Here is a 144,179-nt window from a genome sequence, read left to right as displayed (position 1 = left end):
TCTGTCAAGGTTTCCCAATTTTTGCCCTTGTTGCCGGGGGACTGCTGGAGCGTTCATTGTCGCTTTGCATCAATGTCTACGATGCTATGCGTTGTCAGTCACTTGGCGGAGCCCAACTTTGAGCTTCACAAGTTGGGCTGCACTGCTGCACTAAAGTGCAGCATTGCGGCCTTCAGCTCGGGCCACTCAAAACTGGTAAAAAATGGGATTTCTCAGGCCACCATTAGAGCGGCTCTGTTCAAAACCTGCGAAAATGAAAGACAGCCTGGATGCGCAGATTTCACGCCTTATGTCCGCTGGCTACCCTCAACATGTGATCTCCCGGTCGTGCGAAATGATGGCCATTCACGTAAAAATCTCCACCGGCCAAGCTAAGAACAGGCAGCGAAAGAAGTTGGCCGTTCTACCGTATGTTCATCGCACTGCTCATGGTCTAAAAAAGGTTGCTGCTCGTTACGGTGTCGATGTTGTTTTTTCAGCACCAAATAAGCTGAGCAGGATTTGTCGTGCGGTAGAAGAGAAGGCCTCAAAGCAAAATGCTGGCCCGCGTAAAAAATGTGCAATCAGGCACAAAATCCCTATGTCACATGCAAAAGGAACGTTGTGTACATGATTCCCGTGTCATGTGGGGCTGTGTATATCGGCCAAACTGGTCGATGCATTAACACGCGCCTCGCGAAACATCGCCGGGCTTTAGCAAGTGGCACAGGTACGCACCTGGCAAGTCATGTGCGTAAACACGGGGTACAAGATAAGTCCTGCAAATCCCAATTGGACGAAAAGAAAAAACGAAAAGCAAATGAAACAAAACCAAGACTGCGTGTGCACGCAAGACGATCAGATATCACGATCGACAAGCCATCCACATGCCAGTGAGGCTGCGGCAGGGCCACGGTCCACCAATATTGGCCATATGGTGCCCCCGACCACATGAGACATGCGGAGGCGGAGAAATGGCAGGGAGGTCTACGAGCCATCCGGGCGGGAATAAAAACGAGAGACAGGTGAAAGCAAGTAGGAAACGCGAACAGCAACGCGAATAAGCAAAGCACGAGACCGAGGGAAACCTAACAAAGAGGGGAAGTCATGAGGGGAAAGAAAGCGCGGATAGCCGGGAAGCCGTGCTGCTATGTCCGCGGTCAGAGGGCATGCACGCAGGTAATGAATAACATCCCCCACAGCTGCCCCGCATGGACAGGAAGGCGAAGGAAGGAGGGCAAAACGATGGAAGTACGAGGGAAAACGACCGTGGCCAGTTAGGAGAGGGACAAGAGATCGGGGTGGAGGGAAAGAGAGCGGGAGACAAGTTAATAGAGGGGACAAAAACAGCCAGGAGGGTGTCAGAATGTTCCGCGTTCCAGGTGTCTGACCAAAGCCTGAATACGGTGGTACGCATGCCGGTGCGCACTGACAAGGGCGACAGCCACGACGGCCGCAGGAGGCCGCACGCCGACGCCAGTGAGGTGGCCCAGTCAGCGAACTCTTTGCCCCAGACACCACAATTGGCGAGGGCATGATAGAGGAAGACAGGACGCTGAAGAGAACTGGCGGCAAGGGTGCGCTTGATGTCTCGGACGCGTAATTCGTTCGTGAAAAGAGAGTGAAGAGCCTGAAGGAGAGAAAGGCAATCAGAGCAGACATGGAAGGGTAAAGGAGAGGGGGCGCACTGGGCATAACAACAAGCCTCGTGAAATGCAACAACCTCTGCGCAGAAACCACTAGAAGCTGTCTCGAGACGAAACCGGCCCACGTACCGCAGCGCACCAGAAGAGGGAAATGCGACGTAAGTAGCACCAGCAGAGAGGGACGTATAAGAACCGTCCGTGAATATATGAAGGCCGGAAGGGAGGACTGAGAGGGAAGGAGAGAAGGGAGAAGACTGGTGAAGGAGAATGAGGAAGCCAGAGAGAGATGGCCGCACCAGGGATCAAAGCGGGGCAAGATATCAGACGGTAGATAAGTGTGACCTGCAAAGGTAACGGGATCTACACCGTTAAAAGGTTGTATTCCGCACAGAGACGATCCCATTCTAAGGGAAGAAGGGGTACCCGGAGGAGTACCTGAAGCGCAGCCGTGCGCGTTGTGTGGAAAGCCCTTCTGATAGCGAGAAGAGGGACCCGCTGCACAGAAACAACCTTCTCCCGAAGGCGGGAATTGGCGCTGCGAGACCACCAAGCGGGCGCGGCGAAAGTAAGAGCGGGTTGTATTACTTGGAAATAAAGCCTACGAAGAGAACAGGGAGGGAGGGAACGGTGGAACGATAGAAATGAGAGAAGACGCGAAGTGAGGATCTCTGTCTTGTCGTGGAGGAAGTGAGCATCAGGTAGAAAAGTGAAAGTGGTGGTCGAAGACAACACCTAAAATTTTCAGTTCCTCTTTGAAACTTAAGGGGCGGCCCGAAAAACGCACGGTGGGATTTCACCTTTCCATTCCGCCCACGCCATGGGAAAACAGCATACAAAATGTTTTTGTCCACGAGATCGTCACCCGCTAATGAGAGGCCCAACCGGCTATTCTGTCAAGGACGTCGACACACAACGGCTCCAGCTCGTGGCGCGTGCGGGCCGGAACCAGCACAATGGTATCATCGGCATACGCCTGTATTGTTACGCCAGGAGGCATTGGACACTCGAGAAGGTCTGCAGTTAAATTAATGGCTGATTCGCAAAAGGCTGCTAGGAAAGAGCAGCTTGTGTCGCATAAGACCCACCGCTGGCATTGCAGGGCAGTGGACCGTTCCTTAAGCGCCGCACCATTGCGCTAAGATCGGTACAGGGACTCCCATGGAAGTAAGAATGTAGTGTTGAGAATGACCCGTTCCGCATACATGGAAATTTCACTCATTAAAGCTATCGCGTTATATTTTTAAGGCGGAGCTTATGTGTACCCTCCAAATTTTAGATGTTCCTCAAGCGGTGTAATGAAAAAATGAAACCATTTATCAATAAAACTCCTTATTTAAACCCCTTATCATTTTAAAAACATTTCTTTCGCGGGAGACTGCAACTTGATTTCTAAATATAAAGCTACACAACATATTTCCCCAGCCGATATATGTTCCTATTATTAACTCTTCGGGTATACCAAAATTTTCATGGATGTAGGCACCAGATTGTTACGAAGAAAGCTGTCCCAATAGGTTACGAAGAGATAAAATAGATTTTGACAAGATAATAATCTCATGGCCGCTTCACTTCCTCCTGTAGCTAGACGAAAATAGGCTTCTCACTTAGGGTTGTAGACAAACTATTGAGCAGATGAAATTTTTCTCAGCTAACAACTGATTTAAAAAACATATACTCCGCGTTACCTCAGTGGCACACGAGGTAGGCAGTTGAAGACGAGTCTATGCGCTCAATCCGGTGTGCAGCAGGCGCATTTCGACGGCTACGGAATGCTAGAAATTTCTTGCACTGTGATGGGAGTCAAATGCGAAAATTCAGTGTCCCACGCGGCCATTAATTTCCGCTCCACAGTGGATCAAAAATATCACAGCTGAATTGGTTCGTAACATTTAAATAAATGCATTTTTCACCGCTTTTGTATTAACATAAAAATAACGGAAAACTGTTTGGTTTGGCTTAACGTTTTTACGGTGTTTAAGTTCCCTTAGTGACTCGGGGTATAAGGGACACCGTATTGGGGGGCTCCGGACAATTTAGACCCCCTGGGGTTCTTTAACGTGCACTGACACCGCATTGCACGGGGACCAAAAATTGATCAGCCTAGTGAGTAGCCCTCAATAATTGACATGCTCAGGAAAAACAAGTTTGCCCCGCAAAAGTTCTCTTACAATTTTGCCGTGTGCAATAAAGCATATTGTTTCGACTCGCAAGCAGCGACCGGGCTCAAGTACAGAGGGCAAAACGCTTGTCTAGAAGACGTTCTGGCCATGTTTCAGGCTGAACGCACGATATGCAGCGATAACATTTGACTAAAATTTGTCTGAACCTAAGCATGTGCCGTTAAACTCATAGAATTGCGCCGTCATTTTTTGCTTGCCTGGTTGCAGCGGCTTTAGGAGCAGTGGAACACACAGGTTAGGTCGGTTGTTTTACACATGTGTTTTGCCCTCTTTACATTCTATTACAGCTATTAGTGTAAGGTCCAGATGAAGACCGCGAACCGCGTGAGCACCTTCTTTGCTCCTGAAGATGAACAGCCACCGTCGAAATCGATTTTCCCGCCCGTAACTGATCAAGCTACGCAGTGGGGTGCCCACAATGGCACTGACCGTCCCAGCAGCAGCCTCGTCAGCTGAACGTGATAAGCGAGAGCGCGTGCGCCGACTAGGATTCACCCTCACGCGTCGCACATCTCCTGTTCCGGCAATCTTTTGCGCTCGCTCAACGGCTACCGTTTTGGCTAAATCCGAACGCAAGAGGCGAAACATACCTAGTCACTAGCCATCCCTAGTTGCCAATTTTGCACTTAAGGCTAAGAATAAATGTTTCATGTCTTTCTGTTCCCTAATCGTCTATTTTTGATGAATGTCAAGCGTGGTGACCTGCAAATGCAAAAAAAAAAAATGGAAGACGCTTAAGCTTCGCCCTAAGGAGTGGAACGCGACAGCATGTTCCAGAGCTGCCAGGGTGTGAGAGAGAGAGAGAGAAACAACTTTATTGCCATAGATTGGCGGGATTTAGGGCAGGTGGGCTTGGTGTGGCCCCCAGGTGGGGGCGACTTCCTGGGCCCACGAAATGAGTGCCAGTTGGATGCTCTTGTCTGGCCTTCTGAGGAGTTGGTTCCATCCGTCTTCGGAGGGAGCTGGCAGTAAGGTTCGAGGGGGCGGATTTCCCGCGCAACCCCAGAGGATGTGAGCCTGGGTGGCGATTTCTCCCTGGTAACAATTTTGGCAGACGGGGTCGTATTCCCCGTCTGTGATGAGTGAAAGTCTAGAATGGCTAAGGATGGAGTGTGTCTGCAACCTGCGGAGCAAGGTGGCTTGCGCTCGATTCAAGTCGGGGTGTGGAGGCGGAAACTGGCGTCTCATCTCTCTGTAGAGGTTGGTAATTTCGGCAAAGGTCTGGGGAGCCTCGGCAAGAGCGTCTGGGTCCGTGGGGCCGGCCGCCCGGTTGGTTAGTCCTCGGGCTAGTCGGTCGACCCCTTCGTTTCCAGAGTTTCCCGCGTGGGCGGGTACCCAGACCAGGTTGATCTTATGGTCGGGAGTGCAGCCGCGAAGGATGCGTGCAGCGGGGTGGCAGATAAAACCTGCCGAGTAATTTTGTATTGCTCTTTTGGAGTCGCTGAGGACTGTGCGCGTACGTGGGTCAGCGATGGCCAGCGCGATGGCGGTTTCTTCTGCCGCTGTCGGAGAGTCAGCTACTACTGTGGCGGCGGTGACGAGAGTAGACTGTGGCGTAGTTGCACAAGCCACGTATGTGTTTGCACTTTGCAGTGCAGCATCTACGTATATTGCGTGTTCGTCGGCAATGTATGTGGCATCTAGTGCTTGGGCTTTCAGCTGACGGCGCGTATCATGGCGGCCAGGTAGCATGTTTTTGGGGATTGGTTTTATAACTAGGCGGCTATAGACCCCTATCGGAATGGGCGTCGTGGGGTGGACGTCGCCTATGGGGTTGATGTTGAGACGGTCAAGTATGAGCCGCCCGTGTTTAGTGCGAGAGAGGCGGTGGATTTGGGCTGTCTTGTGTGCCTCTATGAGTTCTGTGAGCGTGTTGTAGATGCTGAGTTGGAGGAGGTGCTGTGTGCTGGCGTACTGAGGTAGCCCCAGTGCCGCTTTGTACGCTGAACGTATAATGCTGTTCACAGCTTCCTCGTCCTTCCGGCGGAGGTGATAGTAGGGGTAGGAGTAGACTATCCTGCTAATGAGGAAAGCTTGCGTGAGCCGACAGAGGTCATCCTCCTTCATACCTCTGCGGCGGGTGCTGATGCGGCGGATAAGGCCGTTGATCTGACTGGCTGTGGTGCGGAGGCGCTGAATGGCCTCTGAGTTTTGCGTGTTGTTCTGTATTAACATACCCAGAACGCGGATGGTGCGGACCGGCGGTATGGGATGTGTGTCGACTTCAAGCACAATAGGTTCTTGCGGGTCGGGGACTGGCAAGCGAACTCGTCTGTCCCTGATGACTAGTAATTCTGACTTCGTGGAGGAGCATGTGAGCCCGTTCTCCTGTACAAAGGAGTGTACTTCATCGATTGCTGTTTGGAGGGAGTTTTGGATTTCCCCGTCAGAGCCAGAGTTGGTCCACAGGGTAATGTCGTCGGCATATATTGAGTGTTTAATGTGAGGTATCTCTTCCAGGAGCGGAGGGAGGCCTCTCATTGTAGTGTTGAAAAGGAACGGAGATAGGACTGCTCCTTGTGGTGTTCCTCGGGTGTCTAGAGTGACCTTCTCGCTGTGGAGGTCTGCAATGTGAAGTTCTGATGTACGGTTATGAAGAAAGTCGGCGATGTAGTTGTAAGTGCGAGTGCCTACATTCATTTGTGAGAGGTTTGCCAGAATGGAAGCATGTGACACGTTGTCGAAAGCCTTGCTGACATCTAGGCTTAGGATGGTTCGTGTAGCTCGGATGGGTCTCGGATCGAGGATGTCGTGTTGGATTTGCCACATAATGTCTTGAGTGGAGAGGCCGGTTCTGAAGCCGATCATAGTGGGGGGGAAAAGGTCCTCTTCGTCTACGTGAGTGTGGAGTCTGTTGAGTATGACGTGTTCCATGACCTTTTCCAGGCAGGACGTGAGCGAGATGGGCCGAAGGTTGCCCAGCTCGAGTCGTTTGCCTGGCTTAGGTATCAAAATCACTTTGGCATGCTTCCAAGTGTCTGGAAGGCGACCCTCATGCCAGTGTTGGTTGAAGAGGTCCGTGAGTGCCTCGACGGACTGATCTTCGAGGTTACGGAGCATCTTGTTGGTTATGTGGTCGTCGCCAGCGGCCGCGGTGGTTTTAATCTGGTTGAGGGCGGCGCGGACTTCTCCTGCCGTGATGTCGGCGTCCATGTTGGTGTTCTGAGCACCCGTGTATCCTGAAGGGATGGGAATTTCAGTGGAAGTATTGATGTATTTGTCTTTCAGGGTAGCGAGGAGTTCCTCATTTGTTCCCTGAAAAGCGTGTATGACACGGGTGAGGTTCTTGTGAGATGTGGATTTGGTGTGAGTTGGGTCCAGTAGATGTCTGAGCAAGAACCACGAGTTTTTGCATCCTAACTGGCCGTTAAGACAGTCGCAGATTTGGTGCCATTGCTCCTGACTCAGTTTGACGGAGTAAGCTTCGATCTCTCGCTCAAGGCGAACGAGACGGAGCTTGAGGGGTCGATTGTGTTTTTGGCGGAGCCAGCGAGCCCTAAGACTGCGCTGAGCCTCCCACATGTGTATGAGTTTGGCGTCGGGAGAGGGGCCATCCTCGTTCTGGGTAGTCGTGGAGGTGGCATTTGCGGTGTCTTCGAGAAGCGCGTTTGTCCATGTGTCCAGGTCGTCTATGGGGGCCGAAGTGCGTTTGGCGCGCACGTATCGGAAGGCGTCCCAGTTAGTGTGCCTGATTGTTCGTTTGGGGGCTTTGCTGTGTGTAGCCGTGAAAGGTTGTGCTGAGAACATAGTGGTCGCTACCTATGTTCATGCCGAGGTTTTCCCAGCCTGCGTCTGGGATGTTGCGGGCGAAAGAGATCGGGGCAGCTGTCCTGTGTGACACTGTTTCCAATGCGAGTAGGCCTGTCGGGGTCTAGGAGTAGTGTCAGGCCCAGTGTTTGGGCTGTCTCCCACAATTTAGCTCCCTTACGACCGCATGCTTTGCGGGGGTACCCCCACTCGGTATGCGGCGCGTTGAAGTCACCTAAGATGAGTAGCATCCCTGCTTGTGCAGTCGCGCAGGCCTTACGAACGAGGGTTGTCACTCGTGTGCTTTTGTCGCTAGGGGGCTGTAGACGTTGAGGATGTGGAGCGGGGCTTGTGAGCGACTGTTCGGTAGGACTTGTACGAAAGTTTGCGGAACCTTGGGGTTATTAAGGTCTATATGATTAGCTGCTAAATTTCGGTGGACCAGGATGGCGGTGTTGGGCCGGTGGCCTGGTGTCGTTTGTTGGTTATATGCGGCGTAGCTGGTAAGTTTCGTGTCCATGTATGTTTCCTGAAGTGCGATGATGTGGGGGGTGTGCGGCTGGGCCTGCAGGGTGTGCTCCAAGGCTCGCCGCTTCGCCTTGAAGCCCCTGCAGTTCCATTGCCAAACTGTGAAAGGGGAGCTAGCCATCGCGTTTCCCGTAGGGTTCGGGGCGCTGTGATAACGCGACGGGTGATTTAAGAATGCCGCCTGAACGTGAGCGTGCGGTTGCACTCTCCGATGTGGCGACAATAATGGGTGCTGGGTAGTTAGGAGAGGTTGTCGACTTCAAGGGGGTTGCTGATGTTGGGGGACTCGTGAGGGTATCGAGCCTGGAATGAAGGGTTTGGATGTTGGCTGCTATTGTGGCGCAGCTTTCTACTAGACGGTCAATGGTGGAGGCGAGTCGAAAGAGGGCGCCCTCGAATTGGGCCATTCGCGCATCAGCTGCCTCGAATTTGGCATCTATGTCTGCTTGTGAGGAAGGGGGAAGTGCTTTACGCTTCGTGCGCTTAGGCTGCTCAGTGTCCATGCGTCGATCACCTACAGGGTCGGATGTGGGAGCGTGAGCCACCTGCTGCGGTTGCAATTTGGGGTTTGCCTGTGCTGATTCTAGGCTATGAATTTTAGCGTTTGCTTTGGCCAGTTGTAGCTGTAGTTCCTTGACCATATCTGCCAGCTCCCTTACCTGTGAATCTGGAGGAGAAGCGGTGACTTGTGCATGAGTCTTCCATCCAACTTGTTTGGCTGCTTTGGTCACCGGCCGGGCTTGAGAGCTGGCCCGAGAGCTGGGTGAGGCGGATGTGGAACGGCTGCGAGTGCGGCTGGAAGGGCTGTCGCTGCCGTCGCTGCCAAGCGGGGGGAAGGAGCCGTCCCGCAGTAGGTTGTGGTCGCCGCGTTTGCGGTCTCGGGACAGGGACTGGTGTCCGGGGTTTGCCGAGTTGGAGCCGGTATCGGTGTCAGTAACCGACGGGGAAGACTTGGGCCGAGTGGAGGACGTGAACCGGTATTTGCGGCTTCTGCTGCCTGTAGGGTGGGCACCTTTGCAGACGATGCATGAGGCTTGGCACGTGGGCGGTTGGCCAGCTGGAGGAGGGTCATGGGCTGCGCCACAGCGTCGGCAGGTTGGTTGTCGCGGGTGGGGGGCACACATCCGCCCTGTGGCCTAGCTTCCGGCAGTTGAAGCATGCCTCCGGACGGCTTTTGTAGGGGAACACCTCAAAAGTGAAGCCGAGATACCTCACGTAGCGGGGTAGCTGGGCATTGGCGATAGTCACCACGAAATGTCGTGTGCGGCCCATGCGGCGTGCGGCGACTACGGGGAGCTTGGAGCTCAGCGAGGATCTCAGCGTCGGTCTCGTGACTGTAGGCTCTGTATATGATTCCTCGAACGGAGTCATCGGGGGCTGGGGCGTACGTGGCTACCCGGATGGCATTAGAGTCAATGGTTAAAGTTTGTAGTTTAGCATACAGGAACGCCCGTTCTTTTTCCGGTGTGCTGATGGTGACGGTGTTGTTTGTGGGGTGGATGCGGACTTGGTCGGCGGTGATTGCAAGGCGGCCGTCGATCTTGGCGACGTTGTAGATGGCCATCGCCAATTTGGCCGGGCCGACTGCGTTGAGGTCGACGGTACCTTGCGGTCGGAAGACGATTTTGTAGTCCTCTGTAGGCAGGCGAGGAAGTGGTCGTCTTTTAGTCGGCGGTGGTGGACGGCCGCGGGGTCGTTGGTCTGACAGGACAGTGGTGGCTGCAGGCGGTTGGGTGTTGGCCGGCGGCGTTGCCGGTGGTGGCGGGCGTCTGTAGCGGCGTTGCATTTTGAGCGCCGTCCAAGTGCCATCGGCCAGCTCCGCGGCGGTCACATCCGTGCCGGTGACTGTGTACTGGGAAGCGCCGTCGAGGCGAAGCGGGCGTCGCCGCCGCAGGTGGGAGCGAGCACGCACTAGGCGTGCTGAGCCGTTAGGCCTAGCTCCCGCGGTCGGGCGTGGCCGCAAATCGGCCGTAAAGTTGAAGACACTCGCCTGAAAGTAGTTAAAAGTCCCACAGGTGACGCCGGATGGGTGGCGGGCCGTCCTGTGAAAAATTGGTGGCTGTAAATAGCCGGAAACTGGTGAAATTGCCGGAAAATCGCAGACCGCATATAAGATGCGTCCGCTCGCTCCGAACGCAGTCGGCGTTCCTCGGTCGACTTCAGGAATCGAACCCCGGTCTCCGGAGTGCGAGACGAGCACGCAACCATTCCGCCATGCCAGCTCGATGCCTGCCAGGGTGTCACCGGAAAGCCATCGTCCGTTCAGAGCGACGCCTTGCCCGTTGGAGACAGCTTTGAACGCGAAACATTTTTGAGGAGATGAAATTCAGTAATTGTCTCACTTCTCGGTGGACGCCCGCATCCCGCCGTAAGGAAGGAAGGGAAAACTTTATTTACACTAATGGTTTTTCCTGCGGTTTGGGGGCATCTTCAGAGACGTCTTGGTTCTACCCCCCGGAGCCTTCTCTGTCGAAGTCGTCCGCCTCTAATCAGTGGTTGGTTGCCCTCAGTCCAGGGCTCCGCTGGCCACTGCCGCCCGTTGAGCTCGCTGCACCAGACCTTGTTGGTCTTCACAGCGGTCGCTGGACAGCAGAGTCTCCCACTGCTCCGCACTCGGGTTTTGTATTTTGGGGAATACGTGTATGTTTTGGCAGACCCATATGATGTGGTATAGAGTAGGTTTTTCGTCGCACCAGGGACATTTGTCCGTGTATATCGTAGGGTGCATTTTGTTTAGTATATGTAGGTTTGGGAAAGAGCCTGTTTGCAATTGTCTCCAATTGACAGCTTCCTCTCTGCTGAGAGATTTGTGCGGTGGGGGATATCGCATTCTTCTGCCTCTATAGTTTTGTAGTATGGCCGAATATTCCCTGGGTGCTGGCGCGAGTTCGGCGGTCTCGTCGGATGCTCGGAAAGTAATGTATCCTCGAGCTATCCTGTCGGCCTCTTCGTTCCCTGCCACCCCCGTGTGCCCCGGTACCCACACAATTTTGTGTGGGATCTTGTCGTTTTGTTCTTCCTGATTTTTAATTCTGTCGCTCGCTGCGAGGAGTATACGGAGCGCGTGACGACCTATCCTGCCATTCATGTAATTTCGGCAGGCTGTTTGAGAGTCCGTGAGTATTGTTAGTGACCGCCCGGTTCTATAGCCCTCCGCCACCGCTAGAGCAACGGCTACTTCCTCGGAAAAAGAGGTAGGTGGGAGTGAAAGATGACAGAGAGAAAGAGGTGCCGTAGAGAAGAAAAACGAAAATTGCTTTTAAGGAAAGGAAGTTGCAGTGACTGTCCGGACACCCGCAGCCCCGATTACACGTCGCCTCCTTCGATTCCTGTCCCAAGCACTCTAACTTAACTATTACGATCATGTTGCTCGAAACGCTGAATGGTATTACACCATCATGAACATTCTGCGGCGAATGATTGGCATGATAGAGTTTTTTCCGACGCGCGGTACCGACAACTACAACAATGACTCCGACGGCTTTTCAACCGAACCAGCAGTTTACGCTGGTGCGTAAACGACTATATGTGAAAGAGCGCCATATAACTACACAGGTAAGGGGTCGCGCTCATATTCTAAGCCACAACGTATCGCATTAACAGCTGTCGCTGAATAGCGCGTTAACACGTGGTGACCGTCATGTCATTTGTTGTTTTTTTTTAAACATTAATCCCTTAGTAAAAGATGTGCGGGTCGTAAGGCATCACACGGAAGCGTAAGTGCTAGCGTTCTGTCGGAAGGATGCAGATGAGAAGCGGAAGTAGGAACTAAGACAAGGCCGAGGCACTCACGCGTGCTTTACATCATGGCGCAGCGGCGCGAGTGTGTAAAGCAGCTGGATGAAACAACAGCAGTGTGTCAAGTTGGAACGGCTGTGTGCTTGCATCGCTCCTCCCCCCCCCCCCCTCCTCCACCCCCCACACACACGCACACAAGTGCTTAGAAACTTCCAGAGGCACCTGGCGAACGCTGTAGCCGAGACGCATTTCCGTACCGACGAAAGCCTGCACGAAAGGTTTTGTGTACGACAGGAAGTCCTGGTATTCAGTGTACTAGCTCAGTTGTTAAAATCTTGTAGACGAATTCAATCTACAACCCGAAAGACTTTTATTCATTAATGCTTCTGTGATTTTCCGCTCACGGCCAACGCCGCCGACGACGACACCGGCTTTTCTGCGACACGGGGCCCCTAACGCTATCGCGTTAAAATGCAGCGTCACTCGTTCTTGCGCTTTCATGAGACGAATGAATCAATGAATGAATGAAGATCTTTATTGTACAAGGTTGTAAGGGTTCTTTCTCGCAGCGTAGGTGGAGCCCTCAGTCCAGGGCCCCAGCGGCCTTTGCAGTCTTGCGAGCCCTGTCTATCAGCTTGAGCTGCTCTTCAGGCTCCGAGCTGGACAGCGCAGCCTCCCACTGCTCCGGTGTTGGTGTGTTGTTTATCGGCGCTGCCTGCATTTTCTGACAGGCCCATGTAACGTGGTAAAGCGTTGGGTGTTCACCGCATAGCGGGCATTTGTTGTCATATGTGGAAGCATAGATTTTGCTGAGTAAACTTAGATTGGGGTATGTATTAGTCTGCAGTTGTCTCCAGGCAACCGACTGCTCTCTACTAAAGTCTTTGTGGGGAGGAGGGTAGGTCCTCCGTATAGGCCTCGTTGGTGTTCTAAGATGGTTCCATACCGTCTAGTGACTGCGTCCAGTTCCCCTTTGGTGCGCGCCACCCGGTTCGCGTATGCTCGGGCGTTGGCGTCCGCACATTGGTTCCCTTTGACAGCCTCATGGCTTGGTGTCCACGTGATCAAGCATCTCGTAAAGGTGGTTGTCCTCGCCTTGAGTATGTGAATGGCTGTAGTGGATATGCGTCCACTGCTGTATCTTCTGCACGCCTCTTGCGAGTCTGTAATGATGTGTGCATGAGGCTCGTAACTCTGGTGGGTGATGGCGAGTGCAACTCCTGCTTCCTCAGCCTCGAAGATGTTGTTGGTTTTTATCGAAGCGCAGTTGATTTCCCTGAGCTGGTGATCCACCACGCTCGCTACGCAGCCGTATCGGTGTCTGTATGTGGTTACGTAAACGTATAATACGTCTTTTGCCCCGGAGAAGCTTCTTTCGTGGAATTCCGATCTTGCCGACACCTAAACTTGCGCTTAACCTGCCATGAAGCTCTGGCTGCCATGTTGCCCATTCGCGCGGCCCCACCGACTGCTTTCCTTTTTTTTAATACCTACAGAAACCTGCACAGGTAGCGAAGGCCTGTGTGCTTACTCAATTATGTGCCTCAGCTGTTGTCTTCATCATTTGTTCCTGTTTTCTGAGCCACTGCTTTGCTCATTTCTGCTGTACTTCAAGATGTTACCAGTAAAAATTTAAGCAGCTTGTACAAAGGGCTTTTCGCAGAATGGCGATTTCTGGCAATGGCAGCGAAATGCGAAGAAAGGAAAGAAATAGCGGAAAACAGCACTCATGACCACGCGGAACAGAGATTACGCGCTGATTCGGGCGGAAACTGAATTCGCTCGTATCGATTTTCTATTAGGCGAGCCAGCCTTGGGAGAGCCACACAAGCGGGGGAAAACGGGGATACTAGCCGAGAAATACGCCCTCGACGCGTCCTTGATGAGACGATCCGTTCTTGTTCATGAACCATCACACGAACATCTCCTCAGGTCGTTGCTGCCCACGTAAGTAGGGCGGATGGACGCGCCGCACTCTCAGTGCCTCTTACGGAGGAGCATCATGATCTGTCTCCTTTAGACTTGTTCTTGCGTTCAGACAGAAAGACGATAACCATTTACGTCGCACACAAAATCAATGAAAATCTGTTGCCCTTAACAATAGGTGAACACTACCGTAGACATCTGTTCATATTTTCTCGATGGTAGGTCAGTTTTTTCTGACTCCTATTTTATCTATAACACAAAGAAAAATTACTTAAGCCGCGCCTTTAAAATGAAGTTGGGGTCAATTTTGCAGTGCTGAAACCTTTGCGTTGTCAGCACCCGTTCGCTACTTTGTCTGTGTGCTCAAGGAAACAAGGATGTGCATATACTTCCCTTTTTATGCTCAAGCCGTAATATCTTTTGCTATGTTTTATATGACCTACAGCTATTATTTGATTTATCAGTTTTTCGTATGATAATTTATCGAAGCGAAGCAACCAAAACCTTATTGGAAGGCTGGGGCAAACTGTTCATATATTTCCCCATTTTCGTTTAAGGATCGCTTCTCGGGCATTTCACCCAGGTTAAACCGAACACCACACCAGACGAAAGCTTGTGGTGTTTGGATTACCGGGGTGCGCACGGTGATTTGATGCAAACCGCAGATTTACGCGTGCAGGAACGCAACGCTGTGGCATTGCTTCAACTAAATTTTTCTTTCATTCCAACTTTGTAAAAAAAGAAGTGTAATGATGTTTTAAATAGAGATACTTTTTGCTATATCTGTAAAAAACAGTTTGATATGAAGTACGAAACCAGACACGTCCAGGCGACAAATGAGTTGAGCAATGAACTTTAGGAAGGTACATCTTACCGTTTTTAATATTGTTTATTAAGGTACCTAACTAGGAAAGACGCATCGTGGATATGCAGACCGAAAGGGATGGAGAACGATGCGCCTTGATAGTTTATAGGGACTATTTTTAAAGATCTGAAACGAAAGGCAGAATACTGTTCTTGAGATTAAAGTATCCACTGATGCAGCGAGAATTGCTGCTAATATATTGGTTTTACCCCTTCTCAAAAATATTAAGGGCTCATTTCGTTTGGGACTTCAAGTGCGTAATACCCAGTGCCGGCAAATGTCGAGGGGCCACGCCTTGCCCCACCACCTGTTTCCGTCTCCCAACCATACGCGTTCCTCCCCACTCCTTTGCCGCAACTACGTCAACAACTTGGAAATCTCGGAGAACAGGCCATTACAGTGGATACGACCTAGTACTTAGCTGAAGAAAACAGCACGTGGCTACGGCATTTCATTACTATTTACTGTCTCACAAAAAACAACGAACAAAAGTTAAGGTAACTTCTATAGCATCGGAGTTATCAGCGATTAAACATAATGCTGTTCATCTTCCCCCTAAACTCAAGCACACCGACGCGCCAGGAAAATGATAAACAAAACAGGCCGGCTCTGCAGCCCACGGCTCCTATCCAGCCCACGTTCTTTGGGCACGCCGAAAGAGTAAGCATGCCCAAATTACACGTTGAGGTCATCGATACAGGAGCAGCTGGAACACGCGGCAAGGCGCCACCATAATGAGTTCCGAGCCCTAAATATAGAGCCCACGCAGAGCTTCTAAATTTGACTCTAATACTCAAACTGACGACCTGTACGGATTTGTTGGATTAGAATATGAAGACAAAAATCATTTCAGAGTCCTATTAAGCTCTTCCACTCTAAAACTTCCCCACCGCAGGGCATTGCGCACCTTTCTCATAAGCTGCCAGACCACACACTAACGGGTTTCGCGAGCGGGACATAACTAGAACTGCCTCATTCCACGCATCACGGTTCTCGCCGCTCCATCTTACGTCATGAAGGTGTCTTTGTCCTCCCCCGCTTCCACTCATTCCGGCCGGATAAGAAATCACCTGGAAAAAATTTGATATTTATATTAGGATACAGTGAAGGGCCCTTTACAGGGGTTTCTTTTCTGCAGTTTTCAAGCGGAAGCCTCTCAACTGGTGGCCATAAGTTAGCTTTCGTAGGGATTGATTTGCACCTAGGGCCTCTTAATTGGTATCTGCGAAATCAAAGTTCTATTTCACTCCTTTTTAAAGATTTATTTTTCAAACAGTGTAATAAGTAGAAGTGTGTGATCAAAATCTTTAAACAGAGAATCGAACGTCCTCCTCTTCATTCATTGAACGCATACATGCTGAAAATTATTCGAAACAAATCGAATTTAAATGACATATTTCCAATTAAATTAAATTAAATGACAATATTTCCAGCCTAACCCTTGTCAAGTCTGGCGTCCCTCAAGGCTCAGTAATAAGACCGCTTTTATTTTTAATATATATTAATGATATAGCACTAAATATCAATTCCACAGTTCGCCTTTTTGCCGATGACTGTGTAATTTACAGAGACATATCTAGTCCTAACGGCGTCATAGCTTTGCAATCTGACCTGGACAAGATAAGAGAGTGGTGCGGCAAATGGCAGATGCAAATAAATAGAGAAAAGACTAAACATTTGAAATTCTCTTCTGTTTCAAAATCGCAACTAAACACTTACCTAATAAATGACAGCTTAGTAGACTCGGTTTCATTGGTTAAATGCCTCGGCATTCTGCTAAATTCTACCTTAACATGGACAGACCACATAGAAATTATTACATCTAAAGCACAAAGAAAACTTGGCTTTCTGCAGTGGCAGCTATATCTAGCCGACAGGGAAACCAAGCTTCAAGCATTCAGTTCTCTTGTTCGCCCTTCACTGGGATATGCGTCAATCATTTGGCATCCCAACCAAACCACCCTCACCAATATACTTGAAGCCGTCCAGAATAAAGCAGCGCGATTCATCTTATCATCGTACTCGAGATTTCGAAGCGTTTCATCTTTGAAGCAAGTGCTCAACATGCCGCCCCTCTCAATGCGCAGAAAACTTGCCAGATTATCTTTTTTCCACACTCTCTTTCACAGCAGTATTTATTTATTTATTTATTTAGAACATACTGCAGGCCTACAGTAGGCCCAAGCAGGAGGGGCGAATACATAATATATGAAAAAAAAGAACAGGTTTAGCAAAATTGAAAAATGTTAAATACAAGTTGTAACACAAAATACAGCAATAAACACAAGGCTCAGATGCAAAATACAAAAAGTAAACGTAGAAATAAATGGCTCTCAAATTAAATGCAGTGAAGTACATCATTTGCCCGGTCGCGCCTCTTACAGCAAACCTGATACTTCACGCCGCACCGATCATATCTGCAAAGTTAACCCCATCTTCGCTCGTACGGAAAAGTACAAGAATTCGGCTTTAACCTTGTCAATAAAAGAATGGAATGAGTTGCCTGCAGTATCGCTACCATAACCCAGTTTTCCTTATTTCAGTCGGAACTGCTAACATATCTGGAATCCCAGCGCGTTCAGTAACCAGATTTGCTTTTATATCACTTACTTGCAAACTAGCACGTTCTCTTCCTTTGTTTTTTGTGCATTCTTTTGTAACAGTTTTTACATTATGTTCTTTCTCAACATGACGTATTAACCACCTAAAGTGCTTTTTTGCCTTTTAAAATTGTGCTCTGATTTGTCCCCCCCTATAACCTGTGGGGACGCCTTCGTCCCCTGCGTTCACTTTCCCGCATTGCACCCCACTGTTGTCAGCTGCCCCCGAAAAGCACTCCTCCCGGTTCGGTTACTTTTAACTAACAGGGGAGGGCGCTCGCGTCGCAGCGACACCAGCGCCACGGATGGCGTTTTGCTGCGCGCGCGCGAGGGATAGCGGGCTCTCTTCTCCCTCGGCACAGGGAAGCGAACGGACGTTTCGCTCGCAGCTTCGCTCTTCGCCGCGGGCGCCTCTTGGTCGGAACTTGCTCCCGCCGAGCCCGTCCCGTCGGGCCTCGGAGTTTATCCCTTTGCCCTACCGTGGGCGAACGTTCGCTCGTAACCGTGCTGGTGAGTCGGACTTCCTCGATTCCTCAGTGTATTTTGTTGCTAGCTGGCGTTATTGTTGCTATAGCAATAAATGCCTTGTTTGTGTCAGCCAGTGTGTCGTTTCTTTGTTCCCGCACAGCAAGGCCCGCCGTGGTCGGCGTGCGCTCAGTAGCGTACGCGACCACGGGGTGGGGTCCGCGCGGTTTTGAACTATGTCAGCCGCGGTTAAGCGGGGAATACGTATTTATCTCCCCAGTTTCAAGACCACATCTGGCAGCCCAACGTGGGGCCTGCTCTTGGAACATTGGACGACTGTCAGTTCGGTTCGAGGAACGCTCTTTGTCCGGACTTGACAAGTGGTAGGCCTAGTGTGAATTTTGATCGCTAGGACCTGCGGCATGCTTTCTTGAGTGCGAGGTGTATTGCGCTGCAGCATGTTTGAACTTTTCGACATGCTCAGCATGTTTTTTTGTGAAGTTTTCTTCCTGGAGTTTCTTCAAGAACCACTTGGTTCGCATCGAGGGAGCGCGAGGCCTAGCGCCCGCGGAGTTACCGAGCCCGAAGCGAGTGAGTACGGAAGCGGCGTGGGTGGTCCTAGCTTTCTGTATATATTTTCTCGCTGTCTCTTTTTCGACTCTGGGAGTCGCGGCTCCGGGAGCCGGGTGGCCTAAACCACGGGTGCCGTAAAGAGCTCGCTGGTATTGCAGCTCGGCACCGGGCGTTCCGACACCGTCCGATACGGTGGGTGCCGATCGCTCAGAAGCTGCTTTGTGCAGTGAGCGGGGAGGACCACCCCACAAAGCTCATGTCTCCTCGCGGCTGCGCGCACGAAACCCGTTTCGGGTCTTTCTTTTGTTGGGGTCGTCGACCGTCACTATGGTAGTGAGGCCTAAGGCTATTCATAGCTGCCTGCACCTTGTCAAAAGTGACACGACCACCGGACCGTGGTGTTGAGAGGGGGCGCACTTTGCTGGCCGCCCGTTTTTTTTTAACCTCGCATGAACCGAGCATTCGCGTTCAACTCAAGAAAGGGCTTTGTTCGCTCGAACTTTGCGTTGCACAGCCGCCCGACACGTTTTGCTAGCGAGTTCAGCATTGAGCCACGAGGCTCTTGTGTACGCCGTTTCCCCTCCCGTGACCTACGTTAAAGGCATGCGGAGTGTGTTTTGGCAATTTTGCAGATCCAGTGGAGCCACTCCGGCTTGCTGTCGTGTGCACATCGTCTCGCTGCCGCCTGCTGCGACGGAGCGGCTTGTATCCTGTTCGCCGCATCCATCCGGGGCAGCCGTGGCGAGACCAGACAGCAGCCACGTCCGGCTGCTGTTGCCCTGGCGACTACTGCGGAATCTTGGCCTGCAGTGGTCAACCGGCCCTCCTCTTCGCGGGCCTGCGGGCACATAGTCCGCGGGCCATGCGAGTCGTCCCAGCGGAGACCTTCACGCCGCCTTCGGAATACCGCGGACGACTGCGTGCATGCTGTCGGCGTGACCTCCGCTGCACGACCTGCCTCAAGCGCATGAAGACCGGGAGACTCCTCCATAGCATGTAACTTGCAGGCGCGTGGGTCTATTTAAGGTTGGGGGGATGTGGGGACGCCTTCGTCCCCTGCGTTCACTTTCCCTCATTGCACCCCACTGTTGTCAGCTGCCCCCGAAAAGCACTCCTCCCGGTTCGGTTACTTTTAACTAACAGGGGAGGGCGCTCGCGTCGCAGCGACACCAGCGCCACGGATGGCGTTTTGCTGCGCGCGCGCGAGGGATAGCGGGCTCTCTTCTCCCTCGGCACCGGGAAGCGAACGGACGTTTCGCTCGCAGCTTCGCTCTTCGCAGCGGGCGCCTCTTGGTCGGAACTTGCTCCCGCCGAGCCCTTCCCGTCGGGCCTCGGAGTTTATCCTTTTGCCCTACCGTGGGCGAACGTTCGCTCGTAACCGTGCTGGTGAGTCGGACTTCCTCGATTCCTCAGTGTATTTTGTTGCTAGCTGGCGTTATTGTTGCTATAGCAATAAATGCCTTGTTTGTGTCAGCCAGTGTGTCTTTCCTTTGTTCCCGCAGAGCAAGGCCCGCCGTGGTCGGCGTGCGCTCAGTAGCGTACGCGACCACGGGGTGGGGTCCGCGCGGTTTTGAACTATGTCAGCCGCGGTTAAGCGGGGAATACGTATTTATCTCCCCAGTTTCAAGACCACAAACCTAAGGGCCCCCAGTGGGCCCTTAGGTTATTTGAATAAATAAATAAATATGTTTCCACGTTTTCAAATACTTTTCGAATAATTGGTACGAATATCGTGGAAAGTACGCCTTTGCTATTTCAACAACTATTCCAAAAACGGAACCGACTTCGCCACCACACGGCATGATGATGCAATCGGTCGGCCCTGGATGGAGCGTTCAGCGCCGGGATGCAGTTGATTTGAGACGCAGTTTCCATAATGCCCATGAATGACATCAAAGATACGGCAGAACCTAGGCAATTTGAGGGCAAATAAGATACTGAAGAATCAGGGGCCCTCACTGCGATTGATGCGGAGGGCAACCTTCTATCGCGAGGCTCCAATTTCTCGAACGCATTAACTCGTGAGGGGCTCTTTTTGCTGTTTCGCAACCTAGCACGTTCGCTAGCGATTTCTGGCCCCCTCTCTGCGCAGCTTCGCCGAAAAGTTCCACATAGCGAGAGACTGGCAGTTTAACTTGTTGAGAATGGAGGCTGCTTCTCATGATTTCCAATTTTGAGGTATCTGTTGGGATATTGATTATTTTTTTTTAAATAGATATCAAGTTGTAGCAAGCGTTCATCAAGTGCCATTTAGCGTATGCTTCATTCGCGAGCGTGCACATAGCGGTAGCCTACTTTTGTGTTTGGACTTTATTGCGCACTCATGGAAGATCATGAACGCGAAAATTTCCAAAGATTAGCGCAAGTGGCTGGCAGATTAACACTAGAGAAGACTGGCTGCGGCGGCGTATCAACGGAAGGTATTTGTAGCGTCTTCTTTTCGTGATTATACTGTAGTCTTTAATGTGTCCTGGCAGGCAATGAAGAAAGAAACACACACGCCGATGTTCAATTTGTCTAAAACAAACTGATTTGCTCGCGTCGCAGCGTGCTCGAACCCTGCTCGAGGGCATAAGTATGCTTAGTTTTTTCCTGCTCAACACTCTGTTGCACAGACATCAGATTCCGGCCTTTCGTTTACATAGTTGTTCTAATGTTGACGCATTAAAACGAACGACGTTTGATCTCTGATCTCGGAAGTCATGGCACATACGTTTTCACTATTACAATCTACTTAAATGCTGCCCCATTCTCTGTCATCAGGAGCACAAGGACATTTTACTATTCACAATTCCATGAAAGTTTACGCGTCTAAGACCTCTGCACAGCAGACAAAGATGACAGCCCTATTCAAGTTCACGCCGGCTGTATCGCTTCGTGTTTGTTTTGCGAATTAGTGTTTGTGGTGTGGAATCGGACTGCAGTCGAAGGAGGCTCGATTATAGCGGCCAATGACCTCTTCCTAACTGGAGCGCAAAGCTGCCTTGGGGGCCCCGGAGATATCATTTCCCTGTGCCTAGAGAGATTCGGATTGCAGCGTGAGCCGCGGTAGATCTATCTAAAGATAAAGTGCATATTCAGAGAGCCCGAAGTGTTGCGGGGCCTGTGCGCACTCGCTATCAGCCTATCTGAAAAGTGCAAAGAGCTTTGTTAAGCTGTTATTCACTGCTACAGCCGAATTTCACGAACTGATACACACATATAAACGTTCTTTTGACTGAAAACTGCAGTTCCGCAAACGGCGCACTGACACCGAGAGCCTGAAAGCCTGGTTTCAGATTTCATGAACTCAGAAACTAGACGCCATGACACCATGCTTTCTAAGACTATGCTTTCAGGCTCTCGATGAGCGCCGTACCGCGCCGTCATGAAACCATACGGTATTCCGTAGAGGAAGCGGTCTCACTATACTTTTTAGAAACGTTGCTGCTGAGCACAATATAGCGACATAAGGTAACCAGATGTTTAGCTGTAGGAACAAGTCGTTTCACGCTCCAATAATTTGCTGAGACCAGTATGCATGCGCACACAGGTCAGCCTCTTTGCCCGATGACCGGCAGTTGCGTCATGTATGCGTATGAACCCGGTGAGCTGAAGAGGGGCGGGGAGAAAGTCATGCGTGTTGGTTGCAGCGTTCTAGTGCAGGTGCCATACAATAGCTGTTTTAAAGAAAGAAAGGACGTGGGGTTTGGGAATGGGATGGGAATGTTATAACGGATTGTAAAAACAAGGCAAAGATTGAGACTAGATATACACCCAGAACGCTAACATTATCTTATTCAAAAATTACATAAGTTCAGCATAAGGTTCGTTGTCTACAAGGTATTTATTAATGTAATCCCTAATAGACATAAGGCAACTTTAGACTTATGTTAACCAAATGATCAAGCAAGCTTTCGTTAAGAATACTCGACAACAGACCATATTCGCGCTATCAATCGTTTGATAGAAAAATGCGCAGAATATAGCCAACCCGTATATACAGCTTTATTTATTACAAGAAAGGGTGTAACTCAGTGGAAACCTCAACACTCATGCAGACACTGAGGAATCAGGATCTGTAAATTATGATGTGAAAATACTGGAAGATATCAATAGCGAATAGACAGCCACTATGGCCCCGTATAAAGACCTTAAAAAAATTCTAATAAGGAAGCCTTTCAGAGAGGGAGACGTGCTCTCGACCGTGCTATTCGTCGCTTGTTTACAGGATGCTTTCCGAGGACTGGATTGGGAGCAGGTTTGGAATAAGAGCTAATGGAGAATACGTAAGCAATCTGTTAATCGCTGATGGCATTGCCTTGGTAGGTCACTCTGGACAAGAACTGTAAAGCATGATGAATGAGTTAAACAGGCACAGCTGAAGTGTGTGTGTAAAAATTAACATGCACAAGGCCAAATTTACGTTCCACAGTCTCGCAAGGGAGCAGCAGTTAACAATTGGTAGCGAAGTGCTAGAAGTGGCAAGCGAATACGTTTGTTTGGGGAGGTAGTGACCGCTAATCCGGATCATCGCAGCGAAATAACTAGAAGATTAAAAATGGGATAGAGCGCATATGGCAGGTAAACTCCGATCATGAATAGCAGTTTACCAATATGCCACAAGAAAGTGTACAGAGGAAAGTATACAGCTGCATCCTATCGGTATTCACCTATGGGGCAGAAGCGTGGCGGCTAAAGAAAAGGGTTCATCTTAAGGACAACGCAGAAAGCTATGGAAAAAAATGTGATAGGTATAACATTAAGAAACCGAAAGCGGGTTTAGTGGGTGAGGAAACTAACGCGAGTTAATGATATTATAGTTAAAATCAAGAGAAACAGATCAACTTGGGCAGCGTATGTAACGCGAAGCCAAGATAACCGCTGGTCCTTGGGTCCATGGGCGGCTGAGATCAAGAAGTTCGCTGGGGTACGGACGCCGCAGCTGGCCAAAAGGACAGGGTTAATTGGAAATACATGGGAGAGGCATTTTCCCTGCAGTGGGCGCAGTCATGCTGTTGATGATGATGTCTCCAAGTAATGCAGTATTTACCACTGCATCTGTTATGCTCCCATCACCTACTTATTCTAAATTATTTAGGCCAAGATCGTCTGCTGTCTCTTTCGCGGCCTCCTATGCTGACCCAGGCTCTGTCAGCTGCTCTAGCGCACCGTCAGATGCGCACCCCGAGACATAGCTGTCGAGGACAAGCACGAATAGAAGCAACTTAAGAACAGCTTAAGATAATACTGAAAATTCCAGATCCACTTCTTTTACGAACAACGACGTACATACGAAAAGAAAGCATATTTGCAGCGTGATCACGCGACATTGCACAAGGGAAGCAGGCGAAAGTCGGAGCCACCGCTTAGGCGAACCGTGGGGTGGGGTGGACAAGCCGGCGGTGTCCCTCCTATCTGTATGGCGTTCTCTCAACGGGGCGTCAAAGCCACCTCCAGAGCGCAGGCTCGAGCGCCGCCTTTCAGGTGCCGTTGGAAGTAAGGGCACTTACCCCGCTTCAACCCTCCAACCCCCCCCCCCGCCCCCCCCCCCCCCCCCCCCTTTGAACACATCAGTCGTTCTTTTCCTTTACCAAGGAACAAATGGCTCACTGCACAACTTCAGAATCGGCCAATAGTCGGCAAGCATAGCTGCGTGAACTCTACTGTCGGGGCCAAAACTATCCAGGACGCAGAAAAACCAATCTTGGTCTAGAGCTCTTACGCCTTTCAACGAGCATCTGCTTTCATGGCGCCACATTGGAGCTCGTGACTCCGACTGTCACTTCCTCAAGTTTGGCTAGTATCAACTGGCTAATAATCGAGCTGTCGGCTTTTGTTCAGGGTAAGCGCCCTGGAGCGCTTTGTCCCCAATAGCAAATTTACTTGGCTTGGCAAAAGAAAAAACAGTCAGATGACAACGCACCCGGGAGAGCAGGGTGCATACCAATTCAAGTAGGCAATGAACTGAAAAGAAAAAATATTAATAAGAAATCATCTGTATAACGACATAAGAAGTCAGAGTTCTCATCTCCGACGTTGCCACTTGCTTTTTTTACAAAACATGATGGCTGTGTCCTCTACACAGATGTCCCCATAACCCCTACAAGGGATCAACTGCTTTTATAAGCCCAACACACCCTCACCTCTACGGCCACTAAACCTACTGTACGGCCACTTCATCTCCTCTTGCCTTCGAACTGCAAGCAATGTTATATGCCATGAAAGCTTTACCTGCCAACCCGTCTTATAACCAGGTGCACTTATTTGCTCATTCACAAGAAGCTCTGAAGAATCTAAACAGAGTGCGTGGTGGCCTTCAGGTTGCCCCTTCCATACTTGCTGCTTGTCAATCCTACCCGGTGCCTGTACTGCTCCACTGGGCTGAAGCTCGCACAGGTGTCCATAACATCGCAGCTCTCATGCTATCTCGTTTAGCAGACGTCCCAAAAACTCCCCCTGCCTTTTTGCCACCAGATCCACTTCTGACACATTTAACATCTTCAGCCTCCCCCAGGGAGCGTATATGTGCTCTTATTCCCCCGTGTACCTACTTCCTTACCCCCAGCCTATTACTGGTGGAGGAGGTCTTTTTGAGGCTGCCGCGGGTCGGGGTGGCCCTTACGCCTGCAGTTCCTGCGCCGGAAAAATACCCTCACTGCGAAGCAACCGCTTCCGCCTCCGCTGTTCACCACCAACTGTGGACATGCCCAGGAACTTCACTTGTGCGCTGGTGTGTTCTTCAAAAGGCAGGCAGGCCTGTCTTCAAATACTGACTCGAATTCACACTGTGGTTGGCGAAAAACATTTACACCTGAAGTTTATGTTTCTTTTTGTACATAACCGGACTTCATGCTTTTTCTAACGTTTCATAACGTTCGTTCTGACATCTCGTTTTATGGCGTGTGGCACCTTTGTCGTCACAAATAATAATAAATAAATAATAACTTTAACCACTTCAATAAACCAGTACCGGGGCTTGTAAAAGTTAGATCTAACAATTATCGAGTATGCGGGTGGACGAAAGCCACCGATCCCTCAATTATGAACACAAGGTTGTTTTATGTAACCCATTTCCGCAAGTGCCTGGCGCATTGTTCTGTAATAAAGCCCACGAGGCAAAATGGGAGTTAAAATCACCAGCCACAAGAACTGACTTTTTATTTATAATGACAAAGATATCCAGAGGTCTTCTATCATGTACGCCATTCGAAAAAAAAACATTCACTTCAGCAGAAGCGTAGCTGCAGTGAAACGTACAGCAACTTTGTACAGTCGTACGTTGACCACATAACGTTCAGTGATTCCTGTGGCTTTGTATGCAACCGTTACCAGGTCTAAATGCAATATGAAATGTATTCGAAGAAATTGAGCGGCGTAGTGTTTGTCGCTTTGTGATGAGTATACAAAAGGAATGAAATAAGGAAATATGGAAGAGAAAGTGACACCTAGCAAGAGAAAGAAGCACCTTCCCGAATGGTGTTTGATGAACGTTTGGACACATTGGGTTCTTAAAGACACCTGAACATCACAAAGCAATCGAGCCTTTTTGCATTTCAGTTAAATAAAATTATGGCAGCAGGGCGAGTTTAAAAGAAAGCGAAATGCCCTCCCACCATCTCCGGTCCCATGGCGTCGCTAAAAATAATCATCCAACAGACGTTCTTTCTTTGTACCGTGCAGCGGAATCTAGCGCCTACATCGGGAGGCCTTCTTCGTGCTGTCGTCAGGTTGCGCTGTTCCGTTTGCATATGTAGGGATATCTGTAGGACATAATTCGCTTTAAACGGCTGCGTAGTATTTACATCTCCGAACCAAAACCACTTCTGCGCACTTGAAGTGGAAGGAGAGTAATTCCCTAGGCAGCTCCTCAGCGAAATCTCGATAACGATATTGATAGACGTACTCAACCAGACAAAAAAACACCTGAGCTAAACCCCTGCTAATCCTGTCGTATTCCAATGCCAATGCTAGGGAACGTGGCTTGAGGACGAGGGCATAGTACCTCTGTGTGAGCACAGTTTAAGAGGAGGAAGTCGCCAATGGGAGAAGGCGAGCATAAAAGCGCCCAAGATGGATGTCGGTTAGAATCCTTAATGTCTCTCAGGAAGGAGAAGAGCTTATCTTTGGAGACTGAAACAGCGAGCCCCTTGCTGGCCTCCAGCTACAGGCGGGCCGTCAAATAGATTACCCCTACGTAGCTGAAGCTGCCGTACTTGATTGTCTTTCGATGAGATCTATACTTTGCACATACTCTTGAAACGTGCAGCACCCCAGAGGTACGCTTGGTAGTGTTGAAAACGTGCAGGCACAATCCGTACATCATACACGTATCAAAATATGCCACCATACTATGATGAAGTTCGTACATACTTCGTCTGACAAGCGTGAAATTTCTTAATATCATGACTCTTTCTTTTTTCTTGTGCTCTTCGCATCCGTTACGAAGTTGTGAGTACGTTACGAAGTTGTGAAGCTGTGAGTTGTGAGAATATAACGAAAAGGCTTGCAATTAAATTAAACGGTAAATGGCAGCTGAAAGCTTGACTGACAGGACACGAAGAGTGTCGATTACAGATCAATGTCTTGTTTTATACGGCCAATGGAAATAGAAAAAAAAAGTTGAGTCGGACTTAGATCCAGTCAGTAGAGGAGACAACCGAGCGTTAAGGAGGACTAAAAAATTCGATTCCGAGGTAAAAAACACATCACTGGTGCGAGCCACCGCGATGGCGAAGTTGTTATGATGCTTGGCTGCTGACCCGAAAGGCGGGGGTTGGATCCCGGCCGCGGCTGTCGCATTTTGAGAGAGGCGATTTGCTATAGGCCCGTGTGCTGTGCTATGTCAGTACATGGTGAAGACCCCCGGTGGTCGAAATTATCTTTAGCCCTCCACTATGGCGGCCCTCCTAGACTGATTTTCTTTGTGACGTTAAACCCCACCATCATAATCATCATCAGCCTGACACACCCACGCACAGCAGGACAAAGGCCTCTTCCTTACTTTTCAAATTAACCCTGTCCTCTGCATGCTGCAGCCATCCTATCCCCGCAAACTTCTTAATCTCATCCGCCCACCTATCTTTCTGCCACCCCCTACTACCCTTCTCGTCCCTTGGAATCTAGTCTGTAACCCTTAACAACCATCAGTTATATTGTCCTCGCATTACATGCGATGGCCAAGCCCATTTCTTCCTCTTTTTTTTACTTTATTGTCATACACACATGTTTGATATCTGACCCACTATGCCTTGTTCCTGTCTCTTAACGTTACACCTGTCATTTTACTTTTCATATCTCACTGCCTTGTCTAATTTGTGTTGACCTGTTTTCGTTCTCCTTCGCATTTCCGCACCAGTTGAACCCTTCACGTTATCCTCCGCCGCGCTTCTACCCCATAGTTGAGTACCGATAAGATACAGCTGTTGTATGCTTCGATCGTAAGGGATGTTGGTAAACTCTCATTCATGTTTCAAAAGAACTCGCCAAATGCGCTCCACTCCATTATTATTCCAGGTCATTCATTCTCGTAATTAGGATCGGCGGTCTCCACCTGCACTAGGTAGACGTATTCTCTCAGCACTTCCAATACCTCGCTACCAATTGTAAACTGCTGTTCTGTTCCGACACTGTTGAACATTACTTTGCTTTTTGCGTATTATTTTAGGCCCATTATACTGCTCCGTCTTTCGAACTCATTCATCATCTTTTTCAGTTCATCCGCTGAGTGACTTAGCAAGGCGACTTAATCAGCTAGTCTAATATTATTGAAGTATTCTCCAATTGTTCTTATACTCAACTATTCCATATCTAGGCCACAGTATACCTCTTGTGAACAGGCGGTGAATACCAATGGCGAGGTCATGACTCCTTGCCTGACATCCATATTGAAATGTTATTGCTGACTTTATGGAAAGGTATGGTAGCTAGCAGTCCACCCGCTATAGGTATCTTGCAGTGTTTTTACATAAACCTCTTCTACACCTTGATTCCGCCATGCCTGCTTACTGCTAGGGTTTTGACTGAGCCGATGGTTATATACAAGAATTGGTGCTATTCTGCGAGTTTCTCTGTCGCCTTATTTATATTGTAAATGTGTATTGTCGAGTTCCCTTTGCGGAATCCTTCGTAAATATTTGGTAGATTAATGTCAAGGTTGTCCTCACTAGTAGCGATTATCTTTGTAAATACCTTACATGCAATGCGGTCTGTAAATTTTCAAGTCCTTTACAACTAATTTCTTATCAATTAAGATGATGTTAGCATTCTTACAAGCTTCTAGTAGACTCCAGGTCACAAGGCATTCCATATAAATGGTGGCTAGTTTTCCTTGCAAACTTCCCCTCCATCCTTCAACAGATCACGGTTACCTGATCCTTACTACCGGCTTTCTCTCTTTTCATTGTTGGTAAAGCTTTCTTTACTTCCTTTTTTTGCTGGCGGGATGTTCGAATGCAGGGCGCTTGTGCCTCTGTCATTAGTTTCCTGATTACAGTGGCTACTGAATATATTTGCACAGAACTCTTCGCTTACTTTAACTAACTAATCCACATTGCTAAAGACATTCCCCACTTTGTCTTTTAACGAATACATATTGTTTTCGCCTATGGCTAGTGTCCTCTTGACCGCATTTAGGCTACCTTGCGTCCTTTAGGGCATGCTCGATTGTTTGCATATTACACTTATTTATGTTGGCTACCTTGGGCTTTTTGTTTATTTTAATAGCTGTGCCAGTTCCATTCTGTGCGTGGGATAACAGGCTTTCATGATCTGGCGTTACTTAATCAGATATGTCGCCTAATGAGATAGCTTGCCCGTATCCTGTCGAATCATCATACCGTCTACTTCGGCTGCGCATTTCTTAATGATGGCTGTGAGATTACTGTTCATTACTTAAACATTGATGTCTTCGTCCTCTGTTAAACCCGATTATATGTTCTGCAATGACATCTTGAGTTCGCCTACTTTCCCTCTAACCGGTAACGGATATATGAACTTCTGCTTCGCTAGTTTCTTCTCTTGCCTCTTCATGTCTCGGCTAACTCGAGACCTTACCAGCTTGTGGTCGCTACAACGCATCTTTCTGAGGACCTCCACATCCTGTACGATGCCAGGGCAAGCGCATAGTCTAATTCTAAATGATTTTTATTTTACCAGGAAGGCTCTTCACGTCGATATCCTGCTTTCTATTTTATGAATGAAGGTGTGCTCTGTAACTACCCCTCTGCTATTTCTGGAGCCTCATAAACCCCATAAACGAAACCACCTATCCCAGGTGGCGTTGTGCTAGATAGTCACATGTGAGAAATAAATGAGGAAAGTAATGGGTTGCGAGAGACCCGAGTAATCAGCGGTAAGCGGCAGTGGACATACTCATGACTACTGTGACGACGACGATAATGTCGCACGGACGCACGCACGCACGCACGCACGCACGCACGCACCCACACTGTGGGGACGCGCTTTACTCGTCCCCTGAGGTTCGCTTCCCCGCATTGCACCCTCAACTCATCCCCTGTGGTTCGTTTTCCCGCAGCGCACCCTTCTTAGCCGTATTAGTTACTTTATCTAACAAAGAGGGGCGCCGGCATCGCAGCGACACGAGCGCCACGGATAGTGTTTTTGCTGTGCTCGCACGTGCGGGAACGGCTCTCTTTGGCTTAGGACCCGGGAAGCGCGCTCACGTTCACGCGCGACGTTCCGCTCTTCGTCGGCGGTGCGAATGGCGAAGCCTCGTGAGGGGGGGGGGGGAGGGTAACGTTCTCCCACAGCTCGTGCCGTCCGGCCTCAGAGTTTCCCCCTGCCCTAGTGCAAGTGAACATTCGCTCGTAACCTTGCTGGCGAGTCGGTCGTCCCTAATTCCTTAGCGTTTTTTGTTGCTAGCTGGCGTTATTGTTGCTGTAGCAAAGAATGCCTTGTTTGTGTCAGCCAGAATGTCGTTCCTTTGTTCCCTAATAGCAAGGCCCGCCGTGGTTGGCGTACGCTCCGCAGTGTACGCGAGCAGTCTCGTTCAACTCAAGAAAGGGCTTTGTTCACTCGAACTTTGCGTTGCAGAGCCGACCGACACGTTTTGCTAGCAAGTTGAGCTTTGGGTCATGAGGCCCTTGCGGACGCCGTTTTCTCTCCAGCGATCTGCGTTACAGACATGCGGAGTGTTTCGAAAATCTTGCAGATCCAGTGGAGTGGAGACACCAAGTCTTGTTGTCCTGTGCACATCGTCTCGCTGCCGCCTGCTGCGACGGAACTGCCTGAATCCTGTTTGCGCATCCATCCGGGGCAGCCGTGGCGAGATCAGTAAGCAGTCACCTCCGGCTGCCGTTACCCTGGCGACTACTGCAGAATACTGGCCTGCAGTTGTGAACCGCCGTCCTCTTTGTGGGCCTGCGGACACGTAGTCCATGGGCCATGCGAGTCGTCCAAGTGGAGATCGTCACTCCGCCTTCAGAATACTGCGGAAGTCTGCGTGGACGTTGTCGGTGCGGCCTAGACTGCAAGACCTGCCTCAAGTGCCTGAAGACCAGGAGACTCCTCCATAACATGTACTTGCAGGCGCGTGGGTCTATTTAAGGTTGGGTAGATGTGGGGACGCGCTTTACTCGTCCCCTGTGGTTCGCTTCCCTGCAATGCGCCCTCACCTCATCCCCTGTGTTTCGCTTCACCGCAATAAACGCTCCTTAGGCAGTTTAGTTACTTTAACTAACACAGGAGGGCGCCGGCGTCGCAAAAGGACGAAGAGACGCCGGGATAATGAAACATAGGGCATTATGGGGGTACAACAAATATGAAGTACTAAGAGGTATTTGGAAAGGAATAATGGTGCCGGGACTTACTTTCGGCAATGCGGTTCTGTGCTTAAGGGCAGAAGTTCAGTCGAGATTAGACGTAAATCAGAGAGCTGTTGGAAGATTAGCACTAGGTGCCCACGGCAAAACCACAAACGAGGCAGTACAAGGGGATATGGGCTGGGCATCGTTCGAGGCACGGGAAGCTAAGAGTAAAATACTATATGAAGAACGCCTGAGGAAATTGGACGATAACAGATGGGCAGCTAAGGTATTTAAATATTTATACAGAAAGAACGTTGACTCACAGTGGCGGAAAAGAACTAGAAAACTAACCAGTAAGTATGCCGGTCATGAGGACGGAGAAAGAAAGAGCATTAAACGACAGGTTAAAAACGCGGAAGTTAAAAATTGGATGAATTCAATGGAAAAGAAACATAGTGTAGAACTATATCGATTCTGGAAAAGGCAGATCAGGAAAGAATTTTTCTATGATAACTCAAGAGGCAGTGCCCTACTTTTTGAAGCTAGATCAGGGTGTCTTAGAACGCGCAGCTACAAAAAGAAATTTAACGAAGAAGATGACACATGTGCAGTGTGTGGTAGATCTGTGGAAACAATTGAACACCTCATAATCAAATGTGATGGTATCCATCCGGATGTCGATGCAGGCACAGTCACTCTTTCTGAGGCCCTAGGGTTTAAAGATAACAATGGTCATGTAAATAAATCTGCAGTGGAAGTCAGCAAAAAGCGATTGGAGGATTGGTGGCTGAAAAGCAGAGATGTGGCATAAGGTTAGAATAGTAGGAAACCGTAGGCAAAGTTGATGGAGAATCTTAATGAGAATTGCCAACACAGTAAACAAAAAAAAATAATAAATAAAGAAAAGCTGAGCATGGTGGCAATTGCCACCACCCCGTTTCAAAGGGGGCGCTCCTATCCATCCATCCATCCATCCACAAGCGCCATGACCGGCGTGTTTGCGGAGCGCTCGGGAGACGCTCTTTTTGGCTCGGGAACGGGGAAGCGCGCTGACGTTCACGCGCGACGTTCCGCTCTTCGTCGGCGGTGCTAATGGCGAAGCCTCGTGGGGGCCGGTAGGTGGGGGGGGGGGGTTCCTACAGCTCGTGCCGTCCGGACTCGTAGTTTTCCCTTGCGCTAGCGTGGGCGAACGTTCGCTCGTAACCTTGCTAGTGGGTCGGACGTCCTCGATTCCTTAGCGTATTTTGTTGCTAGCTGGCCTAATTGTTGCTGTAGCAATAAATGCCTTGTTTGTGTCAGCCAGAGTGTCGTTCCTTTGTTGAATCAGAGCAACAGAGCAAGGCCCGCCGTGGTTTGCGTGCACACGCATGGAAGCACAGACGCGCGCGCGCCCGTCTGTGCGCGCACACACGCACACACACATGCACACGCACACACATACACGCACACACACTTGTATAGATGAGTCTACCGACTCATCTATACAACAAAACATCAAATCGTAACAAAACGTCAAATCGTAAAGGTGCTCTTTAGTAGCACCTTTACGATTATTTCCCACGCTGAGTACTTCCTGCTACGCCCAGCTGTCTTTCCGATGCCGGAAGCCTGAAACTGACTGTACTTCATTGGCAGAAAACCGTAAACTCCCGCACAGCCATAAGTTGGAACAACGTGTCATTTCACTCTGATAGTAAAGATAACGTCAATGTGATTGCGCTTCAGGTAAATCGGTTAGCTCGCTTCATTATACACTTTTCTTGGCGGACGGAGAGCTTGTTGAAACCTGTAGGCGTTCGTTGGACAGGTATTCGTTCTCGTCTTTCAAGCTATATGAAATGTCAGCAGTTAGTTTCTTGTGTTTCTTTTAATACTACTTGTAGCTTAAGTAAGCGCTCGTGGACGAAATGATAAGATGCTTTTATTGGTGACGTGCCTTATATGTTTTTGTAAGTGCTAGTTTTGCCGCCCACCACCCTCCTTACGCTTCCTACGGGTGGCCCTCCCACGGTGGCCTCATGAATGCTACGTAATCAGAATGAAACAGCTCTTGCTGTTGTTACCTGTCAAATAATTAGTTAGTTAGTTATATTGATTTTTATGGCGCAAAAGCAACTGAGGCTATGCTGCGCCAAACACAAGGTTAGAGTTTTTGTTAATGGTGAAGCTTTTTAAAAATACTTAGAGTTTGTTTAAAACGTTGGCTTCCTTGAGAAACCTAAAAATACATGAAATGTCAACCAGTGCTCGATCACCTAAGAGTAGCATGGGGTGTAATGGGATGCTTTCCCTGTAAAATGTTGTGAAATATTTCTTTCTTAGTTCTTCTAGTTTTATGCATGAAATTAAAATGTGGTTCACTGTGAGTTCAGCACCACACATTTCACAGAGAGGTTTGTTTTGTTTGGCTAGCAGAAAGTTGTGCGTGAGGTGGGTGTGTCCAATGCGGAGCCGACATAAAATAACTTCGGTAAAACGTTCTTGATGCCTACATGATTGCCATTCCCCTAAAATTGGTTTCACAGAATTTAATTTGTTGTTTACGTGATCTTGCCATGCGGCCTGCCATTTATTTCTGAGTTTACTGTTGATAAACTTTAAGCAATCCCTGTGCGGTATGCTCACTTGTTTTATTTGGCCATTCCGGGCTTGTGCAGCGCATACATCTGCTTTTTCATTACCTACGATTCCAACATGGCTAGGAACCCAGCAGAATTTAATGTTATGCTTTTGTTTTGTGATTTTAACAATGTTATGTATGATGTTACCTATTATGGGTTCAGCAGCATTTCTGCAGTGCAGTGCTTTGAGCATACTCAGGGAATCGGTGTAAATGATGCTATTTTTGATATTCTCTCTTACTACTTTTTCCACAGCTACAAAGATGGCATAACACTCAGCAGTAAAAACCGATGCGCATTCTGGTAGTCGCATTATCTGTTTGTTTTTTCCTTGGATTACTGCACTTCCAACGTGACTTTCTGTTTTTGAGCCATCGGTATAAAATTCAATGTAAGTGTCATACTTTTCTTGTAGTGCAAAGAATTCCTGTAATATGTACTCATTTGGCGTTTGCTTTTTATCTAAATGTGTCATTGTGAGGTCACATACTGAAGGCAGGCTGTACCATGGTGGTAAATATTCATTCCTTTGTGCAATATTCGGTAGGGCATCTAGTACTGTTAGCTCTTCACATTTATCTTCAAAGCGCAGCAGTAATGGTCTGATAGAATGTGGTTTGTTGATGAATAATCTTTTAGATGGGCACTTGGTGACGACTGGATGGCAGAGATGTTTCGGAAGAGAACGGATTTTTAAGACATATGAGCATGTAAGGGCGATTCTTCGATCCTCAAGAGCGGCTTCATTAGTTTCAACGTAAAGGCTAACTACTGGTGATGTTCTGTATGCTCCAGATGATAGGCGCAGACCAAGATTATGAATGGGGTCTAATCTTTTTAAGTAGGATGCTCTTGCCGAACCATATACTATGCACCCGTAGTCCAGCTTGGAGCGCACAAGAGAGCGATATATTTGTAAAAGGCTTGCTCTATCGGACCCTCACCGCTTCCGTGAGAGAACTTTTAAGATATTGAGGACTTGAGAAGCTTTCTTTTTAAGGTTGTTAATGTGTGGTAGAAATGTGAGTTTCTTGTCGAAAGTTAGGCCTAAAAATTTGTGTTCTTGTTTAATTGGTAGCGCAGTGTGATTCAGGTATAGACTGGGATCGACCTGTAGGCCTCGTCGCAATGAGAAAAGAACAGCTACTGTTTTTTGAGGAGAAAATTTAAATCCATTTCTGTCTGCCCAAGAACCTAGTTTATTTAGTGTGATTTGTATTTGTCTCTCACAGGTTGATATGCTGGAGGACGTGCATGCTATTTGTAGGTCATCTACATAGACTGAATACATTATGGACTTGGGTATTACTTTAGCTAAGTAATTCATTTTTACTATGAAGAGTGTCGTGCTTAGAATGCACCCCTGGGATACGCCGTTCTCTTGGGTGAAAGTCATGGAGAGAGTTGCTCCTAGGCGGACTCGGAATGTGCGGTTAGCCAGGAAGTCGTTCAAGCAGTTCAACATCCTGCCGCGGATACCTAGATCTGCTAGGTCACGGAGGATGCCGAACTTCCACGTAGTATCGTAGGCCTTCTCCAAGTCGAAGAAGACCCCAATACAGTGCTGCTTGTGGATGAACGCCTCCCGGATGGTGTTTTCTAGACGGACAAGGTGATCTGTGGTCGAGCATGCTTTTTTGAACCCACATTGGTGTGTATCTAATAGTTGCCGAGATTCAAGTATGAAAGTCAATCTAATGTTTATTACACTTTCGAAAGATTTAGCAATGCAGCTGGTGAGGGCTATTGGTCTGTAACTGCTAGGACTTGTTGGTGGTTTTCCGGGTTTGAGAAAAGGTATTATGACTGCTTTTTTCCACTCGTCAGGTATATTTCCAGTTATCCAGATTTTATTAAAGAATTTTAACAGTGCCTTTACAGCAGCCTCGGAGAGATGTGCAAGCATAGCGTAATGCACGTTGTCTGGTCCCGGTGCTGTCTTTTTGCCAGAAGATAGTACCTTATTTAATTCTTGTAGTGTGAGAGGCTGGTTATAATCCTCATGAACACCTGCTCCAGATGAAAATTTTTGTTTTTCAGCTATTGCTTTGTGTTTCTGAAATGTGTTTGTGTAGTTGGATGAGCTTGAGATCTCAGCAAAATACTCGCCCAGTATGTTGGCCTGTTCTTCTAAAGATGTTTGTGTCCCGGGTGCTGTCAAGAGAGGAAGTGTGAAAGGGGTATGGTCACCAGTAAATTTACGAACTTTTTCCCACATTTTCTTTGATGTTATTGAACTATTTATTGAGGAGACATATTTCTGCCAAGAGGTTTTCTCTGCATTTCTTCGCACATACCGCGCTCTGGCTTTTGCCTTCTTAAAGGTGAGTAGGTTCTCTGCAGTGGGATATCGACGCAGAGCGCTCCAGGCTTTCTTTTGTTGTTTTTTTGCTAATGTGCATTCTTTTGTCCACCACACTTTGTGTTTCTTTTGTGCAAGTCCTGTTGTTTGTGGTATAGCGAGTGTTGCGGCTGATATGATGCATTCAGTAAACTTATTATTAATTTCATCTGTGCTAAGGTCGTCACAAAATTCCTTTTCCAGAGTGGCACTTTTTGTAAAGAGTGACCAGTCGGCGAGCTGAATTTTCCAGCGCCGTGGCCTTGTGGGGATGATTGCAGTGGACGATGAGAGCCTGATGACGGTAGGTAAGTGATCGCTGCCCATGGGGTCATTTAAAACATCCCATTTAAAATCGTTAAAAAGTAATGGTGATGCGAAAGCTAAATCGAGAGAGCTCATTTTTGCTGTGCTTGGGCAGCAATATGTGGCTTTTCCCGTATTTAAAAGACAGACATTATTCGAAAGTATAAAATCTTCGATTGTTTGGCCTCTAGAGTCTCAGCGTTCGCTTCCCCAAAACGGAGAGTGAGCGTTAAAATCGCCAACTACCAGAAATGGCTCCGGCAGTTCATCGATCAGGCTTTCTAGATCTTGGCATGTTAATGTGATGTGTGGGGGAAGATATACAGAACATATTGTAATGGTTTTGTAGCTGATGACGCTAACCGCAACCACCTCAAGTTTTGTTTTCAGTTTGATTTCTTGAGCCGGGACGCCGCTTTGGATGATGATTGCGACGCCTCCCGACAGTCTATTTGCATGTTCGCGATCACGCCTAAAAGTTGTATAATGTTTTAAGATATTTGAATGTTGCGGACCAAGATTGGTCTCCTGGAGACATAGGGCTAGAGGCATCACTGACCCTAGAATATGAGTTATATCACTGTAGTTCCTCAACATTCCTCTACAGTTCCATTGTATTATGAAAGCCATCTTAGTTTTGTGTTTGTACTGATTGAAAAAACTAGATCAAGTTGTTTATGGCCCCGTGACTCGGGGCCTGTCTTTTTTTGACCGATCCAGGGAGCTCCGCCGACCATCCGACGTGGACGGTGAGGGGCTGCCCGGGGTCGTGTCCATCGCCTCTGCGGAGGCACTGGACGACCGTGCAGGAGGCACATTGATTTTCGAATTTGACCTCGACCTGTGGGAAGAGGTCTTTGGGCCCGCCGACCCGGGGGTCTGCGTCCCCTCCTTTGGGGTAGGCGGAGTAGCGTGAGCTACTCCACCAGACGGCGCGGATGGCCCCGCCACAGGCTCACTACGTGTGGCCTGGACAGGTGCCGAAGCCTGGTGTGGTGCGCCGCGCCCACGCACCTTATCGGCGAAGTTTGTTTTTGCAGTGAAGGTGAATTTGTTTGTTTGAGAGTATTGCCTTCTTGCTTCTTTGAAAGAAATGTTTTGCGTAGTCTTGAGAGTAATGATTTCTTTCTCTTTTTTCCAGGACGGACAAGCCCTGGAGTAGGCAGCATGGTCGCCATCACAGTTTGCACACCGTAGGTTAGCAACACATTCTTCGGATTGGTGGTCCTTCGAAGAGCATTTTGCGCAAGTTTTGCGGCCGCGACAACTCTGGGAGCCGTGGCCAAATCTCTGGCAGTTGAAACATCTGCGTGGGTTGGGAATATACGGTCTTACATTTATTTTCAGGTAGCCTACTTCAATGGATTCGGGTAATGTGCTCATGTTGAATGTCAAGATCAGGTGTTTGGTGTCCACTTCTTTGCCATCCTTCCGGATCTTGATCCGGTGGACATCTATAACTTCTTGGTCAGTAAGTCCTTCGAGCATTTCCTTTTCAGAAAGGTGGACAAAATCTATTTCAGAGATGACGCCTCGTACAGTATTCAGAGACCGATGTGGGGTCACAGAGACAGGGATGTCCCCAATGGATACAATTGTTGCAACTTTTGAGTGTTGTATGCTGTCGCGCAGTTCAAGAAGTAAGTCACCACTGGCCATTTTTGACACCTTGTAGCCAAGGCCTAAGGCATCCGTCAAGCGTTTTGAGACTTGGAATGGGGATATTATCCTTGCTTGTGTTTCTTCTGCTTTACTGTGAATGACATGAAATTTTGGAAAGGATACTTTTCTTTTCTGGAAAAAGTCATCTGCTTCGGTCCGCCCTCTCTTGAGAGAGCGATCAAGTTTTGAAAGGGGGGGAGCCATAAAAAAATGTAGTTTTTCGGTCATGGTGCCAGCCACCCACCATGGAGTCCAACAAGGGGACGCGACAGGAACTTGAAAGCAAGTCCTGCCCACGCCAGCTGTACACCTTAACTATAACCTAATATGACTCAACTCAGGGTAGTTGGTCACACACGGTTAACCCTCGCCGCCAGGAAAAAGGAAAAAACCAAGAAGGGAGGAGGATACAGGAAAGTTGTAAGAAAGGAGATAGGACAGTGAAAGATGGAGAGAAGAACAGGAAAAGGCGACTGCCGATTTCCCCCGGTCGGGTCAGGCCGGAGGTGCCGTCTACAGGAAGCTGGGGCCAAAGTGGTGTGTTGCCTCCGCCGAGGGGCCTTAAGGGTCCAAACGCTCGGCATCGGCTCAACCACCAGGATCCCCTTTTCCCCGGACACGGCGATGCCACGCACGGCTAAGCGCGGATGCTCGGGTCCGTGGTGATGCATTGTTCACCATCATCCCCCTGCGGGGATGTCCCTGCGGATGCTCGGGTTAACCCCGTGGTGTCGCCACTCACCAACGTCTGCATGCTGCAGACGCCTCCCTGCGGGGACCCTGTCAAATAAGGGCCCGCTTTGAGAATGAGGTCACATCCGGGTTTTTTAGTTTGTTCACGCAATGGTGGTATGTAATAGCCCCCTCCATGCCAACCAAATATGCCGTCCTCTTTCAAGCAACCAAAAAAAAGGGTTCCGAGCATATTGTCACGTTGTAGTGACTGCAGTCCAGTGGTCCGGAAGACACCAGCCAGTCTTGGAAACGAAGCTCTTTATTTGGGCTGACTTGCGCCCGCAAAAGAACTAAATCACTCGGCGGCGGCGTAAGCAACAAACATGCTCTTCGGTCGTCGAACTACGAAAATCCGCCGCTCGCGCCATCGCTCAATTTAAAGCCGGCAAGGAAACTTCCAGATAACAGGTCAAGATCATCTACGGTAATCTGGAAAAACCTAGATGCAGCCTTTCATGGCTGCGAACAATCGAGATTAGTCTGGTCGCTTCTCGCGCCACGAACAAAAGTGATAACGACCCTTTCCTGCTGCCTTGAGCGTGAACGAACACACACAGCAATGATACGTGGCATTACCCCCCCTTCCAAAGAAGCATCGTCTCGATGCTTTAAAATGAAATTAAACACGGAGAATGCTACTAGAGCTTAGAGTCCTTTAGCGTTCCTAATAAGGTGTAAGGGCAGCGGTAAAAGCTTCAAGTCTGGCCGTGTCGTCGTCGTCGTCGGTGTTGTCGTCGGTGCTGTCGTAGTTTTTGTCGTCGTAGTAGTCGTCGTCGACGTAGGGATCGTCGTCGTCGTAGGGATCGTCGTCGTCGTAGGGATCGTCGTCGTCGTAGGGATCGTCGTCGTCGTAGGGATCGTCGTCGTCGTAGGGATCGTCGTCGTCGTAGGGATCGTCGTCGTCGTAGGGATCGTCGTCTTCGTAGGGGTCGTCGTCTTCGTAGGGGTCGTCGTCTTCGTAGGGGTCGTCGTCTTCGTAGGGGTCGTCGTCTTCGTAGGGGTCGTCGTCTTCGTAGGGGTCGTCGTCTTCGTAGGGGTCGTCGTCTTCGTAGGGGTCGTCGTCTTCGTAGGGGTCGTCGTCTTCGTAGGGGTCGTCGTCTTCGTAGGGTTCGTCGTCGTCGTAGGGGGCATGGTCTTCTGTTTTCGTCGATGGAGGATCTTAGTTCTTGCGCTCAGAAGCAAACTCACCTCCAGAGGCTGCTTTATTCAGGATAATCTTCGGGGGCTGGAGAAGCGTCGACGCACTGCGTAGCCTCGGCTAGGAGATACATAGCGGGGATTCGATGGCGACGGAGAACGCGATAGGCGGCTCGGCGATGAGTATCCTTCCGGACGCAAAAAATCCTCGATTTCGCTGGTCGCTGGCAGGGTCGGGGTTGTGGGTCGTCGTAAGGGAACCCTCGGATGCCCATTCTCCTGTATGGGCAGTACCGGAAAATGTGACCGGCTTCTCCACAGTGGAAGCATAGTGGGCGGCGCTGGTCGGGTGCTCTCCACTCCTCGCATTTCCTTGGCCGTGTGCGACGCTCGTAGGACGGGCGAGTTGGGGCGAGAAGGCGGGGCTCCAGTGCAGCTGGCTAAGGGCGATAAGGGCTTGTGTCCCGTCGTCGAGGTACAGGACGGCGCACTGCTGCGGCGTAAGTCATGGCTGGAGGCTCGAGAGGCTGCGTGGTAGACTGGAGTCAGGTCTTCTGGTGAATAACTCAAAGGGCTGGCGTCACGACTTGCAGGAGTTGTCCGGTACCTGGAAGGCTACCCCGCACCTCCACCAGATGTCACGTTGTAGTGACTGCAGTCCAGTGGTCCGGAAGACACCAGCCAGTCTTGGAAACGAAGCTCTTTATTTGGGCTGACTTGCGCCCGCAAAAGAACTAAATCACTCGGCGGCGGCGTAAGCAACAAACATGCTCTTCGGTCGTCGAACTACGAAAATCCGCCGCTCGCGCCATCGCTCAATTTAAAGCCGGCAAGGAAACTTCCAGATAACAGGTCAAGATCATCTACGGTAATCTGGAAAAACCTAGATGCAGCCTTTCATGGCTGCGAACAATCGAGATTAGTCTGGTCGCTTCTCGCGCCACGAACAAAAGTGATAACGACCCTTTCCTGCTGCCTTGAGCGTGAACGAACACACACAGCAATGATACGTGGCAATATTTTTCATTGTGCAACGTGCTTTTCAGCAGCGCAACAGGAAAGCTGCGTTACGCACAGAGGAAATATCATTTTGAGTATCAGAAGAAAAAAGACGCAAACGCCACGATGGAATATAGATGTGCATTATAACGGCGCTGTCACAATTGTCATTTCTTTTATCCCGATGTCACTCAATGCTCAAAACTTCTTGCGGCTACGACAAAGCGGTGTTTCATTCATTTAACAAAGAAGGGTTCCTCCAAGGCGCGATCGCAGACGGTTATCTATTTATGAGGTAAACGAAGCTTAAAGGGACTCTGCGACGTAGATAAAGCATTAGGAATTTATTCTTTGTATGCAGAGTAATGGACATTCTTCCGTCTGAACAGCCAAAAAGACCGCCGAAATCGTAATATTTAATATTTCCATCTTCTCTAGAAATGCCCGTTTCGAGCCGATGGTGCCGTGGTGCAGCAGCCATTTTCGGCTGCGGAAACGAGGTGGCATCCAGACTGGATGCTTCCTTTCTGATTCGTTGGGCGTCTAGTTTGAATATTGTTCCTTTATACTCTTGAAATGGATCCAAAATATTTTGTCTTTGAGTACCGAAAGCTTTTCGCACGCCACAAAAGCTGGAAAGAGACAGCGAAAGCAAACAAAATATAACGAGAATTGCGCTAGGGCCGACACTTTCTATTCCGCTGCAAACCTTCGCGGTAGGCGAGCGCTGTTCAAGCCACACCAAGAAGGCAATGGAAAAAAAAAGCTAGTCGACACATCTTGCCCCCAAAAATGTTGCCCCCAAAAAGGGGCAACAGCTGAGAGTCTTCCATTCCCACCAACAAATAAACATAGGGGACCTTTCTTTGTTGTTAGTCAATTCTGCCTACTGTTCCTGTGTATGCTCCCTGCGGGACAGCGCCGGGCACACGGGGAAACGACGCCGTCAAAACGCGCGGCTGGTGGACTTCCACGACAAAGTAACTGTTGCATATAAGCTTCTGCTACGTATGTACAGGCGCGGATCTGATTGGTAGCGCGCAATCTCTGAACTGGGTGAGTGAAACGGATGAGTAAAACGCGTTTACGTCTTCCATTTTTATTTTGATTTTCAAAGCGGAATTACATGCCTGCTCAAAATTCAGTAATTCTTTTGGCACTGGCATCTAGAACGCATGATGAATCTATTTAATGATATTAATCGCTACTGAAGAAAGCATCGCGGTGCCCCTTTAAGCAACATCTCTTTTAAGTGCAGGTACCAAGCAATGTAGCAGACACTACAAGTCACAATGGCATAGATTTACTTTGTCTGCGGACAATCAAAAAAAGAAACTTGATAAAACGCTGAAAACCGACAAAAGGACGCACTGTGTTCTTTCTTCAGCCAGTGTTTCCAGTTATAATCTCCTAAAGGTACTTGGCTACCAAGAGTAGTCTTTTAACAGCTCCCAAATCAGTGACATTTGAAACGTGCTAAGAAAGGCTGTTACTTATGAAGGCTAGGCATATTAAGAGAATAATAACGCTCTCGGGAGCACAGCCCTCAACTTGTTACCGGCGCGCTGGGAGCAGACAAGAAACAAGACAGGTAGCAAATGGGCATGAAAGCGTGCGCGGAGACAAAGGAATCACATAAGACTAAAGTAGGCAGCCCCGTATTTGCAGCTCTACATTTCTCGGCTGCCACATTTATCTTAGTAAGAAAGCATTGGTGAGAGATCAAAGAAGAGCACTGGCAAAAATCAACGAGGTCAGAAGGAAAATAAGGAGGGAAGAAAAAAGGGGCACCCGCAATCTGCTTCCTTCCGGCATCTCACGGAAATAGGACTTCCGGAGGCAGTCAAACCGGACAAGAGGTGGATTACTGGGCCTTTGTGCACGCACCTGTGGGACAGAAAACAGACATAACGGGAAGGAAATACTCGGAAACTTATGGCAGCAATGTGAAACGAAAAAAAGCACTTGCGTAAGATTAGATCCTCGGTGCCCTCCAGGTATCTCGTCACGGAAAATATGGCACTAATTAACAAATGGAAATAACAATTTTGTGCGGAACGCCTCATAATGTTTTTTTTTAAACGTAATCTTTGCAAGCAGTAATTGTTCTTGTCCTATGGAATACCGCCATAGGTATGGTGGCAGCTGTAGTAAGGCGCTTTAACTAAACGCGCCATTTTCCAAGGCTAAAGATAGCTATTAAACTGACAACGTTTTTCTTTACATCCTGCAAATATTCCCAGTGCAATGTCTCAAAGCAATCTTTTTTAAGAGGTTGTGAAGAAAGGGTTTTCGAGAATGGCGACAAGGTGAATCCGAAATACCGAGCATTATAATACGCCGAAAGACGACTACACCGCTAGTCTTAAAAGTACCTTTTGCTGGGCTAGTTGGTGTAACATTTTGTTCAGGCAATAAAAAAACAGCGCTAAATTGTACACAAACCACACAGAAAGACGGACAGGACGGGCGCTGACTCCAACTAAGTTTATTGAAAGCCTCATGTAACATATATATAGCCCGAAGAAGCTGAACACATGCGCGTTTCCCACATGGCAAGCACACACACACACACACACACACACACACACACACACACACACACACACACACACACACACACACACACACACGCGCGCGCGCGCGCACGCACACGCACACGCCCACACACACACACAGACACACACACACACACACACACACACACACACACACACACACACACACGGACGATAACTTCTCATAATCGCGTATTTTTTAACAATCTGTGCTCACTTAACAGTAGGGAGATAGAAGTGGTGCTGACGCACATGCCACCCCTCTCTTTGATAAAAAAGGCTTCTACCAGTTCGCCAGCTAATCTATCCTTACTTCTGGTTAGAATTTTAATCTCATCAAGTCGTGGTGCACAGTGCTTTTTATTTTCATCAATACAAGAGCGGCAATGGGCGGGAAGATTTTCGAACGAATCTGATGCGTTCCCTAAAGACCTTCTATGTTCCCCGGCATGCTCGTTGACACAGCGTCCAGTCTGGCAGACGTACACCTTTCCACATGTAAGGAGGATCTCGTAGACCACTCCCGTGGCACACCTTAGGTAGGGCTTTGAGTGCTTCTTTCCACAGCCAGATATTGCTTTAGCACCGCTGCTAATCTTGGGGCACATCTTGGCCAATTTGCAGGGGGCGGAAAAGACCATGGGGACTCCGTATTTGTTGCCAACTCGTTTCAAATTGTGGGACACCTTGTGCATATACGGTATCACCACTGGTTTGGCTTCACCGTAAGGTTCTTTCCTCCGTTGCCCCTTTGGCTTGCCCTTAAGTTTCTGCAGCAATGCCTTGGTTACGGCAGCCAAGACGTGGTCACGGAACCCTGCTTTACGCAGTCTGTTCACCTCGCCCTGGAAGCTCTCCCGCATCATATGAGAGCACGACTTGATGAGTGCTGATTCCATAGAAATGGTGGCAATAGCCCCCTTAACAGTTTTGGATTGTGCCGAATCATACGGTAAAAAAACTTTCTTGGCCCTGGGCAGGTAGCGCCAGCAAACAGTTCCGTCCCCCAGCTTAATATTAACCCTTTCAGACGCTTTGTACACAATTGTGTAAGCTGCAGACTTAAAGCTTTTTCTGAGAAACTGGAGCACATAACAGTGATTTCATTATTTCAGTCAAATTGAGCACCCTTCTTGTTACAAATAAGTTGTTTTTTTGTACCACGTAGCGAATGCAGTAAATAATATTTCACATAACAGTGAGCTAGGTAGCACTTTGTGCGCCGTTATTGTGCAGACAGATTTTGCTGTGAGTGAAAACATCGATTCATAGTGCTCAATTTCGAGCGTACTGTGAATTTTCGAAACACAAAGCGATTCCACGATCCCTAAGCTGTTCAACTGACACACGAGAACATTTCGATGGTATTGTTTCTAACAAATCAGACACCTTGTACGGAATTCTCCACATCGTTGTAAAAACTTACCTGCTAGTCTTTCACGTTCGAAAACTAACAAATTCCCTTTCTTGAGGAATGAATATACGACTTAGGTGAAAAAATAATTGATTTCAGTCAAAAGAAAAAATGGCGCCTGAAAGGGTTAAGGTCCAAAAACTGGAGGCGGTCCTGTTCAGGAAGCTCAAATGTGAAAGTGAGCTCCTTCCCATGTTGTGCGAACATTTTCAAAATTTTCATGGCAGTCTCCTGATTGCGGCCTGTGTCATGTCGCTTTAAAATCACTAGAAAATCATCAACATATCTAAAAATCTTTAGGACAGTTCCGTCGTCAGTTAGTGATGCCAAAATGTTGTCAATGGATGCGAGAAAAATGTTACATAAAACTGGCGCGACACATGAACCGATGCAAAATGCCCTGGCGTTGTAGGAGCCGCCGGTTGTCAAACTGGATGAAGGTGGACTTAATATAAAACTCTAAAAGAGACATAAAGTTATCAACACTCACCCCTGCCTAATTTTGAAAAAGCAATAGTGCCGCTTGCTTCATTACATTGTCGAACAGCAATGAACAGGTCGCTATGGGGCACAGAGTAAAAAAGATCTACAACATCTATAGAGAAGGCGTAACCAACCTCCTTTTCCTTCTCCAACAAGCCCACTGCATCCAAACAATGTTTCGTCGAAAAAGGGTCAGAAACGTGCAAATCCCTCAGGTTCTTAAGAAAAAAGCGGCTGATATGTTGCTGCCAAGTACCTTTCTCACTAACTATGGCCCTAAACGGTGCATATGGTTATGGGTCTTAAGAGCAAAGAAGACTGACAAATTATTCACAGAAGAGTTCAAAACCCCTCTTGCCAGGCTCTGCAGCTCCATGGATTTGCACAGGTCAACAGGCTTGCCTTTGATCCTGGTTGCGGACGGCTTCATTTCCACAAAGTTCTTCGAAATTTCTTGACAGGCTTTCTTGTTGTAAAGGCCTGAAGGCATGAGAACAAGGTTTCCTTCTTTGTCCGCCTGCAGCAGGTACAGGCCGTTCTCCTTGCAATATGCGATCACCTTGTCTGTCATGGCTTTCCCTCTCGGAGCGCGTTTCTTCAGAAGTGTGGTTCTTGCCAAACTGTCAACACCGTCGAGAACGCACCTTTCTTCATTTTCTTTTTCTGCTTTCTTTGCGACGCGCCGATTGAAAGTCAACAGCTCGTGTGCCGGTATGGAAGGTTCAAAGCTGTATTCTGGTCCTTTTGCCAAGACGTCCGCGATGTCTTTCGGCACATTCACGTTGCCTAGAACCACAGCTCCGCTCTTGTTCGGTTCCTTCCTAGGATGCTTTACACCGGTGTGTAGGGTCTTATTCAACACGTACCTCCATAATGCCACCGTAGTCTGGGCCGCTTGTCTTCTTAGGGATTGCAGCTTCTTCTTAGCTAACCATTCCACGTCTTCACTTAAGCAAACCAAGTTTAACCGATCGTGCAACAATCGCACCTGCCTCCATATTTCCGCCCTTAAAACATTGCTCACTCGTCTTGCGTGTCCTAATGAAGGTTTAACAAATCCAAAAAGGGCACTCACTTCCGCTGGTACAAGTCCTTTCTTGAGACTAAATGCGATGAATCTTGCTCTGCAGGTGGAAAAGAAAGGCGATGGCACTCACGATCTTCAAAGGGTCGGACTTAACAGATGGTGCACAAAAGAAAGGGCCCACTGTAGAAGAAAGTTCGTTTCACAGTACATTTTGCTGGGCTAGTTGGTGTGACATTGTGTTCAGGAAATAAAAAAAACAGCGCTAAATTGTGCAAAAACCCCACAGAAAGACGGACAGGACGGGCGCTGACTCCAACTAAGTTTATTGAAAGCCACATGTAGCATATATATTGCCCGAAGAAGGTGAACGCATGCGCATTTCCCACATGGCAAAAACACACACACACATACGGACGATAACTTCTCATAATCGCATATTTTTTAACAATCTGTGCTCACTTAATCGTAGGGAGATAGAAGTGGTGCTGACGCACGTGCCACCCCTCTCTTTGATAAAAAAGGCTTCGGCCAGTTCGCGAGCTAATCTATCCTTACTTCATGTTAGAATTTTTTACTTCTGGTTAGAATTTTTTACAAGATTTTTTACCGTATGATCCGGCTCAATCCAAAACTGTTAAGAGGGCTATTGCCACCCTTTCTATGGAATCAGCACTCATCAAGTCGTGCTCTCACATGATGCGGGAGAGCTTCCAGGGCGAGGTGAACAGACTGCGTAAAGCAGGGTTCCCTGACCACGTCTTGGCTGCCGTAACCGAGGCATTGCTGCAGAAACTTAAGGGCAAGCCAAATTGGCAACGGCGGAAAGAACCTTTCTGTGAAGCCAAACCAGTGGTGGTACCGAATATTCACAAGGTGTCCCACAATTTGAAACAAGTTGGCAACAAATACGGAGTCCCCATGGTCTTCTCCGCCCCCTGCAAATTGGCCAAGATGTGCCCCAAGATTAGCAGCGGTGCTAAAACAACATCTGGCTGTGGGAAGAAGCACTGAAAGCCCTACCTAAGGTGTGCCACGGGAGTGGTCTACGAGATACCCCTCACATGTGGAAAGGTGTACGTCGGCCAGACTGGACGCTGTGTCAACGAGCGTGCCGGGGAACATAGAAGGTCTTTAAGGAACGCATCAGATTCGTTCGAAAACCTTCCCGCCCATTGCCGCTCTTGCATTGATGAAAATAAAAAGCACTGTGCACCACGACTTGAAGAGATTAAAATTGTAACCAGAAGTAAGGATAGATTAGCTCGCGAACTGGCAGAAGCCTTTTTTATCAAAGAGAGGGGTGGCATGTGTGTCAGCACCACTTCTATCTCCCTACGATTAAGTGAGCACAGATTGTTAAAAAATACGCGATTATGAGAAGTTATCGTCCGTGTGTGTGTGTGTTTTTGCCATGTGGGAATTGCGCATGCGTTCACCTTCTTCGGGTTATATATATGCTACATGTGGCTTTCAATAAACTTAGTTGTAGTCAGCGCCCGTCCTGTCCGTCTTTCTGTGTGGTTTGTGTACAATTTATCGCTTTTTTTATTTCCTGAACACCGCTAGTCTTATGTCCGCCCACCCTGCCTCGCTGACCACAGCTATAGCAACAAACAAACCGGCGCACGTCTACGGCCCATGAAGAAGTGAGCTATGAAGCTACATCAAATAAACCCCGAAACATCTAGTTAATCGCCCCGAATATTATAAATCTTCCTGAAGGACTGAATGAAGCCCGCACAGAGCGGAACCTGTTAAAACTGTGGCAGTTTTGAAAATATTTGGGAGCCTGAAGTTCACGCCGTGCTGCAGCTTTGACCTTGTTCAGTGCGGGGTGTGGTGGTGGTATTGTTCTTTGTGTACGGTTATATGCGGTATTCGGTTAAGTCTGCAGAGCCGCGCAGGCGCCCTCCATGTGTGCTGCCTCTTCCACTTCCGTTGACAGCGCCCGGAAAGTTGCTGCTCCAGCGAGCGCGTTCGCACTCTCGTTGCCGGGAAGGGAGGCATGACCAGGGTTCAATGCGATGCTCACGGTGGGGAATATATCAGGATTGATGGGTGAGAGTGTGCACGCCGCCTGCAAAGAGAAAATACTCCTCGCGAAGGCGCGGCACGCAGCCTGAGTATTTAAATATTTTCTATGTTGGACTGGCGTGGTGTTCATGAGTGGTCACGTGGTGTACAAAAGCGAGTGCTACCGCTATGGCGGCCTCCTCAGCCGTAGTGGTCAATTGCGTGCCCTGAACGGAGCCCGTAATGTTAATAGAACCAGTGCCGCTTGCAACTGCTAATCGCATAACGTATGTGCCCGACGAGTATATCGCTGCGTTGCCATACACGACGTTTTTATCATAGCCGGATTGCCGCGTAGTGTCTTGACTCAGGCTGTCTTACGGCCAGAGTGAAGATCGGGGTGCATGTTCCTTGGGGCTGGCTCTACTATCATCTTAGCTGTGACTTTGGGCGTGAGGGCGTGGTACCTCCGCTGCAACGGAGTGGTCGGTTCAGGGTAGACTAGTCGGCCCAGGACGGTGTATCCTATTGTCGTGTCTCAAAGACACGGGTGCAGGCCGGTCCTTTGGGTGTCCACCAGCTTTTCTGCCATGTTGTGTGAGCACAACTGGAGCACGCGCGGTGTCTACCTGCACAGTAGAAGTCTGAGATCTGTAGTGACCGCCGATCGCATTCAGCTTGCTTTGACTGAGTCGTTGATAAGGTGCGTGGAACTTCACACGGCTGATTAGCAACGCCTGCGCGATTCGCTTGGAATCACATTCCAGAGACCACCACGTCGGTTGGAGACGCGGCGGATCAAGTTTGCCACCTGCGCAAATTGCATCTAGAACAGAGTGCAGGTCACTCGGCGGTTAGATTTTGGTGCAGGCCCAGCACCCACAGTGTATCTACTCGAGGGATGGAGTGCCTTCGAGGTGCAGGTCGATATCGGGGTCGACTGCCTGAATCCCCGTGCGAGCACGGATAACGAGCAGCTCCGACTTCACAGTAGAAGACATAAGGCCGCTCTAAGGCAAGTAGTTTTGCATCACCTCTATAGCTTCTTGAAGGCTATCTTGGATATGGCCGTCAGAGGCTGTCTTCGTCCATATCGTGATGCCGTCGGCGTAGAAGGCATTACGCACATCAGGAATTCTAGAGAGCCGAGAGGGAGCGTCAGCCATCGCCATGTTGAACAAGGTAGGCAACAGCACAGAGCCCTGTGAGGTGCTCCGAGCTGTGAGACGAATCGGTTAACTGCGCACATCTCCTATGCCCAGCGTAGCGGTTGATCTAAGAGAAAGGCCCTTAAGTAGTCATAAGTGCGCTGGCCGCAGCGGGGCCTCACTAGACCCACCAAGATGGCGTCGTGTGACACGTTGTCGAAGGCCCCCTTCATGTCTAATGCCAGCACAGCGTGGGCCTGTGTCCTACCAGGATGATCCATCACTTCCTTTTTCAGCTGAAGGTGCATGTCGGCTCGACAGATGCTGCTGGAACCCGACCAGGGTGTCGGGGAGGTGATGTTAGTTTCTAAGTGAGTAGGGAGCCGGATGAGCACTATGTGTTCCATTAGTTTTTCAACTTACAACGTGAGGGATATGAGACGAATGTTCTGGAGGTCCAACGGCTTGCCTGGTTTAGGCATCAGGCTGATGTGACCTTGGCGTCATTCTTTCAGGAGTATGATGGTTCTCCATGCTTCATTTTAATAATCTGTATGGGTGGTTACTTACTAACCGTCAAGGTTCTGGAGCATCTCGTACGTAATGATATCTGCTCTTTGTCAGGTTCTGGAGCATCTCGTACGTAATGATATCTGCTCTTTGTCAGGTTCGTGAGCACTGCTCGTACCTCTGAAGCTCTGATGTCAGCGTCCAGGGGGATGTTATCCCTGTTATGAGGGTAGTCTAGATGCTGCGGTCTTAGACCCGCCAGTATGCAGCGCGACTGCAGGGTATTCAGAAGTGCGGTAATGTCTTTCCCTTCCTTATGTAGCAGCTTGGGAACAGCGTTGAGGTTCCCTGTCAGTTTTGGGTCGAGGAGGCCGCGGAGAAGCGACCACGTTTGGGTCATACCAAGTATTCCCTGCAGCCTGGTGCAGAGTCTATGGCAGCTGGAGCTCGTCAGCTCCTCCACGTAGCTCCCTGCCGAAATAGCGACGAGCGCATCGTGCGATTGTGACGTTGCTTCTGCCACCTTGGGAAAAGCCTGCGTCGAGCCTCCCACAGGTGTCGGAGGTGTGGGTCAATCTCAGGGGCTTTTATGCGGCCTGCACTGCAGAGGAGACCTTGTTTATGTCCGCCTGCAGCTGTCCGACTCATTCGGCCAGGAAGAGTCGTTCGCCTCGTCTCAAAGCTCATCTGTGTTGTTGGAAGCTGTCCGAGTCCGTAAGGCGCAGCTTATATGACCACACGCGCGGCCCACTCTCACCTGCATCGCCTTGTCAATGATGAAATGATCGCTTCCCAAATTCTCTTCCACGTTGGCCCACGTGCACGAGTGTTGCGTTCGAACTAGCGTCCGGTGCTAGCTGATATCCCGCTTGACGCTGTTGCCGAGACGTGTGCAATGGTTGGTTTCAGTCAGAAAAGTCAGTTGGGTGGGGGTGATGGCCAGGGCCAGCTAATGGCCCATAGGACTTTCGGTCATGTAGTCCCACGAAGGATAAAGCGCGTAGAGGTCACCCATAATTAGGAAACAGTTGTGACGTTGCTTGGAAAGCTTAAGGGCGGCATGGAAAAGCTCTCCAAACTCATACATTTTTCCCTTTTTAGGAGGGCTCTAGACGTTCAACACGAAAACGCTTTCGTGTCCTTGTAATCCGCGGCTCGAGCAAGACGTGCGAGATATGCGAGTGTTGTCTCATCGACTGGTCGATCGAAGACGTACCCGTGGCGAATAGTGTTTTGTAACCATCCGATGTTTGCTGGGCTAACGTTGAGTATCCCGTGAGCGTAGTTGTGCAGTTTGTTTCCTGGTGGGCGATCAAGTCACGCCACCGCCTGCGAGTGTCTAATAATTGCGGCAGGCCTCCCCTCTTCTGGCGGAAGCCTTTTCAATTCCACTGCCACGCACGCATAGTAGCCGTCGGTGCTAATTTGGAATGTCTTTTGTGGCTAAGATTGTTCGCCATAATTAGTTCCAGCTCAAACACGGGCTACTTTCTCCTTTAAAACATGGTATCTTAGAATAACGGAAAGTGGGACTAGTTGGATTGAACTACACGTCATAGCCCTAAACAAGGATGACAAGGGAGAAGGTGACAACAAAGGCGGTGTCTTGTCCTCCCCTCCCTTGTCTTTCATGTTTATAGCTATGATGTATGAAACAGGGCATGTTCCAGGGCTGGAAGGGTGATGTCCCAAGTGACTATGCGCAATTAGTTTGGGGAACAACTACAGGTACCAATAAAAATAAGATTTTTGTTTTACAGAAGAAGGCTCTGCGTGCAGTACTTAATGTCGGTTCTCATATAAACACATGCGATTTATTAAACCAGTTCAATGCCATAAAAGTATCTGAAATATATAATGTCAGGCTAGCTGAAAGATACAAGAAGGACATAAAACAAAATATAAATTACTTGCGTGTCACGGCACACCTTTCACTAAATGTACAAGTTTATCCTAGCAGACACAGCGAACTGTGGCATATTCCAACCTGCCGCACAATATATGGTACACATAGTCTAACAAACTCGTTGCACCGTCTTCTAAATAAGTTTCAAACTGCACAAGTTGATCTTTCACGTGCATGCCGCCAAGTTATACACGATGTATGTGCCACTTTATAGATTCATTGCTTCTTTATCCCTTCACTGCTTCTTTATCTCTTTCGTTTCCGTATAGTGTTGACCTGATTTCACTAACCGAATTCCTGTTGTTCGATGACGTGTATTTTTCTGTTTCCTTTTTTTGTTACCATTTTTTGTTGTACGCTTCGTTCCTTGTCATTTTTCCAATAATACGCAAAACCATTTTTGATAACTATTGTTTGCATTTTGAGATGCTACTTGTTTAAAACATTTATGTTACCTGCTGCCCTGCAATGTAGGGGCCGAGGGGCACGTCAAGCCAAAATTTCTGGCTTTTTTCTCTCGGCCCTCACCATGTGTAAATGGGAAAATAAACTGAAAATTGAAATTGAAATTGAAGTTCGCAATTCGCTCGGCTTGACGGCATGCTGCGGAGCAAACGGTGGAGTCCCGCCCGCGCAAGCTACAGGTTTTGACGCGATGAGGTCTTGCACAGCGTGTGCAGTCAGCTTTTGAAATGTCTTCCTTGTATGGGCAGCGGCTCAGCACTTGTCGCTACTTAGTGCGGTGTATACAAAGGGGGACGTGCAAGTCCTCAAGGACTGCTGTTGAGGTCCAGTACACAATGAGACATCTGGCTGCCATTAGGCGGCGAAGCACATCAGCGTCCATTTCCTTATTGTGACATAAGTTCCACCTCTCTCTTTATAAAAACGAGCATCTTACAGGTGGCAGGGTTCAGCTGCAGAAGTGAGTTTCGGCAGTTTTAGGGCAGCGATCAGGTCTCCTGTGTGTAGGTCCGCGTCCACTTCGGCAATTTTCACGCGCTTTCCCTGCTGAGGGACCCGAACAGTTCTGGAGGTGCGAGTCACCTCGATGCGGGTGATTGACTCCTTAATACGGTAAAGGTTTAAGCGGTCCTTGGAAACTTTTTTATGCGAAGCATGTTGCTAGAGCTACCACTCACGCCGTCGCCGTGGGACCCCCACGTGACACCGTGACGTCACACCACGTGACACCGTGACGTCACACCACGTGACATCGGATGAGAGAGCCGGCCTCCACCTCGCGCGGTCGCCGTGGGACCCCTAGCCGTCACGCCACGTAACACCGTGACGTCACACCACATGACATCGGATGAGAAAGCCGGCCTCCACCTCGCGCCGTCGCCATGGGACCCCTAGCCGTCACACCCGCGCATTCCCGCGCATTTCGAACGCGCGTTCAAACTCGGTGTAGGTGAAACGCTCGCTCCACCGGGCAGGCAGACGCGGCTTCCGTGGCAATCCAGGCGCTCACCCAACGCGCGTCTCGGGGTTAGTCGGCGTTCTGCTGTAGCCATGCCGTTGTCTTCCCCCACGACGAAGGCTTCTAGTGGTTGTATTAAAATGACCAAGTATTCAACCAAGGAAAGCCATGTATTACCAAGCCTAGCCACTAATATGCTTCGCATTCCCCAGGCTTAGCCAAGCTGAGCCTCAGCAATTTTTTTTTATTTAGATTACTCCTAACTCCCATTGAATGAGTTGTGGCAAATCGGTGAACGACATCGTAACAAAACAACGCCAACAAAAAAAACAACATTTATTGCAGTGCAAAGAAACATTCGTACGACTCTATGATGGTCCTAATATGATTATAAAAACAGTTTACTACAACAAATCACGCCACAATCTCGGCTACAAATTCTTCAAAATCATTCAGGGATACACTGATTCATCGAGTTCATCATCATCTAACAAGTTAATTGGAAAGAAGGAATACACAAACATATTTCTTGCAATCCTACAGAAGTGAAGTTATTCCTGTTTCCAGCTGGACAACCAGACGAAAGCGCAATATATTATGATGCGTTTCACTGCAAATGAACCCTTATTATTTTGTACAAGACGTGCAAGCGAGATTTTTTTTCCGAAATGGATACACGCGGTGCTTCCAGAACGAGGTTAGAAACAGACGTTACGTTGTGCTTATTAAATACAAATCTTAAGGCCTTTTTTTTTACCCTTTCAACTTTATGAGTATCTATGCCAGTAAACGGATCCCAATAGCATTAAAGTAGTGAATGGTTGGAAGTATAACACATTTATATGCCAAAAGCATTGTGTTACTAAAAGCGTGCTGGAGAGTTCGTTCTAGACGATATAGCTTATTGATCGATTGTTTCTAATAAATGTAATCTGGCGGTACCAGTGGAGACTGTTTGCAGGATATAATCCAAAACATTTGTGCTTGCTAACACGCTCAAGTACAGTCCCATTGGCTGAGTACTGAAAGATAAGTAGTTGATTTTTATTAACCACCGGCATGGTCACACTTTTTTGCAATTTACAGACATCTTCAATGTGTGGCACCAATCCAATAGCCTCTCTAGTTCCCTGTTAACGTAAAGCTCACCATGCTTTCAATTAATAACACTGCAAAAATAGATATTTGTGCTTGGTAACGCGCTCAAGTACAGTCCCATTGGCGGAGTACTGAAAATAAGTAGCTGATCTTTATTAACATGGTCACACTTTTTTTGCAATTTGCAGACAACTGCCATCTGTCACACCATTCCAACAGCCTCTCTAGTTCCCTGTTAACGTGCAGCTCACTGTGCTTTAAGTCAATAACACTAAAAATAGTCACCGCATAGAGCGTCATCTTTATTTCAATGCATCAACAATATCATTGATGAACAGCAAGAATAGCAAAGAGCGCAGTACAGACTGCTGTGGAGCACCGGACTTTACTGGTAACGTTTCCAAAGGAAATTCGTTAATGACGATATGTCGCTTTTTAGAATAGAGGTAGGACAGTATCGAATAGCTAAGAAATTTATATTTCAATAGGGTCTACAGTTTTATCATTATTGTAGTGTGCGAGATTTTATCAAACGCTTTCGCGAAACCGAGAAATATTGCATCGATATGACATCGGTCATTAATAGCTGAGGCGAGATCATCAACTGGTTCTGCTACTGGAGTTCTGGTGAAGAAGCCTTGTCTGATGCCTTGTTGTGCAGGGCACAGCATTAAGTGCTTGTCCAAAAAAATTGAGATGAGCTTATAAACAATGTGCTGTAACAACTTATAGCATGTGCTTCTTAGAGCAACGGGTTATAATCTTCATTTTTCACCTTGCTTAAAAAGTGATTTTATTTTAGATAACTGCCAGTCATATGGCAATGCGCCTGTGGAAAGGAAACAGAGATAAATAACTCAAAAACTTAAGGGGCCTCTGGGCCCAGACGAAGACAAGTCCCCTTGTAGAAACGTTGGCTCAAGCAACCTGAGGTTTTCCCCTCCCTTGTTCATTTTTTGATCGCCAAGGACCATCTACCACACCCTCTCTCTACCATGGACTCTCAAAAACTTATTTGACCAATCTGCGTATATCTTTAAAAATGTATTCGGAAGGTCTTGTGGACCTGGCGCTTTCTGCTGATCTAGATTCAGGAGGAGATTAAATAGAGCAGACTCTGTAATAGGCAAGTCCCCAATAGGAGGCAACAATGCAAATTGCTGAAAGGGCCATTATCGTTATTATTCGTTGCTTTGAACTGCTCATTAAAAGCATTGGCAGCTTTAGACTCACCCGAGATGCAGTTTGTATTGATAATTTAGGTATCTGTGGAGGACATCTTCGGACTGATATATCTCCGGAACTTGCCGGGGCTACGGTCATCTTACTAAAACGCGTATTGTAAACGCTATTCTTTCCTTTTCATTTTAGCTTTATGTTTATCTCGAAAAAAAACAACTTCGTGGTTTTTTTATGTTTTCTAAGCCTACACACTTTTCCTTCTAAATGTATAACTGTCCTTGTAATCCAAGGATTTATGCTGTTTACCTTCCTAGTTCTGAATGGAACGTAGTGCTCTATACGTGCATGTTACGTGGTCTTAAAATTTAACCAGAGTTAACTGACATCACAGAAATTAATACCAGCGCTGTGGTAAAATTTATGATATGCTAACTCTAACCTGTCCAAAATAGACACATCATCGGAAGAAGTGAAGACTGGCACACGGGTTGTTTTGATACGTTGTTATTTTTCCTTTGCAGAGAAGAGCTGAACGAATATACACTTACGGTCGGAAATTCCGTACAAACCATCAACTGCATTTTGCCCCTAATGTTACTTCGTATTAAACGTCATCTCAGATTGATGTGCTATTTTCTTTAATACTTGTACATTCGCTCACCAACTGAACCCTATTAAAGCGAAAGACTGTATCAATAAGCTCCTCTTTTTTTAGAGGTACCGCTAACAACTGATGAAAAAAAAAGAGCATTTAATACCGAGCACAGGAAATAATCTCCACAGGAAATAAGCTTGGTATCCTCTTTTGTTTTAGATGCGACGCAGCTCTGTAGGTTTTCGAAATTCAGAGCCTGGCAGCCTGTAGACTATATTGATGACAACAGAGTGATTATAGCAGTGCATTCTACAGAACATGGCTTCAACACCGGATGTATCGTACATTCTCTCTATTTTCAGGTTGTTTTTAAAAAGCTGTGCAACCCCTTCACCTCTATTGCTCTGATTATATCGATGAACATTAAAATCGGATGATGAAAATTCGCTATCATGGATACCGTCGTGAAGCGAAAATTACTTCATTAGTAAAAGTGAGCAGTTGCGTTTCAAATGAATGACTGCGAAAGGCGTATGCTGGTTAGGAGTTTATGCAGTTAGATTTGAGGTGACAGATTAGGCTAGAATAAATTAGGTATTCCCTGTCATCGCATAGGATTGAAGCCAATGATATAAGTGTGCCTATCAGTTTCATAAGCAATGTGGAACTTAGTGGACGCTGCGCAGCTGCTGCACAAAACTAAACTGCTTCGTCATATACCACTCTTCTCGATGCCTCACTGAGGGTTGAGACAGAAACAAAATTCAATAGAAGACAAAATGCTATAATTTCAAATAACGATCACGGCAATCAAGCGGTCAGTTATTGCCTCCTAGGAATATAATTTGCACTGATGGTGAAATTCTTTTTGGGTGCAGACCGAGCCAGCGCGAACAAGCGTGCAAGCCACGTACCATGCCCCAGTAAGTCATTTTTATTTCTCGAGGTCTCGATGAATGGCAGGACAAAAGCATGACAAGGTATAACATGAAGTGCAGGACGTTACCGGTCACGATACTTTGTCACAATAGATACATTTAGAATTAACGTGTAGTATGTTAGCGTTACCGGAGTATCAGGAACCCGCCCACCGCCAGTCAGGGCGCGCTGATTGGACCCGATGCGGCAGGCGCACGTGAAGCTGCCGGGTGACGGGCCTTCAGTGTGATTTGCGCATGCGCACTGACGGCGAGCGTGCTCTCAGTACTCTTGTAAAGGTAACACGGTTCACGGTATGGTTAAGGAGTCCAATGAAAAATGCTTGTGCTTACGTTCGACGTATTGGGAACCATTTTCGGGCGTGGGCGTACCCAGAGCGAGCATGCGCTCTTGCTTTCGAAGTTTTGCACACTTTTTATGAAACAGAGGGCAAAGCGAGCATGCGCGGAGATGGTCAGATGGTTTTCAAGCAACCGCGTTGTTAACAAAAAGAATATAAAAATGCAAAATCAGCGCAACAAGTGGCTACATGAAGGAGCTAGATACCGCAGCGGACACGGGACAGAGAAAGAAGACGACACAGGGCGGTCTAGCTCCTTCATGTCTCACCAACTGGCCTACACATCTACCCTCCTAAGTGGCTACAGACGTATCACTTTCGTAACAATCAAACAACGTTTTGGTATAGAAAGCCTTTAGCAGCCGCCGAGCCTTTTAATTCTCGCTCGTGCCCATAAATTTGGTATTCTCAATTCTTGCCCTACGCGTACTTTCAGATGAAGCAAAATGGAGCACAAGAGTGGCAATTTTTGTTGTTGTGCCACAAGACTGGTGCACGGTATCCCCCTTCCTTGCGGGACGTCATATGCAGGACAAACTGGCCGCTCTCATCATTAGCGACTACGGAAACTCGGAAAAATACAGAAAACAACCCAAACGCAAATCTTATGCTGCACTTTGTTTCATGTGTCGCCACGAGTAGGGGAAGATTTTCGGATGGCAAGGTTCAAAGCAAGAGTAGGAATAAAAATGCTCGGCTCCTGACACAGGCTTTTCATATCAAAAACTTATTTCATTGTTGCGTAACTGATAAGTTTTCGCGCATGTTGCGTGAATTTGCATTTTTTCAATTTACTTTGTTAAAACACGAGGTTCCCCTCCTCCTTTGCACAACATGACAGTGACAAAGATAACAAGTAGACATCCGACACGACCGACTTCAAAGACTTGGTCCTGACAGGGCTACATGCTTTCAGTGCGGTTACGCTTATTTTCTACAGTGTCTTAAGCTGGGCGTGTGTTCAAATTGGCAACACGTTCCTAAGAATCGGCTTGCAGACTCTGGAAGCTGTGCTTCAAGTCACTTCAGTGAGATCGTGGACCATATTTTCATGGTTTGTCCCAGTAAACGTGAGAACAGTGACTGAGGATGTTTGCAACGGCCATGATAATGTGGATTTAGGGGGATGATTACAGATGTCGACATATATTTCAGATCTGACTTCAAATTTATGCAACGCTGTTGTCTACTCATGGTTCTCACCGACAAGTAGCTAATGTGACTGGACTTAATTGCACATCTCTTCTTTCTCCATGAATACCCACCATACCTTACTTTCTCCCCCTTCCTCCATTGTCCGCTGCAGAATAGCAACTCAGCGTGAGAATCGCAACTCAAGCCAACTGCTGTACCTTTCAATGCAAATCAGCCTGTCTCTCTTAATTTCAGTTAATTATATTTCCATTGGTATCCCCATTTTGCTCTCCAGCTCTGTTGCAAAACAAGTTTCGTGTCCATGGCAGAAATATATCATATTCAGAAAATATTCTAAGTTACGTTCGCTTGGAACCAGCAAAGGTTGACGGCCGTTACGAAGCCCTTTAACTAAAAGGGACAACGCAGAGTGCCATGTGTTTATGCGTCCGGTGGCCGCTAATGCACCACTGTCCGCTTGGTATGCAGCGGGGCCGAGACATATAATGGATTTCTCTTGTAATACTGGAGAGAGGAAGATCATTCAGCTTCGTTTCCTTCGCTCTGAGACCACAAATATGGCATCCCTTTTAGCAGAGCATGGCTGCTCTGTGATCCAAACAGACTTCTGGAGTCTTTGCGCGAGCCTTCTGTGATTCTGTCTTAACATGACAGCTACATTCAGCGAGAAACACAAGAGCTAGCCGCTTCCTAAGCTCTCCGTAAATATCCCCGGCTTCTAGTATTGGCTGCAGGAGCAACAGGATGCTGGCAGTAGAGACCGGTCTTCACTTGCATTGCTAAAGATGCTCCGACCACCGGGATACGCGAGGTGGCGGTACGCTAGAAGGCAGTGCATCTGGTTTAAAAACATTTTTGGACACCAGATGTCAGGGAAGCTTCAGCACCGTTGCAGCTGGCTTTCCTCTTGATTCCATTGTTCGAGAGAACTGTTCGGCGCTTCGCTTTACTTTCCGCCCGATTGCAGTCGCTCCTGTTGCAATAGTTTTTGGTTTGGTTTATGGGGTTTAACGTCCCAAAGCGACTAAGGCTATGAGAGACGCCGTAGTGGAGGGCTCCGGAAATTTCGACCACCTGGGGTTCTTTAACGTGCACTGACATCGCACAGTACACGGGCCTCTAGAATTTCTCGTCCAAAGAAATTCAACCGCCGCGGCCGGGATCGAACCCGCGTCTTTCGGGTCAGCAGCCGAGAACCATAGCCACTGAGCCACCGCGGCGGCGCAATAGTTTTTATTTATTTACTTATTTATTTATTTGTTATCAATACCTCAAATGCTCCAGAAATCGGGTATTAACTGAGGAACGGGCTGAATGTTCCACTAATGAGAGATCGGATGGCAGCTTTGAAATGCAGTGGATCGGAGTGGTGCACGGAGTCGATTGGCAAGCTGTTCCAGTCTCGAGCAGTTCGCACTAAGAATGAGCGAAGATGAGCTGTAATCTGTGCTGGGGGAGCGTAGACTGCTTTGGGACGATTGGTACGGCTTGATAAGCGATGAGCTGGCAAGATAGCTGAAACATCAAGTAGGCCGTGATAAGATTTGTGAAAGAGGCAGAGCCGAAAGATGCAGCGCCTCGACTTGAGTTTAGTAAGATTAGCCTCAGATTTCAGTGCAGTGACGCTGGTGTGATGCGAGTAGACCTAAAAAATAAATCTAGCTGCGCGATTATGAACGGATTCGAGGGTGTTAGGTTAGATTGATGATACTCCCAGACTCACCATGCGTATTCCAACTTCGGCCGGACAAATGTGAGATATGTTAATGTCTTAATTAAAGCAGAAATAAGTCGAAATTTCCTACGGAGGTAGCCAAGAGTGCGATTGGCTTCTTTTGCTATGTTTATTTGTGCAGACCAATTAAATGTATTAGAAAATGAGATGTCAAGATATTTATACGACAGAAGATTTTTACTTATTTATTTATTTATTTATTTATTTATACTGCAGGCCAATAAACTGGCCCTAGCAGGAGGGGCAATACAGTAAAGAGTGTGACAATGCAAAAAAAAAACACTAACGAAAAATAATGCTAGGTGTATGAGTGTTACTCAATCAATACATTCTGACACTAGCACAATAACTAACAAAACATGAATAGCGGCACATGTGAAATAACAAACAGCGGGCAATTTTCACGCAAAACAACAGAACTGTTTTGGGGAAAAAAAAGGCATCACAGAGTGAAGAAGTTCGGAAAACATAGCAGATTGCGAACACTGCTTTTGTTTCAGTTAGTTTATAAAACAAAGAAGTTTTTCCAGCTCTTCTGCAAAGTTTTGTGACTGCAATATCTCGACAGGTATAGAATTCCATTCGTGTATAGTACGCGGGAAGAAACTATTCATATGGGATTTTGTTTTAGAAAACATTGGCGTAAGTGAAAGGTTATGCCTGTGTCTTCTCTGGCGTGAACTTAGAGGTTTAACGCAATGAGGCCGCTATGATATTATAGATGCAGTTATTTCACACTTGAAGGCTTGATAGTCTTGGAATTGATGGAAAGAAAGCAGTGACGTTTTATTAGTGTTTAGGACATTAACAAAGCGTTGCACAAGGCTTCATCACGTTTAAGGTCGTCTTGAAGTAGGCGAGAGTCGGAGGTGTTATGAATTGGGCGGTAGATTACACAGTCGTCTGTAAATAGGCAGATATGATAAGTGATATTATTAAGCAGGTCATTAATATAGATTAGAAAGAGCAAAAGCCCAACCACGGTGCCTTGGGGGACACAGGAAAGGACCGATGACCAAGACGACGAGAGTTTATTAGCATACACAAATTGTTTGCGGTTAGTGCGAAAATTGCGCATCCAATCCGCGTATCCAATTGCTTATCCAGTCTTTGATGGGGAACCTTGTCGAATGTCTTTTCGAATTCCAAAAAGAGACGTCCACTGGAATGTTTAAATCGAGATTAGAGCTTATGCCGTTGACGAATAAAGCTAGTTGAGTATCACATGATAGCCCTTCGCGAAACCCATGCTGATTAAGATGAAAAAAAGTAACAGATATCAGGAATTTTACTATGTGAGAGTAAAGCACATGTTCCATTAGCTTTGAACAAACGCTACCCAGTGAAATGGGACGATAACTAGAACATAAATATGGAGGACCTTTTTCGTAACCGCAACAACCTCGCCTACTTTCCAGTTTTCCGGCACCACTCCTAATGACAATGGTTGCTGAAAAATATGGCATAAAATCACGCTGACAATGTTTTTCGCATGTTTTAGTACCTTGATGTTAACGCCATCGACACATGCAGAAGTAGGAAGCCTGAACGAGTCAATGATTTTCACAATACTGGAAGGATTAAAAGTGATCTCAAGCATAACAGTGTGTGACCGTAAAGAATAATTTAGCCACATATCTGCATTGACTCGCTACGACTGCTGAGAACACCAGAAATATACATTCAGTGCTCCTTACACGGAGATACAAAAAGAATAATATTGCAGCATCTATTCTTATACCCGCTATTGAACAAGCGCTTCAAAATACTCTGTGTGAAGCCTGGTATGTACACCGATACTCAAACGGGCACAAGGCATGCAAACCCTACCAGGCAGACGCGAACCAGTTCACCACAGTTTTGCGCCCGTAGCGTGAAGTACACAGAGGGAACAGCATACTCATACGACAGCGCGCTCTTAGAAACAAGCGGGCTGCAGCGCTTTCATGCCGCGCTCATTATTCAGAAAAACTCAAACAGCACAGAATGGCTGCAGCTGCGCCGTTGCTTGAGACAACACACACATTAGCTTGAAATAACATAAGCATTACTGTTGCGCACCGTGTGAAATTCACTGTTTTTCCTTCAAGTGCAGCCCTAAAAGCGCTGTAAAGAAGTGGTTCTTGCATGCAGGTAACCTAACCTAACGCTGCTAGGAAAATCAGCGAAAGCAACGAACGCGCTCAAAGTAGGAACTATTTCAATGAAACAAAGTCTTCATCAACAGGAGCAGCTATAAGAACACAGCGAGAGCTGAATCGCATTTATGGCGCAACTAACCGCCGAACACCAGTGCAGTTTTTGTAATGTAGAAGCCTGAAATCAGAAGCGCATACTTTGCCTCTCGCGGAAATTAAATTGGAGAAATCTGTGCACGCGTCAGTGGGGTTCATGATCGAGCCTCTCCGAACGACCCGCCGCGGTGGCTCAGTTGTTGCGGCGCTCGGCTGCTGACCCGAAAGACGCGGGTTCGATCCTGGCCGCAGCGGCCGAATCTCGATGGAGGCCAAATTCTAGAGGCCCGTGTGCTGTGCGATGTCAGTGCACGTTAAAGAATGTCAGGTGTTCGAAATTTCCCTAGCCCTTCACTACGGCTCCCCTCATAGCCTGAGTTGCTTGGTGATGTTAAACCGCAATAAACTAATAAACCAAACATATCGAATCGAAATGTAAACCATCTCTTGTCGAGGCTACCTTTACCCAGCTTTCAAAATGAAGTGCCCGCAGGCCAGCGGCGGCGGCTAACGACTCGGATGAGAGGGATCGACGAATCCATACGTGTGCAACCAAACAGGAAACGGGATGCAGTCGTAGGTTCTTCGCGGTGTTTGTGCACGCTGGCCGTTCGCGCCGGCAGGCACTTTTATTCAACCACCACACTATGTGAAATCCTCCAGCACTGCTTTACTGCAACTTTGACAAACATCCCTTGCGGCAGCCTGTAGTGTTACAGAACACCTTTGTGATACGTCGCTGTCCACGACGCGCACCGAGCAAGCGTCGACACGTACCAAGCAATGCACACCTATCAAAAAACAGCACTCCATGGTCTGGACAGGTGATAACATAAATATTAAAAATAAATGTAATGCACCTCAAAACGTGAGTGTACGTTTACGGAGGTGTCAAGTGAATTGAGCTCCCACGGCCCTAACTACGCTGAGTTCCATTTCAGCCATCATTCACGGGCTAAGTGATAATTCTGGCTGCACATATACCTTGCAACTACGAAAGAGCCAGTAGACGGTTCTCGACATAAGCGGCATTAATCGAGAATCCAATGGATTTCGTTGCTTATAACGCCGCTTACAAACGAGGATGGGAAGTTTGTCGCTGCGCACATAATCTGTTCTGCACACACGGCTCTGCTTAGAGTGGCTTAGGAGACCAAATTTATAAAAAATTCGCGTGTGTCTCACCGTAAGTTTGCGATTAAGTTGTATATCGATGAAAACAACTGTTTTCAACATATTTCCAACAACTGTTTACCATCATCTTTACTGTTTCTATAAAAACCCACCCCTTATGTAATGCCCCTACGGGGGACCTTTAAAGTAATAAACTGAACTAAACTGAAAACGTGATTCGTACGATCTCATGATTTTTTGCTTTGTTTCGATGCTTTGATTTTTGTATCTGTTGAGCTTTATCAATAGGTTGTTACGCACTGATCTTGCCCTCTTATGTAATGCCTACGGGTCCTTAAGGCTTCAATAAACCAAATAAAATGAAATACCCCGGCGACGTCGATACATAAACGTACAAAGTTGTTTGCAGCCCGAATACTTTCCGCCGTCTCGCGGTAAAATGGGTAAAACATGAAAAAGAAACCCACTTCACTGTCCTATCTTTAGTTCTCGAAATCTAGCTGTGTGCAGTTTGATCTGGTATCGAAGACCACAGTGGGCAATTGGTTTAAAAGCTTAAATTCCACACTCGCACTTTAAAAACCTTATTCTTTTGTCAAAACAAAACCTAAATCTTACTGCTTGTCAATTCGCGGCTTATTTCCCACCGCATAGTATGTGATAAACTTTTCGAATAATAATTATAATGTTACATAGCATAAAGCCTTTTTTCCGTTGTTTATGTTTACAAAAATGGTATGCCCGACATCAGCTTGTCATCGGCCCCGAAGCAGCAGGTGCATGGGGAGGAACGATAAAATACTAGCTGTGTGATTGTTGGGTCTCGGCACTTTTTCATGTGAATGCAAACTGCAAAGGTATAAATGGCAGATGTTAATCGTGCACGGGACCAGGCTCTTTGAGTCTCTTCTAACGGTGTTTCTAAGAAATGGGAACATCTTTGAATTCTCACACCCGTCTTTCCCCCTTTATTTGCAGGACGTTTTAATGAGAAATGCAGAATTACACGTGAAATGTTTCTTAATTAGGCGCGCTGGACAGTAACGTTTGAAAGATTGAATGCAGTTGTCTCGAGCGATTCCGTTAAGGGAGAGCGTATTTGTTTGATGTAGTACAGTTTGTAGGCACCTTTACTTCAGGAATGACTGCTTTTCTGTGCTTTACTTGTTAGCATTAAATATTTTTCAATGGAATTCAAAACATACGTCATAGTATAACGAAAAGGAGCTTTTCAAGGCTTCTAAAAACAATATACAGGAGAGCAATTTATAGCACTCACACATTATTTTTATTTATTTCCTGTAATAGCCAAGCGGGCGTAGGACTCAAGCCATATAGTTGCGGTCACACGATGCAGTTCCCCCAGCATGCAGTGTGAAAAGAATATGACAGTGTTCTGGACATAGACGAAAGGCAGTGTATAGATTGTCAGATAAAATTGGGATGGTTATAGACGGGTCTATAGACAATAGCCTATCTATACACTATATTTAGTATATATACCTAGAGACGAAAAGAAATAAAGGCATTAAGTAGACCTTAGTCTGTAGATAGTCGGTAGACAATGTATAGACAAAATAAAATTAAGGCAGTTATAGAGTTTAGTCTATAAATAGTCTATAGACAGGAAAAATAAGGCTGTTGTAGACTTTAGTCTATAGATGGTCTATAGACTTTATAAGCAAAAGAAAATAAGGCGGTTAGACTTTAGTAGTAGTCTCTAGACCACATATAGAAAAAGGAAAATTAAGGCTGGTATAGGCATTTCTCTATGGGCCATCTATGGACAAAAGAAATTAAGGCGGTTATAGACTTTAGTCTATAGAGAGTCTATATACCCTTTGTAGACAAAGGAAAATAAGGGGGTTATAGACGTTTCCCTGTAGAGCGTCTACAGACAAAAAGATATTAAGGCGGCAAGAGACTGTCATGGTTTCTATAACACCCTTAATTCCCCTTGCACTGTAGATGGTCTATAGACTGTCTATTGACTTTAGTCTGTAGAGAGTCTATAGACGATCTACAGTAAAATTTAAATTAAGGCTGTTATAGACATTAATCTATCGATAGTCTATAGACCATCTATAGAAAAAAAAGTAAATCAAATTGGTTATAGACTTTAATCTATAGATAGTCTATAGACCGTTTATAGACAAAAGGAAAACAAGCCTGTTGTAGACTTTAGTCTGTGGACAAGTGGAAATTAAGGCGGTTATAGACTTTAGTCTATAGATAGGCTATCGACCGTTGATGGAAAAAAGGTAGATAAGCCAGTTGCAGACTTAATCTATAGATTGTCTATAGACAGTCTATAATCAAAAGGCAGTTAAGACGGTTATATCTTTAGTCTACAGATAATCTGTAGACCGTCTATAGAAAAAAGGCAATTAAGACAATTATAGACTTTAGTCTATATCTTGTCAATAGACAAAAGGAAAAGTCTAAAGACTGGCTATAGAGTCTAGAAGAATGTCTATATACCATTTTCATAAGGGTGTTCCCGAAGATTCCAAATCAGGAGGCAATTTTGTCACCTATATCGAACACATGCTTTTTTTAAAGAAGTGACTTGCTGTGATTATCGCCAAGTATTTATCGTGCTCTAGCGGAGAGTAACAGGCAAGATGGTACAAGTTAAAATAGCGGATAAGTACAGCACAATGAAAAGAATCTCTTTGTCGGCACAAATGTCTACATTTAAAGCCGACACTTAAACATACACGCCCCTATCCTCCAGCACGAAGTTGCAACTCCATTTGTGTGCCCAGAAGCACTTCCACACATCCCTATAGAGAAGCACCATCCTAAACCGAAGTGCAGACTCTGGCTGTAGCTGAGCTGATCACCCTTCACAGTTACTTGTAATTGCTTGTCCACGGTTATTTGTCTTCATGTTTCACTTCATTGACTTTTAGGTTCCTCTACGTTCATCCAGATATAAGAACATCGCCCCGTGTATTCTAAATGCTCTGCTCTAATGACTGTGCGCCCCCTATGCGCTCAGTGGCCGCCGTGAATATATTCTTTGCCAGGAAGGTAAGCTCGAGAATTAGCTTACTCACTTTCTGGTGTGTGAAAGAATCCCACCATGCCCTCCGACCACCCGGAAAGCGCATTATAATGCAAAGGCAGACCGCGCTACGCACCCACCTGGTTGGTGCATACGTGTCCACAGTTTTCGTCACCTAGGAGAAGCCTTCTTTCCTTCCTTTCCTCATCCCGTGCTGACACCACTCTCATTCCGCAGGCACAGGCAAGCTGCCTCTCCTATATGCCTCTCCTATATAACTGTATTTCCACTATATGCTTCGGGAACCTGAAAAACCCCGCCTAGCTCCCCTCAGTGAGTATGCATCAAATATTTATACATATTTACGGTGCCCCAGCAGATGTGACTGCAACCATACCTGCCTCCTATACTGTGCCTCCCTCTAACAATATTAGGCGGGCACAATGACCGGTACGCCATGCTCTCTGCAGCCTCTCGTTTCGTCGTCACCCACATTCAGCAGATCAAGGGATCAGTATACCTATGCTGCCCTCACCACAATATTTGGCCCACGAAACGAGTGACTAAGAGTGCTTGGACTTCAGCCGAAAATTATATTTATCGTGGGGTTTTAAGGCTATGACAAATGCCGCGTTTGAGCGCCCCGGGCAATTTCGACAAACTGGGGTTCTTTTATGTGCACTGATATCGCACAGCAGACGGGCGTCTAGTATTTCGCCTATGTCGAAATATCACCGCCATGGCCGGGCACAACCCCTCGTCTTTCGGGTCAGCTGTCAAGGGCCAATACCTCTGATCCACCATACGGCTAGCCTCAATATAAAAATTCCATATTTATTTCTCGGAAGATAGAAGTTTTCACATCTATTGCAGGAATATGGTCATATTTTCGTTGTCCTATCCCGCGGGCTCGTTCTTTGCCCCTCACTGGATGCCAAGAATTTTTGATACCAATTCGTTTACCACTTTCTCGCTGACTTCTCTGGTGATTCTGAGGGTAGCCTTGAATACCAGATTGTTCTTGCGTATCTTGCTATTGAGGTCATCAAGGAGTAGATAAGTGTTTTTTGATTGCTTTGGCTTCTCGCACTGTAACTAGGTATTATATTTGTCAAATGATACGTTCACCCTAGTCATGTCCATACACAGGCTACTGACAACTTTATCGTGTTCCTCAAATGTCGAGTGCCGTCGTTACACGTCTGTGGCGTCTTCGTGAGCTTGTTGTGTCCTGTGCCTCTAAAACGGAAAACCTGTGGATAACAGCGCAGGTGTACGGCAGTGAGCGGTGAGCAGAAACTAAAACCTGCCCAAAAAACAACATATGACTCTATTTCGCTAGATCCTGATGCGTTTTGTGCATCGGTCAAAATGCCTTAACTTAGGACTGGCTCATGGCAGACACCAGTTTTACCTTACGAGATAAGTTTCCCTCTGAGAACCTTGGAGGGCGCATGTCCTGTTTAGTGTATTGTTTTCCGTATTAGTCATTAAATTGCTTTTGGCTGCTACTAATTCCGTTCATACATATGCCGCGTCTGTACATGATGTCAACGGCATGCTCACATCGCACAAAAAAATTCGCAATACATTCTGCTGAATGTTTTCTTGAGAGTTTATTTAATACACATATAAATAACAACGCGGCAGAGGCGACAGTAAGGAAGAGAGACAAAGCATGAGCGCTGGCCGTTCAGTAGGCCACGCTGTTAATTTCATGTGTAAAGAGTCTACCGATCCGGCTGATTTCACTCCTGGTTATTTAATACGTCTAAATAATCGTGAAACTCGCGGAAGTACTTCGCCTCTCAGGAAGATGTAACTGGCTTCGTCGTAAGCCTCAATCTCATCAGTGCCTAATAATATCAACTGTAAACTAATAGCAATGTTTAGATGAGGTCTTTAGGTTTCTGGCTCAATTAACCTGTGGGCTGATAGAAACTTCACCAAGCACAACTGCTGCCGGTAGAGAGCAGGCGCCAGACGCGCGGGAGCATTCGCCACGCACCGGGAGGAGTGCACGCTTCTGTTTTCTTTGCACATTTGCTAAGCAATGAAACCTGACACCTAGAAGACTGCGGGTCCTGCAATGACTATAGGCAGCACGGAACATGATGGAGCTTGGGTGTGCCCAAAAGTAGACGTGAAGGCTGGGTCAGGATTCTTTAGAGGTATACGCTACTGTTTATTTGGCCAATAAGTCTAGTGGCAAGAATTATGCGCATTTTTTAAGGTTGCGCATGGTTTGGTCTCCACGACGCACACCTGAAAGAAGTGCAATCGCTGAGACGATCGCAACGCTGTTGCGCGAGGTAGGTCGGACACACTAAGGCCGACGATTAATTCCTCGACAATGCACCACCTCTAGTCATCGTACTGAGGTGCGCCTGAGTGTGTCTGAATTTAGGAGAGAACTGGTTTGTGGGTTCTACTAGCGCCTTCACTTTGTCGCTTCCTTGAAGGGCGAAAAACTTGGAGGCATACTGAAGCGAAAAGTCACTAAAATGAGATCGCCAAACTTTTCGTCATATTTCGAGTAGAGAAGTCACAACTAAAGCTATAGCGGGACTCCATTTCGGAAACTGTGAAGGTACCAATTTTACTACGCTACATTTTAGAAAGCCTACGTTGCGCCCTGCTGAGGCAATGCATACTCTGCCATGGTGTACCGAATAGTTTCTGAGGCTCTGCATAAGTGCAAATCACGCTTACGCTACGGTTCTAGTGCCTGCCTCCTGCTTACACAGATCGTCGGCCGTAGCCGGAAGAGTTGTGCTAAAAATCGGGCCATGATACATTATTTAAGATCCAATGAAAGCATTCGGCAAATGTGTGTCCCGTTAGGAAAAAAATTAATTAAAATGAGAAAAGAACGCCAACCAGAAATGAGATAACATGAGGTGCGGGTGCCTACTCGATTTCTGCATTAGATTTGACTGCGGGTGACTTTCCCCTTGGCTTTTTAAGCCCTCATGTAATCAGCCTCCTGGTTACTGGAAGTAACTCATGAGTGTACGAGGTGAAAAGAGTTTACGTTCAGTGGCCTGTCGCTGAATATAGGAGAACTTAAAAATCCAAGCGGCAACTACTCTGCCGTCACACCTCATTAAGGAACTTAGCAGGTTCCGAAACATCGTCTTATTTCATTTTTCTACCTTTTCTTTCCTCAATTCATTCAACTATTTTATTTAGTGTGATTGAATTGGCGGAACTATAAAAATGTTACCTCTTTCTGTGCAGGCCACATACGTGATGCTGACCTCTACCTCGTGAACAAAGAACGCACTATCTAAACGATGTCCACAACCTGTTCCCCATGGATGAGATTCTCACTGTTCAGCGACAGAATATAACAGTTTCTGGCTACAATATGCCACGATGATATTTACCTTAGCAAAGCATAGTATGCAGTTAAGGCGGTGTTAAGCGTCCAAACTTCCATCACCGCTACGAAGAAGGCACAACACAGCTGATCTCCGTCCCTTTTCTTTTTCTGCAGCGACGTTAAGAACCACAGACCGCATACATGGGTCGCGCTTCCACAGAGAGCGTACCGTTACTCCACAAGACCAGAAAACAATAGCGCTCAATAGCATATCATGAGAAGGCGATCACAGATTAAAAATATTCAGTAAATATTAGGTGAAATGCGTCTTTAATATCAGAAAACAACTACAATGGAGCAACGGCTGCAAATGCGTTGCAGAGCCGTTATTCTTCTGATATCGAATTTAGCGTACGATGTTATGTTTCTACCCCCCCCCCCCCTTAACTCTCTTTGTGTGTTCCCGTCACACCTGTGTCCACTCGGACCACGTGGGCCCGATCATGCAGCTACCGTGAACATTCATCGAGGTCGACAACCTCGCGACGACCATGGGAAGTTGGATGCTTGGAATGCCCCTCCGAGCCTCAGCGGATTAGTGTAGCAGGAATGTCAAAGGCCATTGTCAGCAGTAATCCCAGCGAAATTCCTTGAGCAGAGTGCAGCGGCGACGAAGGCAGGCGAGGCCCAGGAGCTATTGTCCGAGCAACCACCGTGAATGCGGAGGCGACCTGGCGGCGCCGGTCACGCTGGCGGATAATTGAAGAATTCTGTGTCCCCGACTCGCGTTCTGGGCAATCGGCGGGGAGGCAAGTTCATTCCCCTGCTGGAGGACTTCGGGAGATTCCTATCCCGCAGCGCTGGATGAGTCAGCATCTCCTCCTCTCATCAACCAGCTGCGAGAGAGTGGAAAAACCCGCACCTGCCCAGCCGTGGGCGGTAACAAGAACGTCCCCTTCGGTCCATCCGATTGGACAGTGTTCGTCGACCATTATTCCCCAGCCAGGGATCTGGGGAAACCGAACGATATTTAAGTCGGCCGTGAGTGTGGCCGAGAGAAGCCTGCTAGCTCCAGTCGACTACGGTTGACGAAGACGTTCCCCTTCCACTGAGAGCCATTCTCAGTCCCGCTCTATGTAATAATGTAAATACAGTTTTTTCCTTCACTTCCCCTACTCCCCGTCTCCGGCCCACGTTTCCTTCCTCCTTCGGCACTGCGGCGGTGCTCCTGGACCCGATGCCTGGTGGGACACGCTTCTAGCATCGACTAATATATCAACTGGTGGGCAGCGGCGGGATCTTCCACGCTTGGTCCTGGCTTCGGCAGTGGTGAGCGCTTGACTTTCTTTGGGAATCTGCCAGGCTTGATAACTCTGGAAATTTATCACTACCTGTAGATTAATCTTCTGCACGTGCTCGCTTAAGCATTTCACGTAGCAGCTTATTTTTGAAAGTCCTCGTTCGAGAGTTGCCATGGATTTGAGCAAGCTAAAGAAGCCAGAGTTGATGTTGCTGTGTGAAAAGCTGGGTATTGAGGCCAGGAAGAGTCACAGAAAGCCGCAGCTGATTGAGGCTATTAAGGAATGTGGTGCTAAGGAGGAGGGTGACAAAATTTGGGAGACCTGGGAAGTCATTCAGGAGGGAATCAGGAACGCTAAGGAGGAGGCCGACAGGGTTGAAAGGGAACGCAAGGAGAAGGCCGTTAGGCTTGAAAAAGAGCGCCTTTACCGCAAGGAAGCCGCTAAGGAGGAGGCTGACAGGATTGAAAAAGAACGCCTTTACCGCAAAGAAGCCGCTAAGGAAAAGGAAATAGAATGGCAGGAGCAATGCCGTAAGAGACGCGCTGAGCTCGAGGAACTACGTGAACGACAGCAGGAGGAGCTCACACGTAAGACTCAATTTCTCAGACGGAAAAGGGCCCGAGATCGGTTGAGGACTTTTCAGAGAGGGGAGAGCTTCAGAACTTTCCTCGCGAGTTTTGAACAGATATGTACGGAAGAGGAGCTAGATCAGGGCGAATGGTCAATGATGTTGCTGGCCATCCTTCCTTGCGATGTCAGCGCCGTATTAGCGCGACTGTCCGATGAGGATGCCAGCAACTACGACAAATCGAAAAGTGCCCTCTTCCGATACTTCGGAATTCGTGTACAGACCGTATCTAAAAGCCGAAGTGATAGCAGCGGGCAGCGCTCCCATCAGTGCGTCAGTGACCAGCCAAAGAGCCTCGCTTGGTCAGCTACGCACAATGTAGTTGCTCAGAAGAACAGTGGCAGTCGGGAAGTTGATGTGATAATCTGCGGCACAGAGCGTCGTTGTCTGTCACCTGACAGCGACTGTGGCGCTCCAAGCCAGAGCGCGGCGTTAGCTGAAAAGCGCGATGCCGCGCAGATTGTCCTTGCAACCCAGATAGGCGTAGGCGCAGCGCAAAAAGGTAGTCCTTCAGAAAGCAGTCGCGCGCTGAAAGCGGCAACTGCAAGTTCTATTGTAAGCGAGGAATGCGTCTCAGCGCCGCCTCGAAACCATGATCAGTTCAACGATGAGGGAACGACAGCCGCTCGCGACCGAACACCAGAAATTGAGTTATGCTCTACTGAAACCAGCGTGTCTTTGCCCATTGCCCGCGTCGCGATCGAGAGCCCGCTCGAGGTGCGTCTGACCGGGGCAGCCGTCTCCCAAAACCTGCCTAAGCAGCATCCCTCGATTTTCTCGAATCGCTTGGATAAGCTGCCCCAAGAAAAAGGCCTTTGTTTTGGAGATAACGCTGCGCAGGTCCTCACCATTTCGAAGGCTCGTGAGGTCGCGGCGCCAGCAGAGCACGTGGTTGAAGAGGGCAAACCTCAACCTGTAAGCCCGAAGCCTGTAAATTCTCACAGTGATGAGCTAGAGCAGGCTTTATTGCAAACTATCGACGAGACGAACGCAGGCGACTTAACCCGTGACGGCTCCGCGCTACCTAATGACGAGCCAGCCCAGGACTTACTCACTTTTAGCACAGGGGTTAAGAGCACCGATAGTAGTGCAAGCTACAGTGAGTCTTCCGAATCAGGCGCAAGTGATGAGCTGGAGCTAGGTGAGGAATTGAATACCAATCTGGTGTTACCCCACTCGGATGGCTTTCTCGAACTCCTTCGTGTAGACAGGGAAACGTTCACCGCTGAGCAAGAGAAAGACCAATCTCTACGCAACTTGAGTCACCAAAGTGACATAGGTGTGTCACGGAAGAACATACCTTTCCAGCTCCGTTCTGGCCTGCTGTACCGCCAGTATAAGGATAGGAAAGGTATCCAATACGACCAACTTACTGCCCGCGTCGCGAACGAGAGCCCGCTCGGGCTGCGTCTGACCGAGGCAGCCGTCTCCCAAGACCTGCCTATGCAGCATCCCTCGATTTTCCCAAATCGCTTGGATAGGCTGCCCAAAGAAAAGGGCCTTAGTCTTGGAGATAACGCTGCGCAGGTCCTCACCAGTTCGAAGGCTCCAGAATTCGCAGCGCCAGCAGAGCACGCGGGTGAAGAGGGCAAACGTGACCCTGTAACCCTTATAAACTCTCACGGTAGTGAGCCAGAGCAGGCTGGATCACAAATTGGAAATGAGGCGAACGCCGACGACTTAACCTGTGACGGTTCCGCGATGGCTAGTGACGCGCCCCGCAAACCAACAGCGAAGGTTTCCACGGAGCGGCAGCGCACAGAGGTGGCCAAACGGGAAGAGTTAATTAAGGGGAAAGTGCGGCCCTTGTTGAATGCTCGACTGAAATCCAAACCGCGTAGCCGCCCCAATTTGGCGCCTCGGTGCTCAAGAGTTCGCACCCGCCCCGTGGGAACACAAGCCAAGAGAACGCAACGCGCGCACCCAATCCGAGAGAGACGGATACGCTGGCACGGCATTCGCACTCGTTCGCTCCCTTCTCGCATTCTGCTTTCTGAGCGTCAGCTAAACTTCAGAACCGCGAGACTTGGACGAAGAACAGTTAAGGGTCCCAAGCTGAAATTCCTAGCCTTGTGTCCTGTTGCACCTGCTAGAGCAGCTATCGGACCGCGGCCGCGTAGGGGGCGGCTGAAAAATAGGAAGCAGTAAATTCCTCTGATCGCAACGCTGTTTGCAGACGGATTCGAGGAATAATCCCTTCTTGAGTTGAATGCTTGTCTCTTTTGTTCATTTAACTCTCCTGTACAGAAATGCAAGCTGGAATTCTTAGCATTATGCAATGTCTCATCTGCTAAAGCAGCTGTCGGACCGCGGCCGCGCAAGGGGCGGATATGACGCATAATCTCATATTGAGTTTAATGCTTGTTTTTTTTGTTCTTTTGTTCATTACACTCTCCTATGCGAAATGAGAGCGAAATTTCGGAGCTTGGCATTGCCGGACTCAGTTTACATGCGTTGCACTAAAGTGCGAGGTAATGGAAACGCTGATGGCCTCAGCCGAAGCTTTCCCGTGTAATGCCCTTTCCTGACTCCACGGACGTTAATCCGCTATGCAAATTTGTATTTTGTTTTTTTTTGCTTTAGCGGGATTCATTTTTGTCTGTTTTGTATGTGTCTTCAGCAGCTCCACCTTCCCTTTGTGCTCTCACGGGCGGTGGCTTTCTGTGACATACACCGTGCTACGGCACCCCCCCAAAATTTTAGAAAATTTTCCTCCCTTTTGGCTAAACAAGCTCTGTGTATTCTGGTTTGGTCAAACATGTCAACTTTCGGAGGAGGACGTAAATTTCACGCTACAGCTCATTTTCTCTAAAGAGATTTTGTTGACCGAAAACAGCTTGGCGGTTCTTGAAGTCAGTTTGGCGCTTTCTGCTTGTTGGGCTTTGGACTTTGCTGGTTGAGCTCGTTACAGCTGTCAACGAAGCAAGAAGAACCTTTGGGCCCAGCTGTGACCAAAGGCCGAACGGACACAACTCCAGGTCTCTGCGCGCAGCAGCGTTGGCTGCAACCACTACGAGACCTCTTCGGGCGGCGGACGTGCTGTTATGTTTCTACCCCCCCCCCTTAACCCTCTTTGTGTGTTCCCGTCACACCTGTGTCCACTCGGGCCACGTGGGCCCGATCATGCAGCTACCGTGAACATTCATCGAGGTCGACAACCTCGCGACGACCATGGGAAGTTGGATGCTTGGAATGCCCCTCCGAGCCTCAGCGGATTAGTGTAGCAGGAATGTCAAAGGCCATTGTCAGCAGTAATCCCAGCGAAATTCCTTGAGCAGAGTGCAGCGGCGACGAAGGCAGGCGAGGCCCAGGAGCTATTGTCCGAGCAACCACCGTGAATGCGGAGGCGACCTGGCGGCGCCGGTCACGCTGGCGGATAATTGAAGAATTCTGTGTCCCCGACTCGCGTTCTGGGCAATCGGCGGGGAGGCAAGTTCATTCCCCTGCTGGAGGACTTCGGGAGATTCCTATCCCGCAGCGCTGGATGAGTCAGCATCTCCTCCTCTCATCAACCAGCTGCGAGAGAGTGGAAAAACCCGCACCTGCCCAGCCGTGGGCGGTAACAAGAACGTCCCCTTCGGTCCATCCGATTGGACAGTGTTCGTCGACCATTATTCCCCAGCCAGGGATCTGGGGAAACCGAACGATATTTAAGTCGGCCGTGAGTGTGGCCGAGAGAAGCCTGCTAGCTCCAGTCGACTACGGTTGACGAAGACGTTCCCCTTCCACTGAGAGCCATTCTCAGTCCCGCTCTATGTAATAATGTAAATACAGTTTTTTCCTTCACTTCCCCTACTCCCCGTCTCCGGCCCACGTTTCCTTCCTCCTTCGGCACTGCGGCGGTGCTCCTGGACCCGATGCCTGGTGGGACACGCTTCTAGCATCGGCAAAATATATCAACGACCATGTTGGAGGGCGAAAGAGTGAAAGGGGAAAAATTAAATGATTGCACAAAGGGTTAGGAATAACACATTAGCAATGTAGATAATAGCAGAGCAAAAAATAGAAAGGGCAGATAGTGGCGAAGATTAAAGGCTATTCTCTAAGGCCCAGACTAGCGTACAAAAGTCAAGCCTGAGCGAGGAATTTCGCCACGACGAGTATAAACGACCACCCGGAAGTATGGATTCAAAGATAGAGAACTGCAACGCCAGTATCCCTCCAAACTGCAAATCCCCTGCCTCAGTGTTTGTCTCGGTGCTGCTCCAGGGGGAAAGAAGTATAGAGAACAGAAAACACCGAAAGAGCGAAGATCAAAACGCGACCGTAGTAAAGTGGGTGCAGCGCAGGAGTGCTGCATAAAATGTACGGTCGTAGAAAGCCTGGAAATCAACAAAGGCACACTCTGTAGTACAGCACCGAAAGAAACATAGACAGCAGAAACAACGTTGCCTTAGTGTGGACAACTGGTTAGGCGAAAGATAACCAAAAAACGAACACAAATATTTTGTGCAAAACGAATGCACATGCAGACACAGCGCAGTATGAGTAAAAACAGCAGTGCCTGCGGACAGATAATAAGGGGCACAATAGTTCTTTTGCAGTATTACAGACTAGTTTCGTGCTTTTCGGTCTCAGGAGTACTTCGAGAGTATAATATGCAGGATAACAAAAGTTTCCCTAACCGGCCTCTCCGAGGGTAACAAGAGGTGGGAAGTGTCTTTGCTGCTGCCAGAGTAGCGGTCCAGTACAGAATGTACAAAAGTGAACAAAAAGATATTTTCAATTTTTAATATATATTCAAAATATCACGGATATAAATGACATGATCGGTTTTTCTGAATATATTCAACATCACCATCATCATCAGCTTGACTACGCCCACTGCAAAGCAAATGCCTCTCCCATGACTCTCCAAATAACCCTGTACTTTGCCAGTTGCGGCCACCGTATCCCCGCAAACTTCTTAATCTTATCCGCCCACCTAACTTAATACATCATCAGGATGCGTTGTTGGGCAAGTTGGTTCATATGGCATTAGAAAGATGGGATGCGCACATGAAACAATCACAAGCAAGAAAACGGGACGGGCGCCCGTCCCTCTTCTTTCTTGTGATTGTTCCATGTGCGCATTCCATCTTTTTATTGCATTAATACATCATGATACACAAATGCCTACTTCTTCACTGAGGAGTTGTTGTGGTCGTAAGTGTTTCCCTTCAGTTCATTTTTCATCTTTTTGTCTTTTCATGGCTGTGTCCCATTGCGTTCGTTTTCCATCCGTTCTAAATAATTATGAGCGACCTGTGGTTTCCAGCTGGCATATTTTGTGGTTACATGATTTACTGTATATTTTTATAAGCAGTTAGCGGAATGTGAGGTTAACATAATGCCATCAACAGTTCTTAAATTGCAGTGGTGACGCACCGTCAGCTTCACCGAAAGACGCGGGTTCGATCCCGGCCGCGGCGGTTGAATTTCTTTGGAGGAGAAATTCGAGGCCCGTGTGCTGTGCGATGTCAGTGCACGTTAAAGAACCCCAGGTGGTCGAAATTTCCGGAGCCCTCCACTACAGCGTCTCTCATAGCCTCAGTCGCTTTGGGACGTTAAACCCCATAAACCGACCAACCAATCACTAAATTTCGTACTAGTGCAGTCCACGCCGTAACAAGTCTTGAAGAGTTAAAGGTTCAGAAAAGGTTTGGTTTTCTTCGCAGGAGAGACGAGACCAACCAAGTCTTTAATAAAGATCGACATTGCGTTGGCCTAAAAAAATCTAGACTGACTGCTATCGATATTTGAGATTTAGCACTGTTATCAGCATATATGGTAATTCTATTACCTCTGAGATGTCATGTGTAATGTGCTGAACTAAACAACAGGAGCTCAGCTGAGAGCCCGCAAAGCTGTGAGAAGAACTGCATTTTCAGAATAATGTAGACATGCGACCGCCTGGTGCAGATAGGTGATGGATGAAAATTAGTAATTTCATTAGATGTATTGAAGTTGTTTCTCATGCGGGAATAATGGAAATGACGGAATTCATTGTATACATCGCCTAAAACGTAATTTCGATGCACGTCGTCATCAATTTACTACGTCAAACCAAGAGGCGGGGACGTAATGACACGAGGCTGATACTCCGCTCGTGGAGTTTGTCTCCTTTACTGAATTCAGGGTACCACGAGAGAAAATGCTGATGAGGGCATTCTTGAAAAGGTTATGGTTCCACATGCACGCAAGAATCTGAGATTTCAACCTGTGTTTTAAACGAATTATGACCTAAGGCACTTTTCTACGCATCTGTAAAACTTTATGAAAAAAGGTCATTGGACCTTATGGAGAGGCTAAGCCGGCCTACCGATGTTTGTTCCATTTCAAATCTTTCGAAAAGTATCGCGCATCGTCTGAAGGAGAAAAAAGGCCAGTAGCGTCGAGCAGAAAGACCAGCAGCTGCTCCAAAACTGGAGAAATGTGCACTAGACGTTCGCTGAGAGCATCTTGGGCTCCATGCTTCGGAGAAGCTAAGCAGTGATCGCATTAAAAGGTTTGTGCAGAATGGAGAACCTAAGAAACAGCGCATAATAACAGGGACGTACAAAGAGGCAAGACACCACAAACGGTATTATGCGTTAGACCTCGCTGTTGTGCGATATTTATTATGCCCTCTCTTTAGGAGGACGAGGAGGAGGAGGATATAGAAGAGGAAAGGCAGGGAGGTTAATCGAAATAATAATCGGTTTGCTACCCTACACGGGGGGAAGGGGGTGAGGGGATAAAGAAAAGAAAGAGAAAGGAGAGTAACAGAAAATTGAAGTCACTATAAAACGTCATTGTTCGTTAAAGTCACAGCCTATCGTGCAGGCCAGAAGTTCTCAAGAAGCGGAGCAGTGCCTTGCAGGCCTTCTCCGCCGACGACCGCCGCGGCCAGGGGCCGAGAATCTTCATTTCTGTGAAAGGGCGTGTATCTAGGCGCTCCAGCGCACGGCTGAGAGACTGCCTTTCGGTGGTGTAGGCAGGGCAGTCACAAAGAATGTGAGAAACCCTAAGTAGCGCAGACATCTGCTTTGAATCCCTTCGGACAGCAACTTATCTGCCGTGGATGCGTGCAGCACTAGCGGCGTGTGGGAGATAGTGCGTTGACCGCAGAGTCACTAGCAAAGAAAGAGAAATACTGAAAAAAGCAAAGCAAGATCATCTAAATATCATTAGATGTGAGAGAGGGATACGAAGAAACTCATACTGATCATCATATTTAGTTCGGGCACACATGGCCCGAGTTGCGACTTATCTCTAAACAGGATTTCATTCTGGTTCGCCGACTTTCGGACTGTACTGGTCTTTCGTGTACACAGGAAAGTACAGACTAACCACTGTGGCATGCAGAGCATAATAAAAGATTTTGCAGATGCCGTTATATCGCTGTCCTTCGGTTGTGAAAGCGCCTCTCTGGCCCCGTCAGTACAGCACGAAGAAACACGGTATGCGGGTGGCGTGCGGCAGCTGTAAACGGGACTGCGCGCCAACCTTCGCTCCCTTCTTCCCTCGATCGTGCTTTCCTGTCGCAGCAGTCGGCCATTCAGCGGCTGCCCTTCGCGACAAGGAAACGATTTATCCGTTGTGCGCCATCGTTCTCTTGCTTGTTTTCTTTCTTCTCTGTTCGATTTTCATAAAAAGCTTACGCGTACACCCTACTTTCCTCTGCGAACCATTTCATAGGCCGCCTGGCGCAAGCTGCTCTCATCCCCGCTGCGTTGAATGCAGCGCCTCGATCAGGAAAGAAATAAAATATAACCGAAAACAAAGTTTATTTATCTTTTTCCCTACGAGAAAAAAAAGACTGCCTATAATTTCAGTTCGTGAGTTTTCCAGCGATACTTTTTCACTATCTGCGGCGTTGGGGTGACTTCATTTGTTTCTGTGCTGCTGCGGCAACTGAAATGTACTAAAAGAAACACCATACAATGTCAGCGAATATAAATCACAATGCTTCAATGCAGCTCCAAAATCGGTTGGGCGATGACGTCACTCACTCGAATTTTCGCGGTGGAGGAACAGATGAAAATGACGAGTTATTACAAAGCTCGAATCGCTTATGATAAGCAAATAAACACAGAGGTGCACATTCACTAATACGGCGAGAAGAAAATGTTTTCACTTGGTGGAGGGCAAAGAAAAGAGAGCCCAGAACTGCACTTTCGAAAAAGAGTTCTGGGCAAGCAAATGCAACGCCACCTCATTGCACGCTTACAGACACACCACGACGATGCAGCTCGCTGTCCAGAAGCGCTGATGATGATGTTGCCCCACATCCATCGGGTGCAAGAAGATGCAAGATAAGTTACGCTCCAAAGTGTTAGGAGAACGCTTTCTTCGATGCGGCCACCATGGTCGGCAGCACGCGAACGCCGACCAGTGTGGCGAACGTGTCGCGCATAGCAAGATAGATAGATAAGATAAGATAAGAAGTTTATTCAGACAGGTACAAGTGTCTGGGAGAATGGCGAAAAGGCAGTGAGATGCCTGACAAAGCGCCATCCCCCTCATCCCCCTCTCCCAGAAGTTGACACTTGTTCACACAATGCAGTACGAGCACCGGCACAGCACACAGAGGAAGCTTCAAAGAGAACTTTAACATCTTATTTAAGAGCACATTATACATCTGAAAAGGCATTCTGAAAAAAAGGAAAACTTCTTTAACATGTTTCTTAAAACGGCATAAAGCACAAGTCTAAGAACTTAAAAGACAAGCAAATATGAACAGAGTTTACATCACAAAAAAAAAAAACAAACAAAAACGCTATCAGTCTAAATTTGCAGTGACAGTAAATAATCAAGGAGAGTGTTCTTAAAGGCAATGGTTGCAGTATTCTCTTCTAAAATTTTTCTGATAAAAGGATGTTTATGTCAGAACTCTGGTATACAGTAAGATAGTATTTGGGTACCGTAATTTGTTCGCAGCTTTGTTTTCCTGCATGCATTATTTCGTAAGTTGTGGGAGTGATTTTTCTCGAGGTATTGCTTGGAGAAGGTGGCAGGGTTGGTCTTCATGTTACTATAGATTGTGAGGGCTAGTTTTTGATGCAGTATATTTCGAACGGTTAGGAGCTTATGTTTCCTGAATAGCGGTGCTGAATGACAGAGCCAGGATGTTCGCTCTATGAGCCTTAGAGCCCTTTTCTGTAGCACATTGATGCTGTCCAAGTTGGTTTTGGTTGTAGTTCCCCATACGAGCAGGCAGTAATGAATATGTGATTGAATGAATGAGTAGTAAAGTTGTTTTAAAAGCCAGATTGGAATTAGTGGCCTTAACGTGCAAAGTAAGCCAATAGAACCCGATATTTTAGTGCGCACATGGTTTGTATGAACAGACCAATCAAAATTTTCGTGGAAATAAACTCCAAGAAATTTATGCGATAGAACTCGATCAATGACTTGTCCGTCGAAGTGAATAGGTGTTTCACTTATAATTAGCTTGTTGCGAGGCCTAAATGTAATGTACTTTGTTTTATTTGTATTTAATTCTAATTTGTTTGCTCTCAGCCAGTGAGATAAGTTACCTAACCATTCTTTCACGCGATGCTGAAGATGGTGTAGTTCAGTTCCCGAAAAGAATAGATTCGTGTCGTCAGCGTACAGGATTATATCTGGTGTATGTATGTGGAATGCTTGTGATGTCATTGATGTAGATCAAAAAAAGAAGCGGGCCAAATATGGAGCCTTGTGCAACACCATGTATGACATGAGATATGTTCGATTTGCTATTGTTAACGCTGGTGTACTGAAGGCGGTTTTACAGGTAGCTCTTTATTAGGTCCCACGGCACTCCTCTAATTCCATAAGAGTAAAGTTTTTGCAGTAGAATGTGATGCTTAACAGAATCAAAAGCTTTCCTGAAATCGATAAAAACACCTATTTAATTAATTTGCGTTCGAAGTTCTCAAGTATTTTGTCTCACGTTGAGCAGTGCCATATCCGTGGACTTCTGCTTCTGAAAGCCGTACTGTTCCTCGATAATAACATCGTGCTTTTTGAAACAATTCCACTGTCGCACGTTTAGAGCTTCTTCAACAACTTCAGAAAAAATAGGGAGAACAGAAATTGGCCTGTAATTATTAAGGTCTGCTCGATTACCACCTTTAAAAAAAGCAGATACCTTTGCGATTTTAAGTTCCTGAGGAAATGTGCCAGAACTTATAATGACGCTGCATATGTGAAACAGTGGTTCAGTGATGAAATATGATACTGCGTTAATAGGTTCGTGTTTTAGTTCATCTATGCCATAAGCACTGCTGTAGTTTAGATTCTGGATTAAGCTATTTATTTCTGTTCCTGTAGTGGGAGACATAAAAATAGAGGCTTCTACTTTGGAGGCTATATGTGAAGTTGCGTCAAGATCATGTACTACAGACGACTCTGTGGTCCGGGAATTTAAGAAATGCTCATTGAATTTGTTTGCCAGCGATTCACCGGGAAAAGGTACTCCTTCGATGATAAAGTCTCGAATACTCGACTGCTCCTTTCCCGAAGCTAGATCATGCACCATTTTCCAAAGCTTACTTGAGTTGCCACATGTATCAGCGAATTTTTTCTGATAGTAAAGAGAGCACGCTCTCTTGATATCAGAGCCCAGTTTATTTCGTACTTTTTTAAATTCGGAAATATAAGCTGTTTTTTTGTTTTTACGAAAAGGGCGAACAACTTATCCCGCTGTTTTGTTCTCTTCAGGAGAGATGCATCTATCAATGGTTTTCTGGACTTTTTATGTCTCTTAAGTTCCACCAATGGAAACGCTTCATCATACATTTCTTTCATCGTTTCTGAAAACATGTTAAATGATGCGTTGGCATCAGACGTGGTCAGAACTGGATGCCAGCTCGTATATTCAACCAAGCGTTGAAAATAATCTATATTCTCAGGATATATTCTTCTATACATAATGGGTGATTCTGATGCAGAAACGTGTCGTTTTTTTTTGTTTTCGGTTGAAAGAAAATAAAAGCCGGCATATGATCACTTAGTCCTGTCATGATAACGCCCGCCTGAAAAGCCTTCGAATAAAAGTTCCTCTCCGTTGACTGGCCTCAACGCCGGCAGCGCGTTGTGGTCCTATTCGCAGAGAACAGCGTCAGACTGAGGCAGACAGTAAATGAGACCCAGGTTCGAGTACTTGTGTGCCGCCGTCCGCTCGCTGCTAGCTGTAATCGGGTTGGTGCTGGCTGCGGCGTACCGTGAGTGCCGTAGGTGCCAGCGCAGAGGCAGGTCCTCACTTGACTCTCTACGGTGTCTGCAACGGGGACTGCGTCGCCTTAGCATCGATACGGATCGATAGGTGTGGAACGAACGTCGAGAATCGTAGAAGAATGAGAAAGTCAGTGAGAACACAGAGATATGCACCCAGCTTTGGGGAAAGCGTTTCTTTTGTGTCCTTTCAAGTGCAGTGCATACTTGTCGAAAGTAACCAGTCAAATGGCGGCAGGGGCAGCGATGGTCACGGCGACATCAGTGCCATGTATTTTTCCTGTGCTATCGCAGCGTTCAGCCGAGGCAGGCCACATCACCGTCTGCGGAAGAGGGAAGCCTGTGTACGTGGCCGTGCAACGCAAATTTTCGCCGACGCAAGTTGCAACATCGTCTGCGACGAACACGAGTCGGTGCACGTGCCCGTCCCCAAGCCCTCATCTTGTTCATCGCGGCCAGAAATCGTGACCTGCTTGGCGGCGTTACAATCGACAACACCTGGGATAAAATGCAGGGCTCTGGCATCTCGGGACACATTGGCGGCAGCAGTGGTCACGGCGACGTCCGTCTAATACTTTTTTCCTGTGCTATCGCAGGTTGGTGCACTCGCTTTAAGTTTTCCTTGCATGACCATTGGTAGTCAACAGTCTCATCGCTGCTGCTGCCATGTGTGCTACAATGCGTGATGATGAGTTATGTCCTTAGTGCCAGTCAGCGGTAAAAAGATCAAAATGGCGTGTCTTGCAGCGTATGTTCCACGTAGGCAAATGTGCAGGCTTGCCTGCACTCGCACCGAAATCTAAAAAAGATTGGTTTGGTTTATGGGGTTTAACGTCCCAAAGCGACTAAGGCTATGAGAGACGCCGTAGTGGAGGGCTCCGGAAATTTCGACCACCTGGGGTTCTTTAACGTGCACTGGCATCGCACAGTACACGGGCCTCTAGAATTTCTCCTCCAAAGAAATTCCAGCCGCCGCGGCCGGGATCGAACCCGCGTCTTTTGGGTCAGCAGCCGAGCACCATAGCCACTGAGCCACCGCGGCGGCAAATCTAAAAAAGACTATCGGAAAACCTGAAGTTGTCCTATATGCAGAGGCTAAGAATCCAGTACGCATCTATCTGAGAAAATTGCAAAAGAGCCAAACCTGCGTAGCATGTGGCATGTGCTGCAAGCCATTGAAAAAAAACTGTAGAAGAACGGAAGATTGGGCAAGTTGGTGTTCCATGGCGGAAGTACATATAAACAGCGCTAAACGACAGGACGAGATAGAGGAGTAGACAAACACGGCGCTGATGTTTGTCTACTCCTCTATCTCGTCCTGTCGTTTAGCGCTGTTTATATGTACTTCCGCCATGAAAAAAACTGGTAGTGTAATTGCCGCTCAGACAAACCGTTGACGACACGGAAACAGCTGTACAATTTATGTCTGAACAACGGAGTGATGTACTAGAATGAGTGCCAAAAAGAAAAAATGAGCATGAACTAACGAAAATTAGAAAGAGTGTTGAAAAACTAGAAGGGCCGCAGCGGTGGCTCAGCGGTTATGGTGCTCGGCTGCCAACCCGAAAGACGCGGGTTCGATCCCGGCCGCGGCGGCTAGAATTTCTTTGGAGGAGAAATTCTGGAGGCCCGTGTACTGTGCGATGTCATTGCACGTTAAAGAACCCCAGGTGGTCGAAATTTCCGGAGCCCTCCACTACGGCGTCTCTCATAGCCTTAGTCGCGTTGGGACGTTAAACCCCATAAACCAAACCAAACCAAAAACTAGAAGGAAAAGAATGTATTGAATCGCTGATAACCCAGCTTAGTGGAATGGAATGGCGGGAAAGGCGAGCAAACGTACAGTTCGAAGGAATACTTAAATCTGAAAACGAATATTTGCTGGAAAAAATTAATGCCACCGGCGCTAATGTTCAGCCCCCACAGCTGTCCTGTGATGACGTGGACGCTATACAACGGTTGCCCTCGAAAGCGGATAAAATACCTCCTATTATTCGCCAGTTCACAAAGCAAGAAACCCGGAACCTGTGGTGGGCAAACAAGAAAAAGATAGTAAATGAAGATAGCGAAGTCCACGTGCTTGAGAACCTGACCAAAAGGAAATGCGAACTGCTGCAAAAAAACGAAGGAATGGGCAAAACAATCCGAGTTGAAATATTTTTGAAACAAAAATGAAAAAAAAAATACTGGTGAGAAAATTTTATTGCATGCCAGCGATGTTCATATCAAAGGAAAGTGCCCTCAATGTATTGCTTTAGGGGCTATGCCCTCGTTAAGAAATGAATTTTCAGCACCCGTAAAGGACCTACCTACCCCACATTTTAACCGTACAAGGTCTCAATTCTTGCTGCCATCTGCTTTAAACACTGCGTCTGCTCAAAACAATAAACTGCACATATTTTTTCACGTTAATGCACAGTCCCGGCGTAATAAAGGCGAAGAGTTCGACGCTTTGATCTCTGCGTTTCACTTCCGTTTCAGCAAAATAATGGTTACTAAAACTTGGTACCACAAGCTCGGTGAAGCTTGACAGTTACCAAACTATAACAAATATGTCTTTAACACTCAGCTAATAAATTAGAGGTTGAGTCGATACTGCAAATGCAATGGCTTTATTAACGTTTTATACAAGTGACTAAAGCAGTCGACGTCTTTTTTAACTAACTCCCCAGCTAATCGTCTGAATTCTGCAGTAATAAATGCCGACGTAAGTGACCAGCTCCCAATCCACCTGGTTGTTGACAGTGCCCCCGCTATTAAACACGCTATATATTTCTAAGTATCACACACCGATGTATTATTTATTTATTTATTTATACAGAATACCCCTAAAGGCCCTCGAGAGGGTATTACATAGGGGGGGGGGGGGTACAGGCAATTGAACAGAATAAAAGAAAAACCACAAATATAAAACAAACAACAAAAGCACAAATAAGACACACTGGATGAAATAAGTAAGCAAAAGAATCAATCAAAAGCACAAATAAGACACTTTGCATCACATATAAGTAAGCAAAAGAATCAAAAGAATGGCAGCGCGGCAAAGAACGAAGATTACTGCATTATTAAAATTATACAAACAGAACACTAATACAATGAATCTTTTTAGTCACAAACCCTGCAAAAAAGGAAGCCATGAACAAATAAAATAACAATGTATGCGAAGAGTTAAGCAGTAGTTATTGAAGATATAAGTTTAAAATATTTATCAGGATCAGTGGTGGTTGCGATATGTGAAGGCAGAGTGTTCCAGTCAGATATTGTGCGTGGTAAGAATGAATGCGCATAGATAAATGTTCTGCACGTGAAACGTCTAACTTTAAAGGGATGATCGCGGCGGTCAAAAATCGAAGTAGGCAAAGAAAAAAAGTCGTAATGAAGTGATGGATGATGATAAAGTTTATGAAAAAGTGACAGTCGTGCAATTTTACGGCGGAGACATAAATCCTGGAGACCTGCGCGTTTCTTTAAGGCTGTGACGCTGGTGTTACGTGAATAATCGGAGTAAATAAAACGAACGGCGCGGTTCTGCAATGATTCAATGTTATTTATTAGGTAAGATTGGTAAGGGTCCCAAATAGCCTAGGCATATTCAATTTTAGGTCGAATTAGAGTGGTATAGGCATGAGCACGGAGGTGAGGAGGAGCATGCTTTAGGTTATGTTTTAGGAGACCTAATGACCGATTAGCAGATGCAAGCATAAGGTTAATATGGTGGTTCCATGCTAAGTCTGAATGAAGGTGAAGTCCTAAGTACTTATACGTGGTGACTAGCTCGAGTGAGGTATTATTTAAGGAGTATGTTGTTTGAATTCGAGACATTCGGTTAGTAAAAGACATCAATTTAGTTTTTGAATGATTAAGTTGCATAAGCCAGGTTGAGCACCATGCTGTTACTGAATCCAGGTCAGATTGAAGGGATTGGCAGTCGGTGTTAGAATAAATTTTGCGATAAATTACACAATCATCAGCAAAAAGTCTGATATGGGAAGAAATGGAATCCGGTAAATCGTTGATAAATATTAGGAAAAGTAAGGGGCCAAGCACACTTCCTTGTGGGACGCCAGAGTGTACTTGGCTGAAAGACGAATTGTGGTTATTGACAGTTGTAAATTGAGACCTGGAAAAGAGAAAATCTTTAACCCATGCAATGACAAGAGGGTTAATATTAAGCAGTGCTAGTTTCATTAATAACCGGTTGTGTGGTACTCTGTCGAAAGCTTTAGAAAAATCAAGAAATATGGAGTCTACTTGAATGCCAGCATCAATCGATAAATGTATGTCTTGAATGAATCCGGCAAGTTGCGTTTCGCAAGAGTAGCCTTTGCGGAACCCATGTTGATATTTAAAGATAATGTTATGTTCTTCAAGATAGTTAATTACCTGCGAGTGAATTACGTGTTCAAGAAGTTTGCAAACAGTGCTAGTTAATGAAATGGGTCGGTAATTTAGTGGTGAGGAACGATCGCCAGACTTGAAAATTGGCACAACTTTAGCTAGGCGCCAGTCCAGCGGAATCACGCCTGATGATAGAGATTGTGAAAAAATAGCAGACAAGATGCGATGAATACCATCAGATGAATTTTTGAGTATTTTGTTATTAAAGCCAAGGTGATCTGATGCTGATGTTGTTTTAAGCTTCCCTAGTAAGGATAAGATACCGGTCTCACTGATAAATATTTCGGACATTGATGTATTAGAAGTGCTGACAGAAATAGGAGGTAGAGGGAGATCTTCACGGGTAAAAACGGATGTGAATGCGTTATTGAAAAGTTCGGCGCATTCGGCCACTGGAACACTGCTGCCTTCCGCGTTAGTAAGAGTAATGTCAGGATGATTAGCGGGGTTTATTATCTGCCAGAACTTCCGTGGATTGTTTGTTAGCATTGCCGGTAGATCGTGTGTGAAGAAGTGCCTACGTGCAGATATCAACTCAGACTGATATTCCTTATCACATAGTTTGTACCGTTGCCAAGATTCGGAGTGTCTGTTCTTGTCGGCTTGTCTGTAAAGGCGCTTTTTCTTGTTATTAAGGCGACGTAGATGCCTATTAAACCAAGGCGCTGTGTTAGTGCAAGGGATACTGATGACGGGTATGAATCTGTCAATGAGAGTAGCCAGTTTCACGCTGAACAGGTTCCAGTTCGTTTCCACGGAGCGTGACGAAAAATCGTGAAGAAAATGATCAGCAAAGACTGACAACTGAGCGTTTATTTCGCCGAAGTTTGCTCGGTTGTAGCACCTTATTTGTTTAGTACGAGTTACCTTTTTATGGGGCACAAAATTCAGGTTACCCGTGATTATGGAATGGTCGGAAAGGCCTTCTAAGAGCGCAATGTTGGAGCAAAGGTAAGGATCACTTGTCAAGATAAGATCGAGAATATTGGCTGTAGTGGCGGAACGACGCGTAGGTTCAGAAATAAGTTGTTGCAAAGAGAAATCGAGACAGGACTGGAGGAAAGCCTGAGCTTCGGGATCATTGGCAGGAGCTGTTAAAGACGACCAGTTAATAGCCGGAAAGTTAAAGTTACCAAGTAAAAGCAAGCTTGAATTCGGGAAACGACAAGTAAGATCGCTTAGTAAATTAGAAAACTGAACTGCGAATGAAGAATTCATGTCCGGAGGGCGGTAAATGACGCCAATGATGGCGACCGTGGGACCACAACTCAACCGAACCCATACCGATTCTATGTACGACGTGACCTCGATAGGCACAGCAGTGAGCACTTTATTGACAGCCAGAAGAACACCGCCACCTCTACGGCCCGTGCGGTCACAACGAAATATGTTGAATTCGGAGTCACAGGCGAAAATGACATCATCAGGAACCATGTCATTTAACCAAGTCTCGGTAAGCGCGATGACCGAGGAGCAGCATGAATCTATTAAAGAAGAAAGAGCTACGTTTTTAGAAAGAACACTCCTTATGTTAGTGTACAGAAAACTGACATCGTAATTGGAGCAACGCTGCGCGTTTGGCCGCACGGGTGGTTGGCCAGCTACTTTACGAGAACTGGAAGGGATGCGTCAGGCAAGGGACACGCGCACTGCGCTACTGGTTTGATCATCCCAGAAATACGAGACACCATTGATAAGCAGTTTATCAAAAGACAAACGGACCTTGTCACCTTCTTTTTTTACTGATTTGGCATACTTCCACAGTTGGCTGCGTTTCTCACGAACCGTTTTCGAGTAATCTCGCGAAATGCTGAAATCGGTATTTTTGAGTTTATAGCCCTTACTCATAAGCGTTTCGACTTCTTTTTCGTTGAACAGCTTTGCAATAATGGGTCTCTTTTTTACCTGAGAAAAACGGCCTATGCGGTGAGCACGGGCTAAGGAAGACAACGTGATACCAAGTTTGCTAGAACAGAATTCGTTCACAAGACGCTCAGAGTCTTCCCAAGTTTCAGACTCATCAGTGTCCGGAACACCATAAAAAAGAATGTTAGACCGGCGGGAACGATTTTCCAGGCCGTCAAGTTTTACTTGTATGTTGGATACATCGTGTGTACAACTCGTGGCAGATACTGTGGTAGACACTGACTGTTTATTAAGTTCCAGTTCCTGCACACGGGTAGCTAAAGACTGTAAGTCACTTTGAAGAACTGGAATAGACTCGATTTTAAGTTCAAGTTCATGCACACGATCGTTTAGTCTTCATTTCATTTTGCAAGCCAATATGAATTGTAAGAATCTTGTTAACACTTTCGAGGATATTCGTGTGGTTCATCTCAAGCCTTTGAACAGTTTCATATACCAGTTCGAGCTTTTCCTCTTGGCCCTTCGTCATAGGGCCTGGGTTTGTTTCAACGTCCCCACACAGGACCAAAATGCGCCAAATGTACACTGCCGCCGAGCGGAAACGTTTCAGAATATGGGGTGGCCACGACACTGCTACGACACAGACATCATCATCACGGTAACAAGAACACTCGTAATAACCAACCTGGAACAGCAGGAACGGTGAGTGGCGAGGCATTTCGTGAGCAGTGCCGTGGCCCAAGGGGGCGGTGAAATCCGAGTGCTTTATGTAGGTGTCCTCGTCAGCTGATAATGTAGCATGTTGCCAGGCCCGACCGTCGAAAGAGTCCAAAATCGGCAGGGGTGCGCACAGATGATCGGATGAGCAGCCGCAGCCGTCCAGAATCCAGCTAGCGCCGCAAGATTGCGGAACCGGCCGGCAAGTCGGTGAAACAGGCAGGTGATAGCCGGTGAGCAGCGGCACCTGGAACAGCAGGAACGGTGAGTGGCGAGGCATTTCGTGAGCAGTGCCGTGGCCCAAGGGGGCGGTGAAATCCGAGTGCTTTATGTAGGTGTCCTCGTCAGCTGATAATGTAGCATGTTGCCAGGCCCGACCGTCGAAAGAGTCCAAAATCGGCAGGGGTGCGCACAGATGATGGTTTGGTTTGGTTTATGGGGTTTAACGTCCCAAAGCACTGAGGCTATGAGAGACGCCGTAGTGGAGGGCTCCGGAAATTTCGACCACCTGGGGTTCTTTAACGTGCACTGACATAGCACAGTACACGGGCCTCTAGAATTTCTCCTCCAAAGAAATTCCAGCCGCCGCGGCCGGGATCGAACCCGCGTCTTTCGGGTCAGCAGCCGAGCACCATAACCGCTTAGCCACCGCGGCGGCTCACAGATGATCGGATGAGCAGCCGCAGCCGTCCAGAATCCAGCTAGCGCCGCAAGATTGCGGAACCGGCCGGCAAGTCGGTGAAACAGGCAGGTGATAGCCGGTGAGCAGCAGCACCTGGAACAGCAGGAACGGTGAGTGGCGAGGCATTTCGTGAGCAGTGCCACTGAACAACGACACACTGAATCACTTTAACACAGCCCTATCAAATGCTGATTGGAGTGTTGGGCAAAACAAAAATGACCGAGAAGATGCTTACGACATCTTTCTTATCATAGTTAAATCCTTATATGCGCACACTTTTCCTCGTGTAAGCTCCAAGAAACTCTGCAAACCATGAATGACCGCTAATTGCCTCAAAATGATAAGAACGCAAAAACAGATCTTTACAACCGTTTTATCCAAACCAGGTCACTAGATGAATATTGAAAAATGTAAAACATCCTGAGACAAAGTTACATCTTTTCACCCCCAGGCTAAAAGAGAGTATATGGAAAAACTGTGCAACCAAGACTCATTAAAAAGGAGCGATCCTGTATCTCGAAATATCAACAGCATTTTAAACACAGGTACACCTATTACTAATACACCTGAAATTATAGGGAACAATGAAACAGTGAGTGGAAAACGGTTAGAAGATGGTTTTAATAACTAGTTTGTGTCTCGGGCAAATGTGAGCGAAAATTTTGCTTTTCCAGTGCTTTTCCAGCGCGGGTTGCTTTTCCAGTGCTTTTTCATCTCCAACTGGTGGAAACAGAATCAAAAATTATCTGTTAGCTTTTCTCAAAAGCTAATCGTCCGACATGGACGCCCTCAAAATTTCACCTATGAATTATGTCGCAGATCCAATTACTTCATTATTAGAACTTATTTTAATTTGCTGTATTGAACATACAGTGTTCCCTAAGAAAATCTAGTTTGCCAAAGTCAGAGTTCAGTTCAGTTCAGTGCATTTATTTCAGTCATGTACAATGGCTGAGGAGAAAGGAAAAAAAGCCGCGCACGCGGCTTGACAAAGCTCCCATCTCCCGTAGCGGCTTGGCCCGGCGATGACAGGCAGCAGTAAAACAATAACAAGAGAATGCATGAAATAACAAATATGTACAATATCTTCATAGTTATTCATAAAAGTGGAGACAAAAAAATTCTGTCAAGTTATTTGTCCTATATCTATTCTACCTGGTTTTTCTAAGTGTTTTGGAAAGATTTTGTTCAAACAGACTTCTAGTTTTTTGAAATATACAGCATAATAACGCCACAATCATCATGTTTCTAGGAAAAACTTTTCGACGGAACCGGCACTGCAAACACGAAAAGAGCTAACTTTAGAATCCTTCGAGCCGAAACTCTTACTCTTGGCATTTTCACAGATTTTTCAAAAGTGTTTGACTGCATCAACCACAAAATAATGCTAGCTAAGCTCGAAAACTACGGTATCCGCGCGCAGTTTCTTGGCATAATTCAGTCATGCTTAAGTTATCAATCGCAACAAGTAAAAATAAGCAATTACACCCGATATTAGGCACATAATTTCAGGTTTACTGCAAGGTAGCATGTTGGGGCCATTTCTGTTTCTTCTCGTGTTAAATATATTGTCCATGTTTAAAAATTTCCAACTTTGGTTATTGACGCTCACGACAGCACTTTATTATTAAAGTTGCACAGTTGCCAGATCTCGAAAAACAAGCAACAAAATGTTTACAGTTACTCCTAGAATGGTCTGAAAATAATTTGTTAAACACGAAAAGCGCCAAAACGAAGGCTCTGCTTTTCGGGCCTCCTAATAAGTTGACAAATATGCCACCCCTCCCTTTAAGTATCAGTAAGTCACTTATCGAAACGGTCCCTGCGGTGTTATTTGTAATGAAAACTTCAACTGGAATAATTACGTTGTCATGGTGGTGAACGAGCTTTCAATGGTTGTCAGTATTTTGTGCCGAAATATTTTATGCCGAAAAGCATTATTAAAATGTGGTATAGTGCACTGTTTTCTTCCGTTCTAAGTTATTGCTTTTTGGTATGGGATACCACATCTTTTACGAATATTAACCCCTTCCGTCTCCTTCAAAAGAAACCAGTTTGAAATGCAATGAATGCTCCTCGACTAGAACACTCCGCACCGATTTTCAATGGACTTCGTCTTATCCGTTTACCACAGCTGTACGAAACTTTACTTCTACGGCGGAATAAAGCCTGTGTTGATAAAACTAATTGTCCAATGATAAAGCTGTCAGGCTTTCAATGCAGCGAACCAAAATACCCTACGCAAGCGACATTAAAATGGTGTGTACCAAGGATACGAACAAATTATGGTTGTCAAACGTTGAGCAACACTCTCCCAAGGCATTTAAATAAGGAGGCCGAAATGATTAACACCTAATACCAGATTTGTTATTCCTGTTCCTTTTTGTTTTCGGAAAGTGCCATGTTATGCACCAGTGCAATGCCTCTGTAGGGTGCGTCGGCCCCATCAAGCCTTTCCAATGGCTGTTTGTCGGAGCACCCAACATTGTCACGATGTTAAATAAAATGATTCTGATTCTGATTCTGAACTCGGCTTACTCCTTAGCCGCGCAATGAAGCCGTTACGGCGCCCATCAAGCCCAAAAATGTTTTGAAGGGCGAGGCCCAGAGTTTTCTTTACCTTACACTGATTTAGAGCATATGATGTCCAGTCAGTGCTACAGCGCACGGCTGATAAAGAAACCCCGTTGTTTGGTTAATTTTGGATGGTGTGCCGCAAAGATCCATACTGGGTCCTTTCATCTTTTTGAGTTATATTAATGATCTGTCTATCTACTTGTCGGAAGACTGTATCTTGCACACAGACGACACTAACATTTTTGTAACAGCCAATAGTAAACAAGATCTCTACACGAAAGCAAACGATATCTTAGGCAAGCTTGCAATCTGGTTAAAACAGCACCATATATTACCCAACCTACAAAAAAGTAATTACAGTGTTTCTAAATAAAAACTCAACTTTAACTATTAAGGCAAGCATTTGGTTTGGTACTCACAGGGTACAAAGTGTTAACCACACAAAGTTTTTTGGAGTATACTTGCACAGCAAACTTCAGTGGCACAAACATGTTCAAGAAATAATTTAAACACCTATAAAAAAATTCCATTGCTTTTGCAAACTACGCTGTTTCCCGTCAAACCCTTCTTACCTTCTACTATAGCTTAATTCACTCTCACATTACATATGCAGTAACTGCTTACGGTTTCACATATCGTAGAACACTTGCCCCAATAGAATTCGCTAAAAAGACTGCTCTACGGACAATGTTAACCACTGACAAGCAAATATTAGCTACATTTGCTCATCATTTACACAGTGTACTACCTATGAACAACTGTATTAAGTACTTATTTATTTATGTATTTATTTATTTATTTATTTACAATACCCCTAAGGGCCCTCGTGCGAGGGTATTACATAGAGGGGGGGGGGGGGGGCGGGGCGATACAAGCATAAAACTATGGCACAGGAATTTGAACAAAATACACGTAATAATGAATTAAAACTAGTAATGTACACAAATAATAACAACAAACAACGCAGAATAAAATACTCAGTAAATGCACATAATACAACAAAAATACCAAATCTGTTAGTCCATGGTTTGCTTTAGCGAATGCTGAAACGATTGTGGGTTAACCTCAGTAGCTATGTGTGATGGCAAGTTATTCCAATCTATTATAGTGCGAGGAATGAATGATTTCGCGTAGAGCAATGAACGGCATGTGATGCGTTTTATTTTGTTAACGTGGTCACGGCGAGGAAAGACTGCAGGGTGTGGCAAAAAGAAGTCGTCGTGGAGGATGGGATGGTGATACAGTTTGTGAAGCAAGGTTAGGCGAGCGAAATGGCGTCGACATGATAGCGGTTCCAACTCGGCACGTTGTTTTAATGCTGTGACACTGGTGAAGCGTGAAGAATCTGAAAAGATGAAGCGACCAGCACGGTTTTGCAGGGATTCAAGGGATGCAGGGATTATGTGGTGATAGCATTTCATAAGCTTATTCACATTGTCACTGTGTCTAATTCAATAATAATAACGAACATCAGCAACAAGTACTCCCTGCGAACATTTTCTACCACAAATATGACTGTACCCAGCATAAAAACAAATGCGGATCATTTTTATTTTCTTTTGTATCGACCCGTTTATGCAACAAGTTGCCAAATAGCATTTCATCCACAACAAGTTTCCGCTCATATAAAACCCCCTTACGAAAATAAACACAAGTAATCGTGGCTTTTTTTAGTAATCAACATGTAGAGTCTTTGGTCGCTGCTGATTATTCAATGAAACTTGTCTTTATGTAATTTTGTGTTATGTTAGCATTATGTATGACTGAGGCTCACAAAATGTAAAGAGTAACGAAAGGACCCCTTCCACAACTCGGTTAAAGTTCTGCTGTCCAGTCTGTATAGAAACATACATGTACCTGCCCTATTTCAATAAAGATTGATTGATTAATTTAATGATTGAAAAATTATTTCACTGATTGGTTGATTGATTGATTTAAAGACTCTACATACAGGGAGCCATGTATAGCACGCAAGAAGCGACTAATTGGTCCGTTCTTTTTTAAAGTACATTTGATTAATTCCTTTCAACGCTCATATTCCAAGAACACTGCCCTTATAAAGGACGGACGTTTTATACTGGAACTCCTCCAAGTTACGAGTCGTCCCACTCCGTTTTTACGAATCTTACTTATGTATATGTCGTAGGATGCCTAATAATCTTTATTCTAATACGTCGGTACTGTGAGCAATGCGAGAATGTTATATAGCAAACGCAAAGTGCCCAAACTTCGCGGAAGTTGTATCAAAACATAGTCTTTACGCATTTCTATTGCTACATTAACTCCAATAACGATCTCTCATACTTAATGAGAACTCAAGCAGTTTTACGAGCTACAAAAAAGCAGAAACAACTCAGTCTATCTCGTCAGCCAGAGTAGCTGCCACAATTTTATTCAAAATTATGTTCAGATGGAAATCAATCACTCTGCATCTAGTGCATTCTCTGATAGAATTTATAGCATGTACAGAATAGAATTATAGATATTGATACGTGCATCCGAAGAGACAGAAGTAGTGTGTGCACGAGAAGAGGAAGAAGTTAGTTGGCTCTCGCGCGCGCGCTCGAACCTCTGAGGGACCGCCGCAGGTTTTTGCGTCTCTGCGCTGGTGTTCTTTTTGGCGTTGCACGCTACAGTTTGGTGGATCAGCCGCCGCGGTGGCTGAGTGGTTAAGGTGCTCGGCTGCTGACCCAAAAGACGCGGGTTCGATCCCGGCCGCGGCGGCTGGAATTTCTTTGGAGGAGAAATTCTAGAGGCCCGTGTACTGTGCGATGTCAGTGCACGTTACAGAACCCCAGGTGGTCGAAATTTCCGGAGCCCTTCACTACGGCGTCTCTCATAGCCTTAGTTGCTTTGGGACGTTAAACCCCATAAACCAACCAACCAACCAGTTTGGTGGATCAGTGCTGGGTACGCTTCCTGACCTGCACACTCCGTACAGCGTCACTACGGACGACCCTTCCGTGTAGTAAGCGACCACCACTCCTTATGCTGGCTGGCGAGCCTCAAAGACCCCTCAGGACGCCTGGCTAGATGGAGCTTACGCTTGCAAGAATACGACTTAACAGTAGTTTACAAGTCTGGCCGTCAGCATCAGGATGCGGATTGTCTGTCGCGCGCGCCTATCCCAATCAATACCGAAGAAACCACCGATGATTTTCCTTTCCTGGGCTCTGTTAGTACCACCAAAATGGCGCAGCTTCAGAGGGCGTACTCGGAGTTGGCGCCGCTGATCGATTACCTCGAAGGCAGTGAAGCTCCCATTCCGCGTGTTTTTCTTCGAGGGCTTCACACCTTCACTTTACGGTCTGGTGTCCTCTACAAGCGCAACTTTGCCAACAGCGAAGAAGTGTTTCTCCTTGTCGTACCATCACAGCTGCGGTCTGAGACCTTGAGTGCCTGTCATGATGCACCATCCGCCGGCCACCTTGGAGTCAGCCGTACACTCGCGCGGATTCGACAAAAGTATTATTGGCCCAGGTTACTCCCATCGGTGCGGGCCTACGTAAAAACGTGCCGTGAATGCCAACGTCGGAAGACTCCTCCATTGAACCCAGCCGGATTTCTTCACCCCGTCGATCCACCGAGGACCCCTTTCCAACAAGTGGGCATGGACCTCCTTGGTCTATTTCCGAAGTCTTCGTCTGGAAAGCGTTGGATAGTCGTTGCGGCTGACTACCTCACACGGTACGCTGAGACCACGTCTCTTGCCAAAGGCACTGCTGCTGAAGTGGCGCAGTTCTTCGTCCACAACATTGTCTTGCGTCATGGCGCACCCGCCGTTGTTGTTACTGACCGCGGAACTGCTTTCACGGCCCGCTTAACCCAGTCCGTGATGACTCTCACGCACACGAGCCATCGACGTGCTACGGCGTATCACCCGCAGACAAACGGGTTGGTAGAGCGACTCAACCGCACACTAGCCGACATGCTATCAATGTACGTTGACGTCGAGCATCGAACTTGGGACACCGTTCTGCCGTACGTAACGTTTGCGTACAACACCGCCCTGCAGGAAACAACCGGACTGACCCCCTTTCAGCTTGTCTTCGGTCGCCAGGTGACCACTCCGTTGGATGCTATGTTGCCCGTCGATCCTTACTGCGACTCTGACGCTGACCTCGACGTAGATACCTTCGTTCAGCGTGCTGAGGAAGCGCGTCAACTGGCCCGCCTGCGCATCCACCGTCAAGAGGAGACTGACGCCGCTAGGTACAACTATGGGCGCCGTTTCGTCAGTTATGCGCCCGGCGACCTTGTGTGGATTTGGATACCTGTTCGTCGCCGCGGGCTCTCTGAAAAGCTGCTGCGCCGATACTTCGGCCCTTACGGAGTAGTGCGCCGCATCAGTGATGTTACTTATGCAGTTGCTCCCGCCCCGACAGCTTGTTCATCGCGCCGGTCGCACCGAACTGAAGTCGTACACGCTGTTCGCATGAAGCCTTACCACGACCGGCTACCTGACTGAACTGCGGTCCACTGCAGCTGTGTTCTACCCTTTCGCTGACTTTTCTCTCTTAGCCGCATCGTGTCGATGCTGCAGAAGAGGGGGGCAGTGATACGTGCATCCCAAGAGACAGAAGTAGTGCATGCACGAGAAGAGGAAGAAGTTGGCTCTCGCGCGCGCGCTCGAACCTCTGAGGGACCGCCGCAGGTTTTTGCGTCTCTGCGCTGGTGTTCTTTTTGGCGTTGCACGCTACAATATATAAGAAAAGAAAGAAAAAAGTTTTAAAATGGCCATTGTTATTTTTCTCCACAGATATTAAAAAGAAATAATGTGAGATTATTTCCGACCGACCTGGCACAACGCTCACCAAATATGAAAAGCCGGGCTTAATCTGCACGGAGCAAAAATTAATGACATTAAAAACTTCGGAATGTCACATTGTGGAAAAACGATACAGTGCGCGGGGCCGAAAGAGACGCCCTTCCAAAATCTTCACATCCCTAATCCTTGCAACGAATGTGCACTAAATTGGCTAGATGGAAGTCTAGAGTCTTTGCAAGCCTGTACGAGTGCCAGACACTTTACTAAAGCGTGACCCGCATGGAATGTTTTTCGGCTGATTCGTCGGCGTCGACGGCACCGGAGAGATTTTTGCCGCCGGAGAGGACGTTTTTGCCAAATCGTTGGGTTCTGGCGGAACAGAAAAACAACGCCGACGCCACGATGACGCCGGGAGAGGGCAGCGACAGAAAACCAATGAGAGCCGGAGCGGGCGTCACATGGTTATGGACGGAGCCAGGCCGGCCGAGAGAGACGCTCTCGCGAGCTTGAGCTTGAGATGGCGCTGTAGCTTCACCCACAAAACTACGTCGCGCATCCCGGAAAGACGGGTGTTTGGCGCTCCGAGGGTACCAAGGCTTGGCTTTCGGGTTTCTCAGCCGAACCGACCAAGAAGCGTGTTGTCTTTCGGAGGAGTCGCTTTTAGATGGCCGTGCCGTAGCGTCCCTCAAGGGCACGCGTAAACGAGAGCGCCATCGAGTGACAAGACGCCAAAGCACATCCACGCTGTGTTGAAGAAATTTTCATCCATAATTGCTGATAACTAGGGTGCGTGCTTTGCTAGCCTTTTTACGTTCTAAGAACAAACACTCCAAATAGATGAAAATGTAACAAGTGACTAAAGCTAAACAACTGCTGTCAGATGTCGTTCTTGCGGGGTAAACACACAGCGTTTAGTCAGGCCTGATAGCTAATCACCAAATTATCTGGAAAACAGGGGCTAGTTATCGCTTATACCTCTACGCGTGGGCAAGAGTGTGCTGATTAAAAGCGAACCGCTACCATCTGAGCGAGCTATCGTGTCGAAGAATCCAACGGTGACATAAATTTATACCGATGCGGGCGAGCAGGGCGCCGCCATATTGACAACGTATCCTGTAACGTTCGCGTAGCGCGCGCCGCTCGGCTGCTGACCATGCGGGAGTGAATTCGTCGACGCTAGCGCGGGCGTACCGCGCGGTGCGATTTCGCGGGCAGAAAACGCTCCATGCGGGCCACGCCTAAAACCGACCCCGGTGTTTTTTTTTCGCTGTCCATTAGAGCCTACATAGTTCTAGCCTTAGGCTCTCCGTGTAGCCTGGATGCTTCGATATTTCTGAAATTTCTGCGCCTTCATCAGATAATTGCAGATAATTGCGTTGAAGTCTATTTATGTATTTGGGTCTTTCGCCGTGATTTTGTGTTTTTCATTTTTCACAAGTGCTGTGTCATTGCCTTCATATATTTTGTTTCTGAACCCCACACTATCCTCTGGCTATGGGTTCAGTCAGTGTTTTGGTAATTTGTATGGCAAGAGTAGAAATAAAATGAATGAATGAATGAATCTTCAATGCTACGAAGGGTGCGGGTAAACCCAGGGAGTCAACTTGTTGGTTCGTCGTGCGAAGCCTTCATGATTCTTTCTTGTAAGCGCTTCGGAACGACGAAAAGGTACGTGGTCCTGTTGGGGGCTAAGTTCTTGTTCACAAGCATGCAGTTTCGCAGACATAAAGCGGATAAATCGCACTTAAATGCTGTTGGTGGTGAAGAATTCTTGCCTTCCATATACTGGATGTGAAGCTATAGGTAGGGGTTCGAGGGTTGGTGCAGCGCCAAGTCGGTGGTTCTTATCGGTTCCAAAAAGCCGCCTTCATCACCGTCTTCCAACGGCTTATCGGCACGAACTCGAGATAGACAGTCTGCATCGTCGCGCTAGAGACCAGATTTGTAGACAGCGATGATATCTAAATCCTGGAGGCGGAGGCTCCACCGAGCGGAGCGGCTGGAGGGGTTCTTCAGACTGGCAACCCAGCGAGTGCATGATGATCGTTCCCCACCTCGGATGGCCGTCCGTACAGGTAGGGGCGGAATTTTGACGTAGCCCAGATGAGGGCAAGCCTTTCATTCTTGGACAGGGAAGGGTTTCATTTTTGGCGTTGGACAGGGAAGGGCTACTGTATGCGATTGCTTTCTCCAGTCTATCGGTTTTCTGAGAAAGGACGGCGCCTAGGCCCACGCGTCTTACGTTGGTGCGAATTTCTCTCTCGGCGTTTTTATCAAAGTACCCGAGGACCGGAGGGGACTGCAAACGACGCTGAAGGTCCTTGAATTGAATGCTTCTGCTTGTGACACGTCGATTTCAAATCTCATGTCTGCCTTTGTCAGTTGAGTCAGAGGTTAGGTGATGCGCGAGAAGTTCTTGACAAATCGCCGGTAATACACGCACAGTCCGAGGAATCTGTGCACAGCTTTCTTTTCGGCTAGTGGCGGAAACTCTTCGGTAGGGGCTACTCTCTGTATGTGGAGGCGTACTCCTTCCTTCGCTATGATGTGGGCTAGAAACAGCAGCTCTTTATAGGCGAAGTGACGCTTCTCTGCTTTCAAGGTTAGCCTAGACGACTGAATTGCCTCATGCACTGTTATAAGTCTTTGCAGGTGTTCAGCAGTTTTGAGGTGAAGCCAACACCATCATCAAAGTACACGAGAGAAACCTGACACTTAATACCTGTCATTACTGTACCCATTAACTGTTGTAAAATTGCTGGCGCGGAACAAAGCCCAAATGGCATAATCTTTAACTCGAAAAGGCCATTCGGTATTATGAATGCACTCTTCTCTCGGTCTCTTTCACCAAGTTCTATTTGCCAGTGACAGCTCTTGACGTCAATTGAAGATAAGTGCTCGTTGTTTCATAACCAGTCGAGTGCGTCATCTATAAGCTGGAGGGAATTGACATCCGGTGTTAATAGATGCAGTACCGATGTGTGCCGTCCTTCTTTCTCACCAAAACAACCCGTGCAGCCCAGGGACTTTTCGACGGCTGGCTGACGTCGTTCCGACGCACGTCTTCGACTTCATTCTGGGTGGCCTGTCGTTCTCGCGATGACAAAGTATAGGGGCTTTGGCGAAAATTGTCGGGCGTGTTCATCGGTTCCAGTGCGATGTATGCCAATCAGCGTTTGTGGGACTTTCGATGACTCTGATTAGCACTTGCTGTAGCTTTGAAGAAAGTTGTTTATTGATCCTGTTTGTCCTCGGCAGGCCTTCGTTGATGTGGAAACTTGGAATCTTGTCTTAGAAGGGCGAATCTTCTTTCGACCTGTAGGAGAGGGCGAGGGCATCTCGTACGTCAGATATTCCGTCGAAGAAAGCAATCGTCGCTCCTATTTTGGCGTACACGCAATATGCGAGGAATTTCTTCAGCTGTACTTCAGCTCGGCCATTGCAGAAATGTCCGATGCATCTTGCAATGCCGTTTCCTCGGTCTGGAAGCAATTGCGGGTTCCTCTATCACATCAGTGTTATCGGCTTCCGTGGCGCCTACTGTGAGGATGATGCTTGAGTGGCCTGGGACGCTCACTCGTCCCTCCAGGGAGCTCATGGCAACGAGTTGTACCACAGTTCTCATTCCTCAGCTGTGCGGAGAATGTTAAGTTCATCACCGATTAATCAGCTTCTGTGCCGACTAGAGAGAGAAATTTGGGACCGTCGATACCCAGTTCTAATTCGAATGTCCAAGCTCTTGCGTTGCTCGTCGTACATGGTGCCTGGTCACGGCTTCGTCGGGCATGTGGATCATGGGAGGTGCGTGTTGTTGCTGCTTTTCATTCTGGCGCCGTCTCTCCGAAGACGGATCGTGGCGTGTTCGAGGTGCCGTTTGTGTGCGGCGTCACCATTTCGGGTGCAGCTTCTTCAAACGGCGTGGTCGCTCGAGGGTCTTCGTCTTTCCGCTGGTGCACAACCTCAGCTGCAAACATTGCTATCTTTAGTTTTCTCTGCGGTGGCTGGAGGACCTTTTGCGATAAGCCGCTGCGACGTGGCGACGCGGAGAGGGAGAATGACGCCGATATTGAGAGGGACAGGTGGTTAGGCACATGCTCTCCTCGACGCAGTTATTCGTCGATTTCTTGCGGACGTTGGTTGAAGAGCTGTAGCCGTGCGTTAACGGGAAAACCACGAAGATCGATACGTTAATACGGGCAGATATGGCCTGATTCAACGCAATGGAAGCACACTGTTCGTTTGTAGGTAGCCATGAAGGGGTCGCAATTTCGGGGTCTTGAGCGTCGTTCGTATGCTAGGCGGTTGGGGGCAAGGAGGCGGCTTTCGAGAACAGCTTGTTCACGTCGAAGAGGAGGACTTAGGGTGTGTTGTTGGGGTTGAGAACTGCGTACTGCAGCGGCGTAGTTCATGACTAGAGCTTCAGCTAAAGACATCGTTGACGAGGAGAAAAGCGCTTGCTGCACTTCGAAAAACAATTTCCCCAAGAGTGTCTAGTTAACGCTGGTTGGAAGACGCCAAGAGACGACGTAGCTCTTCCTGTACACTTTGGCGGATGACATCCCGCAGGTCGCCTCCGCATGCTGTGCCATCCCAGAGTTGCCGAGATAGCTTGGAGCTGTTGATGGCGGGCTCGTGCTTCCAACGTTTTCTCAATGGTGGCCGCTTCACTGCTGAATTCAGTGACGGCCTACTGTGGATTGCGGGTCAGACCACCGAAAAGTGCTTGTTTACCACCACGCATAAAAAGCTTCACATTCTTCAGAGCCTTGCGCTGTGCAAGGATTGTGCGGAAACCGACACCGCCTGCTTCGTTGTGGAGTTGCGTTGAGGCCGCGGGGCCGTGACGACGAAGTATGGGCGGCCAAGTCAGAACCTGGCGGAGCGTCACCAATGTGTCATTGCAGGCCGCGATATAACAGGTGCGATAGGGGCCCCATACAGGGGCTGTGTGAGGAGGTCTATGATTGCAACGAAACTGCGGGCAAAAGGACAAAAGTAGTTGCAGACGCCCAAGAAGTTGCACAGTTCTTTACAAGAGGTCAGTTTCGGGAAGTCAGCAACTGTTCGTTGCTTGTCGGGATCCGAAAGAATCTCCATCTTTACACACGAAGTGGCCGAGGATTTCAGCTTGCGACTCCAAACTGGCATTTTTTCAGGTCGAGGTGGAGTAAGGTGGAGCTGCATTAAAAGAATGGCGCATGTAAGGCAGATCAATGCGCGGCGGAGGCGAGTGAGATGGGTTGGACGACGACATCGTCCAGATGACTCGGACAGATATGGCATTTAAGGCCATGCACCACGTTGTACATCAGTCTTCCGCAACTGGCCGGGGCATCGAAGAGCCCAAATCGCAGAACAATGAGTTCGTAGAGTCCATCCACGGTGACGAAGAAAGTCTTCGTGCGATCAGCCGCAGCCATCAGTACCGGCCAATACTAGGAGGGGAAATGAAGAGGAGAAAATAATTCTGTGCCTTGCAAACGTTCTAACTGAGCGAACGGCTGGAAACAACTTCGGAAGGTAAAAACAGAACGGTGACGTCGACGGGGCAAGCGGCAGAGGGGAACAAGAATAGCGCTCACGGGTGGTGTACTGGCGTGCTGAGCGAAGTGGGGTTTGGCAGCAGTACGAGAACCCATCTCGCCAAGCATGGTGTGGAATGACAGAACACCCGGCACGGAGAGTTCAACCTTAGTTGGACGGACACACTCAATCTGCGCATGATACAGAAACAGGATATCTCAGAGGAGAATGAAGTCATGAGAACATGTGGGGAGGACGATGACTTCTCTAAAATGTAGACCAAGTCATTTGAAACTCGGGTGGTAGAGAGCTGCCTTCTGCAGATGCTGAGTGCGACCTTTACACAACGAGAGGCTTTAAATACATGTCGTCAACTTGCGAAGAGAACGACATTTTTTGACTCATAACAGATACCGCGCCGCCAGGGTGTACGAGCGCAACGATAATGGCAATAATCAACGATAATGACAATAATTTTCGCGTAGAAAAGAGGAGGACTTTGATGTTCGGACAAGCACGCACTTCATGCATCAGGAACTGCGGCGGTTAGTTACCGGATTGGCAAAGCGGGCAGGTGGCGCATGGATGAATTGGAGCGGCGACGAGGTGAAGATGATTAACGGGACAGTAAGGCCTGATGCTCAGAGGACTTTCCCTGTGACCCCGGCGGAACTCGGAACTGTGGTGCCGAACAAGACGTCGCAGGTGGTACATGGACAGACAGCCCCGTGCGGCTTCGGCAAAGGCGTGCGGCATGTCGTCGCATGTTCTCGGATAACCCAGTGGCGTATCGGCGGGGGTAGGTGGAATAAGGACGGTCTCAGGAAACGGCAACGGTGCAGCGACACGAGCCGAGACTTACCACTGTACTTCGTGCCTGAGAGCTGCGCAAGAAATTATGGTGGTTCCAGTGCACAGGGCAGCAGAGATATCTCACGGGCGAACTTCTCAAGCACAAACTTCTTAATTTCGGCAGAGAGATAAGAAGGCTCGGTGTCCGTGGCTAAGCCAGCGAGCTATGCGTCAACCGGGAGGCGAACAAAAACAAGCTGCTTGTGTAGTTCGTCACAGCTCTGGCAGAGTTCTTACACCATCACTATTGTAGTCGTACTCTTAGCAGTGAGTGTGTTGAAGGTGCCATCATCCATTCCCTTCAAGATGTGCTCAATTTTATCCGCCTCCTCATTAGTCTGGATGGTGCGTTTGCATAACTTCACGACGTCCTCGATGCAACTCGTAAACCCTTCTCCCCCTGCTGCGCTCGCGAGCGCAGAAGCTGCTCAGGATGAAGTAGGCGAACGGCATGGTGGCCGTGTACTTCAGCTATGGTGGTCTTGAATGCGAGCCAGGTGGGGATGCCCGAGCAGTGGTTCTGCTACCAGAGATTGGCGATGTTAGTTAAGTAGGTTATGACGTTGTTCAGCTTCAGAGCGTCATCCCACTTCTGCTGGCTCACCTATTCGTAAGCCCAGAACCAGTCCTTGACATTTTGGTGGCAGCTGCCACTGACGATTGTGCAGGAGGAGGAGGATGGCGAGGAAGAACATTTACGAGAAAAGAAGACTGTGCTCGTTTTCTTGAGTGGAGCCCTCAGAACAGGGCTGCATGTTCCGCCGTAATCACGCAGGCTCGCGAGAACAGCTGTCGCTGGTCTTGCGGGCACGTGCAGGTTAGAGCGGTCTCAAGAAGGACTCTCCGCCCATAAAGCCACTCGCCGTCTCGCCACGTTCGATGAACTGGCTCTGGTAGGTCGACTCCGTGCTTGTCAGGGCATCTTACGAAGAGGAAGGGGTGGGGAGGCTTATGGGCGGGACGACTCCAGGTGGTGTTTTACAGGCCTGACCGGATGATACAGCGTAAGTCGGTGTTCTTGGCAGTTCGGGCATTTTTCCGGGTAGAGGGTGGGCAATAACAAGTGTTTGTGATATAGGTTAGGACACGTGTGAATCTTAAGAGGACGCCATGCGACAGCTTCAGCATTGATTAGTATTCTGTATTGGTGGTAGTGGCAGTGTTTTTCTTTGTGTGCGGTAATAGTCTGTGATATGAGTGTAAGACTGCACAGCCATGACAGTGCCCTCCGTGTCAGCTTTTTCCTCCGTTTCCGTCGACAGCACCCGGAAGATTGCTGCTTGGGGGAGCGCGTGGGCGCTCTGGTTGCCGGAAAAGGAAGCAACGAGAGTGCCCCATTGACGCGCCTCCTTCGCGCCTTCCGTATCGTTGACGCAAGGCACCAGTGTAGCTTGCAGGTGAAAGCGAGGGTGAGAGCTGTTGGCCCGTCTCCGCCATGGCAAAGGATATCCTCCGACTGAGGAGTTCCAGTCCGTAGTCGGAGGTGGGGGTCGTGGCACTTTCACCAAGTGAATAGGCGAATCACAGACAGGGTCGTGGCGACCGATACAGGCAGCAGTCATGCCGCAGCATGACAGAACTGCCAGCCGGAGGTAGCAGCTTCAACACAAGACGCGCGCCCTGGCCGCCAGAGATGGCGAGGAATCACGGCAGTGCTGAGTGATCCTCATCTTCTGCGTTCAGCCGAATTTGATTCAATATTCGATAATATTCTGTCAAATAAGCCCAAACTTTAGCTCTGAACAGTCTGTTTAGGGCAAAAGGAACTAAGTAGCATTTCGTCAGTTTGGTCTTGATGTGTGTCCGCTCCTAAGAATTTCGGTATGCGATCGGGATCGTTTCGAAGTACCCCCCTATTTTGCAATAGGTTTCTTTTTCCATCATGTGCTAGCTGTCCTGCGTAGTATTTATTGCACATGGACTTTGCGGCTGCATTAGGCCCTCTCTGCTGTGCGTGTCTTCTAATTGCTTTTCATTGTCTGCTAAATTTGCCTGCAGAAGATTGTTTCTTGAACATAGAGTAGACGTATATAATAAGAGTTGCATTAATCATGCGCATGCATGTATTCACTAATTTATGTAGCTGATGATGGCTTCGTATACAACTTTTCTCTGTGAAACAACGAGGACTTAAATAAAATTTGCATAAATATTGTACTTGTTTATGCAGCTTTTTCTTGATCTTGTGCAGCGGGAGACAATAGGGCGCTATCATAATCTTTGGCCCTACATAAATGAGCGGAAACTGAACACCTCTGTACTTCCTACTGGGGTAGTTTTATCTCTGGCATTATATAGCCGCCAGCCCAGATTACCACACTTGTTGAGGGGTCTGGAATACGAAGCGGTTTATGCAGCCGACTCAAAATGAAGTTTCCGGCGTTGAGGATACAGAAGCCTTTCGGTTCCACCTGCTTTGGAACATGTGTGCACATTTTTGCGTTTCAACTAAGCAGGTCAAAACATAAAGTGCTCAGGGCAACAAAATTGCACCTAAGGGACGAAAAACAGTTCAGTTGAGAAAAACTTTGCATTTTCCACACAACTTTATCATTAAGAAGCGCTTCTAAATCTCATACCTGCACCATCATTTCTAAAAAGCAAATTGCGCTCTTGCGGTAATTAGGAGGATGCGAAGCTTGAACTGCAGGGAAACTAAACGCAGATAAACAATACTTTTTGGTGGCGCCGACGCACGTGGATATAAAACGAAACGCTGCAACAAACGACCCGGATTGCAAGGAGCAGCTCATGCGAACTCGTATCTTGCGGGACAGCCGCTAATGAAGATCCGCTCCGGCCGAATGCTAATTAGCCGGCCTTTCTCAGTCTTGTCGACTCTGCTCATCGCATCTGTGTTTTGTTGGCCCGCTGGTGGGGCTTTTTTGGGAGGAGCAAGGTGTCTCGTGTCAACGTTCACGGTTCTTATCCCTATGTCTTCTGATTTCTTTTTGCTTATTTTTGTTTCCTATCGAATTTTCCCTCAGGGTTCTTTTATTCCCAAGAAAGGGTTCAGTACCAGCGCCGTGGAACGAAAACTTTCGGCAACACTCTTTACTGAACAAAGGCCAAAAAGAATATGCGTCTGGCTCCTTGAGCGGAGGTCTTCTAGCATGACTGGTAATAGTGTACGCACAAGTCATTACCATAATTTGCTTCGCTAATCTTCACTGCCGCAAAGTACGCCACGCACCTAGTAGTCCACTTTCAATTTGATTAACCTTATCCAACTTGCAAACAGTCTGCATGAACTACTGGGTGAAGCAGCTCGACTGACAGCCTAGCAGTGCCACTAAAAGCTGTAGAATGTAGCGGTTGATCGTAACGCAATGAATTAACGAACTTTACATTTGTTGAAACAGCTCAAAAGACAACGGGCAAGAAACTAGACACAAAATGCGCTCATGCCATATGTTTGCGTGTCCGTTGTTTTATGAGCATGAGCTGTTTACACAAATATAACGTACCAACTCGGTAAACTTCCAGTTTTACTGAAGAACAAATTTTGCTTGTCCAGTCAATGTTAGTATTTACAGCTCACCTGCCGGAAAATAAACATTTGAGACTGTTCCATGCAGCGCTTGGATTACCTCATTCCCCTAATGCAGAAGTGCTGCGCAGTGTTTTGCTGCTTGCAATGTCGTTTCTGTTCTTCCTGCTCTTCCGTGGCTCGTGCTCACGCCGGTCACTTCCCTGCCTGTCGGGCGTTGTAGCGTTTGAAGCTTCCCGCATATCGAAACCATTCGATTGGCTTGCCCGCTTCACGCGCATGTCTTTACCCGTTCTACCTGGATCAAAAATATTCCTACAATACATTTCTCAGTGATTTCTGAACAACTCTAGTTGAAATTATATAATCAAAAATATATTTTTGGATAATTTTTGGATAATTTAGTGCTCGTTTTACGTCCAACTCATAAGCTTAATATTGAATTCTTCTTGAAATCATGTACCCTAAGCCTAGATTTCTGTCATGCGAGTTGAGAAGCTTTTCTTTTGGCGTGGAATTAGGCTTCTCTGCGGGGAAATGCAGAACTTTATTATGGGTCTATATACCGAGTCCTGCCATTTCTAGTTTTCCAATAATAACGCTTGGAATAAACACATACCGATATACGTTGCGCAACCCACTGGGATGTGGGTCGTCGCTCGAAGTTTCTTGCAGCAAGTTTTCGGCAGCAGAAATCACGAAGCTCATCAGTTAATTACGCATTGCAAGAGGGGGCGCCGTTATCCATTAAAACCCAACCATCAGCCACTGACAAACTTTTCTAGGTTGTCTTGTGAGAAGCAACATGGCAAATTGACAATCGCTAGGTATTGGTTACTATCAATCCCTGGTTTTTAATTCCCTGGTTTTAATTCCCTGGTCGCCTGGTTTTTAATTCAACCGCTGGGAGGAATTCTTCATCATCGATGTCGCTGATTTTAAATTTCCTCCAAAACACGCACACTTTTTACAGTTCGACCTTGACACAGGCCGTTATTAAACGTCAGGCAGCTATCCCCTCGTTTTTCTTGTTTATTTGTCTACACCCTCAAGAAAAGAGACCGATTCCCGCGAAGATGCTCCCATGGAATAACAAGCGGCAGTTTACTGAGAATTTTTAAAGCAAGCCTGATTTCATGTATCAAATTTGCAGCGGCAGAAGTCTAATTTTTACTATGTGTCTTAACTTGGAATAGTTTTCCGTAGAGTACTTAGCTGCTTCTAGGAATGCGCCCCAACAGGTAACCATTGGCTCAAAAGACAAAGGAAGATGTTTAGTCGACACAAAAAGTGAATGTCGCTACGCAGATATCGACAGAACTTCCTCCTTTTCGGATAAACATGTAATTACCATAGGGTGTATATCCCGAAGCCTTTCTGCTAAGCGGTGCAGAGCGTGTGCGATGCCAGTGACAGGCTTTACCTTAGGAAACAAACACTGAAACTCTGGAAAGCAGCTTTCGTATATGAAGCTTGCGACAATTACTCTTCCATAACAGACCCCGTCGGGCTGCACCTATCTTGCATTGATATACAAGCTTACGCCTACTTTCGAAAGTGAAACAGGCTATAAATTTGGATCCACATTCACCCTGGGTGTTGTGCATAACATTGGAGTAATTATTACATTATTCATCTACGCTGCCTTCACGATCTGCAAAATCAAACTGCTCCTCATCACATTCAGTCACCAAAGAAAGCCCGTTCTTCATCCGTATATTGCTTTAACAATGTGACAATATAAAAAAAAACACGCCAGTACGTCCTTCGCATGTCGTGCATTAATTAAACCTTCTTCATATTACACAGGTTATCGATAAAAGGCAGCCATTTGGGGGGTTCACGTTGTGCTCTGTACACTTCTCTAATGAAGTGAATACTTGCTATAACGTTTTCCCGGACAGGTCGTATATAATGGCCCGCTTGAAGAAGCGACATTCGTGACTTGCAGGTACTGTGCATTGCCAGAAGCATGAACATATCGTGTCTTCGCGTTCGAATGGCAAGAAGCGGATCCAATAACTACTAATGGACAGCAAGCAACAGGGTATGGAGCTGAGCTAGTTGGTATACGTTCATTACGAAAAATCCAGTCGCTAACAAACAACTACAAAGAGGGGACTCCTAAGTGTAGCTGTTTTTTAGCGCCTGGATATTTCATAATGGGCAGGTCTTTCTTCAAGCCATGCTGGAGGATGTCCCAGTGGAACACAGCGCACCAACAGTCTATGAAGACGTGCTCAACCATTTAGAGTTTTTTGCACTCTAAACAGTTCGTTGTCCATTGGTCATGTATACCTTTACCACCTAGCTGCTGTTTTACCAGTAGAGTTCCGAAATGCTGACGGGAAAAAAAATGCCTCAACTTCCGGCCTTACACTCACTTTTTTAACCCGAGACAGTACGTCCTGTCCAAGGACAGAACTAACCAGCAATCTGTTCGCTGGCATCGTCGTCATTATATCAACAAGATCTTTATTCAAATTCTTTTTCGTTTTACAGAGGACAGATATTCTTTTAAAAAACGCGAGCTCAAGCTTTCAGCCGCCTGCACAACTAATACGGCTGCACATGTAATACGGCTGCACATGTAATTGTTTTATGACCCCACAAAACCTAGCACGTGGTTGCAAAAACGTAGCTGGATTACAGTGCGCAAGAAAATGTTGTTCTGGTCACGAAGGAAAAGAAAACTTGACAAAGCTTTCTTTTAAACAAATCCGACAAGCCTATTCCTTCGGCTCGACCAGAACGAAATAAATTTGTGCAGTTAGTCTGTTCGCCCATTGATTTCCATACAAACACCGCGAACACTCGGCGAAGCTTCTGCACATTGACACACGCCATACAGAGCTTTTACAACCCATACCACATCTTTAGAACCAAGCAGAGATTACACACAGCCACCAGCGTTGACGCTGACAGATCGCGACCACTCTATGTAGTCGTCCTCTCTTTTACGTTTTCTGTTTCCATGCGCCAGTAGTCTTTCGACTCTCTGTAGAATTCCAACGGCACTCCTAGATATTTGGTCGGCAAAAGGGAGGACTGCGCCCCGTCACACACTTCTGCTATTGCGTCCCAGTGCCTGTGCCAGAATCCGGTGCTCTTTTCCCAATTAATAACACTACCAGTTTGGGTGGAAATTTATTAGCCAGCTCGACAATTGCACTAAGACATTCAAGGTCATTGCATAGCACCGCCGCATAATCAGCATAGGCAAGCACTTTCACTTCACTTGATTCAAGTCGAAAACCATGTATTGGTGAGTCCACAATAATCGCTAAGCACAAGGGTTCCAAGTAAATGGCAAAAAGCAGTGGTGATAGCGGTCAGCCCTGACGCACAGCGCTCCGGAGCAGGATATTAGGGTTAACAGTCTTGTTAACTATTACTTGCGTGACGCTGCCAGAATATGCCATCCTCGGGCCATCCAAGACTATAGAGCCAATTTTCACATGTTTAAAAGTACAAAACAAGTCTTCATGTGAGAAGCCATCGAAAGCCTTTTGCAAGTGAAGCTGCAGCATTGCAACTTGTCCTGAGAAGGCGTCACAGATTTCTAATATACTTCTGACCACGTGTATGTTCGTCATAATTGTACTGCCAGTTATGCCGCAAATCTGATGCAGCCCTACCGTTTTCGGAATGACAGCTTGCATCCTCTTTTCCAAAACCTTCATAAATATTGTATAGTCGATTTTATAGTCCAGTAAGCTGATGCCGACAGAAGCGTATTAGGGTCGTCACACTTAGGTATACGTGCGCCTCTGTGAACATGCGTGCCAGCTTTTTTTTTTCTCTTCGGCCTTTTCGACAACTTCATGCAAAGCACCTGAGATGTACATCTTATACGCCTTGTAAATGCCCCCAGACAGTCTGGACCAGGCTTCTTGCCGCGGCTTAACTAATGAATTGTAGCTTTAATTTCGTTTACATCAATTGGTGCTTCTAACCTTTTTTGCAGCGCATCATCAAACTCTGGCATCGCAGAAAGAAAAAAGTTGGCAAAATCTCCTGCCATGGGCACGCTTTACCCAAGCAATTCGCGATAGTGTTCTACAAACGCTTCCATTTCTCTTCTGTGTCGTTTGTCACGACGCCTCTATGAAGAATTTTCTTCACTTATTTCCTTTGCGCGTAGTACTTTTTTTCGTCCAGCGCCCGTTTAGTTGGTGACTCGCCCATCCATAGTTTTTTTTGCTGCGTACTCTCACGACTGGTGCTCGGTGTCTTTCTTGATTTATCAGTTCCAGCTTATTTTTTACCTCCCTAATTTCTTGAGTCATTGATCATTGTTGCGCGCCTTTTTTTCCAAAGGCTCTGTAGTCGACCTTTCAATTTCTTCTAATTTTCTTTGCGCATGGAGTTAAGGATGCTGCCGTGCTCTGTAGCTTTCATTTTAATGCTTTCCTAGAAGCCCTCCCATTTCTCACATCATTTCACTTTCGCACTGCCGTAAAGCGGTGCAACATCTTCTGTCATCATTTCTACAAAATTTTCTTCATTGAGAAGAGAGCAATTTAATTTCCGCAAGTACCAGCTGAACTTCGGCTTTCTCGATTTTGAACCAAGAGTGAACTTTACCTGACTGTGGTCACCAAAACTTACTTGGCGTACACAATAATCAACACACGGTATAATAACCTTAGGTGCTCGGCTGCTGACCCAAAAGACGCGGGTTCGATCCCGACCGCGGCAGCTGGAATTTCTTTGGAGGAGAAATTCTAGAGGCCCGTGTGCTGTGCAATGTCAGTGCACGTTAAAGAGCCCCAGGTAGTCGAAATTTCCGGAGCCCTTCACTACGGCGTCTCTCATAGCCTGAGTCGCTTTGGAACGCTAAACCCCAGAAACCAAACCAAACCTTAGGTGACATAGAAGCTCTGTCCAACGGCGCATGACTCTGCCCCTGAAAATGCGTAAACAGGACGCTCCCACTTTACATGTATAACGCGACATCTTCCAAGCCCTTTTCGGTGACAAGCTCTCTCATGAAAAGAGCACTTTGCTCACGTCGCCTGAGAGGACAGGAACGATCTTCCGCTGTACGCACACAGTTGAAGCCGGTGAAGAAAATTATTATCTTCTTACAGTGAAGCAGAGCACTTATTTATTCGAAAAAAAAAATTCTGTTCCCCTTTACGAATCGGCGCATACAAAACAAGTCACACGCCACTCAGCGCGCAAGAACGAAAAATCGCACACCACGAATTTCCTTAGGCACTGCTGTTCACTGCGCGCTCAACAACGCCCAACGAACTTCTAATTAAGAGCGTGCCACTCGCCAGACAGACCTGTAGAATGGAACGCACAGACATAGAACAATCGAAGGAATGGCAACAACATTCGGTCAGTAACTTTTCTATGCACCTTAGTCTCTTGCGCGGCATTAATATCAGGGTCATGCTCCTCGAATAGCCTGCTTAACTGATATTGCCTTCACCTGGAGGCGAGACAAGGCACATTAATATTGAGAAAACGAACCGCTGTTTGTAGTGCCGTTCGGAAGGCAAAGATTAAAGGCCGTGCACTGTAAAAAAAGTCCGTGACTTTACGGAGACTTACTACGTGGCAAAAAGGACCATTTGCATTTTTAGAAAACACGGAGGAGGAGACCGTACTTCAGTTCAATAACGGAGGAATCGTCATTATTCACCCGTAGACGTTGCAGAGAAGAAAACTTGAACATTCTGTTAGGCAGCAAAGCTTAACACTACACAGCGGTTGACTCCTTCGGCATTGTGTTACCGCCAAACGCATTAATAACTTAATTAACGACAACAGAAAAAGAGCAAAGGTTGTCATGATTTGACGCCGCTGCTTACTTTCATGCCTGCATGATCAATAATAATTTGTTATTGGAAAGGGGGAAATATCTGTCTCACTGTTTCAGTGGGCCCCTGAGCCGTCCCAGCTAATACGGGAACCATTACAGCAGTATTACGTTTTTGTTTTGGTCAAACGTTAATGACATTGCTGTTAAATTCTTTTTTTAGAGCATTTGTCAAATGCTGCAAATGAGCGGAGAGAAGTCACTGGCGCGCTTTTTAATATTAGCTTCGGTTCAGGGCTGCCCACAGAGCCGAAATACTCCAGGCCGTAGCATCTACTAAGACTTTTGAAAAGTGGTGTTTGGGTTACAACACATTCAATTCAATTTCAATTCCATTTTGCATATGCAATATTGCCTCTGAAATCGATAATTATAACTTGAAGCATTTTTGTTAACTGACAGCCTTTTTTTGCACGGTGCCACATTTCCAAGGGGTGCCAAGCGTTACGGTCTGACAGCTGATGTGAAAATGGGCTTACGCAGCACCCTTTCTTTGAAAAATTGGTGATGAAAAAAATTTCATGTCTGCTACATTTGCGATCTCTGGGAACGAAATGGGGGAGGCCAGGGGCATGTGCGCAGCCAAGCAAGTTGTGCTGGTGCTCAACACCTTTCATCCTACTCCGTCCTCCTCCCCCGAAATTTTAGAGATACTCGCTTTGAACTCGGTAGGTGCCTTGGGGTCACCTTTATAGACCTCCTCCATGTTTGCAAACAAGCGAGGTGGCGCTGCAGTCGCTGCAGGCTCGCGGTAGGCAAGAGGCCAGGGAGTGGCGTCGAGTTGAGGTGGCGCAGCGCCTGTTTTCAAGGCTTGTAGGCGCGTTTTGAGTTTCCGAGAATCATAGAAATGGTTGATGCTTTCAACTTAGTATTCCTCGAAGTACACAGACTCGCATTGGCCATGTACGGCGTATTTCGCCACAGTGTATTGTAACTAGACATTGAATAAAATGATAAGTTTTTGACACTCTGCACCAGCCAGAATGATTTTACCTCAGGACAGTAGTGAGGTAAGCACTGGCGTTTTTTCGGCAGAGCCGACGTGCGCTCACCATCTGTTGACACACGTGTCGCGCAGTGCGAAAAGTGGGGACAGCGTCGATCATGTCCCGATCTCATATGTCTCGCGTAACCGCTGTTTTTAGCCGTCAGATCAGGCACCAGCCAGGCCGACTTCTCCCCTTCTTAAACTGGTCGATTTAGTGAAAAGTTTGAATTCCTGAAATTATATTCTTTCCTAGCCCTGGGTCTTTGGTTTTGTGACGAAAAAGTATAGCAAAATATTCAGTAGAAATTCATAAAATTACGGTTTTTTGATCTGTGGTCGTAAAAAATTATGAGGTAAGGGGGTTTCTGATGGTCCTTGTACGTCGCGAATTCTGCGGGTTTCCGACGACGGAGTACCACAATGGTAGCATCACTACGAAGAGGGATCAGAGGTTTCGTTGATTTCAGTGCTGCATTTCTTTGACCAAAGCGAAAGCGTAGAGGCCATAACAAGGGAGTGAACTTAAAGGTTTGTTTTTTGATATACCACATTTTCAGTGATTGGCATCCCTCCCCCCTTCGTAAATAATGGAACTATAATGATTCTATTTGTCGCGAACGGTTCCGGATGCGTAGAGAAGTGCAATAAATGTCCCGATTTTTTTCCTACAGGAGCAGTAGTATGTTAGTTATTTTTATAACAGAAGCTCTCATGTGACTATGCAAGCATAAGTACTGATAATCTAATAAATAAAGAAGTAATACCGCCATCATAGAGGACAGGGCTTTGGGGACATGCTGGCACAAAAACTTTCCGCACTTTATAGTTAATTATTCAAGACCCGGGGTGACTTGCCGAGGGTGTTAATTGTAATTACCGAAGAACTGTACCAGGTATAGCTGAAAATAAAACGCATTACTAAAATTACCAGAGCAATTTCATATTTGCACCAAATTTGGTTACATATATCATGCATCAATAAAGAAAAAACTTTTCATTGCCTCATCCCCTGTAAATCTCGCTACGTGCTCTTTTGGTAGCCCGCCTGCGGTTGCTTCTTTCCAAACAGGCTTCGCGATCATGTACTACTTCATGAAGCAACTTATGACACATGCATGATGCAATGAAAAGGATGTGGTTTTTAGCACACTTTAAGTACGTGGTTCGAAGCATGCCAACGTGACCGCGCAAGGTTGTCACAACTTACCTGACTGCTTTCTACTAGAATCAAATGATCATGTCGGTCATGTTAAGAAATAGTTTCAAGAATATATTAAATGCCCTAAAACGCGCCATTATATTTTCGTATAACTTCTACACACGTTAAAACATGATGTGCTATCAACAAAATAACGCACTCGTTGATGGTGAATGACCTTGCCGGCGCCCGCGCACACCAGCGCTGGGTGATAAGTACGTGCGCAGCTACATGCTTTTTTTTTTACTTGCGCAGTTTTAAGCGTACCATGCTGTTGTTCATTTGAATGAGCGCAAAAATTTCCCTGCTATGAAGTACGTTGACTGGCAGCGCCTGTCGACACCCAGACTTCGCGCTTTTACTACCGCGGCCCATTTCCTAATGCGGTATTTTCATGCGAGAAACCTATTAAGGCTAATCTAATTTTCCGTTTTATGGTACTACGTGGATAAACAACAACACAGCAGGTCAGTACGTGCTACTTCTGCAGTGCGTAGCCACGATGCAGCCGCCGGTAGCTGCGGCAGCTGCGGTAGGCACGGGCAGGCGGAACCTGTTTTGCCTACCACGCGAAAGTCGCTACTGACATCAGCGCCACCGCATCTCCGTGACGTCGCGGGGTGAAGGAGGTCTATACCCCTACGCCACTGAGTGCGCTGCTGTGGTGGCGGCTCCACTTTGCTTCTCTTTTCAACGACAATTTGCGTTCTTGTGGACGCAGTGGCGCAAGTACGCTTTGACGCACGGAAGACCGATGTGTGAAAGGTAAGTGTAATTTCACTGCTCTGCATCAAACAATTTGTCGTCCCGGAGTCATATTTCACCTTTCGCTGCGAAGACAGGTGCTGTCTCAAGCGCGCACAGCTCGCTGTTCTTGCGTAATCGACATTCCAGGTCCCAGGTAAGCAAAAGCGTTGTCACTAGCCCACACGAATCTCGCGTTCATTTAGTACTTACTACGGAATGCCCTAATGCGTGGCGTAGATTACCGAGCAGAGTGCAGCAGCTTCGAGAGAGAGAGAAAACTTTATTTTGCAGCCGCTTCCAGCAACCTTCGAAAAACGACCTTTTTTTTCGTAACGCAAAGATGTTTCGTTCGCTTTAGGTCAATTATAAATACGACTAAAATTTAACAAACTGATTTAATTAACGCATTGGAAAACAAGAAAGCAGTACGCGGAGAATTGCTCACTACAACTGCTCTTTGAGGCGTCTCGCAGTAGTTACATGCTACTGCTTTGGAGGGTGCGCGTCCAGTTCCGTTCTGCTTCTCCTTGGGTAAAGCTTTCTTTTTTTCGCAGGGGTAGAGGCAGCAGAAAGGGAGGAATGAGCCCATTGTGAAAAGGAACCTTTCCTACCAGAGAGCAGGGAGCACGCCGCGCCGTTCGGGAGAGGGCATCCTCCTCTCCACCTCGACGTGAATGTCTGCGGTCTGTTTTTTTTTTCCAACCTTCCCCTGCATTCCAAGGTTGACCGTACCATGCGACTTCCTCTATTGTCGACTGTCGCGTTCTTTGAACAAGCCAAGCTAAGGCAAGCACGTTTGGCTGGCGGTGGACGGTGGTTCATTTTGGCCGTTGTGGTCCACGCCGGCGTACGCCAGCCATTGCGCCACTTTCGTCGTTCCAGTCTTCGTTCTACGCGCAACCAGAGTAACCCTCAACTGTTTTTGCGCGCGTCTTACGCCGACAGCGTTTCACCGCAGCTCCTGTAGTGGCCCGAGTGGCTCTTCTTCCTGCCGGGTGTGCGGTGCCCGACACAACGTCGGCCATGGCGGTACGTCTCTCGAAGCGCTCGCCTCCCTCCCCATGCCTCTGCCGCGGTTCTTCTTCTTCTCTCTTCTCGACATGTTCTCAGCGCACTCTTCTGCGTCGTCGGATTTTGTCCGTGCTGTGCTCCGCGCGCACCTTAGCGTGCCAGCTCGAGCTTCTGCCTGCTTCAGCCATCGTCGCCTGGATTATCGCCGTGCTGTATTGTTTTCAGGAGGGACCTTTGGCGTGCGCGCCTTTCGCGCTCCTTTCCATTTCACGCGCGCCTTAGTGCGCCCGTTTTCATAATCTAGGTTGCTCATCGGCTGCTGCATGTGCTTGGCTACATCTGCTTTGCACTCACTTGGATACACTGCTTGCTCGTGTTTTTTGGTAGCGTCGCACACTCGGTGCAACCTATCATGTACCGCATCAAGGCAGTACGTGATCAAAGACTTGGCGTTGACTGGCGGCCTGGTGCAGAGCGCGTGTGAATCGTTTACGTTATAATGACGACGTGGTAAATTAACTCTTATATCGTTGGCATTCGAACCTCCGTGTATTTGTGTCGCTGCACTGGCGGGGAGGCTTGCATTCGAAATGCTTAAAGGCTGTCTTCGTAAAAGGAATGACGAGAGGCTGCATGACTAGCATTGCTTATTTCATTGTTTACTCAGAGAAAGCGTTTGTTGTAAGTGAGCAGTAGCCGCTATTTTTCATTGTTAAGTAGCAACATCAGCCAGCATGCATTATCATTTTTACACTTGAATGACTGAAAGAGTATCACAGCATTGCCTTCATTTTTTTTTCTTGTTGCTTGCACAGCATCAATTGTTGTGCCTGCAGATTGCACTTTTGCATGCGTTTTGCATTTTCGCGAGCAAATTTTAGGCAAGAAGTTTCACAGGCACCGTGTATTGACCTGAAGTGCTCGCTATTAATGTAGCAGTATTTTCCATGCTGAATATCAAATCTACATACTTCAAAGCGTGTTTAGCATCTTGTCTGCATAGACTCTTGCCTTCAAGGAGAGCTTGGAGGTTTCACTTATCTGCTTAGTGTTCGAAGTAACAGCCATCACTGATAATAATACTTATTGCAGACATGTTCTGCATGTACAGTCAGGGCGGAATGAAATGCAAACACACATATGTCGTACTTTTCTACTTTACAGCGAGATATTCATTTAGAAAAGGCTTGTAAATGAGTACTTCAGTAGATTCTTTACCCTGAAACATGAATTAGGCTAGCTGTATACTGCAGTTGAAAGCACACAGGCAAAATAATTTGTCTTGTTCATCCGCGTGGCTCATATTTCATTCCAGCCTGACTGTACACTACTCTCCCAGCAGGTACCCCAACTGAAGCATGCACTGTCTTGTGAAAAATGCTGCACATATGTTTTAGAAGGGTGCGTGAAACAATGTGCAGCTGCTAATATTGAACTATTAGTATCTGAGACCTGATATTCAACTGAATCGTTAATCTGTCTCCTGCTAGGAAGGCACAAGCATCACGCCCATGGCTAATTGACTGCCCTTCACCCCTGTATTGGTTTCACTCCTTGAGTTATGGTATTAATTACCAATTTTACTACAAGGATATATGAGAGCACATTGTGAGCTAAATATGGTTAATGAAGGTCTTCCACTCTGTACAGTGATGTGGTTGGTCTTGTACATCTTTACTAATGTCTTAATTTTGCTTTTTGCAAGCCTTGCCTTCCTATTGTATCCTATGTCCTCCTATGCTACTGCCTTCCTCCTGGTCCTCTCTTCGGCCATTTCTCCTGTTTCTTTTGCACTAGCTATTGGCCCGGTGCCTGCTGTGAAAATGACAGCCAACACTAAGTCCCTTCCTTTATTTCCATGAAATCTTCACTGCTACTACTAATGCTGATAGTACTATATCACTATTTTTGTGATAATAATGTACAAGATAGTAGCTAAGCCAATGGTAGCTGAGTTGAATATCATGCATATCTTGCATGCGATATATTAACATATTCACTATTACAATACCCTCAATTTCTTTCAGTTCAGACATTTGGGCATAGATATTTTATGCTTTTTTTCTAGTTTAGTCCACTCAAACAAACTTTGCTTTTTGCATTGCAGGTAGAATCTACAATGAGTGCCGCTCTGTCTTATGAGAAGGAAGCAGTATTTATGGATCCTTTTCTTGGAAATGACAAACCTTCTGTCGCCTTATTATGTGCTGAGCCTTCATCATGGGGGAAGCAAATGTCATGACTTGGATTTCTACAGAGGTGAGACATCATACCCAGCCTCATTTTTTCTGCGACGTGCTTAGGGGATTAGCAAACCTTCGTTTAGTACTTCTTTCACCTTTTTTCAGTGCTCCAGCATGGTGAATAGATATGGTACTCTGGCTATAGCATAATGATATATGGCCACATTATAAAGGCGTATGAATTGCTGCACTTATACTATTTTGCATGGCCCTCTTTTAATGCTTTTTCAGCCTTGGTTTGTTGAAACGAGTAGCAAAAATGAACACAAGAACGAGAAAGAACTAGGACTTTCTATATTTTACACACATTTTCTGGCTTCAGCGAATTAATGCCAAATAGCCCAGTTCTGCACAATAGTTCTTTCAGTTAAGCACAGCTATATCTGTATTAACAATTTTATGCAGGGACAAAAGGCATTTTGCATTTATATTCTGTACCTCCTCAGTAGCTCAGGCAATATGAAAAATTAATTTCATTTTTTTTTGTTTTATACTACAAGACGTCATATAGAGAGCAAAGCTATCAAAACTGAATGCGAAACGTGCACAGTTCGCGTGTACTTGCAGAGGCTTGTGAACAGAGCCCATAGGATTTTTTCCTTTATACAGAATGGAAGGTTGAAAATTTTTTTGCATAATTAGATCGTGATTGGAGCATGAAGTTACATGTTAGAAGATGAAATCTGCCATATTGTACAGGGTCGTCCACTCTTAGTGCAAACACGCGAGCGCATGGCTGTGCTCTTTGAAAGGCTCATTGGAAGGCCATCGAAACGAAGTGGCAGATGAGGCGAAACACCACATTCAGCTCCTTCTCCAGCGCCACACTGCTGCAATGAGCGGCTGTGTCACTTGCAGTGGCTGTCTGAAAAGAGCGGCCATGTGTTCGCAGTAAGAGTGGATGACTCTACCTTTTGTATGCTAGAGTGCCGACTCTTGCATCCATCTAAAAACATTCATGCAGGTTATCTGGTTAGCCTTCTTCCTTGATACCACATTTCTAGAAATGATACTTAACTATGTCAGCTTTATTTTGATCAGAATTTATAAGAATGTATCGCATACACCAAATTTTGTGATCATATATGACAAAATTCAAAATGTGATTCATGATTGGTATTGTTTAGTCTAGGGCAGTAAAATGCCATGTACCTAGTGCAAAGTAAAATTAAATATGACCAGTCTAACAAAACAAACTCCTTTTTTTTAGAGGGAAATCTTTCGACTGAAATGCTGGAGTGGCTTGACGTGATGAAGACATTGACAGGAGTGCATTCAAAAGTACCCATATTTGGGATGGCACGAGAACTGGCAGACAGCTCTTCAAGCAATTGGTGAGTACCTTGGTGCTCTGCTTCTGCTGTTTAGTATGTGACCAGCTTTTGTTTTTCACCTAATAAGAGTGCGTATCCTTAAAAATATCAGCACAAATTGAAGAGAATTTCGATATTCTTGCATGAGATGCCACTGTGAGAACTTGGAAATATTGATATCTCGCATGTACACTTTACTGCTGAATACACTAAGCACTGCTTGATAGCTAAGTGCCTCTGACGTATGAGAAAATAGATAGGTTGCTGCACATGTGGAACTGCCCTGTCGAGCACTTTGTCTTCAGGAAGTGGAGGATTAAGTAGTAATTTCTTAAAGACTTTCTAGAAAATAGCGCAAACCACACGACCGGGAAGAAATAGCTGATGCAACACACTGACTCCAATGACACCATGTGCATGAAGGACCTTATGGAGTTCGCTGCTATGTTGCACGAGAAGAAGGTCACGCAGGATGGGTGTCAAAGATGAGCTGATTCAGGTGCCTTGTTTCTATCCCTAGTACTCACTGCAGAACTCAATGAACAAGCAGCAAAGGTTACAGCTGAGCATGGCCAGACTCTTGCGCTTCCCTCCACAAGCAAGCTGGAAGCACAGTCCTTTGATACCTTTAATGCGTTTGCTCACAACATACATTGTTGCAGCACGTGGCGAGGAAAGGTACACATCCTTGATTTTAGTGCCAGTGCACTCACAGACCCCAGTAACAGATGATTGAGGTATCCTGTCAGATCGACAGGCATCTCATGAGGAATGAATTCTCAGGCTTCAGAACTTATAGTGCTCTTTGCAGAAAATGTCCCAAAGTTTGTTGCCACATGGACCTTTTCGAAATAATGGCCCAGAAAAGCGAGCCTTCCTTATGTATTTTGTGAAAAAATGCCTAAGACATGGGTATTTCTGCTTCTTCATGGGTGCTGAAATGTTTTTGAGGGAGAAGTTTTGCTGATATAGAACGGTTTTCAAAAAGACAAAAAGAGACTTTGAGGCTGTGCAAAGAAGCAGGAATAACATTTCACAGCTGATGAAGAAGCAGAAAGACTCATGTTTTAGCCCTGTTTTGCACCAGACACATGAGGACACTTCATCTTTTTGGGTCATTTTTATAAGATCCACATTCCAACAGCATTTGGTTAGATTCCTGCAAAGAGCCCATTCTGAAAGCATTAGGATACGCTCCTTGTAAGGCGTACTGCACACTTATTGGAATATCTCAATGGGCAGTGACCAGTATTTATGACTGCATTTTCATTCGAAATCGGAGATCTGTACATTTTCTTGCCCGTGCTGAGATAATTGAAGCTGTGAGCGAGCATAAGATTTGGGGAAGTGCACTTGCACATTGCTTGTGGGCAAGTTTTCGGCGATACTAAGATGTTGCCATGGTTCCTTGCTCACTAAGGTTTGCAGTGAGCACTATGGACAGCAAGAAGGTATCTGCATTGAATTGTTTTTGGCACCCAACCTGAGCTACGTTCTTTTCGGCAGCTCAGGGCATTCATGCACACAGTGTTGTCCAGGTAAGCGCATTGTGTGTTTTTTCCTGGTCCTGTGGATTTTAGTTTCTTTCCTGTAAAGAAAAAATGAATTTGGTCAATGAAACGTAATGGTTTGGTTCTCATTAAATATTTTTGCAAGACCCTACAAAAGCCAGTTGGTCAATAGTGAATAGTTTGACTGTGTTTGCTAAGTGAGGTCTTTCTTATGCTTTTCAGATGAATCTGACAGCAATATGCAGAAGTACAATGTATGCAATTTGTCATGAAAATAAAACGTATGTGCCTTTACTCACCCAAACACTCTTCTTTCATTCTAAGCCCCATGCTTTGTATGTACGCAATGCACAACATGCATAAAGGAAGAGCTTGTGTGTAATAGTACTTCATTTCTTCTCCACCTGGACTGCTATTGTACATGATTGAACGTGAGTCAAGACACGTTGATCAGTTACACAAATTAGGAATCTGGATGCAGTTGCCAGCTTATATTCAACTTAACACTCCACGCCATCATTCTGGCCGCACCATGCATCAGCAGTGTCAGTATGACTTCAGAGGGCTTGCCAGTATGGTCGTCTGGCTTTAAAGTTTTGTTCAAGCCATTGGCGACAAGCCGCATCACTTGAGTACACGGAAAAAGGTCCAAAAGAGGTTAAACGTAAGAATACGTAAACAAATTTTTTTACGGTTGGCTTACGTATCAGTATACAGAGAAGGGTCCGAAAGAGTTAAACGTAGGAATACGTAAACTAATTTCTTTTTACGGTTGATGTACGTACTGAGTCCTTCTTAAGGACTTGCCGTGTTTCTCAAAGTGTCCGTTTATGAATTGCGGAAAGTGCTCGGCAACGCATTGCCTCCAGGTTTCTACGTAAACTTGAGCAAATTTTTTTACAGTGTGAAGCGCTCCCCAGACATTGGTTCCACCATTCTGCAGTCCATAGGCTGCAGCCCACACACTGACCGCACTGCCAAGTGGGTGTATTGTCCGCCCTCTACACGCCTTCCACAACGTTTGGCTTAACGCCGAGCGTACGTCTCTTGCCTTGTGGCGTTTTTAGGGGCGGTTCTCTTTGGACGGCGGTGCTCTGCTCCGTGGTCTCTTCCTGGCTGCGCTGTTCCGGCTAGCTTCAGCGACGTCCATGAAGGCTCCGTCACTGTCCTAGTTGTTGCTGTTGGCACTCGCCTGCCTTTCTACATTTTGCTCAGTCGCTTTCGAGAAAAGGGCAGATAGGCCCTGTTCTGAAACTGGAGATGGCACCATATTCTCTTTCAATGTCTTTTCACGGTGCTGTTGTTGCTGCTTGCATGTGAAATGTTGACAGTATTCTCAGGAGCAAAGCTTTCCTCCGCCTCTACCTAGTCCATGGTCCGCTCCGATTTTTCGCTAAACGTTTTTGCGGCAACTGCCGCGTACACGTACGGACACACTTGCATAAAACCGCGCGCGGCACGCCGCCGGCGGCAAGGCGCTTGCCGCGAAACCTGACAAGGCGGGTGGTTGATCTGCTCCGCAGCGAATGGGTCGAGGAGCCATTTTCGGCGGCTTGCCGCGTGCCGCGGAGCGGGGATACCAATGACGGGCAACCGGCTTTGTCACGTGGGGAGCGTCTGTGTCGCCACCTCTTGGCTCCTACTAAAGTTACTTGCCAGCGCCGGTGGCGGTGCCGCGCGCGCTCCTTCAGAATCGCGGACCTCGACCGGTTTTTTCACGAAGGGAGCTTTGCGCTGCGGCGACTCTTTGCCGCCGAGTGTGGCCGTCCCTTTCGAGGCGGGGGTATAATTCTCATACGACATAATTCTCGGTCACTTCATTCCTTGTACCGCGGCCCATCGAGGCCGTTTAATCCGCTCCGACCAAGCCAATGATAAAGATGTCCGTCACGCTCGGCAGCCGGAAATGGAATCCACCATGATATATCCACCACCGATCACGCCTCGTATTATACTCCTTACTCTTGTGTTGCGCATTTCAGATCTTCGCCAGCCAATAACACGAAGAAACTATTATTCGTGATTTGAGCTACATTTATGGCCGATGGGTGTTTAACATCCCAAAGCGACTTAAGCTATAAGGGACGCCGTAGACCACACATTTCCACCACCTGGGGTTCTTTAACGTGCACTGACATCGCACAGCACACGAGCCTCTAGAATTTTGCCTTCACTGAAATTCAGCCACCGCGACCGGGATTAAACTCGCCTCTTTCGTGTGAGCAGCTAAGCGCCATAACCACTGAGCTACTATGGCGGCATTTGAGCTATGTGCCGGTAGTGACAGAGAGGGGTGAGTTGCATGCGTTGACGTAGACGACGTTGTGGCAGAAACACGGTACTAGAGGAATACGCGTTCGCGTTGACAACATAGCTGCAGAAGCGCGGCACTGGAGCATACGCCTTCGGCTACATTGGGTAAATTGTCATTGATGCTGAAAATTTAAAGAGGTGCATAACTGGCTCCCTGTGTCAGTGGACACTTAAATAGCGTTTTCGGGTACTTGGCAATGGTGTCCACATGTAAAACGCTGAGCTTTTCCAGAATAATTCGTGCTTAGCAATGCTAAACAAACCGCCAATCTTTTAATCGAACGCCCAACACATCTATCTACTCAGAAAAAACACAAATTATTTCTGAATACCTACACAGCTAGCCCGTAACAACCGTGACACATATTAGTCAACAACTGCTTCCAGGGATTTGTGGTGACCATAGAAAAGTCATACAAGTGAGTGGCGTATAGTCGTTAAAATGTCATTAAGAAAGACCGGCTGTTGATCATATTGTGCTTCAAGCAGCAAATGCTAATATAATGTTAATAGTTTTCACTTATGATAATCCCACAAAATGCCCGATGTCTAAAAGAACAATCGTTTCTTGTTATACTTACGCGATCAAGAGAGATTCCGCCTATAATATAGAATAAAGCTATAACTGTAAGGCGCGCTGAGCGGAAACTGATTGTGGAAGGACAGGAGCGTCAACCAACCTAGAGGAAAGAAGTTTTTCAAACTACACACAAGTTCACGCCTATCATCGTGTGTGCCCTCCCCCGTCCGAAAGGTATCCATCCAAAAGGAATGAAACATCCTGTTCTCCGAGTGCCCCGCGGAGTTCTACGTGAAGCGCGGTAGCCAAACTTCGCTAAGACTGCGATCAAACGACCAATTTGTGACTGGTCTCTTGTGCTGAAAAGGGGAAAAAAACGCATTGGAGGTTCTTTCTCCAGTGTTGGCTGGGTAGCAGAAGCGGGCGAATGAAAACATTTAGTCACGCAGCGGTCGCAGAAGTTTAAAGGCCTAGCAAAATTACGCCGCAGTTAAATCTCGAGGAAGTAATAAGCGGGTAGGTTCCGAAACATACGATTTCCTTGCAAGAATTTGTTTCTTATCTTCATGCAGAAGTGTTTTCCCCAAGGGATATATTTTTGTCGAATGGCTTCTTGTGAGGTGAGGCATGATTACGCTCAATGTTTATCATCCACGCAGCTCCCTTTCGAAAACATTGCACATATTACGTCCCCTTTTACAGATTCAGAGCGCCAAAAAGTACAAGCTGTAATCAAACACTTACCTCGCAGTGTTGTGTGTTGCTCATTTATGCAAGTTAGTCGAGCTTCATTTTTTTATTTGTATATACATGTACCTGCAGCGCCCAGGGGCATTAGAGCAGGGGGGACAATAACCGTAAACATATACCTAAAATGAGCATGTCACAAATAATGAAAATACACAATAAGGCACATTTGTCTAAAATAAACTAGAACGCATCACTGAGATGTCAGTCCGAGAAAACAGCTTTAAAAGGGTGGAAAGCCTCTACGACAGATTGGCCGCCAGGAAAGACTGAAAATGTTTATCCGTTTTACATTTTTCTATGCTCTTGGGAGGCCTATTCTTGGGAAGCCTATATATTGGGAAGTCTAATGTGAAGAAGTATGAGGAAAAAAGAATTACAAAACACATCCGTTCGACATCGCGGTACAAGAACTTTCAAGTTATGATCGCGGCGTTCAGAGATAAAATGTGGAGATAGAATGTACAAGCTCTTGTTTATTACCATGAGATCAGAGTATATTTGGGAAAAAAGCTGTAATTTTGCGGTTAGTCTCCGGTGAGCCAGTTTTTCCACCTAAGGTTTTCTTTAACTGATGTGATGCTACTGCCGAAGTTACAGTTGCCAGAAACAAACCTGGCAGCGCGGTTTTGGATGCATTCAAGTTTTTCCACAAGTTAGGGGCTTTGACGGTCCCATGCCGCACAAGCATACTCGAGTATTGGACGAACATTAGTTATGTATAGCTGTTCTTTTACTTTTGTGGGGGCTTTATGAAAATTTCGTCTAATGAGATTTAGCGTTCTAGATGACTTTAAGGTTAAATATTCTATGTGTCGGTTCCATATCAAATTTTCTGAAAAATAGACCCCTAGATACTTGTAATGTTGGACCTTTTCAAGCGGTAGCCCGTCCAAATTATAAACTGATCTCACGGGAAGACGTTTACGGGAAAATGACACATACTGTCATTTAGCGCTGTTTAAAGATATGCCCATCAATTTTGTTCAGATCACTCTGTATACTGCTTACATCATGACAATTTCGTATATTCCTGTAAATGGCACAATCGTCGGCATATAATCTCACTTTACATTCAAGCCCTTCAACAATGTCATTTATAAAGACTAGAAATAACAAAGACCCCAAAATAGACCCTTGGGGCACGCCAGATTCCATGCAGCTAAATAGCTTGAAGTTGCTCTAGCCGCTTGGGATGGTAATAATGGCTTTCCCGGAATAATCGTGCTTGTTACCCTTAAAGGCGCTACAACCGTGCGCAATTCTCGATTCACTTTCGTTTGCCACGCTTTTTTGAATAGCTAAGCGCGACAGACCATGATCTGCAGTACGCCGCGCAAGCCGTCTTCTAAGTGCTGCACCGGTGCCCGAAAAGACGGCGCAACATTTATAGCGTTGCTAGAACGCGTTAATGTGGCGAGCGAGCCAGAGGTGCGGCGGCAAAGGGAAAGAGAACGCGGTACTCTCCAGTTCCAGAGACTTCAGCTTAACCAGACATGGCGCAGCCACATTCTTCGTCCCTTTACCCGGAGACTGTGCTGCCGCAGCTTCACACGCCAAGGAAGCTTTACACAATTCTTAACTGTGAGGTGCTTCTGCTAAAGCGGTACGCAGCCAGTTGCAGTTACATAAGCAATCCGCCGCTGTGGCTAAGCGGTTATGGTACTTGGCTGTTGACCCGAAAGACGCGGGTTCAATCCCCGGCCGCGGAGGTTGCATTTCGACGGAGGCGAAATGCTTGAGGAACGTGCACTGTGCGAAGTTAGTTCAGGTCAGTGAACCCCTGGTGGTCGAAATTACACGGAGCCCTACACTGCGGCGTCCAGTTAGCCTGAGTCGCTTTGGGACGTCAAACCCCATGAAAGGAAAGGAAAGGAAAGGAAAGGAAAGGGAAGGGAAGTAACAAAAGCAGTACCTGTTGCATACAGCGGTATTACTGCGCTACACACACAAGTTCTGAGGAGGCTTGTACACGCGAGCATGCTTTGGAGCAGAAGCGAGGGGCTCTTTCGGATTACGTATCGTGACCGACAAGCGCGCACATACCCCAAAAGTGGTTGCCTCAAAGACCTCGTTTTTGAAAGAGACCTCCTAGTTGAGAGTGTCCTGCACATCAGCAACCACTTCACCAACACCAAAGCGGATATTTTGATGCCCAAATGAGCAGACTTGCAACGCCAGCCCTCGATGAGAAAGAAAGAATAACCTTTTCTTTTCCAACCCAGGCCTTGTTCGTAGTTTTAACTGTGTGGGTAACAAGATGCGGCTCCCACGGGTGTCGTCTTTTTAGCATTGCTGAATTCTGCGACTTAGCCAGCAAGGGTAAGCACTGTTGAGTTTTCCTTTCTTTACCATTGTTTCTTTATTTACTCTCTAACCAGCGCTGTGGCTCAGTGGGTATAGCGCTGATCTGCTGACTCGAAAGATGTGGGTTCGATCCCAGCCGCGGCGGTCGAATTTCGATGGAGCGAAGTTCGAGAGGCCCGTGTGCTGTGCGATGTCAGTGCTCAATAAAGAAGACCATGCGGCCTAAATTTCCGAGCCCCTCACTACGGCGTCCCTCATAGCTTGAGTCGCTTTGGGACGTTAAGCCCCCATAAACACATCTCTTTTCCTGCTTCAAGAGTTCACTTCTATGACATGTAAGGCATAGATATATTTTCCCGAATCGTCAAACACTACATTCCTATAATTATTTGTTTCTTTTTCAGCTTGCTTATTCTTATCGTTTTTGCAGTACTTTAACTGTGCTGGCTAATATATCAAAGATCCTTATCCGCTTTCTGACAGAGCTACCTTACAAGATAACTTAAGGCTATGCCTATTCCCCTGGTAAAGTTTGTAAAGATGTAAAAAATAACTTAGCTGACACCTAATTACATTACATGTTCATAATGCGACGGCATTGTTGCATGAAGACCGCTCGGCCTACTACTCCTCCTTCACCATTGCTATTCGTCGCATATGCTGAGTATGTGCAGGTACTGCATCTTCAAGGATACACTTCCGTGGTCGCCCAGTCAGCTCGCGGGGGTTTCCCACGGCGGCGCACGCACGCGTTGACTGTCGCTCCTTTCTAAACTGATACCCGAATCTGTCTAGACACGTCTGCACACAACCAAGCTCACCTGCTAATTTACGTCGAGCCCGCCACTGTGCTCGGCCATGTCATGTAGCGAGCGCAACTGCCAACTTGCCACTCCTGGTCTGGTGGCGGCTTGGTGACATCACAGCTCCTCTACCCAATGAGCGATTCTTATGACACTAGACTCGGCTTTTTTCTGCGATGGGCTTCTAATACTATCGCGTTGCAATCCTTGTATTTAAAAATGCCTCAGGCCTCGCTAAAACCTCATTTGCATTAGAACATGGGCCTCAATGCAACTACTAAATAGCATGATTACATTTCTTGGTTTTATACAAGTGTAGCGTCAGCGTTTTCAATAAAAAAGCTCCTCTCTCATCGCCCTCAGATTCGACGAATGAACAAAATAAACTTTCTTCATTGCCGCTTCTAGAATCTGCCTTCAAGTACTAGGTATTGAACTTCAATGCGTTGGTAACAACGAAAATAGTGGACACAGAAGATGGAAAGAAAACAAGATTGGCCGCATCGTTTTGGCCGCATCGTTGTGGCCGCACTGATGCACCGGCAGAGCAAAGCCTCAACGCAGTATTTCCCAGTACACGACTACAGTACATCTATAACACCATGAAGGAGAGTATAAAATGAGTAGCACAGAATAAAGAAAGTATCCGCAGCACAATCCAGGACTGCGTGATGCAGTTCGTCGAAAGCCTGTACACAGGGCGAATGCATCAGGAGGCCCAAGTTAGCTAGACGAGAGCAGTGCCCATGTGGGCTTAACGCTGCCTAGCGGAGCGCCCAAAGCAAAGCGTAGTGGACGGCCTGGCAGCGAGTAACTCGGCAAACCTGTCCGGTTGCCTAATGAGATTACGCCAGCAATGAACGCTCAGGTCTCAGAGCAACGTCGCACTAATCACCCGGCTGATTGGATTAGCCAGGAGCTGGCAAACGGGCTCTTTAAGCTGTACGCTTGTATGCATTCACGTTCGACGGGTTTGTTCCACGAGAGCTTAGGTATGGGACGGCCACACACTGCACGAGCTAAGCCCCTTCAGCGGTGTCGTGCAGCTGGTTGCTTGTTACGCAGATGTTGCCACCGTTCGTTATCGACTTATTTGCGCTGAACCTTCTCCTGATGCGGTTAGCTGCTCAACCGCGGCCTGAGCGTATGCTAGCAGTAATCCGACCGACCGCGTAGAGCTTGTGTGTAAAGTTCGCTTATTTTTCTGCTCTTCGTCCTTTTCTCGCGTTGGCTGGTGGAATGCGAGCAATCATGACCGCTTTCTGCATGCATTATATGGATAGAGTATACACTTCGCTAGGGATAAATCTATTGGCGCGCATGCCTCCTCAGCAAGAAATTGGTAGTTTGGTGATCGATCTCATTTTTAATGCAGGAATTTTTTTCACGTATGCATATAGATTGTTACATCGACACTATATTTCATTCTCTAACTGAACTGGGTAAAGCGTTTTGAAGCGAGAAGCTTCACTAGGCTTGTCAACAACGCGCTTCGCGTGAGCCACCCCTTGGCGCCGCCGCGGCGCGCCCTTCCTCCTCCTCGCCACCCCCTCCGTTCTCCTCCTCGCCACCGATTACCCTTCGCCGCTGCTAGCGGTTCATATCTCGCTCTTATCGCGTAGCGATAACGCCCGAGCGGCGGCGGCGGACTTAAAGGCGCGAATATAGTCCGACGTAACGCAAGCGAGCGCGCGCGCGCGCGCGCGCACGCTTCGTTGCGTTGGTGAAAACAGCTCCGTCTATAGTTCTACGCGCTGCAGCGGCCAACGCAACCGGCGGCTGCCAGCGTGCCCCGACGGGCCCGGCGCAGATTTGGCTCCTGCTCCAAATGCGCGCCGGCGTCGCCGACCCACAATGCATCGAGCGGAGAAAAATGGCGGATGCCAGCGCGAGCGGCGTGAGTGGCGCGAGCTGCCCAAACATCGAAACCGAGCCGGATATCGTTGTGGAACGCTTTATTGAAGCCATAAAACAACACCCCTGTGTATACGACACAAAACGACTCGATTTCAGAGTTCTTGAGATGGTACTCTGGGTCTGTTTGCCGTAGTTCTTGCACAAGCTGGTGGTACTCGCCTGTTGTTTTCCGCTGTGCGAAAATCTTTCGCACATACATTGAGCGCCTGCGCTTTCGCCGCAAGCGGTGGACTAGTAACACGAGAGCAAGTTTCTGTCGCGCGGATAACACCCTAGCCATATTTCATATAGTAGCCGCAATGGAGTGAATGGAGCGAAACGGATGAGGCGACGCAGAAAAAGGCGCGAACGGAATTCAAACTACCCGCCGGTCGACGATCGGCGCGCGAGTCGGCGGTCGTTCTGCGCATGCTCCGAAGCGGCGCGCGGCGTCTGGACGCATCGAAGTATAGAGGGGGTGACGCTCCGGCCGGCGCAGCGAAACCGGCGTAGCGCGACAGACTGCGAGCGACGCTCGCTCGCGCGCTGAACACGTCGGACCCCCGCGCCGCGGCGCGCGCTCCGTCGTTACTTCTCCTCCTCGCCATCGGTAAACCGCTTGGGACGGTTGGGACGGAGACCGCCGTCCCAAGAGAAAGTTCTTTCGCGAGGCGTTGCGTAAACGCACGCGTGAGCGACGGCGGCGGCCGTAGAAGAGGCGCAGACATTCGCCATGGAAGGAAGAAAAGAAGACCCAGAAGTGGTAGCGAGGGAGTTGGCTCGAAATCTACACCGCTACCGTGGTGCTCCCAGTGCATTGTGCGCGAACTGCGACAGTCATGACGTCAAACAAAGCATAACTGCAGCTTTTCGCTTGTATATCCAGGCCTAACCAGAGCTAAGCCACTGCCAATTTTTTTGTGTTAGAATTGCAGAAGAGAAAATATGCGAACAGTACGTTTTAAAAGAAATAAGTTGATCAAAGCAACACTCTACAGTCAAGGGCTTGGTAAGCACGAAAGATTAAAAATATGGAGCGCCGTGTGTCGGCTGTCCATGCCTCTGCAAGGAACCTAAGGGACCCAAACTCAGGGGAACTCACCTTACACTGTAGCCAGTGCGAGGGCTTTATTCTTCGCAAGTGTCGGGACACCACCACGAGGTTGATAGCAGAAGCTCTGGCGATATCAAAATACGCAGATAAGTGTGTCAGCAACCCCTCTGTGTGCCTTAGTGAAAAATAAATGTCATTTCTGAACACCAATGATAGGACGAAAGATTGGAGGAACGGGAGACAATTCCGATAATCGTGCCACGAATGCGTGAGGTGATGTGTTGCGCGTTCGCCCCGGTAGACGTGGTTGCTTTATGCGGACTTTGCCGTTGGGGCGCGTCCGCCCCGGTAGGCGGGGTTGCTTTATTCGGACTTTGCCGATCGGGCGCGTTCGCCCCGGTAGACGGGGTTGCTTTATTTGGACTTTGCCGTTCGGGCGCGTCTGCCCCGGTAGACGGTTTCTGTTTTGTTGTTTTATACCTAGTTTTTATACAGGCTGGCTCAGAGCAATAAAACACAGTTGTTAGTCAGCGCTTGTGTTTGCGTCCTTCTCGTCTCGTCCTTGTTACTGCTGCGCTGCAATTTTCCTGTATGCAGAACCAACTAGCCAGTCACTATGTTTTAAGCTCTTTTGCGCCCCCACCTTCGGTGAGTAGTAAAATGCATTATATTTGGCGTATATGATTTATGAGATCAGTACGGATTGTGCATGTGTATAGTGACGGTATTAGGTACCCGCAATGCAGAAGACCAGCAGGAAATGTTTAAACAGCATAACAGTAATGTGCCACTCTTGGGAGATACTGGGGAACACTAACAAATGTGATCATGCCCCATTTTCGAAGAAACCGCTAAATAGCTTTTGCTCCTTCATAACTGGGAGAAATTCACCTAAAATAAAGATTTAAAATAAAATATAAAACGTTACTATGACTTAACATCTTACATTCAATCAGCACCTTAGTAGGATGGTCAACAAAACGAGTGCAATTCTAAAATTTAGTACCCCGACGATTGGTAGCACTCGCCACAAATTAAGCGCTCAGCTAGTTAGGCAATGTTAACACCTCGCTTGCAGCACACTAATATTGTGTGGTATTGACACGAATTCTACCTTATCGATAATTTTGAACGTATGCAAATCCGGGTAGCCAGGTTCATATGATAACAATGTTCAAGAGAAGCTAGCCTAGCCGAGATGAAAAATATTATCGGACAAAAAGCATTCGCCGAAAAGCGAAAGTAGGTCCCAGCTGGTGCATACCATACAGTGCAATTCTGCGAAAACAAAGAGGCTTAAACATATGCATCTTCCTCATTGCTTTTTGACCAGAAGGGACCATAAAAACAAGATAAGCGAAATTAACAGCGCAACAATTTTTCCTAAAAAGAATTCTGAATGGAATCCGCTCCCTGCGCATGTGGCTGGTGCAAGCAGCAACACTTTTGTGTCTTCACTCTTTTTTTTTTCTGCCATAACACCTCCTCAGAATCATACTAGGGTTTGGATTTTATTTATGCATGTATTTTTGGCAGGACTATTTTAATTGTACAAGCTTATGTTATTTAGTGCACTGTGGGGCCCGTTCTATCTCTGTAATGCCTCTCCGCCGCAATGTGCACTCTAAACAAAAATAAATAAATAATACTCAAGGCTCATTTTGACCTAATGTCGTTCTGTGACGAAGATTCTTGGTTTATTCTGTTAGCCGTTATGGCACACTACAAATAATTTTTTCGCCTCATTTATGTTCAAAAAAATGCGTTGAAAAAATTTCTGACGATTACGTTACATCCTAATGCGAAATTTGAGCGCAGCTGTTTCAGCTTTTCGATAGATTGATGCAGAAATTTTGTGCAAGACATGTATGTATAATTAAAGACGACTTATTTTTCACACAATTTCTTTCTTCCAGAAACACTACAATAACAGTTCTTGATTTTCATGATGTCCGGCTGGCCTTGCTATGTGCGCAATAGGGCTGCTTGATGACCATGCGCTATTGTTTAATGCAATCCCTTGGATTTTCTGTATCGTCTGCGAGTGCACACAAACACGCACACGCACGCTGCCGGCTGTTCTCGTAAAGGGGCTAGTAAATGCTTTCGCATTAATATGAAATAAAGCAAATTTATCTCTCATACGTTTTTTTGTCGGCGAGATGAGGCTGAGCGAACGACTGGTTCCCAATTTATGAGAAGTGAACCTGCTGCAAAAGGCAGCAACGACGAAGAATTCACTCCGAAGCGAGGGGCGCTGCTTCGAAGGGCTCCGCCATTCATGTCGCCACAGAAAAGCAGTTTCCTCCTCGCCGTTCAATGGGCGTATGGAAATCGCGGGAAGTTTTCCAGTGCCAGAAATTGGTGCTGGACCGATCGGGCTTTCCGCTGGCTATTTCGGGAGAATCTATGCCACGGTGGCGGATTCGCTTGCTCGCTTGCTCGCTCGCCGAAATGCTGAAGTGGGAACGAGACATCAGAGTAACTAGTATGGTTGTCAGTGCAGACGGTGATCTACTGGGTGGAGGTATGAGACTGGGGATAATGACCCAAGCGATCTACCCCTCCCTTATAACAAGGAGACCGTAGAGATGTCTGAGGTCAATGGAGATCAGGAGCAGCGCCAGCGAGGCACTGTGACTCGCTCGTTGGGCGCAGCTAGCCACATGCTTAGTAGTTGTTCTTGGGTGTAGCAGAGTGCCCGAGCAGGCCGCACGTGTCTAAAAGTGCTGCGGTCATTAATGGCGCGCAGAACAGAGGAGCTTTGGTTCTCAGGCACAGCCAGAAGGAAGCGGAGACCAGTGGCATTATAGGCCTTCTTGTACTAAAGTCCCTATCGTGCATGAATGTAGTGGAAGCTGCAGGGCCTGCGCAGGGGCGAAGAATGGCTCGAAATGCCGATATTTTCCTTCCACATTGTGGAATGTACGGGCAACAGGGCATTGAGTGGATGCCATAGAAGTGATGTAGGGATAAAAAATAGCGTCATATTCCGCAGGCGCAAGCTGCAACCGAGCCAGGCAGTCCGCGTGAGGGTACTGACATCCACTCTTGCACGAAACTTTGTAATCGTAATCTTGTAGACAGATTGCCCACGGTGCAAGAGGGCCAGGCGGCTTACGTAGGTGGCTTAGCCAACGCAGGCAATAGTTCTCGGTAGCCACTGCGAAAGGTTGCCAGCATAGTTAGCAGCAAAACCGTTGTACGGCGGCCACTACCTGAACGCACTTCTGCTCAGCAATTGCCTAAATCCCTAAAGGTTTGCTCAAGGAGCGATTGACATTAGGAATAACGTGTTCCGATAACACTGAATCAGCACTGCACGAATGGGAACACCACTCGCATCAGTGTGAACTCTTTGGACAGAAGGAGGGAAACGACGTAGAGCTCCATGCGATTTCGCGCAAAAAAATAATCACACTCCGATGTCCACTCGTAGAGAGCGTCTTTGTAGAGACGGCGCCAGGGCGGGTGAGCAATGTCAGAAAAACAAGTAATAAAGCATTGAAAGTACGAACTGACAGCGATGAAACTTCAAAGTTCTTTTAGACTTAGGTATTGGAAGCTAGGCAACAGCCGCTGTCTTCTGCTATTCAGGTCGGACACCTTCACAGTCCACGAGGAACCTGAGCACCGATGTCTGATGTTCACCGAAGCGACACTTCTCGCCATTACGTGCCTGACCAGCGTGTTTTAGGGAATCCCATTGAATATCCAGCCAAAAACGACGACGCATCGAGGTAGCGCATACAGATTTGCCATTTCGAGCCATGTGGGATAGCGTTCATCCATCTCTCGAGAGTTGCAGAAGCACTGATGAGCCCTAATGGCATTATATTAAATTCAAAAAGGCCGTCGCAAAAGCAGTATTCTCCTTTTGCTCAGCGCGTATACACTGTAAACAGTAAAACACTCGGGTAGGAGTAAATTGCTCCCCGCGTAGCGCACTTCCAAAATGTGGTTCAATACTCCTCAAAATAGGGATGTATCGTACACTGCTGTATTTAAAGAGGTATTTTCGTAGTGCTAGAAGGAGTAAAGTGTTAGCGCTCTCTAGGTGAGCGCTTATTTTGTAGTAAATTTCCGCTGACAAAGGAGTTAGCATGGAAATTAATAGAAGTATTATATACTCGTTTGAAGCTTACTTTATAGTGCATTTCAGGATTATGTGCCTGTTCCTATTAAGTATTTTTTATACAAAATATTTGGGGCAATTTTTATTATTGTAAGGTGGCATTTATGATGCCCAGATCAGTATATTTCACATAATGAGGAAGCCCATTTGAAATGCAGTATTCCTATGAGCGGCTCATTAAGACTCTTTGTGTTCCAAAATGAATGCGTCAATGAAATTACAGTGATTGATTTCAAACAATATTTTTATTGGGTACAAAAGATTCGAGTCAAGTGTCCGGCAGCTTGCTTTCGATGTTTACAGAGAGCCAACATATTGGCCCCTGTAGAAAATAAGAGGGGTGCCTTGACCCGCGCTGTCTTTGCGTATTGAATTGAAATACCCAAAGAAAATAGGGATGCCACACTTGAAAGCAAGGAGGGCCCCTTCAAATGATTTGCTGTCCACATACAGCCATGTCATGCTATCGCTGGTTAAAAGGCGAAGTCAAAGGAGGCTCCTTCTGAAAGAAAGATTAGAAACGAAATAAGCGCATGAAAGGAATTCCACCTTAAAGCTTGAATCATGAGGTGCTTCAAGTGTAGTGTGTAGCGAAGATCACAGAAACAATTCAGAGTACACTCCACAATAAGATAGGCATTGCTGGAGCCTTTTTCAGGGCTAATATGAGCTAGTAGAACAGAGGTAATGTATCATCTAGTACACATCTGCACGTTGTCAGACGACAGGGACTGAACGTGTTTTTCAGGTTATCACAGGTTGTAGAGCGCAACTTCCCTAGCCATTGAGGCAATACGTCGTATAGAAAGCAGCGTCGATGGGGAACGTTTTCCTCATAAAGGTTAAAGCTGAAAAAATAAAATGGTCTTACTGAGGCACTTGCGCATTCGCACTGAAAGGCGCATAGCGATATAATTTTTTTTTCTCTTGTCAGAACGTTCCTCAAGCATTCCTAGCACCAGACCAAAAGCAATTATTGAAATCAGAGTATGCAAACAAAATTCAGGGTTTTGTATATACCCAGTGGAAGCTAGCATAGAATTTCTTTTCTGGGAGAACCCACAGCCGCGCATTTCGAGGACGTCGCCGTTCTGTGTACAGGTTAAAGGGTGCGCAAGGGGGACTGACATAGCAGGCGAAGGCGAAACTTTATTGTAATTTCTTTGGCACTGTCAAGAAGTGAAGAACACCAACAGACGTCTCACCCCTGATCCCATCCCAACCTGTCTACAATCGTGGTTAGGATTGAAAAGAAAACATTCGACACAAGTCCGTAAGGCTGGGAAAGGAATTTAAGTTAGAATCAAAGCCAACTGCAAAACAAAAACAAAAGAAACTCCACGTTTCGGAGCCTACTGTGGTCCTTCTTGAGGTGTGACTGCGGGCGAGTTGGAGCTTCATTTTGGTGTGCTTTCGGTTAATTATCCGGCTGGTCACTGGGCGCAGACCGTGGATGAAAGAGGGGGGAGGAGGGTTTGTAGGGAGCGATTCAAATTTTCCTTCTTTGCGTGGCTCAGTGTTTAGCACAATAGTTCCCTCGAAGTCGATCTTGTCAACCCGCGCTCCGTTTCATGATCATTTATTTGACATCCACTTTGAGCTGCTTTTAGCTTTCGGCGAAGCGCTTCGTTTCCCCAATAAGCGTCGCCAAGCATTTGGGGCGGGGACCTTGTATACTTATGTATGAGTTATTCTTTTTCTTTCGCTGCCTTTGCGGAATCAGCAGTTTGAACCGGAGCGCTGGCCTCCACGAATTTCACATAAATGAAAGGTAATTGGGAAGTGAAAGCGAAGAAGAAACTTCTTTTGGCATTTTTCAAACGCAATGAACCTACAAGATACCACATTTTGGAACTCAATTAAAACTCTAATCTGGGCGAGTTGGTTGATAGCTTGAAAGGAGTACGTACTTGCGCGAAAGACGGGACGAAAACAAGGAAACACAAACGACATGTACAAAGCGCAACTTCCAACTAGTTTATTTCATAGAGAGCTACACATTTATACTCTAGACGTCAAACACAGCGATAAAAACCTTCGCATGCACATCTCACGTCAGCATACCGCCACCACAGGTGCTGCCTGATTACATCAACAGTTCTAACAATCCCCGGCACTGCTATCAAGAAGGAAAGAAGAATCATGAGGGGATAAATGAGGAAAGGTGACATTAAAAATATCGTTGCAAAGCAGTGTCAAAACCAAAAAGAAAGGCATGTCAAAGCGTAAAAACATATCATCGTAGCAAAAGCAGTGTCAAAAAAGGCAAAACACACCACTAAAAACAACCGGTCAACAGGGTAAAAAAACGCATTACAATAAGGAATTCAAACAAGAATCGAAGGCTAGGCCACCCAACAACAGTACGACACGAAATAAAAGGGATACCTGAGGCGCAGCAAAATTTACACGTGCCCGCCTAAAAAACTCACCTCTTGGTTAAGAAGTAAGAGAGATGCAGTGCGAATACATTTATCTCCGGAGTTAGTGATATGAAATGCCTCAATAATTTCCCTCTGAAATTTGGTCTTTGCATGTGCCATCATTGCGGTGCCTCTAAGCAATGGCTTGCATTTGTGTCTGATGACGTGCTCGGGAAGGCGTCGTTTTTTGTTGTTTTTTACAGTCCTCTTGTGTTCACGCAGTCTCTCGTTGATGCACTTTCCTGTTTGTCCTATGTATACGCTACCGCATGACAAAGGAATGCTGTATACAACATTGGTAGCGCATTCAACATATTGTTTTACGTGTTTCTTAATACATGATTCATGCTTTCTAGACAGGACAGAGCAAATGCCACATAGCTTGCTGGGGGCAGAAAAACGGACCTTCAAATCATATCTTTGGCCTATCTTCTTCAAGTTATGTGAGATTCTCTGGAAATACGGAATGACTTTCATGCACTGTCTATGCGCGGTAAAGTTCGAATACTTCTTGTTGCCTTGTTTTATCTTCTGTAGAAGATTCACGGTGACACTTCTGATGATACTCCAGGAGCTTTCCCTAGACAGGGTGAAAAAGGACGTAGAAAAATCGAAGAAGGGTTTCCTAGATGTATTCCTCTCAGGCAAAACTCACAAACCAGAATGCCCGCTAAGAACTATTGTTTCAGAAAGAGGCACCTGGCAGGCTAATGTGAGCAAGTTTTTGCAGCTGCAACTCAAGTGTCTGCCGCTCGAAGACGCATTCCTGGTGAAAAGTTCCACAGAAGCCATCAATGCTTTTAAAGGCATCGTCTCTACCACTTCGGCGTTTTCTATAGACGTCGAAGATTTGTACTACTCCCTACCGCACCTAAACCTGCTTGAAGCTGTTCAGCAGAAGATTGCATCCATCAGCGAAATTAGCTTCCATAGTTCCTCTGGGATCAGCACCGACAACTTCATCACTCTTCTGGAATTCTACCTCAATTCGACAGCGATTTCCTTCCAAGATAAATTCTACGTGCAGAAGGACGGATTTTGCATAGGTTCTGCTGTTGCACCTGTGCTCTGCGACATATACCTGTCTGCCACGGACAACCGGATTAAGAATAACTTAACAGGGACGGCAATTGTTAAAATTCTGAGGTATGTATACGAATACTTAGTCATCCTCGATGCTTCATCAGAACAGAATTTTGAAGAAATGGTGCAGAGATAGTAAATTTGTTGACCACTGAATCTATGGGCCTAAAATTCACCTGGGAACTGCCTCAAGCAAACTGTATTCAGTTCTTGAATATGCAAGTCACCTTCGGTCAACCTGGCTGCAATCTGTGCTATGAGTACAAGCCACGCACGAAAAAAAGTCTTCTTCCATATGAAAGTGCCCACTCTAAGCTCATAAAAAAGGGAATCGTTACAACCATTCTTAAAGCAGCCCTCGACAAAAGCTGCCCGCACTTCATTAAAAACAGCTTTGAAGGCCAGATCTCCCCTCTAGAAAAAGCAGGGTACCTCATTGATGTCATCAGAAGTGTCACCGTGAATCTTCTACAGAAGATAAAACAAGGCAACAAGAAGGATTCGAACTTTACCGCGCCTAGACAGTGCACGAAAGTCATTCCGTATTTCCAGAGAATCTCACATAACTTGAAGAAGATAGGCCAAAGATATGATTTGAAGGTCCGTTTTTCTGCCCCCAGCAAGCTGTCTGGCATTTGCTCTGTCCTGTCTAGAAAGCATGAATCATGTAATAAGAAACACGTAAAACAATATGTTGAATGCGCTACCAATGTTGTATACAGCATTCCTTTGTCATGCGGTAGCGTATACACAGGACAAACAGGAAAGTGCGTCAACGAGAGACTGCGTGAACACAAGAGGACTGTAAAAAACAACGAAAAACGACGCCTTCCCGAGCACGTCATCACACACAAAAGCAAGCCATTGCTTAGAGGCACCGCAATGATGGCACATGCAAAGACCAAATTTCAGAGGGAAATTATTGAGGCATTTCATATCACTAACTCCGGAGATAAATGTATTCGCACTGCATCTCTCTTACTTCTTAACCAAGAGGTGAGTTTTCTAGGCGGGCACGTGTAAATTTTGCTGCGCCTCAGGTATCCCTTTTATTTCGTGTCGTACTGTTGTTGGGTGGCCTAGCCTTCGATTCTTGTTTGAATTCCTTATTGTAATGCGTTTTTTTACCCTGTTGACCGGTTGTTTTTAGTGGTGTGTTTTGCCTTTTTTGACACTGCTTTTGCTACGATGATATGTTTTCACGCTTTGACATGCCTTTCTTTTTGGTTTTGACACTGCTTTGCAACGATATTTTTAATGTCACCTTTCCTCATTTATCACCTCATGATTCTTCTTTCCTTCTTGATAGCAGTGCCGGGGATTGTTAGAACTGTTGATGTAATCAGGCAGCACCTGTGGTGGCGGTATGCTGACGTGAGATGTGCATGCGAAGGTTTTTATCGCTGTGTTTGACGTCTAGAGTATAAATGTGTAGCTCTCTATGAAATAAACTAGTTGGAAGTTGCGCTTTGTACATGTCGTCTGTGTTTCCTTGTATTCGTCCCGTCTTTCGCGCAAGTACATACCCCTTTCAAAAAATTTTGGAACTGGACGCATAAGAAACCAGAAAGGCTGCGCTCAGTACGGTTGCCACCTCATGTCCACTGCCGAAAATCACTGCTACATTAAGACACCACTAACCCAAAAAATGTAACAATTTAGGCAATCTGCTTGGGCGCAAAGGCGCTGTCACGTTCTGTGCTAGGACTGGAAAGAATAAAATGGCTTGCATTGTTTGCACAACAAGGCCCTCTTAAAATACAGGAAAGGAAGCAACCGATTAGGGCAGGCTATATTGTGTTGTAATCACTATTCTGAAAAACGTGGCTAAAATTCACAGACCCCAACGACCATGCATTTTCGCCTGCGCATTGCCTGCACAGCTTTTCAATAATCATGGGTCGTAAATAGATGGAGAAAATTTTCTCCCCAGGAACACTGACCATACTTCAAGTTGTGCCTATTAACGTAAAGAGCCATGACATTACTGCCACACTCTTTTTTTCAGCCGCATGCAACAACAAATTTCTCAGATACTTAATTAATGACCGCTGTGTGAGTTGGCTCCTCCGGGCGACGATGAAGCATTTCGTCACAGCGCACCCGGAGTTCACAGGAAGTCTTTGCAGGCTGAAAAGGGAGAGGAGTATTGAAGCGGACATACTTCTGCTTGGAAAAGTAGTAAAATCATGTGAATGCTGTATTTTATCTTTGATGTCGTGACGGCAGTAAAAAAGAGATATTTCCTCACTTATACTACTTCCTATATTTCTTCGTTTGTACAGCATTCGGGGGGCGATAACCCACGCAAAAGCGATATATATATATATATATATATATATATATATATATATATATATATATATATATATATATATATATATATATATATATATATATATATAGCACAATAAGGTAAACGTACTTGGTTGCTAGTTTAAATAAGATGCGAAATTGAGAAACGCTTCTTTTAAGCAAACGTTTATTGGGAGTCGACGTTTCGGACAGAGCCTGTCCTTTTTCAAGACTGAAGTTACATGGTTCTTGCTTCTCTTTTTAAAGGGTCTTCCTCTGTACAGGTGTTCGACACATGAGCCAAAACTGCGAGATGTCCTCACTAAGCAAAGATATGCCCCCGCCATTGTCGACGATGCAATTGAAAGGTCATCTAAACTCAACGGAGATGAAATACTAGATGGACGTCGACGCAGTGAAGAAACAGATCACCGGGCAAACTTGGTACTCACCTACACAAGTAATCCCCCCAACGTAAACAAAATCCTTAAAAAACATTTCAACATTCTCGAACAAAGCGAGCGCCTCGCAAAAATTTTCACTACTCCCCCTCACGTAGTCTACAGATGACCGAAAAACATTCAAAACATTCTCGTACACTCAAAAACACATAATCACCCTGGGTTGGGTTGCCGACCCTGCGCCAAAGGTAGATGCCACGTCTGCAAACATATGCAAACAACCAGCTGTGCGATAAGCACAGCCTCAGGCTTTAAATGGAAAATCAATGACGACTTTAATTGTGACTCCTCCAACGTTATCTACCTCCTAGAATGTGGTGTGTGCAGTATGCAGTACATTGGGCAGATGGTTAACCCTCTACGAATTCGCTTTAATAACCACCGCGCTCATGCCCTATCTCTACCTAACCTCCCCTTGTCAAAACACATTAATGACAAGAAACACCCATTTGAAGTACTTAAATTAACAGTCTTACAGGGTGGGTTCAAAAACACCCGGGAACGGGAACAACGCGTGCCGCACTTTATTTATAAGTTTGGAACAATTGCCCAAAGCATTAATGAGAACCTGGGCGCTTTGTCTTCAATACGCCCCCTGCAAATCCAGTACTGACCTTGAGTGCCGGCCTGACAGGCCTCGCAAGCTTTCTCCCATACGCTTACACCGATGTCCTCATCGAACACCGCGTTCTTACCTTCCCCCGTTCGACCATCTTGACGAGAGCGGCGCCGTCAAAAAACCTAAGCACTCCCGCCATTCATAGTGGCCCAACGCGACGATTCTTCCCCAAAGTCGCCTCCGTTTCCGGCCTGTTCTTGTCCTTTTTTTTCTTTTTTTTTGTTGCTTCTGTGGGTGTGTGCAGGTGAGCTCATCTACACTCCGCGTGTGTCTCGTTAATTCCACTCTGCCCACCTTGACTCATCCTGCCAAAGAAGTTGCACATGGCAGAAGTTTTTGCCCGCCCTTTTGCTCCATTGTATCTTGTTTACTCGTTTAAGTGGACAACATTTGAGTGCATCTCAAATCTATGCTGTGCGTCGGCCACTGTTTGTCTCCATACACTTTGCTAGCTGTCCGCTGTGTTAGGACGCAGTTCTCCGTCCATTCTCCCCACCCGCTCTGCCTTTTTTTTCTCTCCCCTTTTTTCCTTTTTTTTTCTTTTCTCCCCGCGACCGCATACGTGGGTGGCGGGCGACGACATTTACCCTCCCCGCTCCTTGTCTCGTTTGTGTATTTTTGTTAATTTTTCTTTTTTGCTCTTCCCTGAGCCGTTATCCCTTCTGCATCGTCG

At 46.9% G+C, this 144,179-nt stretch overlaps 1 long non-coding RNA gene across 1 annotated transcript; it reads left to right on the top strand.

Moving 5' to 3' along the window:
- Positions 1-119,927: 119,927 nt before the first annotated feature.
- On the top strand, positions 119,928-123,148 carry LOC149361097 (uncharacterized). Its single transcript, XR_016288375.1, has 3 exons — positions 119,928-120,042; positions 121,237-121,360; positions 123,073-123,148. It is a non-coding gene; the product is annotated as an uncharacterized LOC149361097 (long non-coding RNA).
- Positions 123,149-144,179: the final 21,031 nt, after the last annotated feature.

This window comes from Amblyomma mixtum, chromosome 2 (assembly GCF_055824585.1).
Source record: "Amblyomma mixtum isolate Tamu chromosome 2, ASM5582458v1, whole genome shotgun sequence".
NCBI lineage: Eukaryota > Metazoa > Arthropoda > Arachnida > Ixodida > Ixodidae > Amblyomma > Amblyomma mixtum.
Note: the sequence above shows the minus strand (reverse complement) of the source record. Positions and strands in the feature narration are given on the sequence as shown.